This window comes from Prionailurus bengalensis, chromosome C1 (genome assembly GCF_016509475.1).
Source record: "Prionailurus bengalensis isolate Pbe53 chromosome C1, Fcat_Pben_1.1_paternal_pri, whole genome shotgun sequence".
NCBI classification, from domain to species: Eukaryota; Metazoa; Chordata; class Mammalia; order Carnivora; family Felidae; genus Prionailurus; species Prionailurus bengalensis.
This window is the reverse complement of record NC_057345.1, coordinates 93839089-93974237: the sequence shown is the minus strand read 5'-3', so window position 1 is coordinate 93974237 and position 135149 is coordinate 93839089. Positions and strand designations below refer to the sequence as shown.

The 135149-nt window shown below is 48.1% G+C and overlaps 5 protein-coding genes across 11 annotated transcripts; 3 read left to right on the top strand and 2 right to left on the bottom strand.

Annotated features, from left to right (window-relative positions):
• Positions 1-12345: 12345 nt before the first annotated feature.
• On the top strand, positions 12346-23983 carry EPS8L3 (EPS8 like 3). Its single transcript, XM_043575793.1, has 19 exons — positions 12346-12474; positions 14859-14913; positions 15065-15129; positions 16479-16637; positions 16926-17075; positions 17192-17247; positions 17651-17784; positions 17872-17987; positions 18249-18369; positions 18457-18518; positions 18774-18848; positions 19206-19354; positions 21027-21108; positions 21334-21368; positions 21879-22065; positions 22272-22391; positions 22688-22761; positions 23246-23378; positions 23641-23983. Exons 2-19 carry the CDS (start codon positions 14883-14885, stop codon positions 23650-23652), a joined length of 1761 nt encoding a protein of 586 aa, XP_043431728.1. The 5' UTR covers positions 12346-12474; positions 14859-14882; the 3' UTR covers positions 23653-23983.
• Positions 23984-32720: 8737 nt separating this feature from the next.
• On the top strand, positions 32721-36036 carry GSTM3 (glutathione S-transferase mu 3). Its single transcript, XM_043575792.1, has 8 exons — positions 32721-32828; positions 33225-33300; positions 33653-33717; positions 34419-34500; positions 34594-34694; positions 35237-35332; positions 35421-35531; positions 35838-36036. Exons 1-8 carry the CDS (start codon positions 32778-32780, stop codon positions 35934-35936), a joined length of 681 nt encoding a protein of 226 aa, XP_043431727.1. The 5' UTR covers positions 32721-32777; the 3' UTR covers positions 35937-36036.
• A 17013-nt stretch (positions 36037-53049) lies between these two features.
• On the bottom strand, positions 53050-86944 carry LOC122479440 (glutathione S-transferase Mu 4-like). The gene is made up of 10 exons (XM_043573348.1): positions 86935-86944; positions 86186-86223; positions 85873-85924; positions 57760-57903; positions 57252-57316; positions 56913-56979; positions 56711-56811; positions 55817-55912; positions 55622-55732; positions 53050-53560 (listed from the first exon to the last, which is right to left on the bottom strand). Exons 1-10 carry the CDS (start codon positions 86942-86944, stop codon positions 53471-53473), a joined length of 774 nt encoding a protein of 257 aa, XP_043429283.1. The 3' UTR covers positions 53050-53470.
• A 13500-nt stretch (positions 86945-100444) lies between these two features.
• AMPD2 (adenosine monophosphate deaminase 2) lies at positions 100445-112343 on the bottom strand. Of its 5 annotated transcripts, none has more exons than XM_043575786.1 (18): positions 112147-112343; positions 106999-107129; positions 106633-106763; positions 106015-106083; positions 105805-105916; positions 105369-105555; positions 104992-105133; positions 104787-104876; positions 104402-104531; positions 104050-104244; positions 103831-103962; positions 103461-103624; positions 103068-103194; positions 102813-102976; positions 102434-102554; positions 101970-102143; positions 101622-101732; positions 100445-101473 (listed from the first exon to the last, which is right to left on the bottom strand). In XM_043575786.1, the coding sequence occupies exons 1-18, from the start codon at positions 112154-112156 to the stop codon at positions 101264-101266; spliced, it is 2400 nt and encodes a 799-aa protein (XP_043431721.1). In that variant the 5' UTR covers positions 112157-112343; the 3' UTR covers positions 100445-101263. The 5 variants fall into 5 exon arrangements, 4 of the variants coding, with proteins under 4 accessions (XP_043431721.1, XP_043431719.1, XP_043431722.1 ...); XM_043575784.1 differs by lacking the exon at positions 112147-112343 and adding an exon at positions 111165-111383; XM_043575787.1 differs by lacking the exon at positions 112147-112343 and adding an exon at positions 108403-108509.
• Positions 112344-112950: 607 nt separating this feature from the next.
• Positions 112951-129235, top strand: GNAT2 (G protein subunit alpha transducin 2). Of its 3 annotated transcripts, XM_043575791.1 has the most exons (8): positions 113247-119236; positions 120904-120946; positions 121234-121375; positions 122095-122252; positions 124430-124558; positions 124790-124919; positions 126598-126751; positions 127785-129235. In XM_043575791.1, exons 1-8 carry the CDS (start codon positions 119119-119121, stop codon positions 127973-127975), a joined length of 1065 nt encoding a protein of 354 aa, XP_043431726.1. In that variant the 5' UTR covers positions 113247-119118; the 3' UTR covers positions 127976-129235. The 3 variants fall into 3 exon arrangements, with proteins under 3 accessions (XP_043431723.1, XP_043431726.1, XP_043431725.1); XM_043575790.1 differs by having other exon boundaries at positions 119156-119236; positions 120904-121375; XM_043575788.1 differs by having other exon boundaries at positions 112951-121375.
• The last annotated feature ends 5914 nt before the right edge of the window (positions 129236-135149 follow it).

The following is a 135149-nucleotide window of genomic DNA, read 5'->3' as shown; positions in this document are numbered from 1 at the left end:
CTAGAACTTGCTATTTTTCTTAAAGCAATGGGAGCAACTGAAAGATGTACAACCAAGGGAGTGACATGTGTGGATGTGAATTTTAAAAGATCCACTGGGCAGGGGCGCCTGAGTGGCTCAGTCGGTTAAGTGTCTGATTCTTGATTTCGGCTCAGGTCATGATCTCACCGTTTGTGGGTTCGGGCAGGGAGCTGGGCTCAGCGCTGACAGTGTGGGTCTTGCTTGGGATTCTCCCTCTCTCTCTCTCTGTCTCTCTCTCTCTGCCTCTCCCCTGCTCGCTATCTCTCTCTTTCTCTTAAAGTAAATAAATAAACTTAATTTAAAAATTTCAAAAATAAATAAACAAAAGATCCACTGGGCAAAGGTGGGGAAGGATCAGAAGGAGAATCCTCGAGGAGGAGATTCCACCTGATGGGGCGGCTGTGGTGGAATCAGGGGGGATCGATGTCTGAATTAAGGCAGTAACAGCAGGGAAGGAAAACCATGAACAGATTCTGGAGATTTAAAGAAGAGAAACCCCAGACTCGGTGGCTGCCTGTGGGAGTGGACGGTGGGGCCACAGCTGAGATGGGGACACAGGGGAAGAGCAGGTAGGGGCTGTGGAAAGAGCGGGCTCAGTGTGGAACGTGTCGAGTCTGAAATGTTTGAGGTTCACCAGCCAAGGGTGACCAAGAGAAGGCATCCAGCTGGGTCAGAGTGCAGAGGCACTGAGACTCGAGCTGGCAGAGGGAGGCATCTGCAGCTCTCAGACTGTGACTGAAACTGTGGGAATGAACTTGCCCAGGGACAGTGGGGGGGGGAGGGGAGAGAGGCTGCCATGGATCGTCCTGCTCATTTTAGGGCCTGTATCACTGGGGAGACAGGGAAGCAAGAACAAAGCAGAGGCAGTGTGGTTAGTTGAAAGGCACTCACATCAGAGAACATGGGTTCATACCCCAGCTCTTCCAGATATGTAACCATTTCTTTACGTCTCCAAGCCTCAGTTTCTCCATTCATGAAATGGCCCCAGTAGTACCTACCTTATTGTATTATAGAAAGGAAAAGAAGTAATTCCCACAAAGTGCATCACACAGCTCCTTAAAAAGAGGTATTCAATAAATGAGAGCCACTATCATGAAGGGCAAACTCGAAGAAGATACGAGGTTCCAGAATCTTCCAAGTATACTAGAGCTCTGGAGTGGAAGCCCCCTTTTGGGCCTCTATGTGCCAGTTTTTTTTTTTTTAACGTTTTTATTTATTTTTGAGACAGAAAGAGACAGAGCATGAATAGGGGACGGTCAGAGAGAGGGAGACACAGAATCTGAAACAGGCTCCAGGCTCTGAGCTGTCAGCACAGAGCCCGACGCGGGGCTCGAACTCACGGACCGTGAGATCATGATCTGAGCCGAAGTCGGACGCTTAACCGACCAAGCCACCCAGGCGCCCCTATAATGTGCCAGTTTTGTCACCAGCTGGATGAGCAAATCCAGGCAAGATATAGATGTCCCTGAAACTCCCATTTATGTCCCTGGGAAATGCAGCTGTCTGGGCCTCTGTCCTTTCCAGGGATGGGGTTCTCTGTATGGACACTCAGCCCACCTGTCTTGATCCCCTGCCTGGCTCTTCAGGACCTTCCCTGGAACAGCAGCTTGCTAGTGAAAGGGCACAGCAGGGGCCTTGTCCTCAGCCTCTGCCCAGTGTCCGTCCCACCACATTGATTCCCACTTCTCCACTGGGCAGCCCAGAGGAGTGAGGTGGAATGGGAGTTGGGGCACCTGGTTAGGCGTCAGACTTTGACTCAGGTCACGATCTCACAGCTTGTGAGTTCAAGCCCCATGTCGGGCTCTGTACTGACAGCTCAGAGCCTGGAGCCTGCTTTGGATCCTGTGTCTCCCTCTCTCTCTGCCCCTCCCCTTCTCTCACTCTGTCTGTCTGTCTCTCAAAAATAGATAAACATTAGATCTTGGGTCCCTTTGCGGGTTAAAAAAAAGTGTGTGTTGGGGGGGTGGGTGTTGAGGCATCAGGGAACCCATTAAGACTAAACTGCCTAGCTCTCCTCTGTGGGTAAAGCTCCCCAATCCAGGGACCACATAGACAAACTTCATCCAGTGAGGTGGCCGTCCTGGCCTCAGTTTGTTCATCTGTAAAACACCAGGCTGGGTCAAGCCATCTCTGAACTACCTGCCCCCAGGACAGTTGTTCAATCTTGTCCTAGGCTTCCCTGTCTGCAATGCACCTTCTGTCCAGCAGAGGGAGCCAGCACTTCCTCCCAGCCTGCCTGGAGGCCTCAGCCCAGGGTCAGGAAACCTTTCTGCTGTGCCAGCCTTGTGACATGCTTAGTGCAGTGCCTGGCCAGGGCAAGTACTCAGTAAGCAGTAGCCATAGTTGTCTCCATTTCACAGATGAGGAAACTGAGGTTCCAAGAGTTTGACTCGGTCCCAGGGGTATAGGCATTAATGATGTTCTAGGTGACTCTCTGAGGGTATGGTACTATGTCTAAATATCTGAAGGGCTTGCCTTAAAAGAGCAAGCACACCAGGTGGGTGTTCCGGGGATGCAAGTCTGCCACTGGCCCAGGGAAGAGTGCAGTAATGGTCAGAGCTGGCCGGCCGGGATAGGACTGCCATGGCTGTCTATGAGCACAACTTTCCAAGGGAGTGTTTCAGGGAGCCAGGAATTAAGGGATGGTGGGTCGCTCTAACGCCCCCTCCAGCCCAGGAGGCCACATTCTGAGAGGACCAAGGGGCCGGGCACAGCAGGCGCCTGCCCTGAGTCACCGAGGCCACTGTCCCTCTGGAGGCTTGGCTCTGCTGGGGCCTTGTGGCTTTGCACACTCTCCCTGGAGCCTGTCAGCCTCAGGGCTAGATAGGCCCAGTAATTGCTCTGCAGGCCCCTGGATCCCAGTCACAGTCCAAGGGGCAGCCCTCCACCGGCTATCTATCTCACTGAAGGCTTGTTCTAGAACCCCAGGCAGGCTTCTCAGGGGAGGGGTCTTTGGTAGCCTCAATTCTGTGCTCTGTTCACAGGGCTATGACCCCTCCAGCCTACTGGTATGGGCAGCAGAGCCACAGAGCAAGCTCCTTAGGCTTATTCTGGGAGCCCTATGAGGATGTCTTCCCAGGCTTTTAGGTGGACCAACATTCTGGGTCAGAGTTGGGGTGTCCAGGGCCCCTGACCCCAGCTACTGTCCAGTTTCAGAGCAGAGCATGGCAGGACAAAGTTCTCTGGAAGGATGTTGCCTGTCTGTGGCACAAGCACACCCCATGGGGCATACTCGGGGGACTGAGTGGGGAAGGTGAGAGATAGTCAGAGGGACAGTGTCTCAGGTCCAAGCTGGTCAGGCAGCAGCCTAGCACTGGTCACTGCCAGGCAACACACTTAAGGCGGGACAGTGCCAACTGGAGGACAGTGGAGCACTGGCTCCCATCAGAACCACTGGGGAGATTGTAAAAAATTGGATTCTGGGACTCTTTCCTGGATTCTCCATGTTGGAGTCCAGAACTTTCCATTTTCAACCAAGCTTCCTAGGGATTACCATGGAGCCAGCATCTGAGAAACGGCTCTAGAGAGATCAAGATGGCAGCCTGCCTGGGTACCCCGCTATGCTAGGGTGGCTGAGGGTGCTGGGGAAAGCCTGCCTGGTGGGGAGACACTTAGGAGGGATCCAGTCTACTCTGAGTGCTTCTGTAGGGGTGCCGGAAGCAGCAGGAAGGACTTACAGGGAGGCCAACTTTCGGGAGCACATTCATGGAATCCCACCTCTGCTCCAGACATGTGACCCATGGTGTCTTGTGTAATCCTCACAGCCAACCTCAGCCCCTTTGACAAATGATGGACCTAAAGCTCCGAGAACTCAGATTCCAAGGCCAGCACTAGGGTTCAAACCAATTCTTTTGGACTCTAAGGCGCTTGCTCTGTACCCCATAGAGTCCCATGCAGCCTGCACTGCTGGTGAGGTAACAAGCACCCGGTCACCAAGAGGGTCCCCACAGCGGCTGGATGCTGTAGCGGGAACCTTGCTTTGTGTGGAGGCCAAACAGTGTGCGGTGGGAATGTGTGGTGGAGGTGTGAGGGCCAAGAAATCAAGGAGAGGCTTTCAGACTCTGCCCTGGCTCTGTGCTCCCACCCACCCTGACCCTTCTCTCTCTCTCTCTCTCTCTCTCTCTCTCTCTCTCTCACACACACACACACACACACACACATCTCCTCAAGGCCCAAGGAAGCCTGCACAGACTGTCCAGTGCCTCTTTAATACCAAACATGGTAAGGCATGGCCCTAGACTGAGACCTAGGTGGCCTCAGGGGGTGGCCTGAGATTCTCAGGGGCACAGCCCAGGCCTCTGGGACCCCTGAGGGCCACGTGGGACAAAGGGGAGATCTGAAGCCACCCTCTAGCCTTCCCTGGCTTCAGGCCACTGATTTCAGCCTTCAGCAGCCACCCTCAGGCAGAACAGAGTTCCAGGCCTTCAGGAAAAGTATCTTTCTGAGATATGTTTGTCTTGTTTTGCTACCTTTTTTCTTTTTTCTTTCTTTTTTTTTTTTTTTTTTTTTTTTGAGTTGGGGGAGGAGGGACTGAGGGAGAAGGAGGGAGAGAATCTTAAGCAGGCTCTGTGCTCAGGGTGGAGCCCCACATGGGCAGGACTGGGAGGTCATGACCTGAGTTGAAATCAAAAGTCCAACGCTTAGCTGAGACACCCAGGCGCCCCTTGTTTTGTTACTTTTCAAATTCCCATTTATTTTGTGAGGGGTAGAGTGGGAACAGAGAGACATTGATTACAAAAGTAACACACTCTTCAGGAAAAGTTGGAAAATACAGATAAGCATGAAGAAGAGAGTAAAACCACGGGGAAGCGTCCACACAGCTAGAGATACCTGCCCTCTGTTCTTGTGGTGTCTTTCTAAACCCAGCCTCTTAAGCTCAAACCACACACCCACCATTTAGGGCTGTGTGACCTGGGACTAATTACTTAACTCCTCTGCCTCTTGGTGCCTCAGTGTCTTCTTATGTAAATTGGGGATGAAAATAATAGAATCTACCTCTAAGGTTATTTTGAGCATCCTCTGAACCCCCTAGATGAGTGCCTGTCACAGCAAGTGAGGAATAAATGTTTAGATTCACATGGTGACAATTTTTTTCCTTAATAAGGATTCATAATTAAAAAAAAATTTTTTTTAGTGTTTATTTAATTTTGAGAGAGAGATGGAGCGTGAGCAGGGGAGGGGCAGAGAGAGAGGGAGACATAGAATTCTAGCAAGACCCAGGCTCTGAGCTGTCAGCACAGAGCCCGATGCAGGGCTCAAACTCACAAACCATGAGATCATGACCTGAGCCGAAGTCAGATGCCTAACCAACTGAGCCACTCAGACGCCCCATAGATTCATAATTTTTTTTTAAAAAAATTGAGTGTTAACATTTTGTAAGTAGTCTTTTTCACCTAATACTACATCATGAACATTTTCTTTCCCTTTCTTTCTTTCTTTGATTTTATTTTTGGAGGGAGAATTAAAAAAAAAAGATTTTATTTTAAAGCCATCCCTACACCCAACCTGGGGCTCAAACTCACAACCCCAAGATCAAGAGTCCCATCATGCTCTTCTGACTGAGCCAGCCAGGCGCCCCCATCACGAACATTTTTTATATTTATATTTACATGATTTGCAATATTTTCTATTTAGATTTCCATGATTACAAGTTTTGTGGAGATCCTTTCTGTTTCCATGTATACAATTTCAATGTATTTATTTGTTAATTTGTTTATTTCACAAAACTAGGACCTCATGGTCTCCGCCATTTTGGAGCCTGCCTTTGCCAGCTTAGGCCGCATCATGAACTTTCCCCTACATCCCTGAACGATCTTTTACACCCTGTTGTGAATGGCTCCACTGTGGCCCTCTTGGGCAGTGTATTGAAGAGGAGAGAGGAGCAGAAGTATACAATGGAGGTGCTGGCTGAGGCCCCTCCCCTGTACACCCAGGGCAGTCGGCCAGGCAGGGCCGACTCAGGACACTGACCCTCTCCCCTTCTCTGGGAGGTGAGAGACCTGAGCTAGGCCCAGGACAGGCCCCTCCCTGAGATCACAGAGGGCATACACTTCCCAGAGGCTGCCCCTTCTGAAGCAGCCCTCCCAGACCAGCCTTCCTGACAGCCTGCTCTGAATCACAGTCCAAAGTCCAGGCATCTGGTGAAGGGCTTTCCAGACATTGCTGAGGGCCTTTTCTTCAGGGCTGTCTAGTCCAGGTGGAGCTGGGTGAATCTAGGACCCTGGGTCCACCTACTCACCTTCCCCCTGGATGAGGGAGAAGCCGCAGAATACAAGGGATGGGGGAGGAGGCATGTGTGGGAGTGACGCAGAGGATCCCAGGCTGGAGAGAGACAGGACCAAGTGAGTAGAAGCAGGGAGAGGGGTACAGAGAAACACCTAGAGTGACATCTTGCTGCTAGAGGGACATTTGAGAAAAGGTGGGAGAAATGAGGCCTGAGCAGTGGCTTAGGGTTTGGGGGTTTGGGTGACAGAGGGACTGAGGGCAAGCTAGGCAAAGGGGGCTGGGGCTGGGATTCCAGGCCTGATGTCCCAGTCCCTGGATGGGGCAGTTTCCAGGGTGTACCTGGGGCCTGGCGTTCTCTCCGGAAAACTCCAGGCCGGGACACCACACTGCCCCCAGAGAATCAACCGCATGCCCTCAAATCACCCTCCCTCCCAGCCCAGGCCCCTTGGCCTCCTCTGCCTGTATAGGGAGTGGGGAGCACAGCATAGTCTCCCCAGGCTGTGGGCCCTTCTCCCCCAGCGATGCTAGCCCTTCCCCCTGCATCTACAGCCCCTCCCATTCTTCAGCAGCTACCCAAGTCTTCGGTCCGGTGTCTCTGCTCTCTCCCCGGTAGCTTCTCTCCAGCAGCAAATATGCCACAACATCTCCCTTCTTAAACACTTTTGAACAAGTATCCATATCTCATCCCCTGACCCCACCATCCCATCCCCAGGAGAGCCTCTTGCACCCACCTACACTAATGCTCTCCAGTCGGCTCTGGCCACCTTGGCTCCGGGGAACTGCCCTCCTCAGGCCCACCTGTGGCTTCCACGGGGACAATTACACAGATTCTTCTCGCTCAGTGCCTTTCCCCACCTCTTGGTAGCACCTCACCCAGGTGTCCACTCCTTCCTACTAGAAACACTCTCTCCTCCTGGCTCCCCTCGGAGCTCACAGGCTGCCCCTCAGTCTCCTTAGAAGGTTCCTGTTCATCTTCCCAATCTTCTAGTGATGAGTGCCAGGGCCCAGCCTGAGGCCACTGCCCTTCTCCCACATACTCTCCCCAGGTGGCCTCCTCCCACCTCAGCCTCTTCAGTATTTGCATACAACTGCCAAGTGCTGACCAACAACTCCACAGCCGGCTCTTTACTTCCGGCACTGCAGCAGGAACTTGCCCCCCACATCGCTCAACAGTCTTGCCGCACGGGCTTGAGTGGCTGCATCACGGCCATCCCACTGAGCTGAGCTTCTGATCCCAAGATCCTCCTGCCTTCTCGATGCTTCCACTCAGAGGCCACAGAAGCCTTTCAAACTGAAGCCACCCGGGATGGAACTGAATCTCCTCACTCCTCCCTGGCTCCTCCTTCTCTTCCAGTCTTCCCCACCTCACCAAGGGTCACCATAAGCTGCCTAGTTGTCCAAGCCCACACCCTGAGTCCCCATCGCCACTGCCCTCTGCATCCTCCCCATCACCACAGACCTGTCCCTGGGTCTCCCGGGGCCCGCACCCCCACTGCAGCCTGTTCTCCCAGCCCAGCTCAGGGATGCACCTAAAACACAAATCAGACCACATCACTCCTCCACTCAGTACCCCCGTGTCTTCCGATTGCCCTTGGAATAAAAGCCAGAGTCCTGGCCGTGGTCTGCAGAGCCTGTATGCTGTGACCACTGCCCGTCCCTGCCTGCCTCACCCCAGACCACCCCAGACCACCTCTCCCCGCACTCATTCCACTCCGGCCCCCGGCTGCCTTCCCAGCCGCAGCACCCTTGTCTTCCCGCTCCCCTTCCACGGGCACTTCACACAAATGGCTCCTTCCGATGCCTTCATCTCAGCTTGAAGCTCCCTCCTCAGACATGTCTTCTCTGATTACATGCATCCAAAGTGTCCTTCCACACCCATGCCCTCAATCTGGTTTCCCACTGGTTTCCTTCCTGCCACTTATCAGGGCTCTGATTGCCTTTATATCTGATCATTTCTTCTGCCTCTGGAATGTAAATAAATGCCAAATGCAGGGATGATATCGCCCTTTATTCCTCTGCCTGCCTCATAGAAGCAACTCGCCCCCATGTGCCAGGACTGGAGGCGGCAGTGGCAGAGATGGGATCTGTTTCTGCAACTCCCCGGCAGCCCCAGGGCCAGGCATCAGCCCTTGGCCATGGCCCCAGCCCCCGAGCTGACATCATCCGTGCAGTGTATCAGCAAGAGCTCTGGCTGGACCCTGCCCTGGCGTCTGGCTCCATGAGCCTGCAGTGCTCTTAGCCGGCACCCTATCCCTTCCAGCCCCAAGCAGGCCCTCTCTCCCGAAATAACCAGAGTCCCGCCCTATCTTTCTTACTGCCCTCCATGAAAACAGACCTGTCTTTCCTCTAGAGTTCCCCAGCACTGACCAGGCCCTGCTCTGGAGCTTCTGAGAGGCCCTGGGCCAGGGTGGCCTGGAGGGACTCTTTGGCCCCCTCAGCCTAAAACCTGTGCACCTGGTCTGTTCCGACACCCTACTCCCCGGAGGCCTCTCCCCATGTCCTGAGAACCAGCAGTGGCAGGGCCCTTCTGAGGAGGCAGAAGACCAGCAACATCCTTGTCACACCTTTGTGCACAACCACTCAGTGATTCCACTCACCACCAGGTGATGAAGACACTCAGATCCCATCACCTGCCACCACCTCCCTGTCACACACACACCTGCAGATCATGCTCCGGCCACAGCCAACTTCTCACCATGCCATTGCAGCAGGATTGCCATTCCCTCCACCTGGCATTCCCTCCCCATGTCATCTCTTGGCCCGACTCCTATATGGTTTTTAAGGGCCTGCCCCAGCGTTCCCTCCTCTGGGAGGCCTTCCCTGATGCCCCCAAACAGAGTATGGTCCTTTGTCCCTGGGATGCCGCAGTGCACGTATTTGTTCACTAGTCCTTTCCTCTAGACTGTGGCAAAAACTACCCTGGGTCCTCAGGAATCCTAGCCTGAGGGGGACACACCCCTCAACGTGACAACGTCCGCGGTATTGGAGGGATGTGTGTACAAGATGTCTGGGAACCGAGGGCCAGGGTCGCCTCCAGTCCTGGGCAGTGGGAAGGCTTCCAGAAGAGGCCAAGCGGGGGTGCAGACGTGAAGGCATAGAGTGTTTCCCACGGGCAAGGAAGGGGTGGGCGTTTCTGGCAGAGAGAAGGCAGGGAGCTGGGTGTGAGGGCTTGACTCGTCCAGACCCCCAGGTCACCCTAAGCTGAGTGTAAAGCACAAGGAGCAGAGAGTGGCAGGGGGTAAGGCCGGGCTCGGAGACGGGAGCCTCCAGTCCACGAGGCTCCTATTCTGTTTAATAGGAAACGCAGCACCACCTGCGTGCTCAGAAAAGCATGGCTACACATCTCTCACTTGGCCTTGATTTTGGGTTCTGCTGGGAACTAGTTTATCAAGACAGTAATTCAGGGGTGAAATGATGCCCAAAGTAGTCCACGTCCCAGTTTAACGAGGAATGTAATATTGAAAGCTTTTATAAGGAGTTCTTTCTAAATCCTTGAGATCTCATTCCTGAGACCCCCTAGGTTTCCTAGAATTAATCCAAATTTACCAATAAATTGTTAAATATCTTCAACATTTTAATTAGTGTATGTATCTTTTCATACAGCACGAGTTTGAGTTTTATCCTGAGAGCATCAGGGAGCCAGTGATGGGGTTTGAACACAGAGGGATGGTGACCTTTCCGGGTAGGGACTGTCCTGTGTGCAGGGAGGAGAGAGGACAAAGAAGAGCTTGTGTGGAGGCAGGGAGGTCACAGACTGCTGTGTTGCTGCAGGCAGACAGTTCGATGTGTCTGAGCTCAGGCCATAGTGGTGAGGTGGGGGCAGATGGATCCATCTGTGGGGACTCAAAGGATGGGGGGCTGGCTGGGTGTGGGCCTGAGGGAGGATGGTCCCAGGCCCCTGCTTGGATGCTTGGCTCGGTGTCGTCCCTCCACTGAGCCGGGAACGTGGGAGGAGAGGCTGGGTGGTTTGGAGGGAGATACTGAACACAGGCTGCGTCCCAAGGTGTCTCCTAGCATCTAGCACGGTGCCCAGGAGACAGGAAGCCCTCAATACGGAGCTGAGGAGTGAATGAGTGATTGAGTGAATGAATGAATGAATGAATGAATAAATGAATAAGGTCCCAAGCCCTCATAGCCCCACAGTTCACGGAGATGCCCTCTGAGTCCCAACTTGTGGTGCCCCAGCCAGGATTAGCTTGCTAAAGAGTTGCTGGCACCTGGAGCTTTCTTTGTGCAAAAGCATCAGTTGTGGCCCCAAATCCCCAGGCGTGGATGGCCTGGCCTCTCCACCCTCCTCATGTCCCTCTACCCTGGAATGGCTCCACTCTGGCAGACGTCCACAATGCCTGGCACTGAAGAAGCCCTGGGTCCAGCCCCACCCAGACCGCAAAGAGTTCCTGTCTTAGACCCACACTGCTCCCAAAGGCACTCCCCTACAGGGCCCTGTGGAGTGCAGAGCGGAGGAGGCCAGCTGGTGCTCCTTGTTTCTCTGTCCTGACATTCACGCGTATCTCTGCAGTGGGCTGTGCCCCTCCCTTGTCCCCAGTCCTCTATGCGAGAGCCTCCTGTGCTTGCACTGATGTCAGGGAAGGCCTATGGGAAGGACGGGCCTGTCCTTAGCTGGGTGGGAGCACAGCCTTAGCTGGGCACACGAGCCTGTGCTGGAGGTAGAAAGCGGCTACAGCCTTGATGAAGCTGGGGCTGGGGCTAGAGGAGGCAACGAGACAGGCTGTCCTATCCTGAAAGAAGCTGGAGGACCAAGAAGCTGAGACCCAGGAAGCAGAACAGCCAGGAAGGCCTAGAGGGCTAGTTCCCATGAGGCCACAGCGAGGGGGCTGGCTCAGCAGGCACCTGATCCCTGGGCTCCTAGAGCTGGCTGCCCAGTGGACTCTCGCAGGTGGGGAAGGCCCTGGCCAGGATCCAACCCCTGGACTCCAGACCATCCAGGGCAGTGTTGGCTGGGCTGGGGGTGGGGGAGTCAGCCAACACCTCCTGGGACGGCCCCAGGAAGCCAAGGATGGGTGGGCAGATGCAGCCTCCACTCCCAGACCCAGGAGTCTCCACAGATCCCAACACCTACTGGGTCCTGACCTCTGCCCACAAGATCCACCAGCACATTAGATTTCCCTCCCCTCCTCTCCTCTCCTCTCCTCTCCTCTCCTCTCCTCTCCTCTCCTCTCTTCTCCTCCCCTTCCCTCCCATCTCCTCTCCCCCCGTCCCCTCTCCCCCCCTCCCCTCCCCTGCCTTGTTCTCTTGGTGTCTGTTTACATGCTGTCCCCCTTGTTAGACTGTGAGCTCCCAGAGGGCAGGCAGCCCAGCCCACCCTGGGTGCCAAGGAAGGTTTTTAAGTACAAGGAAGCACAGGGACTAGGAGTATTTGTGAATAGAGACAAAGGCAAGCTTCGGCAAGTTTCTCACCTTTGCCAAAGCCAGCCAGCTATGGACCAGAGAGAGGTCTGAGGGTATGAGGCCGGGCAGGGAAGGAAAGTGAGGGGAAGAAGAAGAAGAACTCGGGGTGAGAGGACTCCCTGCTGGGTGGGAGGAGACAGAAGAAAGGACAGAATGAGGTGATTTGGCCAGGAAAAGCCTCAGCTCTCTATGTAATAGGCACAGTGGCTCCAGTCCCTGGTCCTCAACTGCTCTTACAAGATCCATGTCTTGCTCACAGACACCACCTGGGCACACGTGATCATGTATCCACACGGGCAGCACACGCGCACATACGTGCCAGTCCACAGCTTCTCTGGCGCCTGGGGTCCATGTCCAGCCGCCTGTCCCCTGACCACAGAAGCCAGAACCCCCCGGGCCAAGGGTGCCCTCTCCTTCTGGTCCCCGTCTTAGTGCCTGATGCCGACCTGGGGCCTCAGAGGAGGTACCCAAAAGGCGGAGGGAAGAGGAGGCCACCCCCTAACACCAGGGGCAAGCAGAGAAGGAAGCTGGGAAGCAGGGGTCTCTGACTAAGTTTGGCACAGCCACAGGTCCAGGCTTCCATGCTGAGTGGGTGGTGGCCTAGGAAGCCTCTACATCCACCAGAGTCCAAAGAGCACAGGTGTGGCTGCCTGATGGCCTCATCATCATAAGGCCCGCCTGCTCACCCAGGGCCCGCCTGGTCACAGGGCCTCTGTCTGTGGCCGAAAGCAGAGAAGCCACTGCCCTCCCGTCACCAGCACCGGAACGTCAGCTCAGACACCAGCCCCCCCCAGGGGGACAAGCCTCACTGGAACACAGGTAAGGGTCTGGCCTTCAGGAAGACCAGGGGTCTGCCCAGCTGCAGGGGATCCCAGGGAGGTGGGAACAACTTAGGGTCTTCCCAGGGCCAAGGTCTCCAGCCCATTCCCAGATGCAGCCCCGAAGAGCAAGCCCAAAAAAGGGCTGGGACTCAGCTGCCCGCTAGCTGGCTAGGAAGCAGAGCAGGGGGAGCCAGGGCTCCAGAAGCATCTCTGGGCTCCTCCTCTGTGACTTCTGTGATGTAGACACCCCTTCCCCGCTCTCAGCCCCTAAATTCAGGGGATACATAGGGAAAACTAGGCTGCCATAGTCCTATGGGTCAAAGCCAGTTGGCTCCCATCTCCTGTGGTCTGGGATCTTGGAGCTTCAGATGGTTCTCTGGACCTGCCCACAGGGACCCAGAGGGACTATCCTGGCATGGGGGGAGGGGAGCAGGGCAGCCGCCAACCATGGCCAAGCTCATTCTCTCTTCTTTCACTTCTGGATCTAGAAGCAGGAAGTATTCTAGGTGGGGGGGAGTAAGGAGGTGGGGTAGACTTAGGAGGAGGAGCGGGCTTCTAGCACCCCTTACCCTTGGAGGGGGATGAGGTGCTCCCAAACAAGGAACACAGAGCCAGCCGCCTTCTCCACAATCCTTCAATTGTTTCTTAGCAACTGATTTCCCCATCACTTGAGTCATCTTATCAAATCCTCTGCTATTTTCATAAGAGTCCTCATAAACGGGTGTGGGCCGCTCTCTTGCACTTTGCCCGGGATATTTCAGGGTTTCTGCGCAGGCACACCATGTAGATACCTGGCATCCACAAACTTAATACCCCGTCCATGATGCGTACATGTGTCATTCAAATAGCACTCACCCTTGACCCACATGCTCAGTTAACTCCCACCCCACCCCACACATGCGCATGACCTGCTTTTACCTTCATCCCATTTCAACATATTTGTATTCTAGAACCTCTCTGTGCCAGGAAGGCACTGGAGAGAGAGTGGTGGCAAGACCAGTCTGTCCTCAGCAGGTCACAGCCCAATGACAGAGGCATACACAAACAATGAAAGCATGGGGTTTGCAGCCAGACAGGGCTGCGACAGGCTGTTCATTCTCCATTAAAGACTCTCTGGTGACCTCAGGCCTGTTACCCTCCTTGAGCCTCAGAGTCTTCATCTGGTAAATGGAATAATAACGGTACCCACCTGGTGAGTTTGTTCTGAGGATTAAATGAATTGACGAAAGTGAAGTCGATAGAACAGGGCTTAACACACAGAGCCAAAGAAGTATAAGCGATGATAGATGGAAATTAAATATGATGTTTGTGGGGCACCTGGCTGGCTCAGTTGGTTGAGCATCCGACTTCGGCTCAGGTCATGATTTCAAGGTTCATGAGTTTGAGTCCCGCATGGGGTTCTGTACTGACAGCTCAGAGCCTGGAGCCTGCTTCAGATTCTGTGTCTCCCTCTCTCTCTGCTCCTCCCCTGCTCACACTTTCTCTCTCTCTCTCTCTCTCTCTCTCACAAAAATAAATAAACATTTAAAAAATAATTTAAAAAATGATGTTTGTAAGGGGCATGGCACCAGGCTCACCACCAGAGTGGCTGTCTTTGCCAGAGAGAAACAGACAAGGTCGGTGCGGCATCAGGAGGGTATTCTGGGCAGGGGAGAGTGTGGTGGTTGAGGGGGGCTTCACTGAGGAGGTGATCCTTGAGCTGGATTTAAAGGACTGGGTAGGGAGGGGCCCTGGACCAAGGGTTCAGCTAATAGAAAGGTGAAGAGACAGGAATCTTGATAAGACATTCAGAGAAATGCAAATCATTGACAAATCCTACAAAGCCCCATCATAAACATGCCTACACGTGTGCATGCAGACACACACACACACACACACACACACACACACACCCCTCCTAAGTGGGCCCACAGCTTAAGGAGTGACATTTGCAGAACTAGTCCAGGTTTGGACAAGAGGCTTGCTTTGGCAAGGAAGGCTGCCGCACCTGATGCTTTTCCTCCAGAAGCTAGGTGCGCCCCATGGACCTGGCATCTTTCACATCCAGGCCCAAGGCAGGATATGTTCCCAGGTGCCTGTCCACCCAGCTTTCCTGAGCCCACAGGAATGAGCCTTACTGACCAAATGATGGGGAGCCAGGAGCCTGCCTTGGGGCCCCCGGGCCCAGCCAAGATGGGGCTCCTCAGAGAGTGGCATATCTGAAGATGATTCCAGAAAGGCCCCTGGAGCCAGAAGTTTCTGGCCTGGTCCTGGAGGCCCCGGGTCAGAGCCTGGCCCGAGCCTCAGGCCTGGGTGAGGGTTGAACTGCAAGAGCAGCCCTCCTACCCCATTCTGCCCTGGTAGCTCTCCTCCCCGGCCCTGATGGCTATCTCTTTGGTTCAGTGTAGACTCTAGGAGACATCGAACATGTCCCGGCCGAGCAGCAGAGCCATTTACCGTAAGCTCCCCCACCGGTCCCCTCTCCCCTTCCCCCCGCCCCAACCCACTGCCCTCAGGGGTCTCCCTCCCCTCGCTGACTCCCCGCTGTAGTTGCATGTCTCCCCTGCCCTGTTCTTGTGTCTCCATCCCCTTGCTTTGCACCCCTGCAGTGCACCGGAAGGAGTACTCACAGAACCTCTCCACAGACCCCACCTGCCTGCAGCACAGGGTGGAGGTGAGTAACCCTGAGGAGCTGCTCTCTGCCCAGGATCTGGCCTGGCTGGAGGCAGAAATATGTGAGGACAGCGGTCCCTGCAAGGACTTGAACAGCCCACTGTCTCAGAGAAGAAATGTCTGGACTTGAGTTCCCAGGGCAGACACAAACAAGCTACTTGGAGGCTGGCACGGAGGCTCTGGCCCTGCCTGGCTGGACAACACTGGCGCTGTGAGATCTGGTTGCCCGAAGGCCTGTCAACACCGCAGGGAGAGCACAGGCTGGAAGGACGTGGTGGGGAGGAGCATATACCTGACCAGGCTGAAGTATCTGGGGTAGAAACAGCCCCCGGGCAGTGGCAAATTTAGGCTCTCCGGGAGAACAAGCAGAGAGGGGCACAGGGGCGGTGGTCTGGAGGCTCACAGGGCAGCAGAGGTGGGGCTCCCTCAGCCAGCTGGGCTGGGGCCAGGAGTCCTGGGCTTCATGACAGAGGTGGGGGCTGGGAACGGGCTCCATTTAGGCCTGGCAGGTGAGAGCAAGAGGAGACATGTCCAGGATGCCAGGCGTTTGCTCATGAGGTCAGGGACCCCTGAACAAGCAGGCAGCGTGAACTCATGGAGAGGCACTGGGGACTGGGCAGAGAGCAGGGCAGGGGGATCAGGCAGATAGCTGCCCCCCAACAAGGGCCTGGGGGCAAGGACAAGGGGTGGCATTTGGATGGGAGAAGGCAGAGGTCTCCTCGAGGAAGGAGAATAACCACAAAAACGTGATCAGAGCAGCCGTGGGCAAGGCTCTGAGTGGAGACAGATGACTATGGACCTCGCCGGGCAAGAATCAGGGAGGGGGCTCTTAATCTTCCTGCACGACTGGGAAGGGATGGACTAGCAGAGGTGGGAAAAGCATTCTGGGTACAGGGAACAGCATGAGAAATGTCAGAGAGGCAGGAATGCTAGGTCAGTGAAGAGAAGGACCAGGCTACGACGGTGGATTCCCAACTGGGGCCAAGGAAGGCAGGGACGGAATCTGAAGGTCCTATATTCCACTCAGAGGAGTGCAGACTTTATTTGTTGGCTCTTTGGAACCATATCTACCACCATCCGGCCCCTTCAACTGGCCTGGACTGTTAACGGTCATGATTGTCCTTCCTCCAGACTCTGAAACCCTTTCATGCAGCTCATCAGACCCTGACTTGGGGGCCCTATCCTAGCCCAACCTGGCCCTCCCACTGACCCTTGAAGGCTTCTATATGGGGATGGCCTGGGACATCCCTTACAAGGAGGGATGTCTTCCTCCTCTGCTGCCTTTCCACCACCCCACCCCTGCCTACTACAACCTGTGAGCCCCCTCTCCAAACCTCTTTTCCCCCTCAGCACCTGATGACATGTAAGCTGGGGACTCAGAAAGTCCAAGAGCCCAAGGATGCCCTGAAGAAACTGCAGGAGGTGGATGCTCAGGGCCGGGTGTGGAGTCAGGACTTGTTCCTGCAGGTCAGAGATGGCTGGCTCCAGCTGCTGGACATTGAGACAAAGGTCAGCCCTCCCACTGTCCTCTGCAATGGATCATAGCTACCATAGATTGTAGAAAAGCAGGCACCAGGCATGGACGTCACCCTTCCGTGCCCCAAAAGGCAGCCAACTGTCCCCATATACAATACACACCCAGGCCTAGGAGGAGATGGGGGACAGAGGCACAAGGGTCAGGGAAGATGACACACCTGCCCCAGGCCACTAGGAGAGCTGAGGCAACCCAGGTTAGGAGTTTCCAGGAGCCACCATGGCTCTCAGGGGCCTCACAGCCCAACTCTCTGTCCGGCCCAGGAGGAGCTGGACTCTTACCGCCTGGACAGCATCCAGGCCATGGATGTGGCGCTCAACACTTGCTCCTTCAACTCCGTCCTGTCCATCACAGTACGGGAGTCAGGCTTGCCAGGCACCAGCACTCTGCTCTTCCAGTGCCAGGAAGTGGGGGTGAGTGACCAGGGGTAGGATTGGGGAGAGAGTGGGTATAGGGTCCATTGACCATCACTCTCCCCCTGACACTCCCCACACATATACATAGCCTGACTGACTGCTGCTTCCTCCAGGCAGAGCAACTGAGGACCAGCCTGCAGAAGGCCCTGGAGGACGACCAACAGCAAAAGTAGGCAGTCTCTGCCCCGGCCCCCATCAGGACCTCAGGACTTGGGCCTGGGAGGGCCAGGCCCCGGCCTCACATCTGGGGGAGCCCAGAGGCCTGTGGCCCAACCAACCTGGGCCTGGAACTGGGAAGGGACCAGGCTGGGACTTGCCAATGGGCATAGGGCAGAGGCTAAGGCCAGGACCAGGGAACACTGAAGACTGTCCCTGGAGACTGACATGGGACCGAGAGGACCTGGAGGGCAGGCAGATGAGGCAGGGTGGAGTCCCGATGGAGACCAGGGAGCAGGGCAGGTGGGGCTCCTGGAGAGAGGTGGTAAAATCCCTCAGTCCTGGGGCAGAAATATAAACAGAGACTCTGTCCCAAGAACCCCATCAAAACTGTGTCCCCATTATGTGCTCACCAGACCCCAGTCTGGAGCCCCAGGCCAAAACAGATGGAGGGGGCCTTCTCCGGAAAGACCGTTCCCTAAGGAGCAGTTACCCCCTCCGGAGCAGGGGCCCTCTCCAGAACAGCCCTACTGGATGACCCCAGAGCACAGTAAGTCTGGGGCATGAGGGCAGATGGAAAGGAAGGTTTGGAACAAAGATCAAAGAGCCTCTGGGCCATGGTCCCCTTACATTGCAGACATGCCACCATCTCCAAGGTCCCTGCCACGCCACTCCAGTGCCCGAGAACCAAGCACCTTCACTCTCCCTCCTCCAAGCCAGTCCCCATCCCCCGAGAACCCAGAGAGGGATGAGGTAATTATAGATTGTCTTGGGTTTGCTGAGGCTTTCTGGGCCTGGCCCAAGGGAAGACATCAACCCTTCCCCTGCGCCCAGGAGGCCAGGCGCCAGGATGGCCAAGGAAGGCCTAGGGCTGAGGAGGGATAGGGAGGTTTGGTCGGACCCTGGACTGGGCCTCAGGCTCCTGTTGGAGGTGGGGAGGGGTTGGGAGCAGGGTTGGGCATTCCAGGATGGGCCCAACTGCCCATTCAAGGGCATGGGTTGTTTGGGGTCCAGGAGATACTAAGCCACATCCTTAGAGACATCGAGCTGTTTGTGAGAATGCTGAAGGAGGCCCAGGCAAAGAACAGTCATAAGAAGAAGAGACTGGGGAAGAAAAAGGGCAAGGATCAGTGGGGTGAGTGCTGAGGGCTGGGGGAGAAGGGTGGGGGGTGTGGTCCTGGGATCATCTACAACCCACCACCCTTTCCCCCACCCCCTTTAGGGATGACACAGGCACAGTACATTGAGTGCTTCCAGAAAGTCAAGTACAGCTTCAACCTCCTGGTATGTGGCTCCTCACAAGTTCCACAGCCCTCCCCTTGCCCCATGCCAGCAGCGCCCTCCTCTCTGGTCTTGTGGATGCCCCAAATCCTTTCCTTCTCTAACTTCACCCCTTAGAACCTCCCCCTCCTCCTCGTGGGACTCCTTTGGAGCGTGCCAGGCTCCCAACCGAAGCTCTGAACAATTATGGGGCCCTGTGGTCCTGGTAAAGGTAGGGAAGGATGACGGGTAGTAGCACATAACGCCCTGTGTCCCCAGGGGAAGCTGGCCATCTGGCTGCCGGAGAAGAATGCCCCTGAGTTCGTGCACATCCTCTTCCAACTTCTACACTTCGTGAGTTTGGGGATGATAGGGTGATAAAGAGAGACAGGCTCCATTAAGATGGAGCAGAGGCCACGGTGGAAGGCAGGGGGGCAGAGGGAGGCTGTGGGGTCTGCACCTTGCTCACCACAATACAACCTCCTCATTGGTCCCAAGATACCATCCCGGCTGTGTGCAGAACCCCTCAACAAGCTAGATGGGCTGGGGTCGGAGCCTGGGGCACCAGGGATCCAAGAGACACAGGAAAGAGCAGGAGTCCTGAGGCTACGCAGCACTGCAAGGGTGGGAAGCCAGGGATTCCAGGCCCTTCCACTCCTCCTTAGCCGTGGGGGAGCCTGGGCTTCCTGACACCTTCCATTTCTCCCCTAGATCCTGGCCCAGTGCTCGGAGCCCGGCCTGGCCACCCGAGTGATTTCACCCCTCCTCACCCCCAAAGCCATCGACCTGCTGCAGTCCTGCCTAAGCCCACATGAGAGTGACTTCTGGAAGGGTCTGGGTGTGGCCTGGACTACCAGCCGGTGAGTGAGGACCAGGCCTGAACTGAATCGGGGTGAGGAGCATGGGGGCATCAGGCACGACACTGGAGATGGCAGGCTCTACATTGTCACAAACCAGAAATATCTCAAAACAAATTCAGGGGGGACCCAACATGGATTTCCCAACTTTTTATTAGACTGACTATAAACAATTAAAAAAACCCAAAACCTACCACTCACCGTCACCCACCACTGAAGGAGAAAAGAACAATGCTTCCCAAGAAAGCAGAGCTGGCAAACTTCTATTAAAATATTTTCTTAGGGTGCCTGGGCTCAATCGGTTAAGTGTCCCACTTTGGCTCAGGTCATGATCCCGAGGTTCGTGGGTTCAAGCTTCATGTTGGGGTCCACACTGGAGCCTGCTTTGGATCCTCTGTCTCCTTCTCTCTCTGCCCCTCCCCCTGCCCCACTCACGCTCACTCTCTCAAAAATAAACATTAGAAAAAAACTTCAGGGGCACCTGGGTGGCTCAGTTGGTTAAGCATCTGACTTCAGCTCAGGTCATGATCTCACGGTCTGTGAGTTTGAGCCCCGAGTCAGGCTCTGTGCTGACAGCTCAGAGCCTGGCGCCTACTTTGGATTCTGTGTCTCCCTCTCTCTCCGCTCTCCCCAACTCACGCTCTCTCTCTGTCTCTTTCGCTCTCTCAAAAACAAACATTAAAAAAAAAAAAAACTTGTAAAAAAAAAAAAACCACCTCAAAAATTAACATAATAAAGTAAAATATTTTCTCATTTTTGCCAAGGACAAAGTGGAAACTGTCTCAATCCAGCCAGAACTTAAGAATTACTGACATAAGAGATGCAAATGTAACATCGATAAGGGCTGGCAACCAACAGGCCAAGGGGGTGAGAGAGAAAGAGAGATCCCACACTGGTATTACTGTGAGAGGGGCAGTGAGCTAATCAGGCCACGGCAATGAGAGAGCCATGGGGAGTGAGCGGGAGGTGAAACCAGCTGGGATACGCTGAGCAGAGGCGTCAGTGAAACATTCACCAGACACAGGGTGGCCCGGTCCTCAAGAGAGAGGTCCCAGCTGGCTTGTGGGTTTAAGTCAGCACAGAAGTGACAGCTGGAGCCCTCTAGAGACTAGCGCTCCAGAGGGAGCCCAGGGAGCTCCCTTAAATCAGTGAGGCCTGCCAGAGCCCGTGAGAGAAGAAGGGACACTTCCATGTGTTGGTGGCCAAAGAGGTCAAGGAGGCAAAGAGAAATGCCAGGGAGTTAAAAGGAGAAACAAAAGAGCAGAGGCATGAAAACCAAGAGAGAAGAGGGTTTGAGAAAGAGAGAGAGGCGTCAACCAGGAAATGAGCCAGCTGTGCTAGTGAGTCTCTTGCCAAATGTGGAGGGTTCTTTTCATTTCAGCCTCATTAGAAGAATTTTTTGTCCAGTCCATCTAAAGACATGAATTATGGCCCAATGTAACTTATTTACCTTATTGTGGTAGAATATGCATTAGACAAAATTTACCATTTTAGGGGCACCTGGGTGGCGCAGTCGGTTAAGCGTCGGACTTCAGCCAGGTCACGATCTCGCGGTCCATGAGTTCGAGCCCCGCATCAGGCTCTGGGCTGATGGCTCGGAGCCTGGAGCCTGTTTCCGATTCTGTGTCTCCCTCTCTCTCTGCCCCTCCCCCGTTCATGCTCTGTCTCTCTCCAGGGCCAACTGGACAGGCAGTGAACCCCTGCCCTATCAACCCACATTCTATGATGGTTGGCAGCTTCCAGAACACTCCAACCAGGTAAGGGGAGCTTAGCAAAGAGTCCTGCTCAAAGCCCTGATCTCTGGCTACTTTCTGCCCATTCGGTCCAAACCACGGTCACATGACAACTAAGTGGTAGGCGGGGCCACGTGGGTACCCAGATCTGTGTGGTGGACAGGCAGGGGAGCGGATATGGGACAGGTTTGTGTGTGAGTGGGTCTGTGGTCTGATACCCCACCTCCTCTCTCTGTTCTTTCCCTACAGGCCCCCTCAGGATACCAGGACTCTACTTCCCTCCGGTATGCCCTGGACTTAGTCAGGGCTGTATGATTCTGGGGAGGGAGGGATGGGACTGACCCTGTGGATCTGTGGATTGTACATCTCAGAGACCGTCTGGGCTCTCTTTTAGCCAGGCATGCGTGTGTACAGCACATCCCTCCCCTACCTCGGGTGAGAAAGCAGTTTTTTTACCTTCCCAGACTCCAATCCTTCTCGTGATACTGTCCACACATGCCTCTGATTTCCCAGAGCTCAGAGATAAAGCGCTCAGAGGAGAGCTCAGACATAGAAAAGTCCACTCCTGGAAGAGTCTTCAGAAATCAGAGACATTTCAGACCCCTCCTGCCTGCAGAAGCCCCCACCCTAAGCCCCACCTTACACTGACCGGCCACTACACCTCTGTGGCAGCCGAAAAGTCACCACCAGACTCCAGGCAGGAGATATCTGGGTCTCTGGGGCTGGGACAGGGACTCAGTCCCTGAGGCTCCATTCTCCAGCCATCCTGACTCTGCATGTGGTTGGGGGGGAAGCCCCGCGTTAGGGAGCACCTACTTTGCTCAAGAGGAGATACAGCACCATGGCCCTCAGCCCGGGGACCCCAACCACGTGCCCTCCAGCCCCAGACTTGCCAAGCCAGCCCTGAAAATGCAAGTTCTCTATGAGTTTGAAGCTAGGAACCCACAGGAACTGACTGTGGCCCAGGGAGAGGTGCTGGAGGTGAGACACGGGCTTGAGGCCTAGAAAAGAAGATGGTGGTTGGTGGGAGCCATAGGGGTTGGTGGTCCAGGTGTGGGGCTGCTGGAGCGGGTGGCCTAGATAGGGAGAAGGAGGGTGAGGAAGGGCAGGAAGGAAGAAACCTTTGTGGGGGTGTGGGGGTGGACAGAAGCTCGGGTGACTGAGGAGTTAGGGGTGATTCTTGGCAGGTTCTGGACCAGAGCAAGCGGTGGTGGCTGGTGAAGAATGAGAAGGGACAGAGTGGCTACATTCCCAGCAACATCCTAGAGCCTCAACAGTCGGGGTCCCAGAGCCAGCCGCCTTCTCGGGTACTACCCAACCTAGACTATCCAGATGCTCTAAGTCGGAGGTGGGGGGCAGGAAGGATTCAATGACAAGCGGAGGAGATAGCCCTGGTGTGATTTAATCAGTAGTGTCGCAGGTTTCCTGTGTGGCAAGTTTATCATGGGGCCAGAGCAGAGATCAAGTCTTGTCCCCACCAGACAAGCAAACCATGAAACAGGATGAGTGATCCAATAGGAGTCAAGAGAAGGGGCCCAGATGATGGGGTTTGTGGGTAGAAATGAGACGAGATGGCCTCTCATCTCATCTCCCCTGATTCTAGGCTCCAATGCTTCAACTTAGCTCAACGCCTGAGGAAGTCACAGCCTGGCTGCAGGCAGAGAACTTCTCCACCATGTAAGTGCCTAGCCCCACAGGGTGTGTTGGGAGAACCTTCGTAAAGGACTCAGATAATAACCAAGGAAGCCTGGAGACCCAGAATATACACGCAGTGCTACCTCTGCTGAGTTAAAGAGAGCAGAAGAACGGGCGTGCCCATGCCCTTCTAGAGCACTGAGTGAGGAGCCTCCGCCTCCGGGAAGGCGGCAGGACCAGAGGGAACTCAGGAAGAAACTCAGCCGCCAGCCACCCCTTCCCACCACAAAATTCTCTTCCAGGGCATTTCTCTGTTCAAACCCAGGAGTTCTGACACTGGTTTAAGCCGACATGGGTATCTTACTCCTTCACCTCCAGGCACCCTGCTCCATGAGTCCTCCTGTAACCCCAGCCTCCAAGCCCACACAGCTCCTCATACGATACTCCAAAATATACCAAGCCCCAAGTACTCGGGCCCGAGTCCTTCTGCTCTACCACTGGCAGCTTCTGCTGTTCTTGTTCCCAGCACGGTGAGGAGCCTCAGGTTCCTGAGAGGGAACCAGCTGCTTCACATGAGACCTGGGGAGCTTCAGATGCTGTGTCCACAGGAGGCCCCACGAGTCCTGGCGCGGTTGGAAGCTGTTAAAAGGATGCTGGGGGTGAGGACAGCCGGGGGCCCTGACCCCCGCGGGAAATGCAGGATGCTCCCTGGGTGGGAACGAGAGTGCCAGGTGGACAAGCCTGCGGGCCCAGCCCCGGGCTAGAACTGAGTGTGGCAGGTACCGGGCGCAGGGCATATTCACCCAGAGGCTCGACTCCACCCGCTCAGGCATGCCTCGAGGCTCCAAGCCGGTTGATGGCATGAGCTCTGGGGGTCCCTCACCTGGCAGTGGCCTCACCTCGGTTGTTTTCTTTCCTCAGATGAGCCATTAGGCACCAACCCAAACACCTCTAAGACCAAGACCCTCTCATGAGCAAGATGGCAGATCTGATTCTTTGTGGAGCCCTGAGAAATCCACTCTGAGGTCCCCAGTTTGCAGTGAACCCCACACCCCAGCTCACACAGCAAAGAGGATGAGCAAGCCCGGAGGTTGAGACAAACGGTTCCCCTTCTCGCTGTGTTGAGGGACCCCCCTCTCCCCCAGTTACCACCTATTTATTGTATCTCTTTCCTAAGCCTGGAGCACTAATGCCAGATTGGTCAGGTCTCCGTTCAGCAACCCCCCCCCCCCCCGCCTCCCAATAAAAGCATCTTTGAGCTTCGTATGTTCCTCCCTGAAGCTTCTTCTGGGCCTGATGGGGGCCCAAGGCAGGGAGGCGGGGAGAGGTGGGGAGAGGTGGGACACCGGGCATGAAACAGCAGCAGCCCCACACCATCCCTGGGCCGGACTGTCTGAATTGAGTGGGAATCGCACTGCAAACCTGGAGCTGAGAGAATTTGAGAATTATGGCCCAAGCTCTCCTTACCCTTTCTAAAACAAACTCCAAAATCAGGAAGGCTATGCTCACCATCTTTACCCTTCTGTGTACATGCTCCCAGTAGGTCCCCAGGCACCCAGGAGAGCTGGGGCACCGCACTGCACAGAAGCAAAGGGTACTCGGGCTGACAGCGGTAGGTTCGGGTCACAGTCACGGGTGATCCAGAGAAGCACTAACAAGCACGGCAGTGGCTCCAGGCTCTACTTGGCAACTGCCTCTTTTTTTTTTTTTTTAATTTTTTTTTTCAACGTTTATTTATTTTTGGGACAGAGAGAGACAGAGCATGAACGGGGTAGGGGCAGAGAGAGAGGGAGACACAGAATCAGAAACAGGCTCCAAGCTCTGAGCCGTCAGCCCAGAGCCCGACGCGGGGCTCGAACTCACAGACCGCGAGATGGTGACCTGGCTGAAGTCGGACGCCTAACCGACTGCGCCACCCAGGCGCCCCGGCAACTGCCTCTTTTAATGCGACTGCTGTCCCCTCCTGTTGGGTGAGCCAACCTTGAGCTCCCTGCCCCGCTTGCCTCTTTGGTGGCAGAGCACAGGGAACATTGGCCTGGAAGGTGAAAGTCCACCAAATGGCTGTTTGAACTATAGCAACTCACTGCCTGGGTCCCTGTTTTCTCAAAGGTTCAGTAAAGAGTGTGGACTGTTTGTTGGTGGCTTCCAATATTTAGTACACATGGCCTTTTTAAATCTCATAGCTGTCTTGGACTCTTCTCCCTACCTAACAGAGGTTATACTCTTATTGATTTAGTTAACAGTAAGTCTACAAAGATGTGCCTATGGGTCAACAGCCTTGGAGGATTAAGATGTGCCCTTAAGTCTCTCTTTTGTCTGAGCCCCACATTTTACCCTATTTTTAAAATTTCTATACAGATTCCTGGGGCTCCCCATTAGAGATTCTGTTTCAGTGGGCCTGAGGTGGGCCCAGGAATCTGCACTTTTTAAATGTTTATTTATTTTGAGGGGGGGGGGAAGGGCAGAGAGAAAGCAGGACAGATGATCTGAAGCAGACTCTGTTGACAGCAGAGAGCCTATTGTGGGTCATGAACCCACAAACCAGGGGATCATGACCTAAGCTGAAGTTGGGCACTTAACCAACTGAGCCGCCCAGGTGCTCCAGATTACCCTATTTCTCAAAGGCCTATGTCAGTCCCTCAAGTTCCTAGCCTCCGAAAATCACCTCTTAGCTGGTAACACTGAATAGGGAAGCAAAAGCTTTCCTTCACAAAAGAGAATACAGGAAGTCTGACTGCCAAGGGCCAAAGTTAACCAGAAAATTAATTTCTTGGAATGGGCAGAGGGAGATATTAAACCATGGCCCTCTGGGACTTCATAGAGCTGAAGGAATCCTAGATCGAGGGAATGATTTCAGGACCAGGGGGAAAAAAAGGTGTTTTAGCACAGGGCTCCCCAGATGTCCCAGCAAAGACTGAGGTGAGGTGAGGGGCTGTTTGGACACCCAAGCACAGGGGGACCGGCACAAGTCTCGCTAGTAGGCAGACCTAGGTGTGAATCCCAGGCCCCCCATGAGAACTTAGGCTTAGAAAGGCAACTTAACTTCTCCAAGCATTATCTTCTATAAAATGGGCATAAAACCTATTTCACAAAATTGTTGTGAAGCTTTCATTGGAATAAATTAGCAACCTGTATGAAATATCTAGACTCTTGCCTGGCATATCATAGGTGTTCAAACCATGTTCGTTAGGTCAGGTTAATTTGTGACTGGCCTTTTGTGACCTTGGAAGAGGAATCCAGGCATGTTAACTCATGTGCCCCTATGTGTTTGCACTTCTTTCCCTCTTCCTTTTAGTGACGTGTCCTTACAAAAGTCCCAACCTTGGGGCACCTGCGTGGCTCAATCGATTGAGAGTCTGACTCTTGATTTTGGCTCAGGTCCTGATCTCATGGTTTGTGAGTTCGAGCACCACATCAGGCTCTGTGCTGACAGTGTGGAGCCTGCTTGGGATTCTCTCTCTCTGCCCCTCCCCCACTCGTGTGTGTGTGTGTGTGTGTGTGTGTGTGTGCGCGCGCGCGCACACACACACACACACACACACTCTCTCTCTTTCTCTCAAAAAAAAAAAAAAAAAAAAAGTCCCAACGTTGGTTCAGCAAACTAAGGGAGACATGTGATTTCCCACACACACATTAGGGGGCTGGGGCTCAGTGTCCTGAGAGGCCATGGCCAGAAACCTTCCAAGTAGCTGCCTCCCCACCACCCTCCACAATAGCAATTCCCTGGTGGCCAGAGTCTCAGTCGCTCTGTGGGTGAAAAATGAACAAGCCTTTTATAATTGGAAAAAAAAAAAAAAGGAAGACGGTTTTATTGCAGCCTAAGTGAGGAGCACAGCTGCCTGGGACACACAATCTTCCCAAAGAAGAGAGTGCCCCATGAGAAGGAATGTTTAATACAGGGTTATATACAGTTTTTCTGTTACATCAAGAGTTACAAATCATCAGGATGAAGCACATTGCAGAAAATCACAAACTTTATCTTAATGCTTTTAGTATGTGCAAGGTTGCAGGCTTCTGAAGTATGGCAACAGAACTTAGGGAGATTTTTACCCTTTAGTTTGACATATTTCAGGCTATTTGCTAACAAAGCAGACATACAATGTGTGCTCAGGGCAGATAGAGCCCATGCTTTGAAGTTTGGTGAAGTCATTCTGACCTTGGTAAAAGCAGAACTTCCCTGGGAGCCTAGGAGCAGGGCCCCAAACATTGTAAGTTGAAAATTTCCTTTACTATTTCCCCTTTTGATCAATATTCTTTCCTCAGAACGCATTGATGATCAACCTAATTTCCAGGGTGCCTGGCTGGTCTGCCCTGGGTCCATCAAGTCTCTCGTCGCTAGGTGTGAATATATATGTAGTTTTTACGTACAATTCTTCATTGGGAGGAATCTATTGTAACATAAATAATGGGAAACTTAAACGTGATATATGTTCTCTATTAGGTCTAAATAATAAGCAAACATACTACATGTGCTTGGCTTAGATTGTCTAGTTTTACAGTTGATATAACAGTTATAACAAAGATATGTGGACAGTAAAAGAATTCCAATAAGTAGAATCTGAAGAAACCAATGTCATGTTGGAACAGACTCAGAAGAAAAAATCCAAAGAATCCTTTACATACATTTTGATAAAAGGGTAGGGAAATTTATGAGTATTTATGAGGAAAGATAAAGCATGTGCAAGAAGCAAACATAACATATATTCCCATGTTTCTTTGGAGTGGTGACTTAACCTCAGAAGAAGGCAAAATTCAGTCCCTGACATCAGGTTTTCGTAGGGTAAAGAAAAGGGGCTATGGGCATGCTCCGAGAGCTTGTATAACTTGGATGGGGTCTTAGGCTCATTGTCTCCAGTAAGGAATGCAAGGCCTTGCTGGTTCATAGGCTGAAACCATATCAATTGACCTTGAGTCCAGGCTTCTGCAGAGAAAGCTAGTGAGTTTGTTAGTGGGGTCTGAAAGACATAATAGGTGATTAAGGGGAAACAGCTGTCTGAAAAACAAGTTTTAAACTTTTTGTTAGTTTTAACTTCATTAACCCTATGGGGCACAGTTTCAATTCTTGAGTTATGATCATTCCTTAATCTTGAAGAATTACAACAATAACCATTTTGTCCATGTCTTTATTTCTTTAGGTGAGGTAGGTTTGGGGTAAAGAGCAGTTTTTACAAATCTTAGCTCTAACATGCCTATGTGCTAGGCTAAGCAGAAGTTTTTAATTTAAAGGTCAGAGCAGCAGGGGAAATAGAAGCAACATGAGTCAGACATGCTAAGGTTTTTTTTTTTTTCCTGTTATAATTTCCCATTGTCAATCCTTCATTCCATTTCTATGGAACCTGGGTGGAGGTCCATCCTCCATAACTGCTTCAAGCCAAATTAGGACGCAGTAGGGTCTTTGCAATGGAAGGAACTGATGTGTGCAGGACTCAATTTTTGGTCCCTTGTGCTAATGGAGGAGAACTATCTGAGAATTTGGATATATTCCCACATAGTTTAGTACTATATGACATCCTTAACTTTATCCCCAAGTATATTTTAAAGAAAAGTAGCAATATAGTTAAACCCATCATTCCCTCTAAAATTGATCTATATCAACGGGTATCCAAGGGAATAAATCAGTAAGTAAACCAGCCCCAGCCACCTTGGAAAGGGAAGTGTGGTGGTCAAGGGCTTCTTATAGCCAAGTGGCTTGCTGCCCGATTTTACCTATATGGATTTTTATTTCCCAAGAGGGGCTCATACAGGTGCAGCAAGTGATGTTAGCCATCATATAGACTCTGCCTTAGCAAGCAATCGAGCAATCAATAAGAGGCATTTTTATGGAAACAAAAGAAAAACACAGGTTAATGGTTGGAGCAAATTATAAACCTAGTGTCTGAATCTCAAGTGCTACCAGTGAGATTTTCAGATGTCAGGCTGGAAGCATCCTCAGATGGAGCGACAATCAGGCAGCAAAAACTAGATGGGTTTTTCTGAATCATAATTCAAATGTCTCTGGTGATCCCAGGCACAAAGATAGTCTACACACGAGTTTTGTGGCAATTTCTCTGAAGCTGACCTCAAGTTGTCTAGCATCTGTTTTTAGGGCTTTAGGGCAAAAGGGCAGTTTTAGTTAAGACAATGGAAGATTGGAGAACTTAGTTTGGAGAGCCATAGCAAGATATTTGAGGAAACCAGAAGAATTTAGGATCTAGTCTGTTTATTTATAATAAACAGTATTAATATCTATTATCTATAAATATGTGTTCTTGAAACATATATTCTTCCTATACTCACCCTCATTCTTTTTTAAAAACATTTTTTTAATGTTTATTTATTTTTGAGAGAGAGAGAGAGAGAGAGAGAGAGAGAGAGAGAGAGAGAGTCCAAAGCAGACTCTAGGCTCTGAGCTGTCAGCACAGAGCCCAATGTGGGGCTTGAACTCTTGAACTGTAAGATCATGACCTCAGCCAAAGTTGGACACTTAACGGACTGAGCCACCCAGGCGCCTTCAATCACCCTCATTCTTAAAGATAGCCAAACCAAGACTAATTGGTTTGTAAAACAAGTCCAGTCTTAACAAACTTGGCCTAATTATTTGCATATGCTCAACAAGAACAGTAACTGACCATACAGATTCTTTAAAACTTGCTTTACTGGAACTTTTTATAAGGAGTCTCTAGTTTAAACTTTAAATACCCTCTTGAGACCAGAAGCCAATCTAAATACTTGCCATCAAACTTGCCTGTAACCTCTAGATTTGGGTGAATTCCTCTTCTCAAGGTCCCCAAAATATCCTGAGGTTCTTGGACCTGCCAGGAAGTGACATTCTTTCCTTACAAGTAAGGCTGCTGGGAACTCCACAAGGAAGGGTATCAGGCCAACATTTCCAAGGGGGCTCTATTAGCTTCACAAAGTCAACCTTAATTCCTTAAAACTCTCTGGTCATATCTGACTCTATGCATGTCTTTTTCAAATATGACATTCCAGTCAAAGCCTTGATAATATAACCAATGTTTCTAATGGTGTCCTGTTACAAGGAGAACATATTTTTATTGAATTAATGCAAGTAATTATAATTGCCATGAAAGAAAGTATACTGATTGAGAGTTTCTGAATTTCCGAGGGTTCAGGTAGGGAGAAGAGTTAAATGCCTCAATTTGTTCACAAAGGAATATTTTATCATACTTCTGTAGATCATAGATATCTTAAAAGAAAGCTTCCTCAACCTGAAAGAGCAAACATTAGAGACCCAACAATATTTTAAGTAAGAGTCATTAAAAACTATAACCATCTTTCTCAACCCATTTATCTCCATGTTATCAACTTTTTTTGAATGCTTTTTCTATTCTAGAAATTTTTATTCAGCCTAGTTTTATGATCTTAAAGGTATATCAAATACTTGTATTTCTCAAAAAGTTCCTTTTATGAGTCTCCTTGAAGATGAAACACATTTGGCAAGAGCATCAGAACAATAACTATAAATGACAAAAGACTAAACATGGACATGGTTAAGAATCTGATATGAGAGTTCATTATAATATAGCCAGCAAGGAAATCTGGTTATTTCTGTGACACACAGCATTTCAAGAATCATAATATCAAGCAATGACCTTACAACAGGACATATTAAAACTTTAGGAATTTCAGGGGCGCCTGGGTGGCGCAGTCGGTTAAGCGTCCGACTTCAGCCAGGTCACGATCTCGCGGTCCGTGAGTTCGAGCCCCGCGTCGGGCTCTGGGCTGATGGCTCAGAGCCTGGAGCCTGTTTCCGATTCTGTGTCTCCCTCGCTCTCTGCCCCTCCCCCGTTCATGCTCTGTCTCTCTCTGTCCCAAAAATAAATAAACGTTGAAAAAAAAAAAAAACTTTAGGAATTTCATATATTTTCTTTTTTTTTTAAGTTTATTTATTTGTGGAGGGGGGGGGGAGGGGAGCACAGGGGAGGGGCAGAGAGAGAGAGAATCCCAAGCAGGCTCAGCGCTGTCAGCACAGAGCCCGACACGGGCCTTCCTCTCACAAACCATGAGATCATGACCTGAACCAAAACCAAGAGTCGGACGTTCAACTGACTGAGCCATCCAGGTGCTCCTCATGTATTTTCTACAACAGTTATAGCATTTATCCATACAATACAGCCTAAGGCTTATTATTTGTTTCACAATACTTTCTGAGTAACTTAACATACCAAATGAACAAGCTTAATTAGTCAAAAAGACTATTTAGGATTTGAATTTCTAGGAACTTTGTTTAAAAAAACTCAGAATGTTTTAAAGCTTGTGTCTACATGGGGTCATAGACTGTTACAAAACTTAATATTTAATTACTGTTTAACCAAAGTGGCCATAAGAGATTTTATGGAAGGTTGTATAGCTATCAGCAAAACCTGGCTCCTTTAATATTGAGAAGATTTAGCTTTTTAAAATAACCAAACACCTGATAGAAACAAATATGGAAACCTTGTTTTTCTGGGCAAATAACAAAGAGGAAAAACCTTGTTTATAATTTCTTATCAAGAGCACGCCCATAATCCAAGAAATTCTTGTCTTTTTTTTAACAGAAAGAAAAGCAAATTTTAATTTTATATCAGTGTACTTTAAAAATTCCTTTATTCCTGACCACACATAAAATTTTTTTCAAGGATTCCCCTTCCCAAACTTTCTACAACTTTCTTTCTTATTTAGGTTTTGTCCTAAAATTTCCCTCTCTAAATAACCAGTCTCCTTTCAGGACAAAATTATTTTCTCAGATGCTGCTTCTAGGCTTTCAGTCATCTGAAGAAAGCATCATGTGGCCCAAAGGAGAAAGTACCCCTTCTCTTCGGAGCTGAATGGTTCAGTCTCTCATATTTCTAGCCAGAAAATTGATTCAAGCCTTACGTGAATAATATCAGCATAATGCCAAATTAAAACAACCAACCCATCAACTCGCCCCTCTGGGTTATTCCCACCTAGAGAACATTACCAGTAACCTTTGACAGCTTGAATAAAAGTCAGAATCTTCAACTCAAATTGAGGAGGTCTGGATATCAGAACTCACCACATAGATCTGTCACGTGCTGAGAAGTCAGAGGGGCACAAAGGGCCCATGCTGGTACCGAGCACCAAGTTCTCTATGACACCCCGGATGTTGTCAGGTAAGTTGCTCTGATATCCTGACGACTATCCCAAGAACTGTCCATGAAAAATGAACAACCTTTTAGAATTACTAAATAAAAAAATAATAAAAAATTTTTAAAAGGAAGAAAGTTTTATTCAAGCCCAAGGGAAGACAGCTGCCCAGAACACACAATCCTCACAAAGAGAGTGTCCCATGAGAAGGAATGTTTAATACAGGGTTATATATGGTTTTTTGTTACATCAAGAGTTAGAAATCATCATGATGAAGCACATTGCCGAAAATCACAAACTTTGTCTTATGCTTTTAGTATGTCAAGGTTGCAGGCTTCGGAGGTATGAGAACAGAATTTAGGGAGGTTTTTATTCTTATCTTTGAAATATTTCTTTTGGGTTATTTACTAATGAAGTAGATGTGCAATGTGTGCTCAGGGTAGAAATAGAGCCCACACTTTGAAGTTTGGTGAAGTCATTCTGACCTTGGTAAAAGTAGAGCTGCCCTGGGAGCCCAGGAGCAGAGCCCACACACATTAAAAGTTGAATATTTCCTTGATCACCTCTTGGGGTTTGTTCACCTCCTCTACCTCCCCACCCACCCACCCACCCACTGCTGCTGGAGAAATAGGGTATGAAACTCACTCTCCAGGACTAACCAGGGCCCTCACCGCTTGCGTTGTTGCTCCTCCAGCCCTGACCGGCACTATTAGCCAAGTGAGAGCAACTCCACCGCGGGGGAGCGCAGAGCCCCATACCCAACAGCCACCTCCGCTGCCCAGCCTCCAAACCCAGAAAGTGTAGAGGGTGCACGGCGCGCGCGCGGCTTGCGGACACTCGCTGGAGGGAAGGGCGACGGGTGGGGGCGGAGCCAGAGCGCTCGCGTTGGCTCCGCCTACTTACGTGGGCTATAAAGCCCCGTGCGTTCGCAGTTTACCGCCAGTCCGCGAAGGCACGGGGAAAGTATCGTCATGTCGTTGTCCGAGTCGACCATGGTTCTGGGTTACTGGGATATTCGCGGGGTGAGTGCGGTCTCGACCGCAGAGCCACTAGGTCAGGGAGATGGTCGTGGAGGCGGCCGGGGGCTCAGGGTCAGAGACCTCTGAGAAAAGGGGTCTACTCAGGGCCCCCGCGTCTCTCTCCACGGAGCAGCCTGCCCCAGCCGAGCTCCAGGACCACGGGGGCCGACCCCATCCCGCCTCTGGGATCGCGGGCCCCGGAGAGGGCTGAAGATACCAAGCTGCCTTGGCCCATCTCGGGGCGGGCGGGTGGGGGAGAAGGTGGTGGACGTGCCGCTTAACTACCGCCTGGGCAGGTTGCACGGCCTCCACAGCCTTGGAAGGGGCAGTTGGCGTGCGGGGGTTGTGGTCAACTGGGCGCCGCGCAGGCGCTGACCGGGGAGGGGCTTTCTCCCTCAGCTGGCGCACGCCATCCGCATGCTCCTGGAGTTCACGGATACATCCTATGAGGAGAAACGGTACACGTGCGGGGAAGGTAATGCAGCTCCGGGTGTCCGTGCGCCCCAGCGCTAAGCCACTGGCCCTCCAGCTGTCCCTGTCTTCCTGTGTCCAGAGGGTGGCATCACAGCTGAGTCGGCTGGGACGTCTGCCCCAGTCCCCCGGGAGCGCCCCGCTGTGTCCCTGGTGGGGAGAGATGGAAACATCCTTTATCTGGAGCTGGGGGTCCTCCTTCTGCCATGGTCCCGCTGCGTCTGAACAGAGACGTAAATAGTTAACCTTGAGGGCCTGGGAATGTGAGGTATTAGGATCAAGTTATTTCCTTAGACCTTCCCACACTCCTCAGGCAGGATGTTAAGGAGGTTGGGTTCCACTTCATTCTCTTACAGCTCCCGACTATGATAAAAGCCAGTGGCTGGACGTGAAATTCAAGCTCGACTTGGACTTTCCCAATGTAGGTGGCTTTAGGAGAAAGGGTGGCAGAAGGGAAGGCTGTCAAGTATATCCTTGCTTCTTTCCTCTCTGGTCTAGGGGGACCTAGAAAAGGGGCCCTTAACCGGCATACAATAAAAAGAATTCAAGGGTGCCTGAACTTGGATGGAGAAAAAAATTACATTTTCATTTCCACTGACCACTGACTAAAGGTTAACAATTCCTTCTTTTGTGAATATAGACAATAACATTGGTTATTAGCCATGGCCGTGACCTTGTCACTAGCAGAAATTGGGTATTTCCATATTCTATTATACATGTGGCAGATACTGTACCTAAATATTATTTGCATGCATCATACTTTGAAATTATGATAGTCACACCTGCTTGTTATTTAATGCATTAATTACTATAATTTTGTTTCTTTAATGCCTTATAAATTGTGAAAATAAATATAATTTGCTTTATGCATTTAAAAATCTTATTCTGAGAAAGGGTCCATGGAATGCATATATACATACACACACACACAGAGAGATTAAGAATCCCAGCCTAGACTCAAGTGGGGACCCAACTGCTATTTTCTACTTCTTGGCTTCTTCCTCCTGACACAGCATCTTGTCTCTACTGTTCATGCCCTACAAGTCTCATCTTCCCCAGGAGAGAGAGGCAGGGAGGCAAGAGAGAGTTGGTTGTTCACCTGACGTGTCCTTTTCCTTGCAGCTGCCCTACCTCGTGGACGGTAAGAACAAGATCACCCAGAGCAATGCCATCTTGCGCTACATAGCTCGCAAGCACAATATGTGTGAGTGGGGTAGGGCTGGTGAGGGAGACCAGGCTGGTGGTTCTCCTGAAGGTGGGTAATTCCAAGGGTCGTTTCTGGTCCTTTGGCCTACAGGTGGCGATACAGAAGAAGAAAAGATTCGAGTGGACATCATGGAGAACCAAATAATGGATTTCCGCATGCAGCTGGTTCGACTGTGCTACAGCTCCGACCTTGTGAGTTTCCTTAGCAGGCAGGCATCAAGGAAAAGGCCCATTTAGAAACCCAAGCATTAATTTTTTTTTTCAACGTTTATTTATTTTTGGGACAGAGAGAGACAGAGCATGAACGGGGGAGGGGCAGAGAGAGAGGGAGACACAGAATCGGAAACAGGCTCCAGGCTCTGAGCCATCAGCCCAGAGCCCGACGCGGGGCTCGAACTCACGGACCGCGAGATCGTGACCTGGCTGAAGTCGGACGCTTAACCGACTGCGCCACCCAGGCGCCCCAAGAAACCCAAGCATTAATTCTGTTCCATTCTGGTACTTCTGCTTTCCCACCAACTCAGTCTGTCAGAATGGGAAACAGAGCTCATTTATTGGGGGGGGGGGGGTGTTCATATATAACTCTGGTGTTGGCCCCTCTTCCTCTCTGTCCTGCCATCCCTACTGAAGGCAGTAAAAGGAAGGCACCTGGAGAAGGGGGCCACTAAATGTCCATCACTGGCCTGTGCCCTGACTATTGACAACTGTTCTCTCTCTCTTTCCCTCCCTTCCAGGAAACACTGAAGCCTCAGTACTTGGAACAGCTACCTGGACAACTGAAACAATTCTCCTTGTTCCTGGGGAAATTCTCGTGGTTTGCAGGGGAAAAGGTAGGAAGAAAGGAAAGGGAGAAGATGCCTTTCTGTCTCCCCAGTGTTAATGAACTCTCCAGAACTGACCATCTTATTGGTTCTCTAGCTCACTTTTGTGGATTTCCTCACCTATGATGTCTTGGATCAGAACCGTATGTTTGAGCCCAAGTGCCTGGATGAATTTCCAAACTTGAAGGCTTTCATGTGCCGTTTTGAGGTGATGCTCCCTGTACCTTTCCCTTACAAAAACACTCACAAGCTCCCCTGGTCCCCACGGGACCCCACTGTCATAGATTCTTAACACCAGCATTTGCATAAAGGGATCAATGGTTGGACACTTCTAAACCTTCCAAGTCTTGGGAAGGACCTGGCTTCTACACCCTAAAGGCACTGTCTACATGAAATGGCAGCCAGGGAAGGGAAGGATGGTGTGGGGCAGGCAGTGTGTGAATGTCACTGTTCTGGAATGGGTCTGTTGGACTGGATTAGAGTCTTTATCAGGTTTGGCATGCTTTTCCTTCAGGCTTTGGAGAAGATCGCTAACTACATACAGTCTGACTGCGTCATGAAGATGCCCATCAACAACAAGATGGCCCAATGGGGCAACAAGAGAATATGCTGAGCAGGAGGCGAACTTGCACTGCTTGTTTTGTTCCATCCTGCCCCTCGGAGGCCTGTACTGTCTCTTCTCTGCTCTTTTCAATAAATAGCATTTAAGCTGATGGTGTCTAGCTGCATTTCTGTTGGGAGTAAAGGCCAGAGGGGAGTAAGGATACGTGGAGCATTTCCAAGATGTGAATCCAATCACTGCCATACTGACAACACCCTGTACCCCGACTGTGTTCAAAGCTACGGGTTCTTGCCCAAGCCTTGAGAGCAAGCACCAGAAACAAAGCTCAGATTGCACAGTTGTAGACAACAGGTGTGTTAAATGGGACTGGAGTCCCTGTGAAGATGTGGTGTAGATACCAAGCGAAGCTCTATGATGGTACCGTGGACTTCATGGAACTGGAGTTCAGAAGCAGACCCTTATATGTGGGAATGTAGTGTCATAAAGACAGAACTTCAAACTGGTGGGTTAACCAATAAATAGGATTGGGGCAATTACTTGCCAATTAGAAATAATAGAGGGGTGCCTGGGTTGCTCAGTCAGTTAAGCGTTTGACTCTTGATTTCAGCTCAGGTCATGATCTTCGTGGGTCATGAGTTCAAGCACAACTCGGCTCTGTGCTGACACTGGGAAACCTGGTTGGGATTCTCTCTCTCTCTCTCTCTCTCTCTCTCTCCCTTTCTCTCTCTGTCCCTCCCCTGCACTCACTCTCTCTCTCTCTCTCTCATAAATAAACATTAAAAAAAAAATAGAATCCTACCTCCCACCATTCCCTAAGACAAACTCCTATGACTACAACCTAAGGCTCAACACTAAACACCAAGCTGTAGAAGTATTGATGAAAATGTAAGAATATTTATGATCTTAGGTTTCTCTAAGACATTAAAAAAGCCATAAAAGGAAATATTTTCAAATTGAATAATACCAAGTTCAAAAATTTTCTAAGAAAAAGCACAAATAGGCAAAAGTAAATGGCAAGATGACAAGTGAGACAAAAAGTACCCAGTATAAAGACTATCTAAAGAACTGGAAATCATCAAGACTCTTTTTAAAAATGGGCAAAAATCAGGGCACCTGGGTGGCTCAGCTGGTTAAGCATCTGCCTCTTGGTTTTGGCTGAGGTAATGATTTCATGGTTCTTGAGATCAAGTCCCGTGTCAGACTCTGCACTCAAAGCATGGAGCCTGCTTGGGATTCTCTCTTTCTCTCCTTCTGCCCCTCCCCTGCTCTCTCTCTCTCTCTCTCAAAATAAATAAACTGGGCAAAAATCTATGAACAAAGGATTTACAGAATAGAAATACTCATGGCCAAAAACAACCCCCAAAACCTGTTAAAAAGATGTTTATAATCCAAGAATTGCAAACGACAACAGTGAGAGACCATTTTTCCATCTACCAGATGAACAAAAATTAAGAAGTTTGTGAAGCGTTGGCAAGGCATTTCCTACTGGCGAAGTTGTAAAATAATATAGCTCCTTTGGAGGATGGTTCGTTCGTCAGTATCTTCTAAAATTCAAATCATGTCCTGTAACCCAACAATTTCCATCCTGATACAAACTCACCCCTCACCTAAGGTATGTACTAAGATTGTGGTATTGTTTGTGATGACAAGCAAAGACCCTGTCAGTGCCCATCAGGAGTGTGGAATACCATAAGGGAAGTAAAGAATGAGATTGAACTGTGTGAACAAACATGGAAAGAGCCCCCAAGACACATTGTTGAATTTTTAAACTCAGGTTGCAGATGAGCATGTATGGGACGATAGCTTTTATGTTTTGAAGAAGGAAACCATAAGGCAAGCACTTTCTACAGATACATTTATGTATGTGAATGCATAGGAAGGGTCTGGAACGACACACCCAGCGGCACTTACTTCAGGCAAATGGGAGAAAGGCCCAGGATGAAAGTTAAAGGGGATATTACAGAGAGGCTAAGCATTTCTTTTTTCTTTTTCTTTTTTTATTTTTTTGGTAAAGCCATAGTACATTGGGGACTGCCTGTACTGAAATGTACATTTTAAAAGGGTGAATTTCATGGCTCCTGAATTCTTGTTTTGTTTTACTGTGCTATATGGTTTTTTTTATTGTTTTTAACTTTTATTTATTATTGAGAGAGAGAGAGACAGAGCATGAGCAGGGGAGGGACAAAAAGAGGGGGGAGATACAGAATCCAAAGCAGGCTCCAGGCTCTGAGCCGTCAGCACAGAGCCCGACACGGGGCTCGAACTCACAAACCGGGAGATCATGACCTGAGCCAAAGTCGGACGCTTAACCAACTGAGCCACACGGGTGCCCCATACTGTGCTATATGTTTTTTTTTTAATTGATGTACAATTAATATACAATGTTATATTAGTTTCAGGTGGACAACATAGTGATTCAACAATTCCATACATTACTCAGTGCTCATCATAAGTACAGTCACCATCTGTCACCGTACAACGTTATTAAAATATTGACTGTATTCCCTGTGCAGTACTTTTAATCTCCATGACTTATTTATTTTATAACTGGAAGTACCTACCTCCTAATTTCATTTGCCATTCCCCCACCCACCTTCCTTCTGGCAACCACCAGTTTGTTCTCTGTATTTAAGTTTGTTTTAGGGGTTATTCCTTTCTTCATTTGTTTTGGTTTTTAGACTGCACATATACGTAAAATCTTTCTGTCTGGCTTATTTCACTTACATAATACCCTCTGGGTCCGTCCATGTTGTCACAAGTGGCAAAAATCTCATTCTTTTTTATGACCGAGTAATATTCCGTGTGTGTGTGTGTGTGTGTGTGCGCCACATCTTCTTTACCCATTCATCAACCTATGAACACTTAGGCTGCTTCCACATTTGGCTATTGTAAATAATGCTGCTATAAACATAAGGATGCATATATCTTTTCAAATTAGTGTTTTTGTTTTCTTCTAGTGAATACTCAGTACTACAATTACTGGATCATTTGGCATTTCTATTTTTAATTCCTTGAGGAGCCTCTATACTGGTTTCCACAGTGGCTGTACCAGTTTGCATTCCCACCAACAGTCCACAAGGATCCCCTTTTCTCCACATCCTCATCAATGCTTGTTATTTCTTATGTTTTTGTTTCTAGCCATTCTGACTGATACGAGGCATTTCCCTGATGATGAGTGATGTCGAGCGCCTTTTCATGTGCTGGCCATCTGTATGTCTATTTTCTCCTTTATTTTTCTTTAATTTTTGTAATGTTTATTTATTTTTGACGGCAAGAGAGAGCATGAGCAGGGGAGGGGCAGATTGGCAGACACAGAATCCGAAGCAGACTCTGGGCTCTGAACTGTCAGCACAGAGCCCGATGTGGGGCTCAAACTCACGAACCGTGAGATCATGACCTGAGCTGAAGTCGGTTGCTTAACCAATGGAGCCACCCAGGCACCCTGTCTATTTTCTCTTTTAACTAGGAGAATGCATTCACGTATTGTGTAACAGAAGTTAGTTTTGAGAAAAGAAAACAAACTGAAGGGAAACAAACTCCTGTGGAAATTAGTTTGGCACTCTCCATTTGCAGAGCAAAGTCTTTGAGTCATTTCCAGCCTTCAATGGTGACCTGAGGGCCAGATTACTGTCCCCTGTGGACTAGGATCTCTCTAGGGAGGGAAGGACAGAGGGCATGAACGGCCTGGTGATGCCAGGAGGGCTGCCTCAGGAGGGATTAGCACAGACACATGGTATTAAGCAGATGATTCAACTGCCAACTTTTGCCACCCTGGGTAGCAGTACTTAGATAGCTGGGGCAATATCTTAGGTGTGGGGAGCCACTGGCCAGAAGAGGTACAAACCTGGAGTTTCCCTGCAGCCTGGTAACTATTGCCGTGAACTTCCATAGTGTGAGTGAGTGAGTGAAGTGTGTCCAAAGAGAAGGGAAGGCTTAGTGGATTTAGGGAAGGCCAGAGGAGTTGAGAGTGTGCTGTAACTAGACAGAGAATATGACCAGAAATCAGAAAGGGAATGTATTATTTATTGTTATGTAACAATGTTACCACCAATTTAGCAGCGGAAACAACACACGCTATTGGACAGTTTCTGTGGGGTAGGAGCCTGGGATTATCTCGACAGGGTCCTCTGCTTCAGGGGCTCATCTGAAAGCTGCAGTCAGCGTGTCAGCCAGGCTATGCCCTCATCTCAAGGCTCAACTGGAGAAGGATCTGCTTCTGAGACACATGATTGCTGATAGAATTTAGTTCTTATGACCTGTTGGACACAGAGAGGGATTTACATCCTTGCTGGCTGTCAGCTGGAGACTACTCTTGGCTCCTTGGAAAGGGGGCTCCTTGCTTCATCAAAACAAGGGGGACGGTCTCCCAGAATGATGGATACGCCAGCCCTATGTAATGCAATCATGGAAACAACGTCCCATCACCTTTGGTGTCTTCTATTAGAGGCAAATCACTAGTTGCACCCACACTCAAGGGGAAAGGATTTCACAAGGGCATGAGTACCAGAAGGTGGGATTATGGGAGACCATCTGTTCACCACAGAGAAAGCAAAACAAACAAACAAAAAACAAGATAATGGCCTCATAGTCCTCTGAGAGAAGACTCCTGGGAAAGACAGGTGACAAAAGAGAGTGACAAAGCAATTAGAAGGGGGAGGTTTTGGGGCACCTGGGTGGCTCAGTTGGTTAAGTGTCTGACTTCTGCTCAGGTCATGATCTCATGGTTCGTGGGTTTGAGCCCAGTGTTGGGCTCTGCATTGACAGCGTAGAACTTGCATGGGATTCTCTCTCTCCCTCTCTCTGCCCTTCCCCCACTCACACTTTCTCTCTCCTTCTCTCTCTCTAAATAAATAAATAAACTTAAAATAAAAAAGCATAGGTCTGGAAGTGAAACATATTTCATATGAAGTCCAGATAGATAATGGACAAATCACGTGTTCCAACTTTTTCTAGTTATCATGTTTGTTAGTGAAAATCCGCTGAACGGTTCTGCAAAACGAATAATCTTACTGGCCCAGAGAGCAGGGAAGGCCACTGAGAGGAACAGATCCATTCTACGGAGCTGTAGTTCCCTCAGGCTCCAACCCACCTCTAACACTGATTCTAACACAGGCCAAGAAGAGACTGTTGTCACAATGGGGGCTTCCAAGCCAGGAAGGGGAGTGATGCCCTATCATCCCAGAGGCAGAGTCAGTCCACACAAATGTTGAGAAATTAGTATACCGGTGATGGGGTTGTACAAGTAACATCAATACGAGCTTTCCCACAAAAACAAAAACTTGTGAGAGGTGCTTTAAATTTGGTGGAGCAGTTCTCCAAAAAGTATTCAGGAAACTCATTCATATTCATTGTTGAAAGCTGAGCATCTAGATGAAGGCATTTCCAGTTCAGAAAGAAATAGCTTATGTGATTAAAGAAAAACGAATCATAGAGTTATTTCACTGATGGGGTGAGCGCGCTGGGGGACACTGATGTGTGCGAATATGGATCCGCCTTGAAAGCCAGCTTGAGGGCTGTGAGAACGTCTGGACTTTACACAGAAACTGCACATTCCTGGGGCACCTGGGTGGCTCAGCCGGATAGGCGTCTGACTCTTGATATCCGATCTCACAGTTCATGAGCTCCAGCCCCACGCCGGGCTCTGCGCTGACAGCATGGAGCCTGCTGGGATTCTCTCTCTCTCTCTCTCTCTCTCTCTCTCTCTCACTCTGCCCCTCCCTTCCTCGTGCTCTTTCTCTCAAAATAACTAATAAGTATCTTTTCTTACTTGCACATTCCTCATCCTCCTTCTGCAGGACTAGGTGAAGCAATGAGCCACACCACCAAAAGGGACTTAGGGAGTTCAGATGGATGGTAGGGAAGACAGAAGGAATTGGCATTTAGCCCATGATTTCTCTAATATGCAGATGTGCTCCTGTCTCTCCCCTGCTTTCATTATCCTTCATAATCTGACCTCCACCTCCTTTCCAGCTACATCTCTGGGCCTGGGCCTGCCCCTCCCCCTGCCCTGGAACACACTGGGTTCCAGCCTTTCTGAATTCCCTGAGGAGAAGCACAGCCTCTGGAGTCTGGAGGCTGCTTAGGTGGAGATCCTGGCTCTGCAAGGTAAACTCTGGCCTCCTGTGCCTCGGTGCCTTCTCCCGTAAATGAACCCTCCCTCCCTGGGTTGTTACGAGAATGAAGCCAATATTTCTAGAGTGCTCAGAACAGACCAATGTTATGTAGACAAATATGAATTATCCAAAAGTCCCATGTTCTCTTTTATCTTCACGCTTTTGTACTGGCTGTTCCCTCTGCCTGGAATGCTTGTGCTCCAGCCCCGTCGGTCTGCCCGATGCCTATTCATCTTCTGAGGTAAACCTAGAAGTCACCACCTCTGGAAGGCCACAACGGATAGATAAATCCCATGGAAATGGTTAGTGATGGTCACCTAAGATTTCTGACTGCTTTCTTTTTGGGAAAGCTTCACTACCCTCTTGCACTTAAGCATAGCCTTGTGACTTGCTTTGGCCAATTAAATGCAAAAAGTTACACACATTCTCCAGGCAGGAGCTTTAAGAGTCAGTGTATGAGTTGCACATCCACCTCCTACCTCTGTGCTGCCTCTGTGAGCAGGTGCCGAGCTGAAGTCTCCATCAGTCTGACAGATGACGAAAAGCAGGGCCCCTGCAGACCACATCGGGCATGAAGCATGAGTAAGAAATAAACGTATGTTAAACCACCGAGATTTAGTTTAGGACTGACACTCCTCCACCTCCCCCAGGCAAATTTAAATGCCCTTCTTAAAATCTGTTCCCTTAGAATTCAATGTTTTCCTCGATGAACTTACCACACTGAACTCTAATTGCTTGCATAAGTGTCTGTTTCTGCCACTAAATTATAAATTGCCTGAGAGCTGGGACTGTGTCTTAAGCAAATTTTTATAGTTAGTGCTTGTATAGAGCCCAACACAAAGCAGGCATTCACAATGCATTGATCCAACTTTGTTCTAATTAAAATTGGAAGGAGAAGAGGGGTTTGCTTCAAATAAGTGCTTAATACTCTCAAAAACTTTTCTCCAATCTCCTCTGTTCTGGAAAAATGGAACGTCCTATTCTTAAAACAGGTAGAGATGGTTCAGGTAAAAGTGCTTGAAGTCAGGCAGAAGTTCAGGTTCAGGGAGCTCTCAAGGACCAGCAAAGAACTCCAAGGATAGAGAGTGGGTTATATGATTTCAGAGTCCAGCTTGTTCCTTGTTGAGGCCAAAGTGGAAGGGAACATTTCCGAAAGCCAACAGGGATAGGCTCTCAGTGTCCTTTTGACATTTTCTTCTTCTTTTTTAATGTTTTATTTATTTTTTGAGAGAGGGAGAGAGCACAAGCGGGGGAGAGGCAGAGAGAGAGGGGGACAGAGGGCTCTGCACTGACAGTAGAAAGCCCAAGTTCGAACTCACCAACCTCGAGATCGTGACCTGAGCTGAGGTCGGATGCTCAACTGACTGAGCCACCCAGGCGCTCCTCTTTTGGCATTTTGAATGGAAAGAATTACAGGTGAATCACGTGGCATTTAATTCAGAAGAAAAGATTAAATAGGCATGTGTATATTTGAATTTCAAGTGAATAGGTGCTGCCCTGTTGCCCCACATGGAGACAGAGGGCCAACGTAAGGTTATTAGCAAGGAGTGTTTTTGGTGGTGCGGAGGGATTGAATTAAAACAAACAGCATAATGTTCATGTTGTGTTAGAAGTCTGAAGGAAAAGTAGAATAGGTCTGTATTTTATCTTCCATGGTATAAAACATGTTTCTAAACTGCATTGATAGATTTGTTTTTACCTGTGACTAAAGCTCCATGAGCTTCCTTCCAAAATTACGTTTCAAATGCAAAGAGAATGAGAAAAAAGTAGAGAACGCAGGGTGGCAATGGGCCTTTTGGACAGAACTGTGCTTTATCAGGAGACTGTTGGAGCTACCTCACAAAGTAGAGTCTGTCGGGAAAAGCCAGATCTGATTAACTAAGAGTATGACAATTAGCATTACAGGAAGAGTGGTTCTGGAATCCATAAGGATTGGCCCCTCTTATTCTCTGCTTCCAGGTCTTGAGTCACAATGTAGCAGTCAGCCGTCTCTGTATATCCATTTTCAATAAAGGTTTCACTCATCATGTCACATGAGTTAGGAAAATGCAGGCTAATGAAGTGGGATGACAGTGAACCTGAAAGTGTGGTCAGCAGAGGGATGGAAACAAGAGCCAATCCAGGGAGTGCCCTTGAGGTTGCTGAGATCCAAGTAAAAAAGCCTTATTATGCAACATCTCTTTGAAATCCTCGAACAAAGAAGGGCATCCTATGAGTATTAAATAAATGCGAGATGTAAATAAATGCAAACAAATGCAAATGTAAATACGTGCAAAAGAGCTTATCTGCACTTATTCTGAGTGCAGACTGTTTTCTACGACCTTATAGAGCTCACCTAATTTTCTCTTTTTCCTACCTCCCATTCCCTTACTATTTTATATAGGGTGGATTGGGGGTCATTGACATTACACTTTAGGAAGTCATTTTCTTTTTTAAATTTTTTTTTTTTAATTTTTTTTTTCCCAGCGTTTTTTTATTTATTTTTGGGACAGAGAGAGACAGAGCATGAACGGGGGAGGGGCAGAGAGAGAAGGAGACACAGAATCGGAAACAGGCTCCAGGCTCCGAGCCGTCAGCCCAGAGCCTGACGCGGGGCTCGAACTCCCGGACCGTGAGATCGTGACCTGGCTGAAGTCGGACGCTTAACCGACTGCGCCACCCAGGCGCCCCAGGAAGTCATTTTCAAAATACCAATCTGCGGGCACCCAGGTGGCTCAGTCAGTTAAGCATCCGACTCTTGATTTGGGATCAGGTCATGATCTCAGGTCATGAGATCAAGCCTCATGTCAGGCTCTGTGCTGACAGCACAGAGCCTGCTTAGGATTCTCTCTCTCCTCTCTCTCTGTTCTTCCCCCGCTCATGCTCAAGCTCTCTCTCTCTCTCTCTCAAAATAAATAAATTAGCTTAAAAAAAAAAAGTATCAATCGCACATTTTTCAGAGATCTCCACCTTGGAACTGGATGCAGTCGTTGATGATACTTTGAGTTGTTCCCGTCTGGAGTAATAGAGGGTGAATGTGTTTTTGTTTGTATAAGGGATGCTTGCATTATGTTAGGCAGGAGCATTTTATGGTGGTGGCTATTGTTTGGAAATGTACATACGGAAAAGAATGTGTTTACATTAGGCATCTATCTTCTGCATCTTTGAAACATCCTTCCCATAGATGGGGGGTTTCTCACAGTTTAAGTCCCATCTCCCCACGATAGAGGACTGCTAGTTGAGTCTTGAGACCCATCTCCCCAACTTCTGTTGTCACAGAGCAGTCCCACATTACTTCCCGGGCAAAAGACATCATTTCCAATCTGATGAGATTCTAGCCAACGAAGTAGAAGTTGACGTGTTATACTTTACTTCCAGGAAGTTTCCTTATGAAGGAAAGAGCAACCCCCGTTCTTCTTTCTTCCCCTGCTCTTTGGAATGCAGATGTGGTGGGGCTCTAGCAGCCATCTGGGGCCATGAGGTGACACACAGAATGATAGAGCATAAAGTTCAGCTAGGTCATTTAGGCTCCTGTGAAGCCAACACAACTGGTGTTTGACTGTCTATCTCCAGAACTTTTTTTCCATGAAAATAAAAACCTGCCCTATTTAAGCCACTGTTATTATTTAGTTATATACAGCAGAACTTAATCCACATTAGTCCAATTGCTTTTCCAGCCCTGCTTGTGGCTGAGGCACAGGCCTGTGACCCAGGCTCTGTTAAATATGCACAGCGGTATAGTACTTCAGTTCTGAAGAAGCAGGCCCTGAGAACTGATTTTCCAGTATGGGTAGGAGTGGAGGGATCAGGGTTTCAGAGGCAGCAGTGGGGAGACCCTGGCGTCTGCTCCCACATGTCAGGGGTAGGAGCTCCAGTGTCTGAGCCCAGCAATGGCTGTGGGGCTTTCTCTAGAATGATCCTACATGTGGTTAGGCACACTTCCTGGCTACCCAGCTTCCAAGGCCAACTCACTGGCCCTCTCAGGGATCCAGTGAGTAATCTGATACCTCTAATAAATCATTTTCCTGTTCCAGCAACAAGGAACCCAAGGGATATGGCATTCTCCTTAGTTTTGTCAAAAATGGGGCACCTGGTTGGCTCAGTTGGTTGCGCGTCCAATTTCGGCTCAGGTCACGATCTCCCGGGTCGTGAGTTCAAGCCCCACGTCGGGCTCTGTCCTGACAGCTCAGAGCCTGGAGCCTGCTTCTGATTCTGTGTCTCCCTCTCTCTCTCTGCCCTTCCCCTGCTCATACTCTCTCTCTTTCTCTCTCTCTGTTTCTCAAAAATAAATAAACATTAAAAAATTTAAATTCTTGATATCAAAAATAAAGATCTTGTGTTTCATACCTTAGTCTCTATCTTACCTGCTTTAAACCACTGGCTTAAACCCAAGGTTTTTCTTGGACTTGAATTTAACTTTTATCCTCACTTTTCTGGGTGTGGGAGTGACTATAGTTGGCCAAAATCCATTGTTCTGTCAAAATATGGGTCTACCCTCATGACTAGGTATAGCCACACAACTGAATCTCGTGAACGGAATGTACATGATTGTAATGCATGCAATTTCTCCCTTACTTGCACAATGGGAAGTTGCTTCCTTGGGTTTTCTCTATTTCCCTTCCCATATTCATGATACAGCTTCAGCTGAGTAGTGGATGCACCCTCGGGGATGGCCGAGCCACAAAATGGCTAGGTCCCTGAATAACTTCATGGAACAGGGCTGCCTCAACAGCCTGGCCCATTGCTCCATGAAACATGAAATGAGAATAAACTTCCACGCTCTATAAGCTGCTGTCTTGGGGTCTCTATCAGCTATATCTTCCTCTGCTAATACAATGATAACCAAGGAATACTAACCAGATGACTGTAATTAACAGCAACTGATTATAGATACTTGTGATGCCAAGACACCCATGTAGGCAGCCATGTGCTCAGAGTGTCTTATTTTCCCATTCTACAAGGGGAGGATACACACTGAATGGTGTATGAGCACCATCACAGGTGCCAAAGAATCCCAAGTCTTGGGACCTCTGCTAGATCCTAGCCACAATAGAATCATCTTTTTTGGTTGCCTCAGTCTGAAGTACCTGCATTCAACTGCTTCTACCCCAGACTTTAAATGTATTATTTGGGGGCAACTGGGTGGTTCGGTTAAGTGTCCGGCTTCAGACCAGGTCATGATCTCGTGGTTTGTGAGTTCGAGCCCTGCATCAGGCCCTGTGCTATCAGCGCGGAGCCTGCTTCGGATCCTCTCTCCCCATGTCTTTCTGCCCCTCCCCTGTTCATGCTGTTTCTCTCTCTCAAAAATAAAATAAAAATAAAAATAAAAATAAAATAAAATAAAATAAAGTTAACCTTACTTCCTTAAAGCCCTTTCGTCATGAGTCTATGTATGGCATTCCAGTCAAAGCCTTGGTAAAATAACCAATGTTTGCAATGGTGCCCTGTTACAAGAAGAATAGATTCTCATTGAACTCATATAAGTGATTATGATTGCCATGGAAGAAAGAATACTCACTGAGACTTTTTGCATTTCAAAGGGTTCAGGTAGAGAGAAAAGTTAAATGTTTCAGTTTATTCACAAATGAATACTTTATCACATTTCGGTAGGTCATAGATCTCTTAAGAGAAAGTTTCCTCAATCTTGGAAGAACGTTAGAGAACTAGAGATATTTCAAACAAGAATCACAAAAGCTAGACTCATTTCTTCTGAATTCATTTAGTCTCATGTTACTAATTCTTGTTCAGTTTAAATGCAGCTTTTAGTTAGTCTGGAAATTCTTTCCCATTTCAGTTTTATGATATTAAAGATACCAAATACCTGTATTTGTCAAAAGCCCTTTTTAGCAATCTCCTTGAAGATGAAACGCATTTTGTAAGAGAATAAGAACAATTATAAATACAAAAACCCAAAATGAACACTGTTAACGACGTAATGAGAGTTCATTATGATGCAGTTGACCAGGAAATTCAGTTACTTCTGTGACACAGAACACTTCAATAATCAGAATATCGAGTGACAACTTTATACCAGAACATAAGATACCAAATAAACAAGCCGAATTAGTCAAAGAGACGTCAGTTTAATTTTAAATCTCAGGGAAGTTTGTTAAAACCTTAGAAAGATTTAAAGCGCACGCTTAAATAGGATTATAGATAATCAAAGACCTGATAAAGACAAAGACTAGAAACTGGTTTTTCCAGGCAGACAAAGAAAAAACAACTTTGTTTACATTTTCTTGCCAAGTACAAACCAAGAGTTCAAGAAACTTTGTCTTTTGAACAGAGAGAAAAGGAGAATTTCAATCTTATACCAGTGTACTTTTTTTTTTTTTTAACATTTATTTATTTTTGAGACAGAGAGAGACAGAGCATGAACGGGGGAGGGGCAGAGAGAGAGGGAGACACAGAATCGGAAGCAGGCTCCAGGCTCTGAGCCATCAGCCCGGAGCCCTACTCGGGGCTCGAACTCACCGACCGTGAGACCGTGACCTGAGCCGAAGTCGGACGATCAACCGACTGAGCCACCCAGGCGCCCCGTACCAGTGTACTTTTAAAATCCATTCATTTCAACCTTAGTCTGTCTTGGCCACACATAAAATCCCTTTCCAAAGATTTCCCTTCACAAACCTTCTACAACTTTCCTTTTCATTCATTTTTGCCCCAAGCCATTTCCCTCCAAACAACCAGTCTCATTTTAGGACAAAATTACTTTCCTTTACCTTCAACAAAAAATGTATTTCCATTCCTTATGTCCTTTGTAAGAGTTGCTTCCCTTATTTCCATCAGTCTTAATTACATTTAGCAGAATTTTGCATTCTTAGAAACCTTAGTGTCCAGTGAAAACTAAGTAGTAACTGGCTGTGAACTGTTATACCAGAATTCCGTAGATGGCAAATTCATGAATCAACCAAGCACAAAAGATGTTCACCAACAGACCCAAATATCCTTAATTTCTCTTCAATAAGAAGTCAAATGCAGATAAACCTTATGTTTGTAATCAATGCTTTGGCACTTTATCCTATTTGGAAAAGACCTAGAAGTCCAACGAATTCAATCCAATTTGTCATCCAAACAAAACTTTAAAGTTTCGGGTTACCAAAGACTTTGAAAGCTATCTTCACAATTACCCATGAAAACTTTGAGACAAAATTAACCATCATTTTAAGTTGTCTTTTTGCTAACAGATTGCAAGAGAAATAACACCAGCTTATTCGACCTTTAGTTAACCTTGGTAGAATAAAAATTTCATATTTAAGGCTGAAAACTCTAAAGGCATGTTTATCTTCATTACATCCACAAACTTAAATCAGGTTCAAAACCAAATTATGTTCCACCTGGGTCCACTCAAAAGTCAATCAGTTTGTTCCCCATTGGTAATTTTTACCCAGGGCTCCAGTGAGGCAATCTGAAGTGGGCAGTCCAAGGGGGGTGATTTTCACTCCTTGACAGGAATGGTAGGAGGAGAAGCCAATGGTGCCAGAGGCACCCAGGATAGTACAGGAACCAGTTATACAGGCCATACCCAAGGTGGTATGGAAACAGGAGGAGGAGGGAGGCAGGCAGAAGAGGCAAGGGTCTGCCAGAAGGCAGAGAAAGAAGGTTCCTGGTTCTAAACCTCATCACAGACAGATGGGCAGACGACATGTTTTTATTTTTGTTTTTTTTCCACTAAAGTGGCAATACGTAGTCCATGTCAGGCCAGAGAAGACAGGAAACTTCCCCCAAAACAAAGTGTCCCCTTCGTTAGAGATGGCCTGTTTTCCCTCCAGCCACCTGGGTTCCATCAGGAGGAGGCCTATTTAGGTAATTATCATCCAATATATCAGGAGGGAGTTGACTGGCCTGGTTAGTGACCAAACATTTTCTGCAAGAGGCCCTTAGATCCAGGTCCTGATTTAGAGCCCCCAAGGCCTGGACCTAGGGTATCTCCATCCATTTGCCCTGCTTCCTACAGAAGAGATCTAACTGATAGATCCTACTGAGGTCATGCAGTGTTACAAAGGATTGGTCCTTTTCTAAATTTTGCAATCTGAATTGATTCCAGTGGGTTAAAAGGCATCCCAAGGGAGGGTCCTTGGGGACTGAAGAAGAAAGAAGGTCCATTACCAAAATCCCCCCAACTCCCAGGTGGTGTCCCACACAGGGTATGTCAGAGGTTCCCTGTGTCAAAAGCGTCGAACGAAAATCACTGTTGCTCACCATCCCGCTGTAAAGGCCCCACAGGAGGGATGCTAGTGTCCCCTCGCTTCCCCATTGCATACTAGGCTACAGATGGCTGCCTGGTGAACGGACTGAAATACCATGCCACGTTGTGTCCAAGTCTTGCAGTGAAACCGTGCTATTGCCTTGCCTTGAAGGTTATGCTATTTTTTAAGCCATGGAAAAGACTACAAACGTTTTACAAGGGACAATTATCCAGTTCTGTAGCTTAAGTAGTTAGTAGGGAACACTGACAGAAAACAGTACAGACAGAAATCCATCACGGTCTAAGCAACATTCCAACCCATGCAGTCTCTACAGCCAACTTCTCTAGGAAACGTTCCCTGGTTGGGCTTTAATTCAGTTGGGCACTAGTTTCCGCCAGCTCCAAGTGGAAGTCCCGCTGCCAGAAGTGGCCAGACCAGAGATGTGGAGGGGATCACATTATACCGATGAGGAGGAAACCTCATATGGGAATCTTGAGATCGGCAGCAGTGTTAGCCACCTGGGTGGCTGTCTTGTGCCCAAGACAGACAACTTTGTATAAGCACAGGAATAAAGAGAGGGCATCAGGTTTCTTACTACCTTTCTGGTCATGGTACTAACCTCCAGCCAAAAGGCAGGCTTTCTCTTCCCCATAGCGTAGCCACAGGCTAGAGGATCACAGCCCGTGCAACGCACATGAAAGTGTTCCAATAAGACCATCCTCCTTGAAAAGCCCCTGGAATGAAAGTAAAGGGAGAAGAGAGGAAGTACTCACCAAGTTCGCACTGAGGCTCAGAGTCTAGATGGGAAGACTGAGTCCCTTCATGGTCACCAAATGATGTGGAAATGTGGGAGTTCAGAGCCGACAGCCAAGAAAGAATTCTTGAGATGTCTTTGGTACAAAAAAGGGGGTTTTATTGAAGCACGGGGACAGGACCCGTGGGCAGAAAAAGCTGCATTGGGGTTGTGACGGATGACAGATTATATACCTTCAGGTTAGAAGGGGGTCAGGGATAGCATAAGTCTCTAAGGAATTTGGAAGCAAGGTTTCCAGGGCCTTGAGGGGCTAGCTGTTGTTAAGGTAAGGTTATTTACCATTGTCAATGACATAGCCTTGAGATAGTGATTTGATGTTGAGACCATCTGGACGGTACACAGGACTGAACCCAGTTAAGGTCTCTATATAAATTTTTAAGATTTGGCAGGTGGATGTGGAGATCTACTCACCTTGCGGCCACCCAAGACAAGCCTCATACCTAAGATCCCGTGCTCATGAAACCTGCCACCTACCAACCTGGAGTGACCCGCCTGTTTCTTCTGTCTCTCCCTGCCCTCCTAGTACAGGGGCCAGTCTCAGATTATACCTGGGAAGATCCCGAGGAGCTTGCAAACTAACAGGCTACGATGACAAGGTAACTGTGACAGAGACCATATGGCACCCAAAGCCCAAAATATGTACCATCTAGCCCTTTACAGAAAACATTTGCCAATTCCTGTTCTAGAGCTACATCTATTTTACTCAGATTTACTATTTTTATTCTCTCTACTGATCTTTTAACTTAGTGTCACTCCTAATTTCTGTTACTTCTTTCCTTTTTATTCGTATCCTTTCTTGTTCTATTGAGAGATGTCATGTGGACCAAGAGGCAAAGATGAAATAAAACAAAAGCATGTATTCAGGGTCTCAGAACTGTAATTCAGGGAGCACAGACTTGGGCAGCAACCCAAGTTCCCTTACGGAACAAAAGTCAAAGGTTTTAAAAGACATTTATATGTGTTTACAAAGAATTGTGATTGGTGTTGGTGGCAGAAAACTAACGTTGGCTGAATATAGTTGGTTGCTAAGTCTATTACTGAGCAAAATCTCTAACTGAAGAAAGTTGCAGGCATTTGGGCAGAGTCTGGAATCTTTGCAATTTGGCCCAATTCAAAGTTTATGGTTTCATTAATGAGGATGTGCATAAGGTCTATCTCCTTAATAGCCTCCTCACTGCATTTTAAACACCCCTCCTTTAAAAAAATTTTTTTTAATGTGTATTTATTATTAAATTTTTTTTTCAACGTTTATTTATTTTTGGGACAGAGAGAGACAGAGCATGAATGGGGGAGGGGCAGAGAGAGGGAGACACAGAATCGGAAACAGGCTCCAGGCTCTGAGCCATCAGCCCAGAGCCCGACGCGGGGCTCGAACTCACGGACCGCGAGATCAATGTGTATTTATTATTGAGAGAGAGAGAGAGAGAGCAGGAGCATGAGCATGGGAGGGGCAGAGAGAGGGGGAGACACAGAATCTGAAGCAGGCTCCAGGCTCTGAGCTGTCAGCACAGGGCCCGATGCAGGGCTCAAACTCAGGAACCGCGAGATCATGACCTGAGTCAAAGTCGGACACTTAACCTACTGAGCCACCCAGGTGCCCCCAAACCCCTTAACATAAGTGATTACATTTCACTTCACCTTTCACAGTTGTTAAAAACACAGAGGAAGGGTATCTAAAGCATGGAAAACACCTAGGAAAGGGTGACAGAATGTAGTCAGCCAGGATCCCAGACTATCAGTGGACTGCCCAACCCCCAAGAGCCCCTGAACCACAACACAGAGTACTTACTACAAGCTCCCAAGAGGCATTCCATGAATGCTGAATGAAATAGGAACCCAGACACAGAAGAGCCTCTCTCTTTTTGTAGAGACCCCACGCAGAGGCACAGAAGTATATGAAGTAGAGATACAAATGAACCAGAATCCTTAGGACCCTACATGCCCCCTTTCTGGGCACCACACACACATCCCCATTAACCAAACCGGCCCAATGCAGAAATGGGACTCGCATATCACAAAACACAGTGGGGCCTGAATCAAACGGCCAGGAGTGAAGAAGACAAGATGCGTCAGGGGTGAGTAAGGCTTTACTGGGGATCAGGCTGGGCTGGGCAGGGACACCCTGGGGGAACCAGGAGTACACATCAGGCCATATTGGGCTTCAGGGCAGTGCCGGGGAGCTCAGGGCTGAGCACTACAGACCAGGAGCCAGTCAGGCTCCTGAAAGTAGAGCAACCACCGAGGGAAGAAAGGTCTGGCTGGCTCTAACACAGGGGCTGACATTGGTGGGGAAGGGACTGTGCCAAAGTGGAGAGCCGGTGTCAAAGGGCCTGGATGAAAACGGAACAGGGAGCGGGAAAAGGGGGGCGCCAATAAGGTATTTCATGGGGACAGAGGAATGTAACAAAGGACAAGGAAGCAAGAAAGCTGTTCGGGGAGACAGGGCAGCCACAGCTCTGGCTCTTCCCTCCCATCGCCTCCCGTGTAGGCCTACTTGTTGCCCCAAAAGGCGATCTTTAGAAACAGAGGGCCTGGGAGGAAGCGGCTGGACTTCATGTAGGCAGAGATCTTCTTCAGGCCCTGCGGGTGGAAAAAGAAGGTCCACCATCAGGATCTGCTGCCCCGCTGGGGCTCAAGCAGTCCTACCGAGGCACATCAAGTATGGCACCAGTCCTCGTGAGGTCCAGTGTCAAGACATAAAACAGTCTTCCTGTCATCCACAACTGGCCTAACTTACATCTTCCAGCTATCTGTGACCACTGTGACAAATAAGAGCACATCTGGAGACTCTACCCTGTGCTGGGGGCTGTACTTCCACCGGAGACGACGACACAGGTGTAGAACCTCCCCCAACCACCCACACAAGAGGTCCTACTCTCTCCGTTCATCAGAAGGCAAGCTGACGGACACACAAAGGGCTCCAGGGCCTCCTCAGGCTCCCAGGGCGAGTAGGGGGGAAGGGCTCGAGTGCAGCTGCTCTCTTTCCGGGTCTGTGCTCTTTCTGCCGTCCCCCTCCTCCCCACCCAACCCTCTCAGGAGGCCCTGTCCCTCTCTGTCTTACAAACACCCTCCTTTTGCCAAGGGAGGCTCCCGGCTTCCCAGGGTTTGCCACACAGGGAACCCCAGTACAAAGGGGGGATCAGAATGAGCCCGGGCAGCTGGCACCAGAGGCCAGACCTCACCCAGTGACTCAGCAAAACCTGCACGAAAGGGAGAGGCTAGGGAGCGTGACAGTCAGGCCAGGCCAGACCCTGATTACCCTCTCTGAAAGGAAAAAGTCCAACTGCTTGGCCTGGTACCTGAGCCCAATGTCACGGGAACCAACTACCTCCTCTCAGTTCCTGCTGCAGCCTTTGGGCAGATGGCACTCAAGGATGTCTGAGCACCATCTTCCCAAGACATGGAGGGCCCAGTGAGTTCTAAAGGACTCAAACATCCTGGGACTGCCTGTACCGAGCAGGCCACACACGGCAGCCCACAGCTGTCTTTGTCCTTCCTGCCAGCCGGTCCCAGGAGCTCTGGCATAATCCCCAAGCCCAGTCACCCGGGCCCAGAACCAGGGCTGATACAAACCAGCCGAGAAAGCAGATCTCTCGATGGGGACTGGGAAAGGGAAACAGACTGCGGGCTGAAAATCCTGCTGGACGAGTGCCCCAAATCCCCACATCTCTCATAAAGCAGACTCTGTGCCCTCCAGCGAGTGACGAAGGGTGACCGGTGACGTCAGATGAGGCCCAGGCTGTGCACCCCCAGCCTCCACTTGGTAGCACCCACACCACACGGCTGGGTGCTCCTGTGGTCCTCTGCCTGCACTGAGTCCCAGGACGCTGGCTACGGGACCCTTGCTTCCCCACTGTGCCTGACACAGTGCCTCGCACACAGCACAAGATCAGGTCAGCAAAGAGGACTTACAATGAATGGACCCTCCCATCTCTGACACAGAATCTTCGGTAATTGGAATGAGGAAGGAAAGGGACACACGGAGGTAAGGGAAGAAGAGTGCCCCGCCACAGAAGACTCAAGATGAGCTCCTTCCGCAGGGGCCCCCGCTTATGTCCTCACGTCCCAGTACCAGCTACACACCTGGGGTCTCAGCGCAGCCCCACGCGGGGATCAGGTTGCTGCGAAGCTGCCCGGAGGCGCAGAGTAAATGTTGTCTGTGTCCTTCTCATGCAGTATCAGCCCTCCCCCGTCTCCACTCCACTAACGCCAGCGACACGCACACTCCTGAACATCGGCTGCATTCACGTGGTCCCGAGCGTGTGACCCGGACAAGTAAAGGTCCAGAAGCATACCTTCTGGTGCAGGAAAGGGAGAGACACTCACTGCAGCCCATAGCAACCAGCCACTGCCTGGGAGCCCAGGACAGCCTGCACTGCCTCTGTGACCTTCAGCAAAATGACTTCTCCTTTCTGCCTCGTTGCTCTAATCTGTAACGTGGAGGTGACAGCGCTGCCACCATGCAGGAGTGTCGTAAAGATTAAATTTCCCACGATATAGGTAAGATGTGAGCACAGTCCAGCATAAAGCAAATCCTGCACACATCTAGCCATTCTTTCTTTTAGTTTAAGACTAGGAAAGGATCAGAGAAAAGACAGAAGACAAACGACAAATAACTAGTAGGGAGGATAGGAGAATCACCTCAAAGCGGGCTACGAACTCTTTCAGGTTGGGGAATGCGTCCAGAGACTTGGGCTCAAATATGCAGTGCAGGTCAAGGATGTCATAAGCCAGGCAATCCAAACAGGTGATCTAAGACGGGCAAAGAACAAATGAGCACCTAACTCTGAAGCTGGGAGAAATGACAACCCCCATCCCCCAAAGCATTCCCCTTACCTTCTCCCCTGCAAACCAAGGCCTCTTCCCCAGAAACTGTGAGTACAGCTTCATCTCGCCTGGGATGGACTCCAGATACACAGGCTTCAGTCTCTCCTGAGGCACAGAGGAGCCATCACCACTCTCAGGCACAGACTCTCTGGGCAGAGATGCAGGGCTCCCCTGGGTTGTGCATGACCCCCAGTGCCCCCACTGGAGCTGGGCCATTGTCCAGCCTATGAATTCTCCAATCTGTGTTCAGCAGACTCCTACTGGGCACCACCTCCCATCTGGGAGAGGCAGAGGGAAGGTAGAGAACAACACCTCACTGTCCCTGAATTTGTCACCACTCATCTTCAAACGCCACTGTACCCCTCCCCCACCCCGCCCCCCGGTCCGACCCAGGAGTGCTGTGAGAGCCTGGCAGAGCTCTGGACTCAGGCATCAGGCAGAAGCAAAGAAGACACAAGTGAAACGGCCTAGTGGAAAGATATTCTATAGTCTACCTTGTGGGTGATAGATAGGAGCAGCACTTGAGCAGTTTCTGGAAAGATGTAGAATTTGTGAGATTGAGAGAAAGAAGAGAGAGGTACAAAGCCCTGTGGCTGCCCCTGAGCTGCCTGCTGCACAAAGATGCTCAGACTTGGGGGTGTCAGGAGACAGTGTGAGCTAACAAGGCAAACACACTGTCTAGGAACTAAATTTCCAACTTGGGGACTGGCTCTGTCTTAAGGTTAGCAAGAACTGAGTCAGAGTTTTCATCTAATGCACTGAGTTAAGAAGGCCACTTTGATGACAGTATAGGGAATGGCTTGGGGATCAGAAGCTCCACGGGGCTCAAACGTCAAGTAGAGGGATCGCAAAAGTCCTGTCAAAATCCGGCCCAGCCCAGCCTGGTCCAGGGAAGGGACTCACAAAGTCAGGGCTGTAGCAGACCCTGGTGAGCTGATTAGAGGCGTCCGTAGCTTGGTTCTCCAAAATATCCACATGAATCATCTCCTCTTCTGTCTCCCCACCTTCAATCTACACAAAGGAGACTCACTGTCACCATTTCACCCCAGGCAAGCCCAGGGGCATGGCCACCTCTTCCCCGCATCCCGTCCCCAGCCCCACTCGCACAGGTTGTGTTTGCGGACAATGTAGCAAAGGATGATATTGTGAGCCCCATCAATTAAGTAGGGCAGCTGCAAGGGCAATAGGGGCAGGTGGTTGGCCACGGGCCCCCTGCACCCCCTCCCTTGAACAAGGGCACTCTCGGTGCCTGGCTCATGGTAGGCACTAAATCAGCATATTGCAAATGATTGACCGGGCTGGTACCTAGAGCATGGCGGAGAACCAGGAAGCTGAGAGCCTGAGAAGAAGGCAGCAAATCCTGAAACCTCTGAGCTGGGAAAGCAGATGGCAGAGACCCCCACCTCCTCACTTGTCCCCACATCACTCTCACCCTTGTACCTACATTGGGAAAGTCCAGGCCCAGCTTGAATTTTTCATCCAGCCACTGGCTTCTGTCATAGTCCGGAGCTGTGGTGGAGAACAGGGAGTGAAACAGACTCCCCAGACCCCACCTCCTTTGGTGACTGGGGGGTGGGGGTGGGGATGAGGAGTCAGTGGCAAAGCCCCCCAAACAGGTGGATCTGGAATCTGGACCACTAAGTCTCACATTCCATGTTTGGGGACAAAGAACGCTTATAAGACTCTGGAACACGCAGCAGTATCTTACAAAACACTTAGGTAAGTCCTAAGGGGAATCCACCCAATTACTGATTCAGGGGCTCCAGCACCCTCCTCTTCTGTCCTGCCTTGGAAGGCCAAGCTGCTGCACGGCTCAGAGGAATTAGGGAAGGGGAGGCCCTGCTCCAGCTGGGGCGAGTGGCAGGTGAGCAGCACATGGCCAGGGCATGGGGGGCTTGGTCACTAGTCAGGAGGAGCCGGGCACAAGTCAGAACTCGACAGGATGCCATTACCATCCCCCATTGTGTACTTCTTTCCCTCATAGTGTGAGTCTGTGTAGGCCAGGAGCAGGCGGATGGCGTGAGCCCGCTGGGAGGGAAACCCGAAGAAGACATCAGAGAAGTCCTGACATCCTGCTTTTCTCTGCTGCAGGTAATCTCATTCAGCTCCCAGAGCCGCCAACCGCGCGACACACACACACACACACACACACACACGCACACACGGACTCAGACACATGCCCACTTGAGAAGGACGGGTAATGGCTGAACTGTGGCCGGCCAGGAGTTGGAACCTTCTGGGAGTATTGGAAGCTGGTCCCATTTGCTGCCCTCGTGCCCCTCCTCTCCCCACCCCCAGCCCGGTGCCCCCTCGCTCACCCCACGGATGTCCCAGTAACCTAAGATCACGGTGGCTGTCAGCGTTTCGTGGTCTTAGGATAAGGCCCAAGCCGAACTGAGCTAGAAGTTGACCGGCGTGCATGCGGGGCCGGGGCGGGGCCTGACTGCGCCCCTAGGCCAGGCCTGTGCTCCGCCCCTTCCCCCCCAAAGGAGGCGACAGCGACCGGAGGCCAGACCAGCTGCAGGAGGACCTAGTGCGTCGTCCTCCAGTCGCCGGGGTGCAGTAGCCTCGTCGGAGGCTGAAGGCCACCGGCCTAGGGCGCCCTGGTTCCCCACAGCCCCGCGGCTCCCGGCCCCATCCAGAGCTCTGTCTCTAGTTCTGGGAGCTGGCAGGGCACCCGGAGACTAGTCCGGATCGCAGAGCTCACTCCTCTCACTCTTTCCCGGTAGGCATCGCTTGGCTTCGGCCCTCGGCTGCTCTGGGATCCCCTGTCTAGTTAAGGCCAAAGAGCGGTATCCCTCATCTGGAGTTTGCTACAGCAGCACCTGTCCGGGGAGGCCCAGGAGGCCCAGGATTCGGGCCTGTCTGAAAACTTCTCCCTGGACATGTCTTGGAGGACAGACTATCAGTGATGGAACTACCACCCAGGACAAGGGGCAAAGAATAGGAAATGTGGTCTCAGTGTTTCCCAAGGGCCCATCCCTTCAGTCACATGGCTGGGACTCAGGCTCAAGTGGAAATGAATCAATTACCCTTATGTCTGAAGTTGTGAATCTGAATCCAGAACCAGTCCCGGCAAAGGGCAGGGTTATGAGGTGCAGCCCCAGAGATGTCCTGCCAGCCAGCTAGATGTCCCTCACGTGGACAGCACAGTGACAGGGATTGTGCTGGTCACAGAATGTGAGTAAAGGGGGAAGGGAAGGCACCTGTCTTGCCTCAGAGGGCAGCCAGAGGGGGTGGTCAGCAGGAGGGTGGAGGACGCCCCACAGGACCACACTCAGGCTGGCCCTGCACACCCGGGGCTGCCTAGGTCCATGCATTCCAGCCCCGGCCCTAGCTGTGACCCATGTGTGCTTTTCGTATGTCACGGCGGCCCAGGTGGCCTTGAAGTCCTTCTGTGATCTGTGACATGTGGCACAACCTCCACAGTAACAATATCCTAGCTGCTGACATTGCTCTTTGAAGGCAGAGGACTCTTTCAGAACTAGGCGAGTAGGACAGAGCTTGGCCTGAGGCTCACTCTCCTTTGTATAAACAAGGTTTCATGGAGAAGTGACAACAGAAGAAAGGAACCTTATAACACAAATGGGTTACAAGTGAAAGCACAGGTTGGTGCACTACAGAAAAATAAGCTTAAAATGAACACTTTGTTAAATGTCCACAGTGTGACCCCAGTATTCAGTAAGGATTTCAAAGTACCAAGATCGAGTGTGGAGCGGGGAATGAGGAGGACACAGAGGCAACACCGAATTCCTATTAAATTACCGAAGTCAGAGGCCTGCCCATCTCCACTAACTTGAGGAGCTGGGAGAGAGTGTCGCCCGAGGCAGGAAGAGCTCAGCCTCTGTTGCACGTGCTCCCCATCCATTCACCCCCTTGCCAGCAGCAAGTCCTCCAGGTCTGGGTCCAAGCTCAGGATGCAGCCTTTGGGTCAAGGTGAATTCCAGGTAAGTTTGCCCACAGGGAGGCGATGGTGGTCAAGGGCCAAACACACATAAGCTGGCTCTCTTAATAGTTGTGTTTTCAGAATACATTAAGGAGTTGTCATTTTGAGTTTTATACATCTTCAGCCTGGAACAGCTGAACATTACTAGATTCCACCGAGAAAGTTACACATGGAAGTTAACAAGAAACAGAATAATAACATGTAAAATGGGTAGAACAGACACTGTTCCATTGGCATTCATCCATCTGGCCATTCCTTTATTGGCAAACAACCACCGAGATGCTGTCAAATAGTAGACCCTGTGAATGAGACAATCCTGGCTGTAAAACTGGAAGTCCTGGGCAACTGGGAAGGGAAAGATGTCTTGAGCTATGGGACACGTTCCCTGTGTAAACTGAGAGACAGTAAGAGAGAGAGAGGTGGAACACAGGAGAAAGAGGCATTGCCTGGCAGGAAAGGACACTGAGGAGACAGGAGATGAGTCCAGAGCTTGCATGGCCCCTTCAGAAGAAAAAGAACAATTCTGCAGAAGGAGGAGGAGGAGGGCTGGCCTGGGTGCGCAGGGCCCAGAGGATCATGCCAATGGATGCAGTGGGTTGGTGCAAGGCAATAGGGAGCCATGGGAGCAGGGAAGCTGGAGAGTGGCCTGAAGGGAGTGAGTGTAGCCAGTTGTTGCCAGGCAGAAATTCAGTCCCGGTATTGCCACATCCTCTGGATTTGTATGTGTTCTCTCCTGATTTTAAAATATTGACAAGTTCAGTTTTAAATTCAAATTGTGTCAAATTTGGCCTAAGGGACTCTAATCTGACTTCTGGATTTCATTCCATAGTTGCTTCCAGCTCTATTGCTAATATGCTAAGCTCTCAAAGTAAATTTTAAAAATTCAATAAAATATAGCCTCAAAAATATAAAATGACACATTAGAATTAAATACCAACAGTGGTTTTAAAATAACTTGCTTCGGGGCGCCTGGGTGGCGCAGTCAGTTAAGCGTCCGACTTCAGCCAGGTCACGATCTCGCGGTCCGGGAGTTCGAGCCCTGCGTCGGGCTCTGGGCTGATGGCTCAGAGCCTGGAGCCTGTTTCCGATTCTGTGTCTCCCTCTCTCTCTGCCCCTCCCCCATTCATGCTCTGTCTCTCTCTGTCCCAAAAATAAAAAAATAAAAAATAAAAAAAATAACTTGCTTCATGGTAATTTTTTAAAGTCTTTTAAATATTGTCTGAATAAACTTCAGATTTCAAGATATAAAAACCATTTTTTAATCTAGAAAGGAAAATGTCAATCATGTTTCAGAAGACGCTGCAATAGTGGAATTTAGAAAATAAATTTTCTAGACGCCTACTGTGTTACGAATGAAGAGAAACGAGCTAAGGCTTCAAGAATTTAGGAAGGATTAAAGTTCAAAATAAAATGTGGAATTCTATTTATTCATGTTTCAATCTTGGTACATTTGGTGTTTCTAGGAATGTGTCCCTGTATCTAGGTTATCCAATTTGTTGGCATACAGTTTTTCATCATATTCTCCTATAATTGTACTTCTGTAGTATCTGTAGTCCTGTCCCATTTTTCATTACTGAGTCTAGTATTTTGCAGCTTCTCTTTTTTTTTTCTTAGTCAATCCAGCTAAGGTTTGTCACTTTTGTTAAGCTCTTCAAAGAAGTTTTGTTAACCTTTTTGTTGATTTTCTCTATTGTTTTTTATTCTATTTATTTCTGCTCTAATCTTTATTTCCCCTCTTCTCCTAAATTGGGTTTATTTTGTTCTCTTTCTAGTTCCTTAAGTTGTGAAGTCAGGCTATTGATTTGAGATCCTTGTTTTTATGTAAACATTTACAGCCATAATTTTCCCCTTAGCACGGCTTTTGCTGCATCCCATAAGTGTTGGTATGTGGCACTTTGATTTTCATTCATCTCTCAGGATTTTCTAATTTCCCCATGTGATTCCTTCTTTAACTATCAATGGTTTCAAATATGTTGCTTAATTTTCACCAATTTTCAAATTTTCCAGTTTCCTTCTGTTACTGATTTCTGACTTCATCCCAGTGTGTTTGAAGTGGAATGTTGGTATGATGTCTATATCTTTTTTTTTTTTTTTAATTCTTGGGACTTAATTCGTGGCCTGACATATGCTGGAGATTGCCCCATGTGCACTTGAGAAGAATCTGTATACTTTTGTTGCTAGCTTGAGTGTTCTAATACGTCTGTTAGATATGTTATGTTGCTCAAGCCCTCTGTTTCCTTACTCATCTTCCATCTGGTCGTCCTATCCAATATTGTGTGTGTGGTATTTAAGTCTCCAACTGTTGTAGAACTATTTCTCTTTTCAATTCTATCAGTTTTGGCATATATACATATATGTACTCTCTCTATATATGTCTGTTATTATTAGGTGCACGGTGTTTATAATTTTTATATTTTATGTCTTCTTGCTTTATTGAATATGTTTTTAAAAGTTTATTTATTATTTATTTTGAAGGGGGAGGGGCAGAGAGAGAGGAAGAGAGAATCCCAAGCAGGCTCTGCGCTGACAGTGTGGGTTCGAACTCACAAACCACGAGATCATGACCTGGGCCAAAATATTGAATACTTGTTAATATATAATGTCCTTATATATAATATAATATATATATAATATATATAATGTCCATATATAATATATAGAATATATACATATATTATATACATATTATATGTACATGTATATATTATATGTGTCTATATATATGTACTATCTCTTCTTTGTCTCTTATAATATTTTTTGACTTAAAGTCTATTTTGTTTGATATTAGTATACACATTTTTGGTCTCTTTTGGTTACTATTTGCATGAAATATCTTTCTCCATCGTTTCATTTTCAACCTATTTGTGTCTTTGATCCAAAGTGTGTCTCTTACAGCTGGCATACAGTTAGATCATGGTTTTCTTTTATGCATTCTGTCAACCTGTGTCTTTTGATTGGAGAGTTTAATTCATTTACATTCAAATAATTTATTGATAAGGTATAACTTACTTTTATCATTTTACTATTTGTTTTCTATTTGCCTTATAGTTCCCCCCCCATCTCCTATATTACTGTCTTCTTTTGTGTGTAGCTGATTTCTTGTCATTACAGTGTTTATTTCCCTTCTCATCTCTATTTGTGTATATTCTGTAGCTACTTTTCTTTGTAGTTCCCATGGGGATTGCATTCAACACCCTAAAATATAACACTCTCATTCGAACTTACATGAGATCAATTTGAATGACACTCAGAAACTCAGCTCTTACACATCTCTATCCCCTCTCTTTGATTATCAATGTCACAAAATTACATCTTTATGCATCTTTATGCATGGGTCCCAGAACATATAGTAATAATTTTTTTTAATGAACTAGTTTCTTAAATTATGTAGAAAACAAAAAGAGAGTTGCAAACCAAGGTAATAGTACCATCTTTTTATCATTATCCAGGTACTTACTTTTACCAGAAGTCTTTATTTCTTCATATGGTTTCAAATAACTCTAGTGTCCTGTCATCACAATCTGCAGGACTCTGTTTAGCATTTCTTGCGGAGAGGTCTAGTGGTAGCAAACTCCCTCGCCTTTCATTAATCTGAGAATATCTTCATTTCTACCTGATTTTTTGAAGGATAGTTTTGTCAGATGTAGGATACTTGGTTGACGATTTTTTAAAAACCACTTTGGGGGCGCCTGGGTGGCTCAGTCGGTTGGGCGGCCGACTTCGGCTCAGGTCATGATCTCGCGGTTTGTGAGTTCAAGCCCCGCGTCGGGCTCTGTGCTGACAGCTCAGAGCCTGGAGCCTGTTTCCGATTCTGTGTCTCCCTCTCTCTGACCCTCCCCTGTTCATGCTCTGTCTCTCTCTGTCTCAAAAATAAATAAACGTTAAAAAAAAAAATTTAAAAAAAAACACTTTGAATATATCAATCCACTACCTCCTGATGTTAAAGGTTTCTGAGATAAATCTTCTGATAATATTTTGGGGGATCTCTTGTATGTGACCAGTTGCTTCGTTCACCTTCCTTTTAAGATTTTTATCTTTGTCATCATCTTTTGGGAGTTTGATTATAAGTGTCTTGGTGGGAGGGTCTGAATTTATCCTAGTTGGAGTTTGGTGAGCTCCTTGGACATTTATATTCATGTCTTTGGGAGGTTTTTCAGTCATTATTTCTTTAAAAAATCTTTACACCCTCTTCTCTCTGTCATCCCCTCTGGGACTCCCACAGTCTGCTCAGTGGTATCCTACAGGTCTCTTAGGTTCTGTTCACTTTTCTTCTATTTTTTTTTCTTTCTTTTTCTCAGATTTGATCATTTCAGTTGTCGCTTCTTCAAGTTTCCTGATTGTTCTTCCTGCTTCAATCTTGTTTTGAATGCCTCTAGTGAATTTTTGATTTGGGTTTTCTATTCAGCTTTAGAATTTGTTTTTGGTTCCTTTTTATGTTTTTGTTGATATTTCCACTTCATTCGTACATCATTTTCTTGACTTTGTCCAGATCTTCTTTGAGCTTTTTGAGCATCTTTAAGACTGTTGATTTAAAGTCTTTGTCTAAGGGGGCCTAGATGGCTCAGTTGGTTAAGCATCCGACTTCGGCTCAAGTCATGATCTCATGGTTCATGGGTTTGAGCCCCACACTGGGCTCTGTGCTGACAGCTCAGAGCCTGGAGCGAAGATTCTGCGTCTGCCTCTCCCCCACTTGTGCTCTGTCTCTCTCTCAAAAATAAACATTAACGTTTTTTTAATAATAAAAAATAAAGTCTTTATATAGTATGTCCACCATTTCATCTTCTCAAGAATAGTTTCTATTTTTTTTTTTCCTTTGAATGGACCATACTTTCTTGTGGTTTATGCCTTGTGTTCCAAAAAAAAAAAAAAAAAAAGACCTGGACATTTGAATCTTATAATGTGGTAGCTCTGGAAATCAGATTTTCCCCCTTCTCCAGGGTTTTCTGGTATGTTTGTATGGGGGGGGGGGCGGGGGGGGGGGCGCACGCGTGTGCGCACATATGTTTTCATTGTTATATTGTGTCCCTTTGCCAGAGATCATTCTGAGGCAGACACTGAAGGTCTATGTGGTACCTTTCTAAATCCCTCCATATATGTGGTTGCCTTTCAATGTCCTAAACCTTAAATGACTGGCTTCCAAAAGGAGAAAAAGTGAAAAATGAAGTGGGGAAAGCCATGGCAATGGCCCTTTAAATCTCCCAGAAGCAGCAAGGCAAGTTGGTGGGTCTGGGTAGCCAGGAGGCAAAAGACAAGACCCAATAGATGTGGCTCAGCCTGTACCTAGGGATCAGACATGTCTAGAGCTGGGACCAAGCCAGCTGCTACAGCACACAGTAGTGAAGAGCCCACTTGGCCATGAGGCCTCCACAGTAGGTTGGCACTGTCCTGGCAGGGCAATGGAGAGGGGCCTCAGAGCTAAGTACAACAGGTGAGAGGTCTATTTGAGTTCTTCAAAGCAGAGTCAACCACAGGATTTGCCCCAGCCCCTCTCCTAAGTCAGGGACCTATTCCTAGGACAAGGTCTCTACCCTTCACCTCACCTCAATAACCCTGACAGCAGAAGAGAACATCCAAATGGGACAAGTGCAGAGAAATGTATTGAAGGCAGTGGGCAGCTGAGGCCTCAAAGCACTCCTAGAACTCTCCAGGGCTCCAGGGTCAGCTATGTTCTGGGCTGGAAGGAGCAGCGGGCTTTCTGCAGGCAAAAATTCTTCTTTAGGCTCTGAGATTGGGGACGGGGAAGAGCCTGACTCAAGATGTGGAGCCCATCAGACTTCCAGCAGTGAAGGCATGGAAAGCCCAGGGAGGCCAGTCACTTGAGCTTCCAACTCTTGATTTCAGCTCAGGTCATGATCCCAGTGTGGGATCAAGCCCCATATTGAGCCTGCTTGAGATTCTCTCTTTCTCCCTCTGCCCCTCTCCCCTACTCAGGCTCTCTCTATCTTTCTCTAAAATAAGAAGAAGTAAAAAGAGTTGTGCTATACAATGTGGAATCCACCGGCCGGCCACATATGACAATTCAGAGCTTGAGATGCAGCAACAGAGGAACACAAGTCTTCATTTGATTTCATTTCAATTAGTTTAATTTTTAAAACTGATACTCAATTTGGTTATTGGAAAGCTTTTAGGTATGTTTGGGACATGCTGGGTATGTGAATCAATTTTTTTAACTATAAATGTTTTGAAATCTAGATACAGGTCAACTATTTCCCATGAAAATGTAGGGTCCAAAGGGAGATATGCTCCAGATATAAAATAGACATCACATTTCAAAGACTTAACAGAGAGTGGGGGGAAAGCTTGTAAAATATTTCATTAATAATTTTTAAATTGATTTACATGTGGAAATGATACTATTTTGTATATATCAGGGTTAAATAAGATATATTACTAAAGTTACTTTCTTTTTTTTTTTTTCTTTGTACCCAGTAATGTGGCTACAAGAATATTAGGCAGGTGGCCAGCATATTTCCATTGCAGAGTGCTGGTCTAGAGCATAAGAAGATCAACAAAGAGCCACCTGGTGTGGCAGTGCTGGGAGGGAGCCCAGGGGGGTTGTGGAGCCTCTGGACATCACAGAGAGGTAGAGGAACAGGGCTCATAAAAGGCGGGTACTTGGAGTTCCAGCAACCCCACTTTGGCTAGTGGGCCCTGGGAAACTACGACTCACCTTCTTTATGGAGCATAAAAGGAGGACATGTGGCTACAAATACCTTATTTTATCGATTCTGTGATGACTCTCTCCCCCCGCATTCTATCATCTAACACTCTAACGTCATCAAATCGAGTGATTTCAGAATCAGGATGTCTTACAATCAACAGTACGTTGTAGTTTACACGGCAGCATTATTCCGATTTCTTATTTATCCATAAAATAATTAGCGCATCTTGCAATTGATGGGCTAGAGTCCGTATGCTTTCTTCCCCTGATACGGCTTTTTTGTCATAGTCTGTTTCTCAGAGCAGACTTGTTGTACATTAATATTTTGTGATGCAAAGTGTGTGGGAGGTCTAGAACAACATTCCAGTGCAGCCGCAGAACAGCACATGTTCCTTCAGTGGACCTCAGGGCCACAATGGTCTCAGGAACACCAATCCAAGGTAGTGACAGTCAGTCGTGTCACATGTACCATCAGTGAGGCACCTCTACCCTGTCCCTTGACGGTACTAGGCAGCTAGTTGCTCAATCCCTTCACACTGAATAAAGAAGACTTCCTTCACCTGGAAAATAAGGATTATAATACCTATTTTCAGATCAAGTGACATATCTTCAAGCCTTAAAGGGTTATGCCCAATTACAATGTACATAACAAAGACAGAAAGCTGTTGTTTACATGGGTTAGACTAAGAACAAGAAGATGGAAACTATGTAAGAAAGACACAGGCAATCCCTGGCTGGCTCTTCAGGCATGGGCTGTGGTTGGGTTGCTTAACTTTTATTTAAAAAAAAAAAAAGAAAGTCTGGGGCTCCTGAGTGGCTCAGTTAGTTGAGCTTCCACCTCTTGATTTTGGTGCAGGTCATGATCCCAGGGCTGTGGGATCAAGCCCTGCATCGTGGGGCTCATGCTCAGTGTGGTGCCTGCTTGAGATTCTCTCTCTGTCCCTCTGCCCCTCTCCCCTGCTCATGCTGTCTCTAAAATAAAATTAAAAAAAAAAAATCAGCCTTTCCCCAGCTCTGTTGACTTAGAAGTAGTAATTTTCAACCTTGTCTGCACATTAGAATCACCTGGAGAACTTTTTCAAAAGTACTGATGGCCAAGACCCATCACGAGCCAAGGAAGTCAGAACCCCAATTAAGGCAGTGGCCTCTGTAGTTTTAAAAGCTCGCCAGACGATTCTTTCATGGGCCAGGTTGAACAGCTGTTTTACAGTACTTGCTGTCTCCTTAGCAGAAAGAGAATATCTGCACTCCAGGATTTTGTCAGAAGATGGAAACCTAAACCCTGCTACTTGATACTTGTCAAACGCTCTGCTGCAAGAAATAATATTCCATATATTATTTCTGCCATCTGTTCATTCCTTTAGACACATTAAGTTGTAACCTCGGGTTAAAACAGACTTTGAGAGGGGCGCCTGGGTGTCCCAGTGGGTTGAACATCCGACTTCCGCTCAGGTCATGATCTCACGGTTCATGGGTTCGAGCCCCACGTGGGGCTCTGTGCTGACACAGCTCAGAGCCTGCAGCTGCTTCAGATTCTGTGTCTCCCTCTCTGCCCCTCCCCCCTCCTCAAAAATAAGTAAGCATTAAAAAAATTTTTTAATAAAATACAATTTTAAAAAAACTAGACTTTGAGAAAGTGAGTCTTTAGACCACACTTTAAAAAAAATTGTGGAAAGACACATAACATAAAATTCTCCATCTCAACCTAGACCACACATTTGGGGCCCCTCACAGAATGGCTTTAATAGAACAGAGCTGTGGCATTTTGACACCTGCCTGCTTTTTGGGGAGACCCTGGGGAAAAATCCCTTTTAGGGACTTGAGCCCTCCTGACACCTCCACAAAACACTCAAGCAGAAGGGATTGATAGCCTCTGGCTATTGTTTATTGCTCTTACAAAAGGTACTCTGTGTCTCTTCCCAGACCCTGTAGATTCTTGACAAAGAAAGAACATCAGAGAGTCCTTATTGTGGTGGATCCTAAAACACTTCCTTAGAAGGATGTTGCAAAAGAGAGTGCCTTGAAACCTGTCATTGGATTTTCCCTCCTGGATAATATAGTTGGTATGCACTACGTTTAGTGGGATCCTGCAGGAAACATTCTTCCAGGGATCATTCCTGGAACAGGGTGACTTTCCCCAAGCCACTGGTTCACTTTCTTATTTCATAGCACAGAATTGCATAACACATTGTACTTCATTCTTGTCTTGAGTTCTAGGCATGCCACAGCCAAATTGTGTCATCTGGAAAGAACACAGGATCTCATGATGTTCAATCTGTGTAAATCCGGCCTCTGACTCAATGCTATTTCTTATCTTTTTATTTCACTTTTCCTCTGATTAACTCACTTTTTATAATTTTGTCTTTTTTTAAGACTCTTGAAATGCCTCTTGGAAAAAAAGACCAACATAGGAGAGAGACAGTCATGGACATCTGAGAAGTACAATTATTTTTAAATTAAAAAAAAAATTTGTTAACATTTATTTATCTTTGAGAGACAGAGAGAGACAGAGCATGAGCAGGGAAGGGGCAGAGAGAGGAGGAGACACAGAATCTGAAGCAGGCTGCAGAGCCTGATGTGGGGGCTCGAACCCACAGACTGTGAGATCATGACCTGAGCCGAAGTCAGACACTCAACCGACTGAGCCACCCAGGCGCCTCTAAACTTTTTTTAATGTCTATTTATTTTTGAAGGAGAGAGAGACTGAGTGCAAGCGGGGGAGGGGCAGAGAGCAAGGGAGACACAGAATCCAAAACAGGCTCCAGGCTCTGAGCTGTCAGCGCAGAGCCCGACGTGGGGCTCAAATTCACGAGCTGTGAGATCATGACCTGAGCCGAAGTCAGACGCTTAACTGAGAAATACACTTATTATGAAAGAAAGCAACAACCTGAACAACATTCACCGTCAGACACAGCATTGCTTTAATATATGGGCCAAGAATGTTGTTATTTTTATTTTTTTATTTGAAAGAGAGAGCACACAAGCTGGGAAGAGGGGCAGAGGGAGAGAGAGAGAGAGAGAGAGAGAGGATCTGAAGCAGGCTCCATGCACAGCACGGAGTCTGACACGGGACTCGATCTTATGACACTGGGATCATGACCTGAGGTGAGTCCAACACTCAACCGATTGAGCCACCCAGGCGCCCCTGGGCCAAGAATTTTAAATGAGCGTGATGGACACTGTCACTGCCCTCCAGCCAAAGACCACCAGGAACACAGAGGAATAACAAGCTGGGTTTATTGGTTCTTGCAGGCCAGGGAGACCTCACAGAAAACCAGAGTGTCTCACGAAGAGAGTGTGAGAAACACCCTGTTAGAGGATTCAGGTTCTGGTTGGGTGATTTGGGGGAGAATCCCAGGAAGCGGGGGCTCACTCTAGATTGGATGCTGTCAGAAAATTACAGGGAGGGGGGGAGTTCTGTGGTTGGGTATTTTGTCACAGTGACCTTTTGTTTGTAAGTAAAATCATAAAGTGATCTTGTGTCATTTTATCATGGTCCCAGAGTAACTGGGAGGTTGTTATTCTGTGGGATTACTTGTCCAAGAGGTGAACAGAATGAAGAGGCACAAACTTCCAGTTATAAAATAAGTATGTCCTGGGAATGAAAAGTACAGCATAGGGAATACAGTCAGTAAAATTTTTTTTTTAATTTTTTTTTAACATTTATTTATTTTTGAGACAGAGAGAGACAGAGCATGAACGGGGGGAGGGCCAGAGTGAGAGGGAGACACAGAATCTGAAGCAGGCTCCAGGCTCTGAGCTGTCAGCACAGAGCCTGATGCGGGGCTCGAACTCACGGACCGTGAGATCGTGACCTGAGCGAAGTCGGACGCTCAACCGACTGAGCCACCCAGGCGCCCCGAGTCAGTAAAATTTTAATCATGTTGTATGGTGACAGTTGGTAACTAGGCTTACCATGGTGAGCATTTTGTGATGTATATAATGTGTCCAATCACTATGTCGTATACCTGAAACTAATGTCATCTTGTATGTTGACTATAAGTTTTACCACTAAACAAACAAGAGGAGAACAGAGTTCTGCTGTATCAGCACACCTCTGAAAGTCAGAAATCAGGAGCCACTTTATTTCTTTCTCAGGCCCCACCCCACCTTTGGGCCAATGACAGAGTCAGACCACGGGGCACTAATTCATGAAATCCAGATTTCTCCCAATGCTGAGACTTTCCTAACCAAGATCAGAAGAGTGTGCAGGTAGTGTAGTGTTATAACTAAACCAGAACTCATCCTTCCTTCTCCCTCGATTATAGGATGAGTCGTTGAAATATCTGACATGACAGTGGCCATGCAGTAACATTTAAGGGCATGATACATTTGCCAACTGTAAAATAGGCAATTATCAGAAACAAATGACGATGCATCCTTGTAACCGGTCTCCATGCCAGAAGGTAAAGGACTGATTTCCTTTTCATGAAAACAAAGTAATGAAGTTACCCATTTTTAAATAGGATTGATGCACTTAGTTTTTAAATTGACCTAAATCAAATCAGATTGTTAATTTCAATCCAAAGTCTTGAGCGGAAGCTGTCTACTTCTGAAGTAGCATTTTCTAGAAGATTCCTAAGAATCTCAGTTTCAGAGTTCCAATAGAATCGACATCCAGCAGTCAGGAGGAAGTATTGTGTATCTTTTGAGCTGGTAAATATTAACCTAAGGATGAATACTTGAAAATTTTGGTGCCGGATCAGTTATTAACAGAATATATAAGATTCTTTTCGTTGAAGCTCTCTAGGGCTGTTTACCTCAGGGGTCTTTTCCAGAACACAAAATCTGTTGTTGATCATAAGTGAGCGGTTGGGAAAGGCAGCTCAGGCCTGTTGATGATAAAGCTAGAGTTACGTTATGAGTCCCTTCCAGAATGTAATCATATCTCAATGATATCCTGTAATAGAATAGAATCTAAGATTGGAGGCGGGATTTTCAAACACATGGACCAGCCTCTTCTTAATTTATGAGAATATAACCTGTGAGTCCCAGAGGGGGTTGCTCTTATACACATTAATGCTAGTGGTCATATTTTAGGCCATGGAAGTTTAAGGAGGCTTTGCTAATTTGTTTTTAGAATTCCATTAGTTTTGTTTTTCTTAAGGACTATGGATGACAAGAATAAATAGTAAAGGTTTTTGGGTAAAAGGCAAACTTTATAGTGTTTTTAATAACAGTACCAGTAAAATGAGTGTCTGTCATTATTAGAAAGACAAGTGGAAATTTCCCAGGACAGGAAAGGAAATCAATCAAAAAAAAAAAAAAAAAAAAAAAAAAAGAAATGTTTTTTTGCTACAGTTAGGGCCATAGCTCCCTGGCAAGGAAAATCTTTAATCTTCTCTGAGAAGAAAACAGAAAATAACCAAAACATACTTCTAATCCATTGCAAGGGGCCATTGTATAAAGTCCATCTCCAGGCATGAAGGGCTCTCAAGACTTCAGTTCTCGTCCATATGCCACCTTTACATTTCATCAGGGTCACATTGTCAACAGTGTGACATGTTCTTGAAACATCCTTGGCAACGCTTCTAAAGGACCCCACTGATGTTGGTTTAATATTGTTGCCAGTGTATCTCTATTATGAGTAATGTCATGAAGCATTTTTGCTAAACTCCGTTTAAAATTATCTATACATTTTATATGTCAGCTGATGTGATACATCAGTCATTCTGAGAGCACAAAAACTATCCTTATGCAATTTTTCCCACTTCTGAGTTTTTCCACTTTCCAGTTTTCCAAATCAGGGATTTGTCTATAATGGTGAAAAATAGCTTTGGGGCACCTGGGTGGCTAAGTCAGTTGAGTGTCTGACTCTTGATTTCAGCTCAGGTCATGATCTCACAGACTTGAGATTGAGCCCCTCGACATGCTGAGCATGAAGCCTGCTTAAGATTTTCCCTCTCTCTCTACTCCTCTACCCCACTCAGGCTCTCTCTCTCTCTCTCTCTCTCTCTCTCAGATAAAAAAATAAAATCAAGTTTAAATTTTTTTTAATGTTTATTTAGTTTTGAGAGAGACAGAGTGCAAGCAGGGGAGGGGCAGAGAGAGAGGGGGAGACCCAGAATCCCAAGCAGGCTCCAGACTCTGAGCTGTCAGCACAGAGCGCAAGGCAGGGCTCGAACTCAAGGATCGTGAGATCACGACCTGAGCCAAAGTTGGACACCCAACCGACTGGGCCACCCGGGAGTCCCGAGGCTTCTCTTTTCAATGTCATCACTGGAGCACCGTCTTGGGGAATGCTGCTTGTGGAGCAGGGAGGTCAGCCACAGCTGACTCTCATTACTGTGAGATTCCCAGTCTTGGTGTTTTGAATGCTGTCCCGCTCTTATAGCTATTTCCTTAGGTAACAGCAAATCAGCTAAAACCTTTTTTTTTAACTTGTCCAATTTGTACAGGTTTTGTCAAAGTTAGAAAGCTCTTCCTTTCTAAAGCATTCCAAACTTGCAGACTAGAGCAAAAGCACATCTACTAACAGCAGATGTGCTTTTGCTCTTTTACTTTTCACCAGCTGGCAGGCCCAGGTAAGGGCAATTATCTTAGCCTTTGGAACTGATTTGATTTCTGGAACGGTCTATATTTTAAGTGTGAATTTAGGTCCTATGATAGCATTTTAAAATATGAACAAATACAATGCGTTCGGGGCTATCCAAGGGAATTTCTAATAAAATGATTTAAGAGTGTGGGAAAAGCTTTGAAGGTTATGAGAATCATTTGGTGAAGAAAAGGAACCTCTACTTATCTGCGTGTAACAGAACCTAAGCATTTTACATAAAGGACCCCAATATTAATTTTACTCCTACGGTACGTTATTCTTGTTTTTTTTAATTCTTTTTAATGTTTATTTATTTTTTGAGAGAGAGAGAGAGAGAGAGAGAGAATGAGGAGGGAAGGGGCAGAGAGAGAGGGAGGCACAGAATCAGAAGTAGGCTCCAGGCGGTCAGCACAGGCTCCAAGATCCCAAGTAGTTCTACCCAACAGAAGAAACAACAAAATGAAAAGGCAGCCTATGGAATGGGAGATAATATGTGCAAATCATATACCTGATAAGACAATAATATCCAAAATATATAGAGAATTCATACAATTCGAGGTGGGGAAATGCCCCAATAATCTGATTTTTAAATGGGCAGAGGACCTGAATACACCTTTTTCCAAAGAAAATATACGGATGGCCAACAGGTAAGTGAAAAGATGCTCCACATCACTCATCATCAGGGAAAAGCAAATCAAAACCACAATGAGATAGCACCTCACAGCTGTCCGAACGAGTAGGATCAAAAAGGCAAAAAGTAACAAGTGTTGGAAAGGATGTGGAGAAAAGAGAACCCTCGTGCACTGTCGGTGGGAACGTAAATTGGTGTAACCATTATGGGCAACGGTATGGAGGTTCCCCAGAAAGCTCAGGTGCCTGGGTGACTTAGTCGGTTGAGCGTCTGACTCTTTTTTTTTTTTTTAATTTTTTTTTTTCAACGTTTATTTATTTTTTTGGGGACAGAGAGAGACAGAGCATGAACAGGGGAGGGGCAGAGAGAGAGGGAGACACAGAATCGGAAACAGGCTCCAGGCTCTGAGCCATCAGCCCAGAGCCCGACGCGGGGCTCGAACTCACGGACCGCGAGATCGTGACCTGGCTGAAGTCGGACGCCCAACCGACTGCGCCACCCAGGCGCCCCAAGCGTCTGACTCTTGACTTCAGCTCAGGTCATGATCTCAGGCTCATAGGATCGAACCCAGGATTGGGCTCTGGGCTGAGCATGGAGCCTGCTTACGATTCCCTCCCTCTGCCTCTTCTGCTCGCACTCTCTCTCCCTAAAAATGAAAAGAAGGAAAGAAAAGTTAAGTATAGAGGTACTGTATGATTCAGCAATCCCATATATCTGACAGAAATGAAATAACTGTGTCAAAGAGATGTCTACAACCCCCTGCTCGCTGAAGCATTATTCACAATAGCCAAGAAATGGAAACAACCTAAATCTCTATCAACAGATGAAGACATAAAGAAAATGTGGTGTATTTATACAATGGACTATTACTCAGCCATGAAAAAGAAGCAAATTCTGCCATTTGCAACAACTTGGATTATGTTATGCCATTATGCAAAATGAAATAAGTCAGACAAATACGTATGATCTCACTCGTATCTGAAACCACCACACTCACAAAATCAGAGAACAGATTGGAGGTTGTTAGGGGCTGAGAGGTGGGGGAAATGAGATGTTGGTCACAGGGGACAAACCTATAGCTCTAAGATGAAAAAGTTCTAGGGATTAATGTACAGCATGGAGACCATAGTTAACAAAACTGCATTGGGCACCTGAACATTGCCAAGTGGATCTGAAATGGTCTCTCTACACCCAGAAAAAAATGGTAACTGTGTGAGATGATGGATGTGTTAACTAACCTTATTGCGGTAACCATTTCGCAGTCTCTAACCGGGCACCTTAAACGTACACAATGTTATATGTCAGTTATATCTCAGTAAAGCTGGAGGAGGCCAAGTGGGCCTCCTCAGTGCCTTAGTTCTTTTCACAGAATCAGCACCGTAATTCTAGACACATCTTGTTTCTTTTTCATATAACCCCGAGTTAAGGAAACCTAGCAACAGGAAGAGCAGCCTGTTAATCAAGGCTGTGCATCAGAACCAGTGGCGGAAGAGAAGCTATTATTGTAGGTTCCTGGGCTCTGCCCAGACCTGCTGCATTTGAATATTGGGTGGATGGTGGTACAGGGCACTTGCATATATATTTTTTAGCCCCATAAGCACTGCCGTTGGGCAGCGAGGGTTGAGAGCCTCAGACTGGAGAAAGCATCCCTGGGCTGGGTGGGGTACTACCTGAAGTCCTCCAGGATCTTTTTTTTTTTTTAGTTTAATTTTTGAGAGACAGAGAGAGAGTGAGCAGGGGAGGGACAGAGAGAAAGGGAGAAAGAGAATCCCAAGCAGGCTCCACACTGTCAGCACAGAGCCTGATGCGGGGCTCACACTCATGAACCACGAGATCATGATTTGATCCGAAACCAAGAGTGGGAGGCTCAACTGATTGAACAACACTGGCACCCCCTCTTTTTTTTTTTTTAGAGAGACAGCATGTGAGCAGGGGAGTAGGGCAGAGGGAGAGAGAAAGAGAGAAAGAGAAAGAAGGAGAGAGAATCCTAAGTAGGCTCCATGCTCGGCATGGAGCCCCCACACGGCGCTAGATCCCACAACGGCAAGATCATGACCTGAGCCTAAATCAAGAGTCGGATGCTCAATTGACTGAGTCCTCCAGAATCCAGAACCAGAGAGTGAGCCTCTGGAGGTGAGGTGGGAGGGGAAATAGTGAGAAGTAGGTGGAGGGGGAGGAGGGGCAGAAGCAGAGAAAAGAGGACCTGAGCTGAGGCAGGGACCCAGCCACACCGGTGGCTGCTCGACTCCTGGCTTGTCCTTCTTTATTTCTTTCCAAGTTTGTTCTCAAATGGGTGACCCCTCCCAGGCTTCAGGGGGTGGGGGGTGGGAAGAGCATGTTCAGACACCATCACATTCATTTCTCACACCCTCCCTAAACATGCAGAACATGCCTGGACAGTCCAGGACTTCTCACTTTGTGTAAGGGCTTCAACCATGGAAATTGAGTTCCCTTCAACACCCTCTTTGTCTTGAAAAACCAGAGTCTGAAATACTAATAAATGAGGCCCTGAGGCTGGGAAATCAATAGCAGGTGGAGCTAAGAGCCCCAGAGGTATTTTGTCTGGGTTATGCAAATGTCTACAGACAGCCAAGATAGGAAAACTCCAAACAAGCTGATCAACGAGAAGGAAAAGAAACTGGTCAGACATTCAGTGAAATCAGGCAGGAGAAAGACTCAGAATCTGGAGGCAGCTTCTCATGGTGGCATGGGTTCAAATCCTAGCCCTGCCCTTTAGCAGCCAGGGGATCTGGGGCATGTTACTGAATCCCTGTGCACCTGAATCTCCTCCTCCGTTTACAGTAGTACATACCTGCCTCGTAGGGTTTGTTTATTCACATTTTTACCAGGCACCTAATTAATGTGCCAGGCACTCCTGTGAAATTCAGCAGTGACCAAAATAGACAAAGTTCAGACTTTACAGAGCTTTCATTCGGTGGGAGTTGTTTTGGGGATTAAATCTGCTAAGACGTGAGAAACAGTTAAGAGCCACGCCTTGCACATAGTAAATGCTCAGTAAATGTGCACCATCTTCCCTCCATGTCTGGCTCTGCTGCCCTCCCACAGCTGTCAGCATATTTGGGCAGAGGGGTTCTCTTCCAATGTCCCTTGAGGCTCTGTTGTTCTCTGACATTTGACCTCACATTTGGCTGTGGGCCTTACAGCTAATATTTCTGGGAACAATACTGCCTCTGCCCAGAGGGCTCTGCTCTGGGAATGGTCTTTCTCGTGCTTTTTGCCTGAGGGTGCAGGTCCGTAGCACCAGGTGGTAGCCCCCTTCCCTTGGCCTCTGCTCCTGGATGCCTCCAGGAACCAGGAACGATAACTTCCTGGCAACCAATTTAAGTGTGACAAAGGTGTTTAGGAAAGAGCACTGTTCCTCTTTATAAAAGGGGCCTGTTTGGCTAAGATGGCAGAGAGCATGGAAGTTCTGGCCTTCTCTCGTCCCTGAAATGCAGCTAGATCAGCACCAAGACATTTGCACACTTAGAAAATTGATCTGAGGATTTACACACAATCTGCATCACTTGAGCCACAGAACTCGACAGGTACGTGGTGCAGAGAGGTGAACTGGGGGAGAGAGAAGCCGTGGAGGGTAGAGAGCTGTTTTTGTGGAGAGAGAAGAGAGAAAGGGGGGAGAGTGCAGGAAAAGCACTCCCCCCACAGAATAGCACTCCCCCCACAGAGAAAGAGAGAGAGTGGAAACGCCCACAAGCGACTGAACAAGAAAGGGAGAAAGGAGGAGAGGGTTTCAGTACCATCAGGACTCTATAAACAGGGGAGCGCAGAGTCTAAAACTCCACAGCTCGATACCTGGTGGAGCTCTGGTGGGAAGGGCGAATCCCCAGGAGCAGGCAGCGAGGTCTGAGGCGTCCACGGGCCACACGGGAGAAGCGGTTCCCCCACTAGGAAGGCATCCGGTAGAGGCCGTAAGGCCTCCCACAGGCAAAGGTCCCAGCAGATCCCGGAGAACAGCCACGTTTGCTGGTATTGGAACAACGATGTGGTGAAACCGCCCGGCTGTGTGTTGTGTTTTGCCATAAGCTCTGAACTTCCGCCGCCTCATGATCCCGTGAACTTTCCCTGGGGCAGGCAGGCACCCGGCCACAGTCGCTGAGGAGCCTCTGCAACAGCACAACTGCACAAACGTTCCCGGGGGGCAAGCCGGCACCTGGCCATTGCTTGGCGACATCGTCCCCCAGAGGGTCAGGGTGGGCCCGAGCCACAAGGCTCTCAGAGGTGAGGGGTTTGGAAACACAGCCCCAAATGAGATAGAATTCAAGAGGGAGGTGCTGCCTGGCAGGCTGACAGCTTGCACCTGGACAGTGTAGAAGCGGTGAGTGGACAGAAGCTGGTGTCAAAGGAGGAGTGCTTGATTGCTGGTCTGTGAGAGCACAGAGTTCTGATACCAGAGACTGGGAAGCTGGGTGAAGCCACTTTCACCTCTCCTGCACGTGCACATACATGGGCATGCGTACCACACTGATCCACCCCAATAAGCTAAGTAGTGCCACCTAGTGGAGAACAAAGCCATTACACCAAGCCGGGTCCAACTGAGTCAACCAAGTTCAGGACTTAGAGGACCACCACAAGTCTCCCCTCCTGCCTCGTGTACAGACTATAAAGGGCTTCATGGGGCACCTGGGTGGCTCAGTCGGTTAAGCGTCCGACTTCAGCTCAGGTCACGATCTCACAGTCCGTGAGTTTGAGCCCCGCGTCAGCCTCTGGGCTGATGGCTCAGAGCCTGGAGCCTGCTTCCGATTCTGTGTCTCCCTCTCTCTCTGCCCCTCCCCCGTTCATGCTCTATCTCTCTCTGTCTCAAAAATAAATAAATGTTAAAAAAAAAATTTAAAGGGCTTCATGGTTATACTTCTAGGGGAAACTAATTTCTTTCGGATTTCATCTGTTCACTGGTCCATCTACTCGTTTCTTTTGTTTTCTCTTTTTCTTTTCTTATCTTGGATACAAAAAGAGACAAAAATTGTTTTTATGGGGTGCCTGGGTGGCTCAGTCGGTTGAGTGACCAACTTCAGCTCAGGTCATGATCTGACAGTTTGTGAGTTTGAGCCCCGTGTCGGGCTCTGTGCTGACATCTCAGAGCCTGGGGCCTGCTTCGGATTCTGTGTCTCCCCCTCTCTCTGCCCCTCCCCTGCTCATGCTCTGTCTTCCTCTCTCTCTCTCTCAAAAATAAATAAACATTCAAAAAATTTTAATTGTTTTTATTTTCCCTTTGAAATTTTTAAATTTTTTTATTAAATTTTTTATTTTTTGTAAATTTGTTATTCCATTTTACTTTCTTCACTTCATTTTATTCTATCTTATTGTATACTTTTTTATTTTTAACATTTTTCTTACTTTTCTTTTCTTTCCCTTTTTTCCTCTATTCTATAAAGCTTCTTTCAAACGACCAGACCAAAACACACACCTAGGATATAGCTTCCTTCATTTGGTTTTTTGTGTTGTTTTTAATTTTTTAATTTTAATTTTTTATTTTATTAATTCCTTTTCTTCCTCCAAAATGACAAAACAAAGGAATTCACCCAAAAGATAGAACAGGAAGAAATGACAGTAGGGACTTGATCAATGCAGATATAAACAAGATGTCTGAACTAGAATTTCGAATCATGATAATAAGAATACTGGCTGGGGTTGAAAAAAGCATAGAATCCCTTCCTGTGGAGATAAAAAGCATAGAATCCCTTTCTGTGGAGATAAAAGAAGTAAGATCTAGCCAGGATGAAATTTAAAATACTATAACTGAGATGCAATCTCAAAAGGATGCCATGGCAAAGATGGATGAAACAGAGCAGCAAATCAGTGCTATAGAAGGCAAAATTACGGAGAATAATGAAGCAGAAGAAAAGAGAGAAACTAAGGTAAAAGAGCATGATATAAGAATTAGAGAACTCAGTGACTCGTTAAAAAGGAATAACATCCAAACCATAGGAGTCCCAGAAGATGAAGAGAGAGAAAAAGTTTAGTTTTTTAGAGAGAAAAAGAAAGCTTATGTGAACAAATCATAGTGGAAAACTTTCCTAACCGGGGAAAGACACAGACATCAAAATCCAGGAAGCACAAAGAACTCCCATGAGATTCAACAAAAACCAACTATCAACAAGGCATATCATAGTCAAATTCACAAGATTCACAGACAAGTAAAGAATTATGAAAGCAGCAAGGGAAAAAAGTCCTTAACCTATAAGGGAAGACAGATCCGGTTTGTAGCAGACTTATCCACAGAAAACTGGCAGGCCAGAAAGGAGTGGCAGGATATATTCAACCTGCTGAATCAGAAAAATATGCAGCCAAGAATTCTTTATCCAGCAAGGCTGTCATTCAAAAAAAAGAGTTTCCCAGACAAACAAAAACTAAAGGAGTTTGTGACCACTAAACCAGCTCTGCAAGAAATTGTAAGGGGGGCTCTGTGGGCGGAGAAAAGATCAAACAAACAAACAAAAAGATCAAAAGCAACAAAGACTAGAAAGGACCAGAGAACACCACCGGAAACTCCAACTCTACAAGCAACATAATGGCAATAAATCCATATCTTTCAGTACTCACTCTAAACGTCAATGGACTCAATGCTCCAATCAAAAGACACAGGGTAATAAAATGGATAAGAAAGCGAGATCCATCTATATGCTGTTTACAAGAGACCCATTTTAGAGCTAAAGACACCTTCAAATTGAAAGTGAGGGGATGGAGAACCTATCTATCATGCTAATGGTCAACAAAAGAAAACTGGTGTAGTTTGATGTCAGTATGGCTACTCTGGCTTTCTTTTGGCAACCAGAGTAACCATACTTATATCAGAAAAACTAGATTTTAAAATAAAGACTGTAATAAAAGAGGAAGAAGGGCATTATATCATAATTAAGGGGTCTATCCATCAAGAAGATCTAACAATTGTAAACATTTATTCCCCCGATGTGAAGCACCCAAATATACCATTGATTATATAAATCAATGAATCACAAACATAAAGAAATGCATTGATAATAATACCATAACAGTAGGGGACTTCAACAGCACCCCACTTATAGCAATGGACAGATTTTCTTTTTTTTTTTAATTTTTTTTTCAACGTTTATTTATTTTTGGGACAGAGAGAGACAGAGCATGAACGGGGGAGGGGCAGAGAGAGAGGGAGACACAGAATCGGAAACAGGCTCCAGGCTCTGAGCCATCAGCCCAGAGCCTGACGCGGGGCTCGAACTCCCGGACCGCGAGATCGTGACCTGGCTGAAGTCGGACGCTTAACTGACTGCGCCACCCAGGCGCCCCACAATGGACAGATTTTCTAAGCAGGAAATCAACGAGGAAACAATAACTTTGAATGACACACTGGTCCGGATGGACTTGACAGATATATTCACAACATTTCATCCTAAAGCAGCAGAATACACTTCTCAAGTGCACATGGTACATTCTCCAGAATAGATCATACACTGGGACACAAATCAGGCCTCAACAAGTGCAAAAGATTGAGATCATACCATGCATATTTTCAGTCCACAATGCTATGAAACTTGAAATCAACCACAAGAAAAAATTTGGAAAGACAATGCATATTTGGAGATTAAAGAACATCCCTCTAAAGAATAAATGGGTTAACCAAGAAGTTAAAGAGGAAATTAAAAAGTACATGGAAGCCCATGAAAATGATAACACCGCAGCCCAAAATCTCTGGGAAGCAGCAAAGGCAATCATAAGAGGGGAGTATATAGCAACCCAGGCCTTCCTAAGGAAGGAAGAAAGGTCTCAGATACACAACCTATCCTTACAACTTACAGAGCTGGAAAACGAATAGCAAATAAAACCCTAAACCAGCAGAAGACGGGAAATAAAAAGATTAGAGCAGAAATCTCTGCTTTCGAAACCAAAAAAAGAGTAGAACTGATCAGTGAAACCAGGAACTGGTTCTTTGAAAGAATTAAAGAAATTGATAAACCCCTATCCAGTCTGATCAAAAAGGAAAAGTAAAGGACCCAAATAAATAAAATCAAGAATTAAAGAGGAGAGGGGCCCCTGGGTGGCTCAGTTGGTGAAGCATCCGACTTCAGCTCAGGTCATGATCTCACGGCTCATGAGTTCAACCTCCATGTCGGGCTCTGTGCTGACAGCTCAGAACCTGGAGACTGCTTCAGATTCTGTGTCTTCCTCTCTCTCTGCCACTCTCCTGCTCATGTTCTGTCTTTCTCTCTCTCTCTCTCAAAAATAAATAAACATAAAAAAAAAAGAATGAAAGAGGAGAGATCACAACCAACACTGCAGAAATAACAACCAATAATAAGAGAATATTAAGAGAAATTAAATGCCAGTAAATTGGGCAATCTGGAAGAAATGGACAAATTCCTAGAAACGTATAAACTACCAAAACTGAAACAGAAAGAAATAGAAAATTTGAACAGATCCATAACCAGTAAAGACATCGATTTAATAATCAAAAAGTTGGATGGCTTTCCGGGGGAATTCTACCAAACACTTAAAGAAGAGTTAACACCTATTCTTTTGAAGTTGCTCCAAAAGATAGAAATGGAAGGAAAACTTCCAAACTCTTTCTATGAAGCCAGCATTTTGATTCCAAAACCAGACCAAAACCTCACTAAAAAGAACTACAGACCAATTTCCCTGGTGAACATGGATACAAAATTCCTCAACAAGATAATAGCCAAACAGATCCGACAATACATTAAAAGAATTATTCACCATAATCACGTGAGATTTATACCTGGGATGCAGGGCTGCTTCAATAACTGCAAATCAATCAATGTGATACATCATATTATCATATTAATAAAAGAAAGGACAAGAACCACATGATACTCTCAATAGATGCAGAGAGAGCATTTGACAAAATGCAGCATCCTTTCTTGATAAAAACAATCAAGAACGTAGGGATAGAAGGATCATGCCTCAAGATCATAAAACCATATACAAAAGACCCACAGCTAATATCACCCTCAATGGGGAAAAGCTGAGAGCTTTCCCCCTAAGGTCAGGAACAAGACAGGGATGCCCATTCTCGCCTCTGTTATTCAACATAGTATTGGAAGTCTTAGTCTCAGCAGTCAGATAACACAAAGAAATAAAAAGCATTCAAATCAGCAAGAAGGAAGTCAAACTTTCACTCTTCGCAGTTGGCATGATACTCTATATGGAAAACCCAAAAGATCCCATAAAAAACTGCTAGAACTGATCCATGAATTGCAAAGTCGCAGGATACAAAATCAATGCATACAAATCGGTTGCATTTCTATACACCAATAATGAAGCAGAAAGAGAAATCAAGGAATCTATCCCATTTACAACTGCACCAAGAACCATAAAATACCTAGGAATAAACCTAACCAAAAAGGTGAAAAATCTATACACTGAAAACTATAGAAAGCTTATGAAAGAAATTGAAGAAGACACAAAAAAGTGGAAAAAATATTCTATGCTCATGAATTGGAAGAACAAATATTGTTAAAATGTCAATGTTACCCAAAGCAGTCTACATATTCAATGCAATCCCTATCAAGATAACATGAGCATTCTTCACAGAGCTAGAACAAACAATCCTAAAATGTATATGGAACCAGAAGAGAACCCAAATAAACAAAGTAATGTTGAAAAAGAAAACCAAAGCTGGAGGCATCACAATTCCGGACTTCAAGATGTATTACAAAGCTGTAATCATCAAGACAGTACGGTACTGGCACAAAATCAGACACTTAGATCAATGGAACAGAATACAGAACCCAGAAATGGACCCACAAACGTATGGCCAACTAATCTTTGACAAAGCAAGAAAGAATATCCAATGGAATAAAGAGAGTCTCTTCAGCAAATGGTGTTGGGAAAACTGGACAGCAACATGCAGAAGAATGAATCTGTACCACCTTCTTACACCTTACACAAAAATAAACTCAAAATGGAGGAAGGACCTAAATGTAAAACAAGAAGCCATCAAAATCCTAGATAAGAAAGCAGGCGGGGCGCCTGGGTGGCTCAGTTGGTTAAGCATCCGACTTCGGCTCAGGTCATGATCTCACGGTCTGTGGGTTCGAGCCCCGAGTCAGGCTCTGTGCTGACAGCTTGGAGCCTGGAGCCTGCTTCAGATTCTGTGTCTCCCTCTCTCTCTGGCCCTCCCCTGTTCATGCTCTGTCTCTCTCTGTCTCAAAAATAAATAAACGTTAAAAAAAATTTTTTTTAAAAAAAAACCTTTAAAAAAAAAAAGAAAGCAGGCAAAAAAACTCTTTGACCTTGGCCGCATCAACTTCTTACTCAATACGTCTCCGGAGGCAAGGGAAACAAAAGCAAAAATGAATTATTGGACCTCATCAAGATAAAAATCTTCTGCACGGTGAAGGAAACAATCAGTAACACTAAAAGACAACCGACAGAATGGGAGAAGATATTTGCAAATGACATATCACATAAAGGGTTAGTATCCAAAATCTATAAAGAACTTACCAAAGTCAACACCCAAAAAACAAAGAATCCAGTGAAGAAATAGGCAAAAGACATGAATAGAAACTTTTCCAAAGAAGACATCCAAATAGCTAATAAACACGTGAAAAAATGCTCAACATCACTCATCATCAGGAAAACACAAATCAAAACCACAATGTGATGCCATCTCACATCTGTCAGAATGGCTAACATTAACAACTCAGGCAACGACAGATGTTGGCAAGGATGCAGAGAAAGTGGAACCCTTTTGTACTGCTGGTGGGAATGCCAATTGGTGCAGCCACTCTGGAAAACGGGATGGAGTTTCCTCAAAAAATTAAAAATAGAACTACTCTATGAGCCAGCAATTGCACTACTAGCTGTTCATCCAAAGGATGCAGGTATGCTGTTTCAAAGGGGTGCACGCACCCCAATGTTTATAGCAGCACTATCAACAATAGCCAAAGTATGGAAAGATCCCAAATGTCCATCGACAGATGAGTGGATAAAGAAGATGTAATATATATATATATATATATATATATATATATATATATATATAGCAATCAATCAAAAAGAATGAAATCTTGCCATTTGCAACAACTTGGATGAAACTAGATAGAGGGTATTATGCTAAGTGAAATTAGTCAGAGAAAGAGAAATATCATATGACTTCACTCATATGAGGAGTTTAAGATACAAAACAGATGAACATAAGGGAAGGGAAGCAAAAATAATATAAAAATAGGGAGAGGGAAAAAACCTAACAGACTCTTAAATACAGAGAACAAACCGAGGGTTGCTAGAGGGGTTGTGGGAGGAGGGATGGGCTAAATGGGCAAGGGGCATTAAGGAGGACACTTGTTGGGATGAGCACTAGGTGTTCTATGTAGGGGATGAATCACTGGATGCTACTTCTGAAATCATTATTACATTATATGCTAACTAACTTGGATTTAACTAAATTTTTTTAAAAGTAAAATAAATAAATATTTTTAAAAAATAAAGAAGGGTCATGTTTGTATTTACTAATAATCCCAGCTATATTTATTGAGTGCCTATTACATGTCTACTGCATATACTTTCTCACTGAATTTTCACAACATCTCTTTTAACTACATATTTCTTCCCCCATTTTACAGGTGAGGAAACTGAGGCTCAGAGAAATTAAGTAACCTGCCCAAGGGCACACAGTCACTGAGGTACATTGGACTCGGTCAACCCCAAGGTCTGGCTCTACACGGGGCACCACACTGCCTACAAAAGGCTGCGGAGTGAACCCACAAGACTGGAGGATGCAGCAACAATCCAAGACTGTTTCCAAACCCCGTGGGAGCTGACATTAGATAAACTTGGCAAGTAAGCAAAAGGCCCTCACATGCCAAACACAGTGGATGTTTCTTAGATGGCTTTGTGTCCTTTGCATTCATTATCTGCAACAAACTCAACTTCACAAGGCCAGAATATTTCAATGTAACATAGAGCTTATAAACACTCCAAGTGGTGTAAACACGGCAACAGATAGGCCAGATAGAGACTATAAGCCAGAAAGAATGTGCTGCAAACTTCAGAACAGTGCACCCGGGGTCAAAAGCATCATTGAGTTGCCAAGAGGCCCCTCGTATTAAACCTCAGGGCTTGTGGATAACGTGAGATTAGCGGAGTACTAAATACAAAGAAACACAAAGAAAGTATGTAGAGAAAGGGTGGGGCCAGGTGCCGAAGGCAGTGAGCCAGATCTGGCAGGAGCACAAACCAGGTTATAGGCTTGGCCCCGGGAGACTGAAGATGGCCTCACCTACAGTCAGGAGATGTGACCTGGAGCAGGGGAGGAGCAGGGATCTCCAGGCGGTACAGGTGGTGGTGGTGGTGGTGGAGTTGGTGGTGTGGTTCAGGACGCTCTGTCCCTGGTGGAGCATCAGGGGTTGGGGACCTGATCAGAGGAGAGGCCATGAGAGCCGGGGCCTCGTTGGGCCATCTGAGATTCCAGGCAGATTGCAGCCTGGCTGAAAACTGCCTGATGAAACATGAAGCCGAGGTTGTGTGAGCTCATGCAGAAGGGGCCGGGAGGGAAGGGGAGGCTGTGGCTTAGTGGTATGGAGGGATCAGGACACACTTTGGATCCCCAGGTCTCTGAACCTTCAGCTAGGAGACCAGGCCCCACCCACCAGCTGCTGGGTGGGAGCCTTCTCACACTGGCCCGGCCCTGAAGGCAGAGGGAAGGCCGTTAGTGTAGCTGTTGGGGGTGAACTGTCTGCTCTCCCCTCTGAGCTCACTGCCTGTACAACAGAAGGTGCAGTAACCCCTTTACTCTGGAGGGAGCGCAGGCTAGAGAAGCACAGAAGAGGAACCTAGAGGGATCATCTGGCTTCTGGTAAGCGACGTGAGAAGGCTGGGGAACCCCGACATATCGCATGTTTAGTTAGGCTGCTCGGTTACCAGGAGGGTGCAAGCTTAAGTGTTGATACTCTGTAAGGCCTAAGTGTCCTCGCCCCATTCCTGGGCAGGACAGCTCCAGAAGCGCCCCCTTGTGGCAGGACGTGCACCAGCCCTATCCTCCCCCCACCCTCCAGGGCGTGGAAAGGCCACGCTTCGCCCTGAGGCCCCAGAACCCTCCAGGCTTCTCACAGAGCCCTGGGCGGCTCCGTTCTCCACGTCACTCTGATCCAGGGAGGGGCACGCCCGTGTCCGTTCTACCGGGACAGCCCATTTGGGCGCCACCTTTAAACTGCAGCTCTTTGGGTTCTTTCGGGTTCTTTGCCCAGGTAGGTAAGCCTCTCCCCCAACCCCCGGCGTTGCAGGGAGACTGAGGCGTCCCTGGTGCATCCTTAGTAAGTGGCTCTCAGGGGACCATGGCTGCCCTTTACTGAATGAAGACGTGAAGGCCAGCCACTTTGCACATACTGTTACTCCCTACCTCCTCCCATGCGGTGAACAGTATTATTGGCCTCTTTGCACCAGTCAGAAAACTGAGTCTGCGTGTTTCTCCTCACTTCCTTTTTCTACCAAAGTGAAATTCACATAACATACAAGTAAACGTTTTAAAGTGGGGGCTTCAGGGGCGCCTGGGTGGCGCAGTCGGTTAAGCGTCCGACTTCAGCCAGGTCACGATCTCGCGGTCCGTGAGTTCGAGCCCCGCGTCGGGCTCTGGGCTGATGGCTCAGAGCCTGGGGCCTGTTTCCGATTCTGTGTCTCCCTCTCTCTCTGCCCCTCGCCCGTTCATGCTCTGTCTCTCTCTGTCCCAAAAATAAATAAACGTTGAAAAAAAAAAATTTAAAGTGGGGGCTTCAGCGGCAGTCCGGACACGCACAGTGTTGCTCCACCACGACCTCTAACTAGTTCCACAACATCTCCATCACCCCAAAAGGACCCCGACAGCCATTAAACCGTGAGTCCTTCCCCATTATCCCTCTTCCTCAACCCCTGACAACCAGCCATCTGCAGTGTCCTGGGTATTTCATGTAAATGCAGTCACTTCCCACCTTTGTGTCTGGATCCTTGCGCTTAGCATAGTGCTTTTGAAGTGCACCCTTGTTGTGGCCTGGGTCAGTACTCCATTCCTTTTTGTGGCGGAATCATATTCCATTGGAGGGATAGAAGGCATTTTGTTTCTTCATTCCTCTGTTGGTGGGCACTTAGGCTATTTTCACTTTTAGGCTATTGTAAACAGTGCTGCTCTGAGCATGCGAGTGCATATATTTACTTGAGTAACAATCCTCAATTCTTTGGCACAGATCCTAGGAGTGGAATTGCTGGGTCAGATGGTAGTTTTATGTTTCACTCTTTGAAGATGCGTCAAACCATTTTCCACGGTGGCTACACCATTTTACATTCCCACCAGCACTGTATGAGGGTTTCAATGTGTCCATGTCCTTGCCAATGCTTGTTATTCCCTCCCACCCCGTATCTTTTTTTTTTTTTTTAATTATAGCCATCCTAGTGGTTGTGAAGTTGTACTGAGGTTGATTTTTTAAAGTGAATTAACTACATATTTAAAGAAAACTGGGGTGCCTGGGTGGCTCAGTCGGTTAAGCGTCTGACTTCAGCTCAGGTCATGATCTCGCGGTCCGTGGGTTCGAGCCCTCGTCGGGCTCTGTGCTGACAGTTCAGAGCCTGGAGCCTGCTTCAGATTCTGTGTGTGTCTTTCTCTCTCTCCGCCCCTCCCCTGTTCGCATTCTCTTTCCCTCAAAAATAAAATAAAAACATTAAAAAAAATTTTTTTAATAAAAAATACTGTTAAGAAAATAACAGCATGGCAGTGTGTGGATAGGGCAGGTAAGACTGGCAAACCCAAAGCCTGTAGTTTGGAAGCAGAGAAACAGATGTTCGCCTGTGGGTCACACTCCTCTGGCCCATCCTGCCTCCCCCCCAGCAACCCAAGCCAAACCCAACCCTGACTCTGCAAGAGGATGGCAAATCTCCTCTATCCCCTGCATGAAGGTAAGTTCCAGGCTGAGGCAAAACTCTTGAGTTCAAAGGGCCTTCATTGTGTCTCCCATCTTAATACTGCAGAGAAAGCCCACACCACCTCTGCAGGCCCTGTGGTGGGCCTGTGCGCAAGAATGCCCGGATGTGGTTCTCGCCAGCGCTCCCCAGTCAGATCTGTGGGCTAGTCCCACCCTGACCTCTCCCCGTGATTTTGGTTTTTAACTTCTTATCCAAGTATAACATAGAGAAACTGTAAGTCTATATAGTCTGATGTATTTTCACGCACTCAGATAAAAACAGTACATTATCGATACCCCCTAAACATCCCCCCAAATTTGTGCCAACCCAAGTGTAAGCACTAATTTGACTTTTTTTTAAAAGCGTTTTTTTTTTTAATGTTTTATTTGTTTTTGAGAGAGAAAGCATGAGCAGGGGAGCAGCAGAGAGAGAAGGAGACAGAGGATCCGAAGCTGGCTCTGCACTGACAGCAGAGAGCCCAGTAGGGGGCTGGAACTCACGGACTGGGAGACCATGACCAGAGCCTAAGTCAGATGCTCAACCGACTGAGCCACCCAGGCGCCCTACTGGTCTTTCATGGATGAGGTTTGCCTTGAGGCTTGCATAGATGGGACTACGTAGCACATACTCTTTTGTGTCTGGCTTCCTCCATCAGCAGTGTTTATGTCGTGATCCTTCAGTGCTGTTTTGTGTAACTGTGGCTTGTTCATTTTCATTGCTGTCCGGCATTCCATTGTGTGGCTGTGCAGGTGACAGGCATTGAGCGGTCTGCAGCTTTGAGCTACATGACTGGGGCTACCGTGACATCCTATCTGGGGCGGGGTTTGCAGGGCTCCGGTCCGCCTGTGCTCTGCTTTGACAGATGCAACCAGTTTTCCGTAGCCTCACCGATTTACGCCCTCCCCTGAATGCATGAGCATTCCTACTGCCTGTCCTTACCACCACTTGGTGTTGTCAAGCTTTTTCCTTTTGGCCATTTTGGTGGGTGTGGGGGAGTAGCTGTTTGAGGTCTTAATTTACATTTTCCCGATGCCAAATAAAAACAATCCCCTCTTCGTGTATGTATTGGTCATTTAGATATCCTCTTCTGTGAAATGCCTAACCAAGCTTTCTGTTTATTTTTTTTATCAAAATTTTTTTAATGTTTATTTTTTTTTGAGAGAGAGAGAGAGACAGAGCACGAGCAGGGGAGGGGCAGAGAGAGGGAGACACAGAATCTGAAGCAGGCTCCAGGCTCTCAGCTGTCAGCACAGAGCCTGACAAGAGCTCGAACCTCTGATCTGATCTGAAGTCAGCTGCTTAACCGACTGAGCCACCCAGGCGCCCCGCTTCTGTTTGTGTTCGCTGTCTTTTCCTTACTGATTTGGAGTTCTTTATTCTGCATACAAGCCCTTTATTATCCGCTCTCATTCTGTGGGTTTTGATAAATAGAATTTCTTAATCTTAATAGAATCTAAATGATCATCTTTCCCCATCATGCTTAGTGCTTTTTGTATCCTGTTTAAGAAAGCTTTGTATTCCATGGTCATCAAGATGTTCTTTTATATTTTCATCTAGAAGCAGACCTTTAAGACATATGGAATTGACTTTTGTATATGGTGTGAGGTTGGACCTGGCATTATTTCCATATGCATACCCGGTTGACCCAGCACCAGTTATTGAAAAGGTCATCCTTTCCTGACCCCGTTTTGGGGTAAGTGACGATAGCCGTTTCTCTCTGAGTGAAGGCAGGAGTGGGTGGAAGGCATTCTTCTTTCTCTAAGTCTGGGAAGAGGATTGTACTTGGGACTATGTCTGTCATAGCCACATGAGTAACAAATAGTCCCTAGGAGAAAAGAACCCTGCCCAGGAGCCAGGAGGCTGTAAGGAAGTGAAGGGAAAACACCAGGAACCGATAGAGACATATAGGTGGGACATTCACAGGGAGTTCAGGGGATGGGGTTTGGGCTTGCCAGGTGTGAGACAGAAAATGGGGACCAAGAATTAACTAACTTTGGGTCACAGAGCCAGGGCTGCCCCAGAGAGCAGGGGTGGTGACCAGGGCCCAGAGCTGCAAGCACAATCAGGATGTCCCACATGTGGAAATCTGAGTGGAGCTGGTAAGGCCCAGGACACAAGCCAGCCTTCCCTCACCGTCTGAGGGATCAGTCCCCATCCTGCCCAGCCATGTTGGGCCCCTTGGCCACCTCGCTCGCAGAACCCAAAGGAAGGAGGGTGGGCACAACGGGGAGAGCATTGCGCCACATCCTGGATCCACCACTTACTAGCTGTGTGACCGTGGGAAGGTTACTAAACCTCTCTGTGCGTTTGTTTCTTTCCCTGTACATGGCAATAATAATAGTGCCTACTTCATGGGGCTGATCTGAGGATTAAGTCAGATCACACCTGGCATATGGTAAGTGCCCAATAAATGTTAGCCATTGTTACTTTCCTTGAGAGCTAAATTCGGGCCCCCAAACTCCCTGCCAGTACTATTTCCCGAGCACCCATGTGGAGCAAAATGGAGCAGCATCTAGAACAGCACAACCAAAGGGCCAGAATATGCATCTCCAGCCTTGTCCAGGAGAAACCATGCCCACATCAGTTGGCCCCTGGGCAGCAATCCTTCTATGGGAGTCCTGGCTTAGCCTAAGCCAAAACTCTCACTGGGGGAATTCCTATGTGAGCCAGCCTGCCTACGGGATTGGTGGGGTGGGGCCCCACAGGTGCCCACTGCATTAGCGGATATGGGTGCCCAGAGAGGGTGCTCCAGCCCAGCCCCAGAGCCAGAACCTGCAGGGGGAAGCCAAAGCTGGTCTCACGAAGGTCTCAGTACCGTCACCCTGTGGACATTGCAGTTGGACACTGCAGCGGGCCACCAGTCCAGGAGCAATTTCAGCAAGAAGCTGGAAGGGCTACAACCCCCTGGAGGGAGGGACACTCTTTTCCCTATCCTAAGATACCAGCAGTTCTGTGAGCGATCAGGGTCACATCTGCCCAGAGGGCCCACCTTTTCCTGACTCACACGAAGGTGACATTCCGGTGAGCATCAGCCCTGGGTTTGTGCAGGACCCAGGTGCCCGAGCAGCTACACAAGGTAGCTGGTGCACTGGGACAGGATATGCCAGAGGGGGAGGGATAAGAGCCACGCGCCCGGATTATTCACAGTGCGGACTCCAACGCCCCAGACAGACTGCCCCAGGGAAACCTCGGCGTGATATGTGCACTCCCGTAGCAGCATTGAGGCACCCGGACAACTCTGTGGGCGCTGAGCCTTGTTCAGCTACGGGGCAGGATTGGGGTGGAACAGAGGTGACTGTATCTTCATGTGATTTATAAGCTTCTGCAGGATGCTGCTGGGAACTCCTAGACCCAGCTGGGGGGCATCCTCCAAGAGCAGGTGCAAGAGCTGGTAATACAGCCGCTCATACACCCTCAGGCTGCAGGCTCGGGGTCAGGTTGCCACCTAAGTTAGGGAGGCTTTGCACTGATAAGAGCCCCTGAGTGATCAGGGAGCCAAAGCAGACTGTTCTCTGCTCACCAAGCTGTTCTCCCCAGCACGAGGCTGTGTTGACCCAAGGGAGGGGCATCTTTTTCTAAATGCACAAAGGCACTCTATAAGCTAACATGCTCTGCCCGGGGGCACGTGGGTGCAGAAGAGGAGGCCTAGGGCCAGTGAGGCGGTTCAAAACCCTGCTTCCAACTCACTCTTCACCAAGCCACCGCTTGCTGACTTCTGGGAAAAAAAGAAAAAAAAAAAAAAACATGCTTGGTACTTTGATTCCCCTGTTACAAGCTGAAAAGTAGCTTGCCTGATCTGGTGCACATTTCCTGTGAGCTGAGTTAGTGGGAGTCAGTTCCTGTGGACTGGTCATCTCGGGGGGCTGGGACAGACTGAGCATGGGACCTACAGGACCTCCTCCCCCAGCAGCCTCTTAAACCCCGTCTCCATCTCCATCTTGACCTCTGCTAATACACTTCCCTGCCCGAGGCCCTCAGTGAGAACTACAACGCAGTCTCCCCTCCTTCCTCCTCCCCTCTTCCTCCTCCTGCCTCAGCACCAGCCTCCCTCCCAGGCAAATGTCTTTCCAGACTCTGGGATGTGAGTATCCATTATCCACCATGGATATAGAACATCTTTAAATTCCTGTTTGGATCCCACCTTATTTCAAAAACAGTTTTAGTCTCCCGGTAGGAGTAAGCACACCCCTGTCCAACTCATAAGGCTGTTGCAAAAATTAAATGAGGAAAATTACAAAGCACAATACAAGTGTGATGTTGTTGCTATTTTCTCCGAAAAGGAATTAGCCCACCCTTCTCTGACCACCCCCTGTCCCAGTGGAGTTGCCAGTGGTAACTCCGTAATTTTCCAAGTCCTCTGGGCTGAACTCAGGCACCATATATGATTTTCTCCTTCCCCAGAGTGGAGCATTAGTTTCCACTGAGGCTTCGTGAGTTTCATGGATGCACTGAGAGTTTTCTGTGCGCTGGCCACTCTGCTGAGAGCTGTGTATTTAGCATTCAATACCAACTCAGTAGACCCTCCTATCCTCATTTTATAAGAGAACTGAAGCTCAGAACTCATATAATTTACCCAAGATCTCACAGGGAAGAAGTGAAAGAGCTGTACCATGAAATGGTGATTTTTATCCCGGGGAACACAAACTCGGATACCTCCCTGGCAGTGTGTGGACTGGGTCACGTGTAAGGCAACAGGGATTGGGGGTGGCCTGTGGCAATCGGAGCACACACCTGCCTCAGGGCATTCACAATCTCAGTCTTTCATCCGGCCATTCTGCCACGCTTGTATTAACCACTGGTCCTAACTGCCTCCCCTCAAAAGCTGCTCTCCATCCCCACTGCCACCACCCAGGTCCTTGTCACCCACACCTGGGATGTTGCAGGAGCCTCCTCCGTGGCCTCTCTGGTCCTGCCTCTGCTCCCCAGAGCCAGACACCATCCTTTCCCTGAGCACCCAATCCTCCAGAGACCCACCCCCGCAGACACTCGGCACTCACAACCCACCTCCAGGGACCATCAGAGAGCAGAAGGAACAAGGACTTAACAACCAGGAGGTTCTGGGTTCAAATCTCAGCTCTGCTACTTGTTAGCTGGGTCACCTTGGATAAGTTACTTAACCTCCTTGGCCTTCAATTTTCCCTAAGAGGAGCATCATGATGATAACCAGCAGGAGTTTTTAGCCGCACTAGATGTATTCACGATCATGAAGAGTTCAGCCCAGAGCCGGCCCCACTGTGGGAAACATGTGGTGGACACACAAAGCTGGGAAGGGGGCGGTACCCTCTCCCCTTTGTATGTCACCCCCAAATCTTGGAAATCAGGGGTGACTGGGGACTTGCCCCATTAATAAATGGAACACTCAGGTTTCAAACCCAGGGCAGTCTCTCATCGGCAAAACAGAGACGGAAACTCCAGCTACCTGTGGTCTTGCATGGATCTAGAGAAGACTGTGGCAGGAGTCACTTGCCTGTGGCAGGAGCAGGCGCCCCAAATCTGCACAGCCTAGTTAGGGAGGCAGGAGGGCCAGAGGGCCAGCCTGCGGCAGAGGTTGGGCTGATCCCTGGACGGGAACAGGTGTAGGGCAGGGCCATTTCCAGCCCCTTCCAGACCCTGCCTCTGATTCTTGGATGCCCCACCCTCTTCACCACCAACTAAAACTCATCACATCCCTCATCAAAGATAACACTGCTTTGCTTTAAATGTAACAGGGCTTTGACAAATTTGCTTTTGACATTACTTAATTACGGGTAAGTCATTGAATTTACTATTGGCTATGATTTCTCTTCCATCATTCTGCATATCCTGGAACTCTTGCCAAGAATCCAACTTACAAATTGTTTTCAAATATAATGACATTTGTACGGATACCAAACTGAACAGATATTAAAGTTGACATGCTACTTTCTGAAAGCACTTGATTAAACATTTACCCATTTTGATGCGGTCTATTTCATATTTTTGCAGCCCCCCAAAGCTTTTCTTTCAGGGCTTTGACATCTCCCGGGCCCCTGAGAGCCCACCCCGGCCCCTGGGCAGGGTGAGAGGGTTTGCTCGCAGAACCAGGTCACTCGAGTGCACCCAGGCTCCATACCCACAGACTGCTACAAGATCCCCAGGGCGCCTGGGTGGCTCAGCCAGTGAAGCATCTGACTCTTGATCTCAGATCAGGTCTTGATCTCAGGGTTGTGAGTTCAAGCTCCCTGTTGGGCTCCATGCTGGGTGTGGAGCCTACTTTAAAAAATAGTAATAATAATAATATCTGCCCGTCCAGGGCTACCTGATCTGGGCACGTTTATCCTCAGCCCCAAAACAAAATGACTTGCCAAACATTGGATTAAATGTGATTTAACACTTAAGCTTTTATTGGAGTTTCATAGAATGAATTTATAAATGAGGCAATACCTTGATGGGGCAAATGTTCTGACATAGGGTTTATAAATTAGGAGGACTGTCACCCTAACCAAACACTACCACCATCCCCAGTGTGGGGGCACAGCCAGGATCCACCCTCCTCTCCATAACTCCTCTAGGAGGGGGCACTGGGAAGGTGAATGCTTTGTGATTGGCAGGTCAGACTGGATGAGGTGGGTATTGCACTCTGGGGCCTTTTAAAATAGACCAGCTTTGTCTGTTTGTTTTTGTTTTTTATGAAGTAAGCTCTGTGCCCAGTGTCGGGCTCAAATTCATGACCCCCAAGATCAAGAGTCACATGCTCTATCAACTGGGCCAGCCAGGCGCCCCTAGAGCAGACCTGTGTTTTAAATCACCTCCGCTGCCCAGCCTCATTCCCCATCTCTCTCCACACAAGGGGCAGGCACCCTGGCTCCTGACTCCTACCACTACTAGGTTACTCCGGAGCCAGGAGCAGAGGAGGAATGGCTGCCTCCCTCACAGAGACGTCCGCACACCCCTGCCACGCAGGGCACAAGGAGGGGCGTGAGATGATTCCAAGAAAAGGGAAGAAGGTGGCAGGACGACATGAGAGGCGTCAGGGAGGCAAAGGGCAAGGAAAGGACTTTAAGCTTGGTTTACACACTTTCACTCATTTCTACCGAAAAGCAGTAAAAAATTTAAAAATCACATCTTGGACCTGGTCATTTCACTCACAGGCATCAAGACTGGGGAAGTATCTGTAAGGCATGTAAGGATAATAACGATTCGTATTTACTGAGCACTTAATGTTTTCTATCCAGAGATGGGATTGACTGAACGAATCCAAAATCAACACATGAGGACAGTGCTATTATTATTCCCGTGAAATAGGTGAGGACTTGGAGGCACAGAGAGGAGAAGTAGTTTGCCTTAGGTCACACAGCCAGACAGCAGTGGAGCAAAATTCAAACCCTGGTCATCTGACTCCAGAGCGAACACTGTTAGTCATGACATTAGGCCATAGCCATTCTTAAAAAAATTTTTTTTAACATTTATTTATTTTTGAGACAGGGAGAGACAGAGCATGAACAGGGGAGGGTCAGAGAGAGGGAGACACAGAATATGAAGCAGGCTCCAGGCTCTGAGCTGTCAGCACAGAGCCCGACACGGGGCTAGAACTCACGGACCACAAGATCATGACCTGAGCCGAAGTCGGCCACCTAACCGACTGAGCCACCCAGGCGCCCCAAGCCATAGCCATTCTTAAATAGAGAAGAGCCGTGATGGTAAATTTTGGTGAGGCTTACCATAGGACAGCATGCTGTCATTAAAATTTATACAGGTGTATCTCCTTTTATTGTGTCTTGCTTTATTGCACTTTCCAGATACTGCATTTTTTTACAAACTGAAGGTCTGTGGTGACTCTGCCTAGAACAAGTCTATTGGGGCCACTTTTCCAAAAGTTTTGCTCACTTGTATCTCTGTGTCACAGTTTGGTACCTCTTACAATTTTTCAAACTTCTTCATTAATATTGTTTTAATATTGTAATATTATCTTCATTAATATAGATCATGGTGATCTGTGACCAATGATCTTTTATGTTACTATTGTAATTGTCTGGAGCAGCCCAAACCATGCCCATATAAGACAGCAGACTTGATAAATGTGTGCGTTCTGACCTCTCCACCATCCAGCCATTCCCATCTCTCTCCCTCTCCTCGGGCCTCCCTACTCCCTGAGACACAGCCATATTGAAATCAGGCCAAGTGACAACCCTACGATGGCCCCCTAAGTGTTCATGTGAAAGAGTCGCCCGTCTCCCATCTTCAATCAAAAGCTAGAAATGATTAAACTTAGCGTCGAAAGCCAAGATTGTCTGAAAGCAAGGCTTCTTATTAGGAAGTTGTGCATGCAAAGAAAAGTTCTTGAAGGAAATTAAAAGTGCTCCTACAGTGAACACATGAATGGTAAGAAAGCAAAACAGCCTTATACATGGAGAAAGTTTGAGTGGTCTGGATAGAAGATCAAACCAGCCACAATATTCCCTAAAGCCAAAGTCTCCTGTTAGGGGCTACTGCAGCTGGTGACTTTGAGTGGAAGCCAGCGCTCATCTAACATTCCAGAGGTCCTCAGGCCCTTAAGAATTAGGCTAAATCTACTCTGCCTGTACTCTATCAATGCAACAGCAAAGCCTAAATGACAGCACATCTGTTTACAAGACGGTTTACTGTGTATCTTCAGCCCACTGTTGAAACCTACTGCTCAGAACAAAAAAGATTCCTTTCAAAATATTACTGCTCACTGACAATGTGCCCGGTCGCCCAAGAGTTCTGATGGAGACGAACAATGAGATTCACGTTGTTTTCATGCCTCCTAACACAACTTCCATTTTGCAACCCATGGATCAAGTCATTTCAACTTTCAGGTCTTATTATTTAAGAAATGCACTTCGTAAGGCTGTAGCTACTGTACATAGTGATTCCTCTAATGGATTTGGGCAAAGTAAATTGAAAAACTTCTGGAAAGGATTCACTATTCTAAATGCCATTAAGAACATTTATGATTCATAGGAAGAGGTCAAAACAGCAACATTAACAAGCATTTGGAAGAAGTTGAATCTAGTCCCCATGGATGACTTTGAGGGGCTCAAGACTTCAGTGGAGGAAGTAGTGGCAGATGAGGTGGAAACAGCAAATGAACTAGAACTATAAGTGGAGCCTGAAGAAGGGACTGAATGGCTGCAATCTCATGATCAAACTTGAACAGATGAGGAGCTGTTCTGATGAATGAGCAAAGACAGTGGTTTCTTCTTTTTTTCATTTTTTTTATGCTTATTTATTTTTGAGAGAGAGAGAGAGAGAGAGAGAAAGAAAGTGGGGGAGAGGAAGAGACAGAGGGAGAGACAGAATGTGAAACAGGCTCCAGGTTCTGAGCCCTCGGCACAGAGCCTGATGCGGTGCTCGAACTTGGGAACAATGAAATCATGACCTGAGCCAAAATCGGACGCTTAACTGACTGAGCCACCCAGGCATCCCAGGACAGTGGTTTCTTGAGATAGAATCTGCTTCTGGTGAAGATTGTTGAAATGACAATAAAGCATTTGGAATATCACACAAACTTATTTGATAGAGCGGTAGAAGCGTTTGAGAGCATTGACTCTAATTTTGAAAGTTCCACTGTAGGTAAAATGCTATCAAAGAGCAGCACTTGTACAGAGAAATCATTTGTGAAAGGAAGAGTCAGTCAACGGGGCAACCTTCACTGTTGTCTTATTTTAAGAAATTGCCACAGCCAGCCTAGCCTTCGGCAACCACCACCCTCATCAGCCAGCAGCCATCAACATCCAGGTGAGAACCTACACCAGCAAAAAGGTGATGCCTTGCTGAAAGCTCAGATGATGGTTAACATTTTTTAGCAGTATTTTTAAATTAAGGTGTGTAGTCTGTTTCTTAGATATAATGCTATTGCACACTTAGTAGACTGTAGTATAGTGTAAACGTAACTTCTATATGTACTTGGAAACCAAAAATTAATTCAACTCACTTTGTGATATTCGAGTCCTCACAGTTGTCTGGAACCCAGCCTGCCAAATCCCTGAGGTATGCCTGTATTTATAAAGAATATTTTAATAAAATGTGGACTTACATTAAAATATTTTAGGAACACAAAATTATACATATTATGATCTCCACTTAAAAATTCCTTTTTAGAAAAGAACCTAAAGGAATATATGTGTATATATATATATATATATATATATATTCAAAATACATAAATAGATCACAGACAGATGATCTGTATGTTGAAATTGGTAGATTGTGAATGGATTTTCTTCTTCCCATTTTTCTAGATTTTCCAAATTTCTCTAAATGAAATTTTTTTCAGATAGGAAAAACTATTAAGGCCTTACTGTCTTAAAATTACTTGCTCTCAGTAAATGTTTAAAAAGAGAAATTTCTGAGAAACTAAAAAACCAGAAACAAGTCATTTTTTAAAAAAAGTGGACAGGTTGCTAAGAAATTCTTTAAATTGGTAGTATTCTTGGGGCACTTGAGTGGCTCAGTCGGTTAAGCATCTGATGTCACCTCAGGTCATGATCTCACCATCGTGGGGTTGAGCCCCACGTTGGGCTCTGTGCTGACAGCTCCGATCCTAGAGCCTGCTTTGGATTCTATGTCTCCCTCTCTCTCTCTGACCCTCCCCTGCTTGCACTCCGTGTCTGTCTCTCTCTCTCAAAATAGTAAGTAAACATTTAAAAAAAAAAATTTTTTTTTAAATAAATTGGTAGTATTCTTAGGGCTAGGCCTCAGCACACACTCAGAATGTACCAGCAGTGAGAAAACGGAATGGATTCTGTTATATGGAAAAGCATCGTTCCTTGGGTAGATGAGGCCCAGTGTGGGGTTGGGGAGCCCTAGACCATGAGCTCCCTAGCTTCCAATCCAGGTTCTGCCACAGGCCACTTGCACCTCCTGAGCCTGTTTCCTGAACCAGAAATGCGCTGTCTGCCAAAGGAGAGGCAGGGCTGGGGCAGAGCCAGCTAACAGGAGGGGAGGAAGCCAGCCTCCTGCTCCCTCACCAGGCCCTCAATTACACACACTCTCGCTGTTCCAGGGCTAATTGTTTCTGAAGTGCAAGCCCATCCACTCCCCACTCGGCAGCAACAGCATCCATAGGCTTCTCTGTCACTCACCCAAGACCCAGAGCAGCACAGGGCACATTCCACTTTTCTCCTTTACTTGGGCAACACACTCCAGCAACCTCTATGCCTTGGAAGGTGGTCCAGAGATTGTGCATTGAACATGGACTGAAGCCAAGTTGGTTAAGCCTGGATTCTGAAGGCACAGGCTTGCTCCAACCCTTCTAAGAAAATGTGCCAGGGAGCTTGCATATGTCTGTGCCACACCTCCCACCCACGGGCAGAACCTCTGAGGGTAGGACCTGGAAATGGCATTTTATTTATTTTTTTAAAAAATGTTTAATATTTATCTTTGAAAGAGAGAGACAGGGCGTGAATGGGGGAGGGGTAGAGAGAGAGGGAGAGACAGAATCCGAAGCAGGCTCCAGGCTCTGAGCTGTCAGCACAGAGCCCGATGCAGGGCTCGAACTCACGAGCTATGAGATCATGACTTGAGCCGAAGTTGGACGCCTAACTGACTGAGCCACCCAGGTGTCCCTGGACATGGCATTTTAAACAAGCTGATGTCCCAAGTTCGAGAACCACTGGCCTCAGGTCTGGTTGGAAATAACATGTTCCCACATGTACCCGGCTGTCCCAAAAGGCTGGAAGTGAGGAAGCAGGAGGTGGAAGGGGATGCTGGCCCCCTCAAAGTGGTACAACAGGGGTGTGCCCTAGACCTGGGGTCAAGTGTCTGCTTCAGGGGGGGGCAGGCTGGGTGAGAGCCTGGGGCAGCAGATGGGTCCCTGGTGGACCTCTCCTCCCACCCAGCTTCCTTCATCAGTTTCCACGTGCGCAAATACACATCGGCCAAGCCCAGTCACTCACTTTAGGATTCGCTGTGTACCTCTACCCACAATGCTCCTGGATCTACCCTCAGCCACCCCCACCATGACTCTCCCTCTCCCAATAGACATCCCACCCGCCTCGTTACTTAAATAACCTTTATTTCTCATGCACTAGGAAAGATGGGATTGTATGAAACACTGCATTTCACAGCAAAGACCTCAGTCCAGAACACAACACAGGGGACCAAGTGGATTCAGGTGTGGTCAAAACTCTGGGGATCACAGTGGGGATACCACTTCCAGGGCTGGTGACAGATTCAGGACCCTCCAGCTGCAATGGCTCCAGATACAACACAGGGCAGCTGCCCCCTCCCACAGAGGCACAGGAAGCTGACACCAGAGGAGCATGTAGACCGGAGGAAGGACGGAGAAGGCTGCTAGGCAGTGACTTGGTGGAGGCGGTGGTCCAGCACCTCCGAGGCCCGAGTCCAGGCAGCGAGGGCTGTGACCGAGTTCAGCCCAACTGTGCTCACCACAGAGCTGCTGGAGCTCCACAGACCCCCAGCAGGTATGCACGGGCCCCACCTGACTGCTCCCCGGACACACACACACGACAAGATCTGCCCAGGCAGGACCCCAAGGGCTAGAGGGGCCAGCCCCCCTCAACCATCCCTAGCCCCTGTGGACACTTAGATGCCCACAGGACAGCCAGGTTTCAGAGGGTCCTGGGACAGGGCCATTGGCAGGGCAGCCAGCAAAGCCAGGCCTTCGGGCCCAGACAAGGGCAAAGCAGATTCTGGGCACCACTTTCACAGAGGTGGCACAGGGACAGATCCAGGCTGGAGACATGCGGGACAGAACAAAGAAGAACAGACACATGCAGACACAACAGGGTGGGAGGGGTCTGAGAATGAAACGTGGTCGAGGTGCTGAGATGCAGGGGGCCCCGTGTGGGCCAAGCTCACTGAGGCCCCGGGCTTGTGGTGACACCAGCCTCCTCCGGGATGGTCTCCAGCGTCTCACTCTGGACAGCCTGCGTGATGAGCGCCAGCTCCTGGCACAAGGTCTCATAGCGGTAGCCCACACGGATGTCCGGCACGTTCGTACGGCGGATATCATTGCCCTCAGGGCCTTCCTTGGTATAGTTGGGTCCCAGCCAGTGGCTCTTCACCTGCGGTGGGCACGGTTATCAGGCAGGGCCTTCAGGGGCCACGCCCCAGCCCTGAACCATCCCAGGGCCAGCACCCCTGGGACCTCCCCAAATGCAGAGAAGGAGAGGAGAGGGTGTCTGCCAGGTTCTGGGCGGGTGGCTGTGGTACCTTGTGGGAGAAGCCGCTCATGAGCACACTGTTGCGTGCCAGCTCACACATGTCGCAGGAGCTGAGCTTCCACACCTGGGTAGCGATGCTATATTCCTCCATCAGTGGCTCCTGCACAGGACAGTTTCCCTCAGACAGGTGCACCCGGGCCTGCCACCCAGTCCCTGCCCACCCCTACCCTCATCCTGTACCCGTGCCCCTCTCTCCCCGGAATTTGCCATGACATGCTGCACACTCCACCAGCAGGGGGCAGCACCAGCCCTGAGGCCCAGGTTGGGGGCCGGGAAGGATGGGGGGACCTTTGCAGCCTAGAACCACGGCTGGCCTGGATGCCCTCCAGATTCTGACCTTGGTGAAGTGGAACTGCAGGGGATCGTCAGTGGACAGCGAGACCATGAGACCACGAGACAGGTACTCAGGTAGCGGGTTCCGGTGATAGCTGAGGAAGAGGCTGTTATTGCTGAGTGGGGACATGGCGATGCCAATCTGGGCCAGGTAATACAGGTACTGCAGGACTGGGGCCTGGGCAGGCAACAGGGAGGGAGGACCTGTCAGAAGGCCTCAGGGCTGGAGAGGATACCCGGTTCTGGAGGGCACAGGCCACAAGAGGAGATGGGGGAGTCCGGGCTCAGCCTCACGTACAAAGAGTCATTTATGGCCAAAATCCAAGCTGGGGCCTCCCTGTGGAGGCTGGGGTGAGGCAGAGTCCAAACTGAGGGTTTGGTGGGAAGGAAGATAAGCTGCTGATGAGGCCAAAGGGTTGAAAGGAAGGTGAGCAATTGGGAGGGGTGGCTGCAGGTGCACACCCTGACCTTACGCAGAAGCAGCCCGTGAGAGATGTTCTCCGCCAGCATGAAGGCCGACACCAGGTGGTGGATGGGCCCGGCTTCCCCACAGTGCGGCCTCAGCACAAATGTGTGGAAGCCCCTCTGCCTGGGGGCATGAAGACAGTGTCAGCTCCCGAGCCTGGGCCCCTGAGCCCCCACCCAGTGACCGTGTGGGTCTGGAACAAGGGGCCAGGGGCAGATTCTTGGCTCTGAGAGCTGAGCCATGGAGCCCTGAGGGCGCAGAAAGAATGCACTGGGTCCAGGAGTTGGGGCAGGAGGAGGGTCAGGGCTCTGGTGGCCCCAGGCCAGGGCAGCGGGAGAGACAGTGGGGGGAGTAGAGACCCTACCCTGGTGGAGCACACACCTGCGCAGGTGGTTCAGCATGGCCATGTTGGCAAAGGTGTAGTACAGGTAGTAGGCATAGGGTGGATTGTCCTCCTCCACCCAAGCCTCGGGGAGAGGGCTCTCCAGGTTGAAGACGTGATTCTCGGGCTTAGACTCATCATCCACACTGTCAAAGCCGTCCACCTGGCACAGGACCCCAGGATCAGGCCCAGAGCTACAGCCGCACCTGAGGCCAGCCACCCTCCCCACACCCCGCCCTGTGCCGCCCCCTCACGTGCTCCAAGAAGAGGTGCAGCTCGGGGTGGCTGGCAGGGTGCACAGTGGCCTCAAACAGTGGCAGGAAGATGTTCTCCAGCATCTCTTGGAAGTTGGCCAGCTGGCCCTTGGTACGGTACACGTCACTACAGGCGGGACGTACGCACACAGGACGTGCAGGTCAGTAGGCACCAGAGCTTGGCCCGAAATCAAAGAAGCACTTCTGAACCACACTGGGTGGGCCAGGCTGGACAGACCATGAGTGGAACCGGGCAGTTCCTCTTCTACTCAGAGGGCTTGGCTGGGACGGGGCAGGGGGGGTGGTGGTCAGCCATCCCCGGCGGGCAGGAGGTAGGCCCTGGCCCCTGGAACTCTGGCCCCCACGCTCCCTCCCACTCCAAGGGCCACTCACAAGAGGCGGGGCACTTGCACGAGCCAGCGCACATTGGGGGAGTGTACTTTGTGCTTCACGGCCCAACAGGCCAGCTTGTCCCACTCGTCCCTTGAGCGCCCGTAGATGGAGAGTCGCAGCTCCGCGTTCTGGTATTTGCTCTCCTCCAGGTCTGACATCACCTCCTGAGAGACACACATGGGGCAACCATCACACTCAGGCTCCCACCGTCCCTGTCTCTGCACCCACCGTGTGTGCTCCGTCACACGTCTTCATGCCTCTTACCCACCTTCCTCACCTGCCTCCCCGACACCAGACTCCCGCAGTCTGGGGAAGGGCTGCTCAAGGCTGCTGCCCCTGCACATGGGCCCTGGCAGCCACTCCTCCTCACCTTGATAATGTGGGCAAAGTACTTTCCAGAGACCCTGTTGTCGGTTTTGATGAAGATCTCTCGGAGGACAGACTCCCCAATGGGGTTGTATTTGGCATTGAACTTGTCAAAGCGATGGAAGGTGTTTCTGTCCTGGGGAAAACAGGCAGGCCCAGGTCACCCCTGCCCCTGGTTCACATACTGACCCAGCCCCTCCGCCCCCGTGCCACCAGGACAGACCGCGTGCATGTCCAGCGTGTCCACACTCAGGTCATAGGCAGTGAGATTCATGCTCTCAAAGACCTCCCGCAGCGTCTGCTCGCGGCCCTGCTCCACGTGCACGATCTCCTCCAGGTGCCGCTTCATCGCCCGTTTGATAAAGCGCAGCAGGTGCTTCTGGTTCATGCAGGACGAGGCGTGGATGTGCGTGTCCACCTGGGGTGGGACGGGGCTGCTGGGTTCCCTGGAGGCCAAGAGAGCCTGGGGCTTGGGCTAGGAGAGGACTCTGCACAAGGAATGCTGGGCAGGGGGTCCAGGCCCTGCAAGGGAGGCCAGGCAGGGGTGCAGGACCGGGCATGGTGTGGGGGCCCACCTTGCGGATGTTGTAGAAGTCTCGGTGTGGAACCTTCTTCTGGGCGGCCAGCTCCTTCATCTCGTTGAGCAGCACGTGCATCTGGAACTTGGAGCTCAGGTACTGTAGCCGACGGTAGCAGAAGGACTTTCTGGGCAGGAAGAGAACAGGGCAGGGACTCTAGGACACAAAGAGGCACCTGGGGAGGGCCTGGGTAAGGAGGCAGAGAGGGAGGGGGTGGGAGGGTGCAGGACTGAGACTGCCCAGGGGCAAAAGACAGAGGGAAAGTCTAGGACTCAGTAACTGAGAAGGGGTGAGAGATGGTGGCAGGTGACTGGGGCAGGGCTGAGGCTGGAGAGTCCAGGCTGGGAAGGGAGCCAAATGACCGGGACAGGCAGGGACTCACATGGGGCCATTGATAATCAGGGCCATGAGCACATTGACATCTGCCACAAATTCCTGCAGGTCAGGGTACGGCAGCTCCATCTCTGAGCAACTGATACATAGTGAGAGCTTAGGTGAGAAGAGCACGTCGTGCCCCATGGAACCCCCTAAGCCAATGCAGCCCCCATACAGCTCCCCCCACCCCAGCACTCCCCACACCGGCTTACTGATCATCAGTTTCCCTGCGGGTGTAGACGTGCACCACACCCTGCACCATGCGCAGACCCAAACCCAGGTCCCCAGGCATGGTGCTCGGCTCACAGTGCTCATATGGGTGCTGCTCCAGCGCAGGGGGGTGCACCGGGGCATCTACAGGGGTAGGGAGGGTGGAGTCAGGGCCAGGGCTCCTCCTGGCCACCCACTGCCCAGCCCAGGGGCTCCAGAGAGGGCGAGAGCTCCTGCCCCTGCCTCCACCCACCATGTACCGAGAGGCTGGAATGAGCCCGGGTGGGAAGAAGCAGGCAGGGTGGAGGTTTCTAGGCACCAGGCTCAGGGAGCCTGGGACGCCAGGGCACTTAGAGTAGGGCACGAATGGGGGTCCCACCAGCAGACACAGGGGTGTCAGGGCCCTGCTCATAGGTCCGTGTCTCCAGAGGCTTCTCAGCCAGCTGCTGCAGATACCGCCGGGTGGTAGGGCAAAAACTCTGCAGTGACAGGGCCATGTACTTCTCCCGGATAAAAAGTGCCCGCACCACACTCTTGGCTGCATCCAGCAGGTCTGTGAATGGCACCTGGAGACAAGGACATGGGGTCACTCTCCTTGGTCTCAGACCCACACGAGGCCCACCCTCGCCTCTTCCCCAAGGCCTTGACCCTAGAAACAGCACATCAACTAGCTAACAGCCAGACCCTCTGCCCCTCCAGCTTTTGAAACAAGAAATGCCCACGCTAGGCCCACCCAGTTCCCAAGCTGGGGGAGCCGGCCAATGGAACACCGTAGAATTGAGGGGAGTGAGACCCAAGGCCCTGACCACACTGACCCCACACTTCTCCTCGCCAGAGATGGTGACCCGCTGAAATTCCCGCTCTAGCACCACGTCTCGGTCCCGCAGGCCCCGGTCACCTTGCCCCTCGCTCTGCTCCTTGAAGAGCCTACAGGGGGAGAGTAGAAGGGAGGGGGCTGGAGCCAGCGGCGGGACAGGCCCCAGCCCCACACCCCCACATCCCCCGTGCCCCTCTGCCCTCCTCACTGGAAGTCTGATTCACTGTCTGTCTTCAGGAAATCTTGCTTGGCCCGAAGCAGGATATCTGGCTCCAGCCTAGAAGTGAGAAGGGCAAGAGGTCAGGCAGATGACAAGAGACGGCCCTTGTTCCCAGGTCCGCGAACCGTGCTGGCTGCCGTGCACATGTTGTTCCTCGTGGCCTCGTGGGGCTGTAGAACCCTGCACTGTGGGTGCTGGCTTGCCCGCATTAGATATGAGAAAGTACACCCAGAAGTTGAGCAGCATGTTCTAGGCCACTCTGGTGGGTAGCAGACAGAACCAGAATTCAACAGCCTAACTCCAAAGCCTGTGCTTCAGACCGCTGCTCTATGCTGCTCCCTAGTGGGCCCCAGAGAGAGGGACAGGATGGGAGAGGGACAGAGACAGGGCTCTGAAAGTGTCCCAGTAGAGACGGAGGGACACTGGGCAGATTACCCTGTGCCCCCTACTCCCAACCCTACAGCTGTCAGGCTGTGCCCTCTCCTACTGCTACCTGGCTGTGCCCCCTACAACAGTGGCTGCCAGGCTGTGCCCCACCCCCCCACCCCTGCAGCTGACTGTGCCTGGTCCAACCCATAGCTGCCATAGCTGGGGCTGGGGGCTTACTTGACATCCTGGCTGATCTGCCTCTCCAGGCGCTGCCTCCGCTCCTCCAGCTGCTCAATGGGGCTCTCCTCAGGGAACTCGTATGGGGCACTACGGAGCTCGCTCTCAGCCAGGGAGCGGCTGAACAGCTCCTGGTGAGAGGGAAGGAAGGGTCAGTGTGGCCTAGTCCTCAGCCGCCGGGCCCTCACTTGCCGAGTCTAGGGATGGGGTAAGGGCAGCAGGAGCTGGAGGTACCTGGGAGAGGCTAGGGATCAGGGCACAGCCAAGCGTGAAGTAAGGGGACAGCTGAGATGGAGGGGTGTGGGGAGCAGAGACAGGGCATGGGGACAGCGGTGGAGGGACACAGGGTGAGGTGCCAGGCGATACCTCGGCGATCTCCTTGCATTTGCCATCCATAGACGTGCGTAGGTCGAGTGGGAAGTGCTTGAGGCAGGGGGCAGGGCCTGGCAGGGATCGGGCAGACTGCAGCGGAGGGGCCCCCAGCCCACCCCGAGCCTCTGTGGAGACAGTGATGTCAGGGTCAAAGGGTGGAGGGCAGGGCCTGTGCGCACTAGAAGCACTGGGTCCCCACAGGCCCCAGGCCTGCCCCAGAGAGAGGCCAGGGCTTGGAAAGTGGGCAGTCCCCCCTCAGAGACTGAGGAATGGGCCTGCGTGTGGCTCCTAAATGACCTCACCCTCACAATCTAGCACAGGGCCCCTCAAGCATTCCAGGCTCAGGAGTGGGGGTCCTGAGTCTGCCCCTAGAGCAAGTGGATTCCCTCACTCCAGGAACAAGACTCTAAATCCTGGACTAGAAACCGCTGCCTCGGTAAGCAGGAGACCCCGTGCAGGCAGGCACACGTACACACACACACACACACACACACACACACACGCGCGCGCGCGCACACACACACACACACACACACACACACACACACAGTGCTCATTAAGGACCCGGTGGTCACGCTAGCAATCCCCAGCCCACAGCTTCCAGGCCGGCCAGGCCAGGAGCAGACCTGCCCCTGGCCTCAGGAATCCTCCTCAAGAAACCGGGGCCTGCACCTGATAACCCAGACCTACACAGCACAGGCAAGTCACAGCTGCCACTTAGCTCTGAACTGGAGACCAGACCCTAAGGGAAGAGGAGGAGAGGAAGTAGAGGACCTGGTTGGCAGCAGTAACCCTACCTCCTCCCCAGTGGCCTGCCTTCTCCCCCAGGACCCCAAGGCTGCCAAGATGTGGCCTGGCCCCGGCCCGCCCCTCCCACTGCTGGCTGCCCCTCCAAAGGGAGCTGCCACAAACAGTCTGCGCCACTCGGAGGCCCCAGGATCTGGGCCGGAGGCCCCAGGGAGGGCCTGGGGAAGGGAGTGTCAGAAGCCAGGGCCTCTCCACATGGAGGACAGAACTCCTCAGCTGTACCACCAGGAGGCTGGCACTAAAGGCCTTGAAGCTGCTAGTCTACAGGGGCTGCCTGAGCTCCCAGCCAACCCTGAAGGACCCTCCTTGGGCTCACCAGCCCCACCCTCCCCACCAGGAAGCTCTCCACACCCAACTGGGCTTTCCCAGCCAGCTCTGAAGGATATTCCCTTCCAGCAGCCTCCTTTCCCCTCTCTACCGCGTCTCAGGGACAGATTGGAGGCTCTGCCCAGGTAGCATGCTTTAAAGTCTGTGGACCCACTTCAAGATCCCCCAGAGTTGGGTCCCAAGGCTGGACAAAGGGAAGAGGAGGTGCCTGCACCAGATCCAGGACCCAGCCCCTGCTCTCCCGGGTGCCTGCCTGGGTCCTACCTGCAGAGTTCAGGCAGCTCCAGCCAAAGCCCTGTGCCCCTGGCCCGCTTGTTTGCTGAGTGGAGCTGTAGCCAGTCCCCCAGGACAGCTCAAGGGGCCGGCACGGGCTGTACCAAGTGCAGCAACATGCAGGGGAGACCCTAGGATGACAGCAAGCAGGGGGCTAGGGAAGGCCAGGGGAGCCAGAAATCAAGGAAAGGAGCATCAGAGTTGGGAAATGAGAGGAACTGGAGAAGTGAACAGGGCCTTAACCTCTACAGTACCAGGGCCCAGCCTAAAGTGGAGCCCCCAAGGGGGTGGACCAGGGTAGGCTGATAAGGGCTGGGCAGTCTGGCTGGGAGAGGCCAAGCCTCCTTAAAATGCACTACCATTGGGGATAGTGAGTGGGTAGGGCCCTGCTGGCCAAAGGGTAGGAGGGGAGAGAGGTAGGGGTGAGCAGCCCTCATTTCCAAACACAACAGCCCCAGGCCAGCTTCATCTGCCCAGAGGCCTTGTTTTGCTCCCCACAGTCCCCTGGGTCCCCTGACTATGGGGTTCCTTGAGACAAACAAAGCCTCTTCTAGGGAGAGAAGTTGGGTGGCAGTAAGAGAAGTGACTCACTCCAAGTAGGGACCAGTTACTGAGTTTCTCTGCTGCCCAGGGGGGCTGGTTCACAACTGCCCAGACCTAAACCCCCCGTTTCAAGCTTATCACTGGGGACAAACCATCCAGGAGAAGCGTGGGAGATAAGGGACTAGAATTTGGAGAACTTGAGTCTGACTGTTCCCACTTATAGCATGTCTCTGCCTCCCAGAGGCCTCAGGTCCTATGGGGTGATAAGTGAGTCCTGCCCTGCCTAGCCACAAACTGCCATAAGGCTCAAAGAGATACGTTTCTGCAAGTGTTCTGTAAAACACCATAATCTGTGATTATGAACTCCGGGGGCCCTCCAACACCTCTCACTTTCTCACCTACTAGAGAGGGTGAGAGGCCCAGCTCAGACCAAAACAACCAAGCAGTGAATGGCAGCAAAGAGGACAGAACTTGATGGGGTGGAGACGGGTGCGGGGGGGGGGGGGGGGGGGGGGACACAATCTCATACATGGAAGAGGGCAGAGCAGGAAGAGGAAAGAAAGATGGGCACTTGTTCCACACACAGGGTGTAAGACAGAGCTCAAGGTTCTTGCCTGCCCCAAAACCTTGATCCTACACAGCTCCTCACCATTCTAGCCCCCTGCAGGAGAGGCTGACCACAGACCTCCGGGGCTGGTCTCTATCAGGTCAGCAAGAGCTGAATCCAAGGTCCTAATCTCAACTTCCTCTCTTATCAGGGTGGCCTAAGATCTACACTGAAATGCAGGGGACACCAGGACAGGTTCCAGCAGCCAGAGCCATTCGTCCAGGCTGCAGGCCCCTGCACAGGGCTGCTGGGGTTCACTAGAGGTATATACTCCCTGAGGCCAGGCCTAGAAGACCCAGCTGCCTGTCTGCTAGTCCCATCCCCTGAGTCTGTGCCACTGCAACACACACACACACACACACACACACACACACACACACACACACACACATACAAGCGGAGTCCACCAAAAGCCAGAAGGGACTGCTCCCATCAACTCCAAGATCTTGTCACCTCATCTACCCTCTGCCCTGGAGCCCCCTCGCTCACTGCCAAGACTGCCTTAGTAGGCAGAGAGGTGTCCAAGGCTTTGACCCATAGATATCAGATGCTCCCACCAAGTGACCACCCAAAGGTGTACAGATCTAGCTCCAGGGTACACACTGTCTGGATAGCCCAGACCTGGACACAGAAAACACAGACCCTCAGGACTCCTGACCTCAGGTCAGGATCTTCAATGGCATAAGAAAACAGAGGCGGTGGATGATTAGGCTATAGGTACAGACTGCTGCTGAGGGGAGGGTGTGAAAAGACTGGCTTGACCAGGTCACCAAAATGGGTGCGGTCCTTCCTTAGTCAGGAAGCCTGGGGACAGCAGACGGCAGGTAGATATCCCTCAGCAAGCACAGACTCAGGCAGTCTAGCCCTCAGGGAGATGGGCACAGCTACTCCACGCTGCCTGCTCCAAATGGTGCAGAGATGTCTATCAGAATAGGAGCCAAACCAAAGGGTGTAGGAGCACACACAGGCAGGCAGTGGCCCCCGCCTGAGCCCCCAAACAGGCCTGGCCCGAGGACACCCCATACTTATGAGGAAGCTCACAAGACAAACCAGGAGAGAGCAAACAGCAAATAACAGATACCGTTGAGCCCCCAGCCCTGGGATGCCCGGTAGCAACAAGCGTGCCCTAACATCAGACCCCCCAGGAAGGGGAATACGGACCTGGGGTCCTAGGAAGGGGCACTAACCACAGGACAGCCTGAGACTGCCTGGTAAAGCCACAGCTGCCAGCAGTGTGGCCAGCCCACAAACCAGTCAGTCCCACACATCTCCCTCTCCATTCACACACACTCCACATGCAAACGGTCTTAGCACATCCACATGCTGACACGTGTGCAAACACACCTCTTGCTGCACCCACACCCGCACCCACTCCTCATTACAGAGGGCAGCACCCCCAACATAGAACATAGAGACCTGTCATCTTCCACCCCACCGCCCTCTCTGCACCACCTCCCAAGCCAGCCGTCCCTGGGATAGAGGACAAGGGGCACCACCGCAGAGAGGGTGCAGGAGAAGGGGTACCCCCTCTGATGGGACCAGTAGCCAGGGCCAGCGGTGGTGGGGTAGAGCCAGTGGCTGAGGCCAGGAAGCACACACTCACCTGGTACTGCAGAGGAGGCCTGCAGGCTGGCCAGCTTCTTAAAGGGATATTTGGCCTTGGGACTGCCGGCGCCAGATGGGTTGGATGCCATGGCTCGCGCCGCGGAGATGGCGGGGGGAGTCTGAGCCGCACCAGCTGGGCCTGGCTCTGCCACATCCAACCCCTTCCTCCGCCCCGCCCCCAGCGGGAGTGACTGATGCAGGAAGCAGAAGCCCCGCAGGCGGAAGAGGCCCTGGCCACGATTTCTGATGTTGTCTAGGCAACCTCGGGGAGGGGGACCTCCATCCCCGCCTCTTATCCCTTCCCTTCCCTCCTCAGACCCCGGAGTGACGCGACTGATGGGTGCTGGGCCTGGGGGGATGGAGGTGAGCAAACAAGATGGGGAAGGGCCAGCCCTTAGCACTCCACTGACCCCTTCAGAGCCCTTGCCCCTTGTCAGGGATCTGGGGCAAAGGAGTCAAAGTCCCCGCTAGCTGGTCCAGCCAGCATGGGAGAAAAAAATCATAATAAACAGGAATCCAGCGCCAGCTCCCCCAAGCTCAGAACACACTTCTCTCAGAGCAGGCATGCTCCGTGAAAACCCAGCCCCTCTGGGACACAGTCCCCTTTTCTCTTCTCCGTCAGACTCCCAGCCCCAGGGGTAGCCCAGCTCTGGGAGGATGGGGTAGAACAGAGAATCCCAACCCAGTAGGGAGGAGCCTGTCTTGGGAAAATTCCACTGGTCGGCAGGCGCTACCTTCTAGGAAGGCAGAGAGGCCAGGAAGCAGGGGCGTCTCTGGAGGGTCTGGGAAAGAGACCCAGCGACTTCTGACTTTTCTGTCTTTTCCGCACTCAGGTTCTGCTTTCCCAGGCCCGCCCCAGGAGGAGACGGCCACCTTCTCTAGGTCTGCAGACTGTGCTGAGACCCCCACCCTCTTGTCTCCCTGGCCATGTACTTCTCTGTCCCAGAGACCCTCCCCCCGACACAGGCACAGACACTCACCTGAGGCCATACTGCCGGAACCCGGAGGGGTATGTGGGAGACTGCCCGCCAGGGTCCGCACAACCGGGAAGCTGGGGTCGCAAGGGAGGGGAGGAGGGCTGAACCCAGACCCTGGCCAAGTCGCTCCAAGGATCCCTGGCTCTGGCACCGAGACGGAAGAAGTAAGGCAGTCTTTCAAAATTGCCCGCAGGCGGGAGACGGACCTCGGCAGACCTCGGCCGCTGAACTAGCCTCGAAGACCCCGGGGAGACCCGACTTCCAGCTGTCTGCTCAGGAGGCGAGCAGGCCACGTGCTCCCCAGAGAGCAGGACCCGGAACTCGTCTGTGCTTCTCTCAACACTCTCTGGGTGTTCAGGATCGGACTATCGTAGCTGGACTGTGGTGGAGACACGCAACAGGTGCGACCCCACCGAAGCCTAGCCAGCGCCTCAGGGCGTCTCAGCCGCCCCAGGCCCCGCTGTGCCCGAGGCCCCGCCCCCTCCGGGCAGGCCCCGCCCCCGCCGTGTTCCTCTTCCCCTCGCCACGTGGGCAGCCGCCACTCCGCAGTTAGCCAGGCGGGTCTTGGGCAAGCGTTGTGCGTCAGCTTCCTCATCAGTGAAATGGGGCGGTGTAATTGCACTCAAGGGAGCTGTTCTGAGCATGAAACGTTAAGCACCTTTGCACGATGCCTGGCACAAAGTCGATGGCCCATAAAAGATAACTAGTATTGTCTCAGGACTCATTCATTTTGTTTTTTAAGATTTTATTTTTAAGTAATCTCTACACCAAAGGTAGGGCTCGAACTCACAACCCCAAGATCAAGAGCCACAAGCTCCACCAACTGAGCCAGCCAGGCACCTCCATTCATTCACTTTTAGAAGTCATTCCTGGGCATTCTCATTCCGGGTCCTCTGCTTTCTTCTGGCAGGCATAGATAAAACAAGGTGTGTCCTGCAATCCAGGCTCTCCTTCCTACATTTACTTATGTATTTATTGGTTAAAAGCTTAGGCTCTGTAGCCAGAATGCCTGGGTTCAATTCCAGACTCTTCCACCTACTTTGTGATTGACGGGGAAGTTACTGGACTCTCTGTGCTCCTATTTCCTCTGGAAAATGACTGTAAGAGACCCTGCTTTGTATAGTGGTCGTTAGGATAAATGAGTTAATATAAATTAAGTGCTTAGAGCAGTGCCTGGCCTGTAGTTATTACTCAGTTATTGTCTGCATCTTATCATTGCTATATGTCCTTGTCCTTGGTTCCCTGTTGACAACCTCTTATGGTGATGATTCTCTTGGTGGCCTAGAAAGAAGTGGAGTTGGGATGTTTGGAGAACTGCAGACACCCCACCCAGCCAGCACCCCCACTCCCAAGTAACACAGAATCCTACCTAAAGGGAACGGGGGGGGGGGGGGGGAAGGGGGGGAGCTAAGACTTCACTAAACATAATCAAGTGTATTAGCAGTAATTAATCTTTTCCCTATTTCTCCACCTGTGGGAGCCCTTTGTTCCCCACACCCAGTTGTATTAATGCTGTTTGTCCAGCTCCTCCCAGTTCTCCCCTACAGCCAAATTCCTTCCCAAACTCTGCCTCCCCCACCTCTCCCCAAGCTGGATTCTGGACCCTGGACCCTACTATCTGTGTGTATCTGGTGCCACATCTATTGATCTCTGCCTGCTGCTCCTCCTTACCCTGGGCAAACTCAAAAAACTATGGCCTCCATAAACATGGCGGTGGGGGAGTTTACCTCACAAAGAAGCAATCAAACCAATAAAACAAAGGAAATAACGATGTTTACCCATCAACTTAGCAAAGATTAAGGGGAAAAAATCCTAATACACGCAAAGGTGTAGTGAGATGGGACACACATACACTACTGGACACGAACATCAACATAATCTTTCTGAAAGCCATTTGGTAATACATAATCAAGAGTCTTTCAAAAGTTCCTATTATTTAACCTAGTAATTCCACTTTCAGGAAATTGTTCTTCTAAAGAGCTGCCAGAAAAATATGCACGAATTTGTTCATCACTGCAATGTTTATCATATAGAAAGGCTGGAAACATAAAGGTCCAACAATAGGGAAATGTTTAAATTTTGTCATATGCATGCAATGAAATACAACAATTAAAAATTGTTCTTGGAGAATTTCTTAATGAGGTGGAAATGTTTACAATGTAAAGCTTGGTTTCAAAAAAATGAATGTAAAAATCTGTACATACAGTATGGCCCTAATTATATGACATATATGCATAGAAAACAGACACACCAAAAAGTTTACAAATGATTATCTGTGGGTGGTAGAATTGGGAATTATATTTCCTTCTTTATACTTAACTGCATTTAAAAAATTGTCTACCATGCATAGCCATTACTTTTATATAAATCAAGGGAATAGGAAACAACAAACAAATCTGTAACAGCCTCCACACCCCACTCCCAACAGACCCTCCTGGGTCTTAATCCCAGACTAAATTGTTCTTGGGATCTTTAGGAATCTTGAAGCTGTTGGGCTCTCAACAATGAATGACAAAATAAATCTCAAAATTAAAAATCAAGCAGCAGGTAACCATGTAGAATGTCAACTGTACTCTGATAAAATGCATATTTTGACATAGTTTTAAGGGGCGGTATCTTGCATTGGGCTAGGTCTCATTCAGATTCTCCCTTAATCCGGACCTACTTACCTAACCAGCCCATAGGTGGCAATCCCTGCCCTCCACCCTACCCAGGCAAACCGGTTCACTAGTCCCTTCATGCTCCTCCCTAGTCCCATCTGCAACACACCCTTCACCCCACAACCCTCCCCTATTTCCAGGCCATTTGGTACACAGTGCCTGCTAGGAAGTGTGTCCTGATTACAGCTAAGCATCGATCTCTCCACCTACACAACACCAGTAAGAATCTAAGCGGGGTTCACTGTCTACGCAAAAACAGTTTGGAAAGTGAAGGAGTGAGTCATCCTCTTTGGCCTCCAGCTTCTTTCATGTTGGGGCCATAATGTTGTCTTTGAGCCTCTGAGATCTTCCCTAGCTCTAAATACAGCTCCCTCCCTCCTACTCTATTCACCAGATGGTTCCTTAAATGGCCCTCCCTGAACCCCAGGCCCCCACTCAAGTATGCTCCTTAATTCTCTGAAGAAGGCTTCTTTTAGCCCCTGGCCCGCAGCTCACTTGTGATGTCAGCCTCCCCACTAGGCCAGACCACTCTGCAGACACCGGACTCTGGACAGAACACCTCCAGCCTCACAAAGATCCTTGGCCAGAACAGTTTCCCAAAGCATCCCCTATGCTTAGATCCTTCTGGAACCAAGCTACTCGGTTCTGGTTTCTCAGCTTGTCCAAGCAACCTGTTCCCCAGCATTGTTTACAACTCCATACAGCTGCATCCACCCATACTAGTTTGTAAGTATTCAAATGGCTCTAGCCATGCCCTGTCATTCCAGGCCCTCACTGGCTAGCCCCAATGCCCCTTTGTTGTCCTCTCCCAGCCCTCCTCTCTACACACCTTTCCCTGCACCTTTCCCTCTCTGCCCCACCAGTCACATCTCATTTCCCAGTCTTCCCAGAGCACACGTTGCACCTCGGGCCTCCATGCATTCTCTCATGCTTTCTTTCCTCTCCCCAAAATGCCTTACCTCCGTTTCTATTGTTGTTCTGCTTCTCTGTTGCAAGTCTGTTCATTTTAGTTGCTCCCTCCTTTCTTCTACAGAATTTTTCAGTCTGACAGTTAAATGTGTTTATAATGGTCTTTCCTACCAGGGGTGGAGGGTAGGTTTTAAACAGCTTTGAATTCTCCAGCATTAGCACAGTGTTCCTTCAATTCAGCTGCTTCTCTGTGAATTTACCCCACCTCTTCCTTTGGACTGGAAGGTCCTGAGGGCAGTTCTTCATTCATGACCTCCCTACTCCAGCTGAGACAAGGCTTTCTCCACAATCCCCATCACTGAGGGTAAGACAGATCCTGAGGTCTCCCCTTAGCTCAGGAAACAGGACCAAATTCGTTGGGAAATGGTGAGTCTTGCTTCCCTCAAAATGATTGGTTATCAGGCTGTGAGTAGGACTCCTGAGCTCTAGCTGATTTTGATGCTAATTTGTTTATTAATGGGAGGATCATATTTCTGTGTTTCTAAATGGGAATAGCACGTACATGCTTTTCCTATTCCACCAGGTCACTGAACCCAAATGCGATAATAAAGTAGAACAGTCACAGTTTCGAAAGGCATCAGAGCTGAAGACGGGAGGCAGGAGGTCACTGGCATCAGGATGGGTCAGCACAATTAGAGGCCAGGCAAGGGTCAGGAGCTCTCTTACTCAGCTTAGTAGTCGGAATGGGAGCCCAGCAAACTACAAAACAAGTAGGAGCAGCACAGAAGTTTGCAGAGGTGGTAGCTGAAAAAGGAACAAGCTCGAACATTTTCTCCATGCGTCAAACAAGTTAGTGGTTCCTTTAACATTGCAAGTGCTACTGTTTTCGAGCTCATGCATGTTGCCTGTTTCCTCCAAGTGTTCTTTCACTGGCTGCTTATGTGGGGGTCGTGGGAAGAAGGATCACTTGATTTGTCTGCTCATTAAACTATAGGACCTTGAACAGGTTACTTACCTCTCAAGTCTCAGTTCTCTGGTCTGTAAACTGGGGACAGAGCACTTACCTTGAAGTTAGTGTGAGAATGAACTGATAGGAGCCACATTAACTCGGCCAGCACAGTGGCTGGCAGTCCCCTGCTCTGAACACAACAGACTTCAGCACAGCTCTGGCCTAGGTGTAGGTTACCAATATTGTGGGTAGGCTAGGGCTGGGCTGGGGAGGTATAATTACTGAAACCTTATAGCCAAGATTCCAAGACAATCACAATTTCAAAGACACTCTCCTGTTTTATGTCAAGAAGCACTTGCCAATTTTTGATTGGGAAAACATGATCACTAGGGAAGGCACCGTGGCGGCTACCTATTTCTCCATCAGCCCTGAGAGTCTGGGCTCCAGGCCCAGGGCTTCTCAGCCAGATGCTCAGATATGCAGCTGAAAGGTGGTAGAAGGAGGAAGGAGCTCAGCAATGGCTCAGGGTACCTGGTAGGTGGGAGGCCCAGGGGCTCCCTCCCAGCTTCTCAGTCCAAATGCACAGGCCACTACAGTGCAATTCCACTCTAAAAGGGAAGAACACGTTAAGCCCTTCAAGCTCAGGTTAAGTCCTCAACTCCTTGGCTGCGCATTAGAATCACCTGGGGAAATTTGGAAATCTCCACGCCTAGACTGTATTCCAGACCAATTAGATCAGTATTATTTTTTAAAGCTCTCTGGATAAATTCCAAAGTACAATAAAAGTTGAGAACCACTCTTCTGGATCAGGTTTTTCCAAACTTGCCAGATGATGATAATCACTTGTATTAGTTTAAAAGAGTTTCTCAGGATCTGGAATTAGCACTATTGCTAGAACTTAATGATTCTAAAGCACACCCCTTTATAAAAACATATAGGATATTTTAACATCTTTGAAATCTGAGTGATCTTCCAATCAGTGAGACCTAAGATTTGATAACACACAGAAACAAGCATCTCAGGTGATCCTCATGATTAGGCAGGTTTGAGGAAAAAACAATTCCCTAGTACCTCCTAGGGCAGCACTTCCCGAACTTTAACATGCTTAGAGTCACCTACGATCCAGTTAAAATGCAGGCTCTAAATCAGATCTAGGTTAAAGCCTGAGATCCTGCACTTCCAAGAAGCTCCCAGGTGATCTAGGCTGGGCCTTGCACCACATTTTGGGTAGCAAAATCCCGAAGTACTGAGGAGGCTCCACCAGCAACCCACTTAATTAAACGGAAATAACTGGCATAGAGAAATATGACCGATGGAGAGAGTCTTCCATAGGTCCAAAAGAGAACTCCTGGGTTCCTCTCTGGCATTTCTTCCCAGGAAGGGGCAGCTGGAATGAGGGCCAGAGGGAGGGCTGCCCCAACCTTTGCAAAGCCAGAGGCTAGAGTCCAATTTCCCAAGGAAGCAGTTTCCTGTGTGAGGCAGCACAAACTCCCACTCTAAACAGCAAAGTTCACTCACCAAGTGAGGGTAGGCCTCAGGTGGCTTTACAGAGTTGGAGGCCAGCTCTCTCTGTGTATACTTTTTCTTTCATTCATTCACCAAACTTTTACTGAGGGTCTGCTAATAAACCACACGGTCTAAAGGACTCACATATGAATCAGATTTGGTCCCTGACCTCCAGCAGAAGGAATTCAGCCTGGGAGAAACCCATTCATAAAGCAAAGTACAGTATGAAGGGATAAGTGCTATAAAGAAGCACATAGAGAGATTACCCAACATAGCAGAACAATGCTAATAACTTCCTGGTGCAGCAGCCACTGGAGGAGCTGGAGGAAACATTTCTAATTTTTCTAGGAAGGGCACCACCCTAAACAAGATTTCCTTGCCAGGACCAGCCTGGTATGATGGAGAGGGTGCTTTGATGCCTTGAAGCCCTTGAAAATAAGACTCTAAAATCTGGAGTCTCAGGACAGGCAGAGCTTCCTACATTTACACATCTAATCTCAAGAGCTAAAATGCAAGTGAATCCAAGAAAGAAAGAGACTTTTAGGAGATCAGCCCCTCAAAAGGATGGGACAGCTGTGATCTCATTCCAGAAAGCTCCAGTACCCGCATTCTGTCCTCCTGTGTCAAAATCCAGCCATTTTCTTAGTTACAGAAACACATGTCTTTGCCCTTTGTCATACTGAGCTCTTAATTGGCTTGACCCATCACATTGCTAGCTAAAAGGGCTACAATCCCTAGACTAAGTAGGTCTCCAGCTGGGGTAGAAAGTCTCACCCAAGACAGGCAGGGGACGAGAACCTAGAGTCTGCTCCCTCACCAAGCCCCTTATCGACCAGCTTTTGAGGAGGACTACAAAACTGATACTCGATCCCAATTTACTTTTTCCTTATCTTCCATCTCACAGATAGGAAACCCTAGAGAAGAAGCAGCGGAGAAGGAGATAGCAGAAAGATGGGGAGTGGAGCCAGTGCTGAGGACAAAGAACTGGCCAAGAGGTCCAAGGAGCTAGAAAAGAAGCTGCAGGAGGATGCTGACAAGGAAGCCAAGACCGTCAAACTGCTACTGCTGGGTGAGCGAGATGGGAGGATGAGCCAGAGAAGAAGGTACTGCTCCTTCCTGCTTATCCTGAATGGTAGATGGGTTCTAGCCCACCCCATGGGGAGGACGGATGGCCGGTCATTTTCCTCTCCCCATCTGGTCTCAGGCTAAGGGATCAGGGCTCCCCAAGGAGATGCAGAATACCAAAGCTACCTTGGAATAGTTCTGCTCTTCCTTGAACCAGGAAGTGTGCAAGGGCTGGGAGAGACCCATCCATCTCCAAATCTAACCAAAGCCCACACCTCACAGCTTGGTAAATGCCGTGAACCCTGGGCTTAGAGTTACCTGATCTGCAGTCAGAAAGCTCTTGAGTCAGTGGACTCAGAAGTCCTGCCATAGCATCAGTGCCATGTAGTCCCAGAAGCAGGCCCACTGGTTCTTGCCACATAATGGGTTCCTTCTCCTTGCCTCCAGTAAACATTCTGTATACATTTTGTAACTAGGGAGCCAGCCCTGAGGGAGGAGGAATGTCTACGGCAGTCCTTTCCTGGCTTTCTGTTCAGTAACTGCCTTGAAAGCCCCTTCCAGATGGGAGGTTCATCAACTTGATGAGCCCTAAGCAGATCACAGGTCTGTTGCTGGAAAAACGACAAGCACCTTCTTCTGTTGGTCAGAGAGACTGGTCACAGATGCAAACAGAACCTCTTGGTTCAATAAAGAGTTTGGGACACCTGGTTTAGGAAAAAAAACCCAATGGTAGTACAGAGATAGGCTAGCTGGGGGGTCTTTGCAGTAGCAGATTAGCTGGCTGGGCTGTTTCCAAGCCCATGAGGAGCCTGTGAACTGGAGCCCCAGGCGGTGGCACCTCCTTTTGCCCAGCCAATCTGTGAGCATACCACTGTAAGCTGGACTCAGACTCCAAGAAGCCCAAAAGCTACAGAAGGGGAAAGAGATAGCGAGGCCACTGAGAGATCTTTTAAGCCTAAGCAGCTTTCTTCTACATTCAGGATAAGCAGCTTAAAGGGAACCAGCATAGACTAAATGGGAGGGAGGTTAGGGCATCAGGGCAGTGCAAACTGGGGGAGAGAGTTGAAGGGTATGTGGAGGGAGAGCAGAGTGTAAATGAAAGGATAGTAGGGCATTTTAGCCAATAAGGGAAAAAGCAAGATGATGAAAAAACTGTTTCAGTGAAGTTATCCAGCTCTCTGCAATCCTGCTCCAAGATCACTCTCCTGAGTAAAACTGGGCAGAGGAGAAACGTGTTAAAGGAATTCCCTGACTCTATCAGTGGTTCTCAATGAGATTTTGCCACCACCCTCACCCCTCACCAGGACGCTCGGGAATGTCTGGAGACATTCTTAGTTGTCACAACTGGAAGAGAAGAGTGCTACTGGCCTCTAGTGAGTAGAGGCCAGGAATGCCACTGAACACCATACAATGCACAGGACAGCCTCCCACAAAAAAAATAATTGTCCAGCCCAAAATGTCAACAGTGCAGAGGCTGAGAAACTCTGCTCTAAATCCAGACTGAATGGCCTGAGCTCAAGGCTGGCAGAAATTGAGGGCAGCAATCATCCCTACAGGTTGTCTCCTAACAAGACTCCCAAGCAAGCCCTGGCTTAGACTTCTCACAAGCCATCTACTGGAGGGTTGGGGAGAATTGGTGGAAACCTGAAGCATAAGCATTTCTCCCTGCAGGTGCTGGGGAGTCAGGAAAGAGCACTATCGTCAAACAGATGAAGTGAGTAAGAACAAAGCCCCCCGAGGACTGAGGTAGGGTGATGAAGTCAGTAGAGCCAGTAGAGGCATGGAAGGTGAAGGGCTCTTCATCCTGAAGGCACCCAGATGTAAAGGATATAAAGAACCTGATTCCCAATGCCCCTCATCTGCATGCCCTTTTCCCCTCACCCTCCACTTTGGGACAGCCATAGGAATAGATTGTGTTCTTATGACCCTTTCAATCCTTCCAGATCCCCAATCCCTTAGGGCTGGTTACTCAGGTCCAACTGTGGGCCGGGTGTCTTGCAGGATCATTCATCAGGATGGCTATTCACCAGAAGAGTGTCTGGAGTACAAGGCCATCATCTACGGGAATATGCTGCAGTCCATCTTGGCTATCATCCAGGCCATGTCCACACTGGGTATTGACTATGCTGAACCAAGCTGTGCGGTATGTGGTTAACAGCAATGCGGTTAAGGTTGGAAGGAAAGGCTAATGATCAGAAAACAGGCAGCTGACAAGCTATGAGGAAATATGGGTCAGAAAAGAGTTTCGTAGAACTAAGTCCTACCTACTGAGCTTCCAGTCTTTTTACTTCAGTCTTGGAGAAGTGTGCAATCCCTACCTTTATAATACATTACCAAAACCTGTTCTCAGCTTCCTCTGCCTTTTTCTTTTACCTTACCATCTAAAATGCTCCCCTGGGCTCCTTGCCTGGCTATGGAACTTTTACAAGCTAAATCCCTAGTTCTGGCATTTGTCTTTTCCTAGCTTTGGATCATTGAAAGAACAAAGGTGATGGTTGTCTACCATCTGATCTATGTCATGGTCAATCTGGTCTTTAAACTTCCAACCTCCCTGCGAGCAGAGGGCCCACATTTTGTGGCGGTACTCTTTTGAACTAAGGATGGGAGACAGAAACACCACAGAGGAAGCCCCTGGAACCTATTTTCCCCTAGACATCCTAGGACTGGAGAAATTGCCACCCTCTACATCTCAGAAGCACACTCAAAATTAATCCATATATTTTCTTAACATCTTCACTGGCTGCAATCTCCATCTTAGGCTTTAGTAGCAATGCAAAATGCTTTCTTTTCAGTAGTATTCCCAGGAGCCTCCTGGAAAGCCATTACTCCTGTGTAGTTCTCAGCCAGGTTTCTGCCTTACAGGATACTGGGCGACAGCTCAACAACCTGGCTGACTCCACTGAGGAGGGCACCATGCCTCCCGAGCTGGTTGAGGTCATCAGGAAGTTGTGGAAGGATGGTGGGGTGCAAGCCTGCTTCGAGAGAGCTGCAGAGTACCAGCTCAATGACTCAGCATCTTAGTAAGACTCTGACTGGGGAAGGGGTGGGATTAGCTATAAACAACCTTCTAGGAGAAATCACAAGCAGACTAAAATTTCAGGCATGAAAGCTGGAGTCACAAAGGACTGGATTCAGCGTGGATACCTGTTGTGTTAGGCTTAAGCAGTGTTTTACTATGCTTTGAACTTAATGCCTTTAGAGAGGGACACAGACATAGTTGCCACCACTCTGTGTTGCTTCAATCTGGCTCACTGCAGCCTATAGAGCTGAAGACCCCGAAATTAATAACAAACGTGCCCTGCTTAGTAGCCCTCAGACTGCTGTCCTCTTAAATTCATGCACATAGTCTCTCCTTTCAGAACCACAAACACAAAGACAGACCTGCAGTTCTGACACATGCCCTCCCAGGAAACAGGTGATTAACGATGGCCTTTTCAGGATGGAATATTCTAGCTGGTAACCTAGGTGTGTTTACTTAGGCCACCAACCAGAAACGAATGCCTCCTTCACACATAGCATTTTACATCAGGGTGCCAGGGCATGGGACACAGAAACTTCCAGGGCAAACCAAAGGAAGTAGGTCAGGGATTTAAAAGAACCAACTTTGCAAAGCTGATTCCAAAAACATAAGGTACAGAGAGTTTATCAAGCCTACCTCAAACAGCATGGTTTCATAGATGGGCATGAGCTCTGTAGTCAGACCTGGATTTAATCCCTCTTCTGTCATCTAATTTTGTAACACAGTTATCATTTACCATCCACAGAGCACTTACTCACTTAAGGCCCAGGCATTGCTGGGTGTGTGAGGTGCACCATCTTGTTTGATTATTCGAGGTAGATAGTACTTTTTATTAGTCTGATGAAAAACTGAGGTTCAGAGAAGTTAACTAACTTGCCCAAAGTCACATAGTTAAATGGCAGAGGTTGAAGTTGACTCCAGGTCTATTTGACCGCAAAGTTGAATGCTTTTTACAATATACCACAGTGCCTCTTGACCTTCGACAAGTTATTCAACTCTTCTGAAATTAACCTTCATCTGTAAAATGGGACATGAAACTTGAAGGTGTATGAGGTTAAATGAGAATTTAAATGTGAACATACTGGCATATACTACACACTTGTTAATACTTGTTAATTTTCCTTCCCTTCTTCTCTGTCATCCCACTTCACATCTGCCTTCCTCTTGTCTTTAAAAAAAAGTTTTTTTCATGACAACTGTCAAACACATATGAAAGTAGGATAATACAGTGAATCACCTGACTTCAACTGTTACCAGCTCATGACCATTCTTGTTCCATTTTATCTCCATCTCCCACTGGATTATTTTGAAGAAAGTCCCAAATATCCTATCATTACATACTAAAAATTTCACTATGTATCTCTCAAAAAAAAAAAAAAAGAGAGAGAGGCTCTTTTTAAAAAAAGAAATCACAACATAACCACCACCCCTAAATATTTAATAATTCCTTGGTGTCATCAAATATCCAAGCCAGTGCTCATTTAAGCTTCCCCAGTTATCTCAACTGTTTGCCCCTCAACTTGATTCAGGATATAAACAAGGTCCATGTATTAAACCAATTCACATCTCTTATGTCTCTGAAGTCTCTTTTAGTCTACTCCTGCTTCTTGTTAAACTTATTTTTATTTTAAAGAGAGCGTGAGTGGGGGAGGGGGAGGAAAAGGGAAAGTGGGGGAGGAGAAGAGAGAGGCGGGGGGAGAGAGAGAATGAATGAATGAATCTCAAGCAGGCTCCATGCTCAGCACAGAGCCCGACACAGAGCTTGATCCCACGACCCTGGGATCATGACCTGAGCCAAAATCAAGAGTCGGAAGCTCAATCAACTGAGCCACCCAGGAGCCCCTACTCCTGCTTCTTGTTGGAACTTTTGACACTCATTTAAACCACCAAATCTTACTGAAGGATCTAGAAAACTTTGTAGCCAGGCAAAACTTAAGGAAAAGTTATCTGATTTGACTTAAATGTGACAGAACCCCTGCCACAACTGGGCATGCCTCTCAGCCCACACTCCCTTTTGTAAGGACACATGAGGGTTTGAAGGAAAGAACCCTAGATTTAACAATATGGACTCTAGTCCTGATTCCATCACCAAGTTAGTTATATAACTTTGGGTAGGACCTTTACCTTTCTTGGCCCTGGCTGTGTAAAGTTTAATCCATTCCAATCTCTTTTCTCTAGCTACCTGAACCAATTAGACCGGATTACAGCCCCCGACTACCTCCCTAATGAGCAAGATGTGCTACGATCCAGAGTCAAAACCACAGGCATCATTGAGACCAAGTTTTCCGTCAAAGACTTGAACTTCAGGTGAGTACACAGCTCTCTGGGGGGCATCACAGATACACACATGGTTCCCTGGGGTCACCTCAGATACCAAAAAAGGGGATTGGGGATGCCTCTTGGCCTTCACTAAAGCCCAATCTGAATAACTATCCTATTTGTCCCTCTTTCCTCCCCATTTCCCATCTCATTGCCGACTGGCCCCAAAGTGGCCACCCCTCTGTAAACACCAAGTACCTGTGCTGCTTCTTCCCTCAGGATGTTTGACGTGGGAGGGCAACGATCAGAGAGAAAGAAGTGGATCCACTGCTTTGAGGGAGTCACCTGCATCATTTTCTGTGCGGCCCTCAGTGCCTATGATATGGTGCTAGTGGAAGATGACGAAGTGGTAAGTGGCCCTTACAGTAAGCAGCTTTCATAGACAGTCCCCCTGTGACCCTTCCTCTAAGCTTTGTGTCACCAATTCTTCAGCTTGGGTGATTTCAGCTAACATTGACAGTCTAGCAGTCCTCTGGCACACAAATCAATGCCTCAGTAAATAATTCTAGAAAAACTTCCCCTTTTGCAGGTGCCAGGTTAGCACTTTGGAGCTCTAGATTTCCTGGAGGTGAGCTTGGTCTCAAATTAGACATCCAAGAATCACCTGGATATCACACAGCTCACAAGAGGAACAGAGTATTAAAGGGACAAGGGATCACAACTGGGCAAAGCGCAGGGGTTACACTTAGGACTCTTCCAGGCCACCTATGGAAATAAAGGATAGGAGATGAAAATGATAGAGCAGAAAAACAATGTATGATGTGCATCTTTGTGCAACAGAAGGGTTGGACTACTAACCTCACTTGGAAGCCTAAATATGTACTGTCAACAGGACTAAGGGGAGACCTGCAGACCAGGTTTCTCACATGCCACTTAAATTGGCAGGTGGAAGACTACCTGAGGGGTGAGTCTCTTGAGCCTGCAGAATTTAACAAGATAGGAGCTCTGTAGACCAAGCGTCAGCCTGCCCAGTCTTGGAGTCTGAGAGAATATCAAGGCATGGAACATGCTGATGGAGGCCCATAGCTTATTGATAGGAGACAAAGCTCCTATACTCCCATCCCTGTCTCAGTTGTTCTCCCTTCTCCTTAGTAGTTCAAGTTCACATTAGAGCACTACGAATATCCTCTAGCCAAAATGTCTTATGGGGTCATTCATTTTTCAAGATCTCTTCCACCTTTAACCCTGAAGTCTATGAAGTCTTAAGGGGTTCTACAGGAGCATTAGCAATGACAAAAGGCCACAAAAAGTAGATTTGTTTTCTTTCTTCATTGGGTGAAAAGATTGAGCCCAAGTCAGATAATAGCATACTTGAAATCCTAAAGGCCCTGCTCCCTAAAAATAGGCTGGTCTGGGGCACTTGGCAACATCTAGACTCTGCAGATATACAGCACCACTTCTCACCTGCTCAGAGTGGCAATCAGAGGAGGAAATAAGGCAGAAGGGCTTGTGGTATGGTGCTGAGAAATTCTCTAGTCCTCACCATTTGACACTGGGGCAATAATTCCTATTATGTTCCTGCCCACACAGAGATCCAGGACTCTGTAACAGAAGCTTATCAGAATCATCCTGAAAAGAAAAATTATCATGGGGATGCAAATGGGCACATGACAACTCAGGCCTAGTTTCCACTCTGTATAAGCAGCACTTACGGAGTCAAAGTCCTTCGCAGTGCCCTGGCTGCCAAAGACTGACCTAACATTTATTGTACACCTATATGCCAGCCACTATCAGAGACACTCATACATGATCTCATTGAACTTCCATAACAACCCAATGAGACAGGGAAACTAAAACTCAGAAAAGTTCAGGGATTTCCCCCAAGTCACACAGCCAGGACAGAAAAAGGATGAGAAAGGCAGCTAGATTTCTTTGGCCCTATCCCACCACACTAAAAAGAGATAAGCTATTCCCCAACTTTCCTCTTACATTTGGAGCACTAGTCTCTCCAAGGGGAACAAGAACAGGAAGTGGACAATAGCCCATAAGCTCAGTCTGATATCTCTGATGGTGTCTCCTCTTACTAGAATCGCATGCATGAGTCATTACACCTCTTCAACAGCATATGTAACCACAAATTCTTTGCGGCTACTTCCATTGTCCTTTTTCTCAACAAGAAGGACCTCTTTGAGGAAAAAATCAAGAAAGTCCATCTCAGCATTTGTTTTCCAGACTATGATGGTAAGTGTCAAGGGATGGAGATAATGGTAATGCTTTCTTGGTAATGACTGGTGATTGCCTCATTTCCTATACCAAGAAGACATAAAGGAACCTGTCTTTAAGGGGTACTAAGTGTGAAACTCCTTTGCTTTGCCAGGCTGATGATCCCTTATCCCTTAAAAAAATTTTTTAATGTTTATTTATTTTTGAGAGAGAGAAAGAGAGAGAGAGAGAGAGAGAGAGAGAGAGAGAGAGAGAGACAGCATGAGTGGGGGAGGGTCAGAGAGTGACACAGAACTCAAAGCAGGCTCCAGGCTGTCAGCACAGAGCTGAACATGGGGCCCGAACTCACAAACCATGAGATCATGACCTGAGCTGAAGTCAGACACGTGACCGACTGAGCCACCCAGGTGCCCCCTTCTTCCCCCACCATATCCCCTTAATACTCAGTTCCTCTTATGTGCTTTGTGATATCCAAGTGATACTTGGATGTCTGATCTGAGAAACTTGGGTATTCAGTCGTAAGTTTAAAATCAAATGTCCCTGGAACAGAATAGACAGGATGCAGGAGAGCCACAGACTATTTAAATGATACCTCCCAGAAATCAAGGGCAGAGACAAAGAGATCCCTCTCCTCAATTCTGTTGCTCAACTCAAGTGATAAACACTGGAGTACAATAGAGAAGAGGACCCTCCCCTTAAAAATATGTTCCCAACTGCAGCTGTCCAACACATTTCAAGGATCGAGTGGGTCACCTAAAAAGTAAGTGAGCAGGGATGCCTGAGTGGCTCAGTTGGTTCAGGGTCTGACTCCTGATTTTGGCTCAGGTCATGATCTCGTGGTTCGTGGGATCAAACCATGCATTAGTGTGGAGGCTGCTTGAGATTCTCTCTTTCCTCTCTCTGCCCTTCCCCCAACTTGTATGCAAGCACACCATGTGCACCTGCACTCTCCCTCTCTCAAAATATATAAATTTTAACATTAAAAAAGAAAGTCAGCAGCTAAAAAGGGTTAATTTATCCCATTTCTTCACTATTTTTTCTGGGAAACCAGGGAACAACTCTTTTGAAGATGCAGGGAATTACATCAAGAGTCAGTTCCTTGACCTCAACATGCGAAAAGATGTCAAAGAAATCTACAGTCACATGACCTGTGCTACAGACACACAGAATGTCAAATTTGTATTTGATGCAGTTACAGATATTATCATCAAAGAAAATCTCAAGGACTGTGGGCTGTTCTAATCCTCATCACTCCTCAAGTATACATTCCACAAACAGGCTTGGAATCTGGTTCATTTCAAGCAGAAAAATCATAGATCAATATACCATGGCATGAAGAGTGAATCCATTCTCCCTTGGAGACAGACTCTACATGATCACAACTGTGTCCCATATATTCTTTTCAAAGTGGGGTAGCTAGTGCAGTTTAAAGAATACAAACCCAAGAGTCAGAAGACCCAGGTGCCAGTACTGGTTCTGCAATTTACTACAAAGTATAAATATTTCATTTCTCTGAGCCTTGAGTCCCTCATCTATAAAATGAAGGTAACTTTTCTACTACTTCACAGGGTTATTCTTAATGATCACAAACATAACTGAAGGGAAGGAACATAAAAGCTGTGTGGTCAGAGTCACAGAAAGAAATCCTATGTAAAAGCAGCCATTTATGAAATTCAAGACCAAGTTTTTAGATGAACTATCCCAAGCACAATAGCAACTTTCCCTACTGTCTGGAAAAAATTGAAAAATAAAAAATGAGATCTCAGTAAACCTTACCACCATTTTTTACTAACAGACCCTATGTGCCTTAGCTCAGAGATCTGGATCACTGAATAGAAGATGTAAGTTTGTTAGTTTCTAAGGCACATGTCTAAAAATGATCATCTTTATTAAGCAGACTCTCTCTCTGCCCCCCAACTACTGTAAAAACTGAGTTTCCTTTATCTCTGTAAGTAACTGTCTCAGGTGCACAAGACACTTTCTGAATAAATTTAGAAGACTTCAACACACTCCCACTTGGAGTATTAATGATTTTTATTGCTACCACTTCTCAATCACAGAATTTAGAGTAACTGAGCAAACCTAGAATTCTCATTTCAACTGCTACATGTTTCAGAACAAAAAAAAAGCAGCTGATTTTGCTTTGGGCATTGAAAATCTTTGCAGTTGGATCCATGTGATGCCTGGCTGAAAACAACATCTCCCGATACAGGACAACAAGTAAATTATTTCTTTGAACTCCTTTGAGGGGAAACGAAGCTTGCATTTATCTTGACAGGAGGTGGTGAAGTCAAGTACAGATTTAGCATCTACAACTACTAGTGAGGAAAGCTCCTGGCGTCCAAGATTTAGTATATAAAAGAAAGTGTCAATTAAAATGAAAATCTGTTCCTTGCCAGAAACACATATTCACACTTAGCCTGTTACTAGCAATATTGATACTAGAGAGCCATATGAGCTTGAAATACACTGAAGAATAAATTTGCAGCTGTTAAAATTGGACTCATTTAATCGTCTTTTTGATTCCATGAAAAGAAGTCAACTTGGGAGAAGTACCAGAGAAATAAGGGAAAGTACTCTGACTATTGCCAATTATAAAACTTTACCACATAAAAAAACCTGGGCAAGACTTCATGCATCCAAGAGCTCTGTTCAGGGACTGTTTCTAAATGGCATATTCCAACTATCACTAACCTGTTTTGCTTTAACTCCATATACAGGGGTTACGAGCCTTTTTTTTGCATGATGGATCCCTCCAACAGTCTGATGAAACCTATAGACCTCTTCTCAGGATATTTAAAAATGCATAAAATTATAAGGGAAACCAACATACTAGGAATAAATTCTACCTTTGGAGCCCTGAAGTTCCAGGTTAAGAATCCTCACTCCGGCTAAGATCCTGTCTATTCAGGCCCCAAATCTAATTTATCTCACTTATCCGATCTTCAGATAGGGTAGCCCAACTTCCCCACAAATTGTATCAGATTGTTTACTTCTTTTATTATCTTCTCCTTGCTCTTTGGCTCTAAGCAGGACTTGGTTAGAGGCCAAACTATAAAAGCCTACCCTAGGCTTCTTGGTTATGGATGTTCATATACAACCGGCCCTATAGTCCAAGCATGAAAATAGCCAATGGGCCTGGTCTTCTGGTACTCTACTCACTCTGCTGTCTTTGTCTTCTTTTGCTTCCTTTTAAATTTACACTATAACGTTGAATTTTATCATCAGAAATTCTTTCTTGTAACAAGGTAGGTCAGAAACAATTCGACCTGATTTTCATGAACTGCAATCTTAATTCTTAAAATGGTAAAGCTAGAAGGAAGTTTAAAATAGTCCAGGCCCATCACTAGTAATTTATAGATAAGAAACTGAGGCCCAGGGAGAAGGAGTGTCTTCATCAAGATCAAACTGCTAGGAAGTAGCAGAACTAGAACTCCAAAATAGGTCTCCTGAATCCCAAGCCAGCGTTCTATATATGTACCATGCTACTGAAAGCCCACCATACACCACACTATTCAGTCAATTTTCTCATTTCCCTAAGCTCCTCCCACTCCCAAATTCTTGGTTATTTTTAAATTATGCCATCTCTAAACCATATTTAACAAAATCATCTCCAAACTGAATACAAATCAGTCTCAATGTGGAATGTGAAATTAGCATAAAATAACAAAAATATAAGTAACTTTAAGTTTGTTCGTTGAAGGTGTAATTAATATCCCGTTCATATCCTTAAAGGGCAGAGATCTTAATGTAGTTCCCTTGCAGCGCATTTAGCCACTGATGACAGTAAGCCAAATGTGAAGTATGTTCCACTTCTTGTAGATCTGATGACAGTTGCTTTTCTTTATCTTTTTTACAAAAATACAGTACAATTAACACAAAAGGACAAATACTATACGATTGCACTTACATTCCCAGGGGCTGGGAGGAGAAGGGAATGGGGAGTTAGTGTTTAATGGATACAGAGTTTCAGTTTGGGAAGATGAAAAAGTTCTGGAGATGGGCAGTGGTGACAGTTTGCACAACAATGTGAATGTGAATGTGTTTAGTGCCACTGAACTATGTACTTAAAAATGATTAAGATGGTAAAGTTTATGTTATGTATAGTTTACCACAATAAAAATATAATGGAAAGAATACAATAGAATCGGAGCTGTGCTTTTACATTCTGTGGATAAAAGCAGCACAAAAATTCAGTCTTAAAAGCAATATAAAAGACACATTTACTTGTAACACTTCCTACTCTGATAAAAAAAAAAAATTCACGCAACATGTACCCCAAATAGTCCAAATCAGGGTAGCCCCATTCCCGAGGTAAGAAATAACAGCATTGAGAACCCACTCTATAACTGGAGATGTGCCGTAGACCAAAGTGTGCTGGCCATGCTGGGTGGAGAAGGTGGTGAAGGGTGAAGAGCTCTTACCTCCCACTGCCCTCTCTACCCGGCACAGCCCCCGGAGCACAGATTCCAGCAGGCTTCAGTGTTGGCCCAGGGATTGCAAGTGTGCCAGAGCTTCTGGTGATCCTGCTAGGTAAAAGCATGAAGACATCTCTGTGAGGTCAGACATAGTGCAGACTGCAAAAGGGAACTTTTCTGCCATCTGGCCATGAAAAGGCAAGCACTAGTATGAACAGAAATAAAGAACTGAATTTAAATGCAAAACAAAGACCTTTGTTTTTACCCAGCTGCACAAATTTTAGAGAAATTTACAGTTGAACTTCATTTCAGGTGTTCAAAATGAATATGGGAAAAGTGATGCTGAGAAAAGACGGCCAGCTACAATGAATACAACTGTTGGAACTGCCTTATAAGATTACTTGTTTTGCAGTATAGTATAATCTTGAGTATCATAAAGAATATTTACAAAAGCACTTTTAAATGTTGTTTCGATTGCCTCAGGATTACAGAATGTCATAGCTGGAAGGAATAATTTGGTCCAACTTTAAGTAACAGATGAGAGATGTTAAGACAGAGATTTCATAGATGATTGGAAGCAGGGAAAAGACCAGAATCCAGAATGACAAACAACTCTCCATAAGATTCTGAGAGATCTCAGGACCTTTATCCTCCATGAGCACAGATGAACAGTTAGGAAGAATAGAAAGAACAGGTAATTTCTTGTGATTTGTTATGTCTACTGGGAATCTCTCTTATATTTAAACAAGCCTCTAGGTAAAAATGTTTGGATAACTGAAAGGAGTATGGGGGCAGGAGGCGAGGTTGGTGGGGTGGGGGGTAGTAGAGGATAGGAGATAAGCCACATTGTACAAAATTTAATATTCCAGCTGTCAAAGATCTTACATCTGAATGCTAATACACTGAGATGGTGTATCCCAGCAGTGTTATTTGCTAATATTGGATGATTTCTGCTACCTTGTTGATTTCCACTAGCTTTCAGGAAGAGAACACGGGGTTAGCAGCAAACATACATAAGAGTCTTCTATTTGGCTGCTGCTCAGTCCTCTTATTTATCTTTTCCCTAGCCTTGTTTCAAAAGGACTTTCCAGTCTGTAATTTAGAGCTAGCTAGCTTTGCTCTTTATCCACCAACTGTAAATGAATATTCATGTTATTTCATATATATAGTTAGACCTCTGTCACAGGATTTTGTCTTTACTTTGAGGTAGCTTTCCATTTTCACTGAATAAATGCAGTAAAAAAAAATTAAACCAATGTTTGGAAACTTCAAGTGTTTTGTCTTAATTATGTATAAAGATTAAATACTCTGTATCAAAAGTGTAAGAATGTTCTTTGACTTAACAGTTCTCATACTAATTTTTTTGGTGGACGGCACTCTAAGTCACATACAAAAGGTGCTTCTGATTCCTTGGCAAATAAAAAATGCCTCAGTTGTTTACTAGTGATTTTTTAAGGTTAAATCTGTCTACTGTTTGTGTTGATCTTTAACATCGGGTCCTATTCAGTTATCCCCCAAATGTTGGCCCAGGTTAGCTTCATCAGAACCACCTGAGAAATGTATTTAAAAATACATGTTCCTGGGGCGCCTGGGTGGCTCAGTAGGTTAAGCGTCTGACTTCAGCTCAGGTCACGATCTCACGGTCTGTGAGTTCGTGAGTTTGAGCCCTGCGTTGGGCTCTGGGCTGATGGCTCAGAGCCTGGAGCCTGCTTCCGATTCTGTGTCTCCCTCTCTCTCTGCCCCTCCCCCGTTCATGCTCTGTCTCTCTCTGTCTCAAAAATAAATAAACGTTAAAAAAAAAAATTTTTTTAAATACATGTTCCCAAGACCAGTAGACTTAATTCAGTGGAGTTTAGCCAGGGAATCTGTATGTTAATCTTGCACCTCAGGTATCTACTACCATATAACCTTCTTTATTATCTCTCACTCCTAAGAAGACTGGAGTTGAGCCAGGTATGTAAGCCTGACATAGTATCAGAAAAAACTGTCCTGTCCCGACTTGTTCTGGAGTATGTTCTCCTAGCAGAAGTATTTCATATATAAGTTATGAGAAAATGGGGGTGGGGGGTTAAAACTTACACAAAGGTAAAGGAACACAGATCTTGACCATCCAGGAAGTTCATTCCTTGTACCTCACCTAAATCTTTTACTTCCTACTAACTAGCTGCTAACAAGCTAACTAACTGCTAACAAGATCAACTTTTGATTTCAGGCCCCTAAGCAGCCTGGTTTTCTCTTGTGCTTAGACAGCCATAAAGCTATGTGGAGAGTTGTGGCTGGTCCAGGTCAGATCTCTGACTTGTACTGTGAAGCCTGGAGAATGAGCTGGCAGTACTAGGAAACTGAAATAACCTTGTTCTTAAAGTCAGTATAAGAGGAGCACCTGGGTGGCTCAGTCAGTTGAGCGTTCAACTTCAGATCAGGTTGTGATCTCACGGTTTGTGGAGTCAAGTCCCACATCAGGTTCTGTGCTGACAGCTCAAAGCCTGGAGCTGTTCCAGGTTCTGTATCTCCCTCTCTCTCTGCCCCCTCCCCAACTCATGCACACGCATGCTCTCTCTCTCAAAAATAAACATTAAAAAAAATTAAAGTCAGTATAAGATATGAAAGATTTCATAAGTGGTAAGAGTGAAGAAAATTAGTGCTGTTTTAGTTATATTTAAATGAGTAAAGGACTGTGGTTTTTTTTTTTCGTTTTTGTTTTTGTTTTCAACGTTTATTTATTTTGGGACAGAGAGAGACAGAGCATGAACAGGGGAGGGGCAGAGAGAGAGGGAGACACAGAATCGGAAACAGGCTCCAGGCTCTGAGCCATCAGCCCAGAGCCTGACGCGGGGCTCGAACTCCTGGACCGCGAGATCGTGACCTGGCTGAAGTCGGACGCCCAACCGACTGCGCCACCCAGGCACCCCAGGACTGTGGTTTTTTTGAACATCTGGAAGGCGACGGGCACCTGGGTGGCTCAGTTGGTTAAGCGTCCTACTCTTGATTTTGGCTCGGATCCTGATCTCATGACTCATGAGATCGAGCCCTGCATTGGGCTCTGTGCTAACATGTGGAGCCTGCTTGGGTCTCTCTCTCTGCCCCTTACACACACGCACACTCGCGCTCTCTCTCTCAAAATAAACATTTGAACATCTGAAAGGGGTAAAAAAGATCAACCAAAGGGAGGTTTTTAATGGGAATGAAAGACTACCTTATATGTAACTGCCAATACAGCAACAAGCTGTGCAACGCGATTCTCCAGAGCTATGCTAAACAAATGTATAAATATATGAAACAACTAGTCAGGCTAGACAAGCAATGTACAAAGAAAGTCACAGCTACAAATAGGACAGTGGCCAGGATATAAGAATATAAGGTGGGCAAATGAATTAGAAGAACCAGCAGTTATTTTTAAATGCTCTAAAATGTGTATATAATAAAACACAAATAGAACACATAAAAGAAGAAGAAACAAGGCAAGAAAATAGTTTTTAAAATTTGGTCCATCTATTCTTAGAATGCAGCACTTTATAAAAAATAACAATCCGTCATTGGAAACAATAATAAAATGACACACTGAACTAGAGACTTAGAATTTAAACTGTCCAAGATGAAATGTCATCCCAAGATCCGCTTATAAATAACTGTAAAAGTTTTTGGAATTTTCGTGCCAGGAGGTGAAATCTGCTGCAAGGCTGAGTTTGTAAGGTCGGGCAAGACTGGCCTTTAAGGAGACTATATCCTCTTTAAATAGAGCCTAATGAATGGCATTTCTACAGCCCAAGGTTTTAATCAGGTGAAGATGGAACAAAATAAACAGCAAAATAAAGCTATTGTTCCAGTCCTTCCTACTAGGATCTATTTACTGTTCTTTATTCATCAAAATTTAATTTTCTTAGATGTGCTGGTTTCTCAGATGGTCCAAAGCCTGGCCACATGAATACTGAAATGCAGTCCATCACAAACCTCCAGCATTCTCCACAGAAAAGACACAAAGCATCTTTTAGTTTCTT

What these genes read in the sequence shown, in the direction of transcription:
- EPS8L3 (XM_043575793.1), top strand. Translation starts at nt 14,883, where the DNA reads ATGTCCCGGCCGAGCAGCAGAGCCATTTACC. An exon ending in TTCCAGAACACTCCAACCAG is followed by an intron (nt 21,109 to 21,333) that starts GTAAGGGGAGCT and finishes CTTTCCCTACAG; the next exon opens with GCCCCCTCAGGATACCAGGA. An exon ending in GCAGAGAACTTCTCCACCAT is followed by an intron (nt 22,762 to 23,245) that starts GTAAGTGCCTAG and finishes TCTTGTTCCCAG; the next exon opens with CACGGTGAGGAGCCTCAGGT.
- GSTM3 (XM_043575792.1), top strand. Translation starts at nt 32,778, where the DNA reads ATGTCGTTGTCCGAGTCGACCATGGTTCTGGGTTACTGGGATATTCGC. An exon ending in GTTACTGGGATATTCGCGGG is followed by an intron (nt 32,829 to 33,224) that starts GTGAGTGCGGTC and finishes TTTCTCCCTCAG; the next exon opens with CTGGCGCACGCCATCCGCAT. An exon ending in AGCTCGCAAGCACAATATGT is followed by an intron (nt 34,501 to 34,593) that starts GTGAGTGGGGTA and finishes TTTGGCCTACAG; the next exon opens with GTGGCGATACAGAAGAAGAA.
- LOC122479440 (XM_043573348.1), bottom strand. An exon ending in CACCACCACCACCACCACCT is followed by an intron (nt 57,904 to 85,872) that starts GTACCGCCTGGA and finishes GAGCTGAATGAG; the next exon opens with ATTACCTGCAGCAGAGAAAA. An exon ending in AGTTCGTAGCCCGCTTTGAG is followed by an intron (nt 53,561 to 55,621) that starts GTGATTCTCCTA and finishes TTCCACCCGCAG; the next exon opens with GGCCTGAAGAAGATCTCTGC.
- AMPD2 (XM_043575784.1), bottom strand. Translation starts at nt 111,255, where the DNA reads ATGGCATCCAACCCATCTGGCGCCGGCAGTCCCAAGGCCAAATATCCC. An exon ending in ACTTTGCCCACATTATCAAG is followed by an intron (nt 103,625 to 103,830) that starts GTGAGGAGGAGT and finishes TGTGTCTCTCAG; the next exon opens with GAGGTGATGTCAGACCTGGA. An exon ending in TGAGCGGCTTCTCCCACAAG is followed by an intron (nt 101,474 to 101,621) that starts GTACCACAGCCA and finishes TGCCCACCGCAG; the next exon opens with GTGAAGAGCCACTGGCTGGG.
- GNAT2 (XM_043575788.1), top strand. Translation starts at nt 121,013, where the DNA reads ATGGAAGGTGAAGGGCTCTTCATCCTGAAGGCACCCAGATGTAAAGGA. An exon ending in ATGCTGAACCAAGCTGTGCG is followed by an intron (nt 121,376 to 122,094) that starts GTATGTGGTTAA and finishes TCTGCCTTACAG; the next exon opens with GATACTGGGCGACAGCTCAA. An exon ending in TTGTTTTCCAGACTATGATG is followed by an intron (nt 126,752 to 127,784) that starts GTAAGTGTCAAG and finishes CTGGGAAACCAG; the next exon opens with GGAACAACTCTTTTGAAGAT.